This window comes from Patagioenas fasciata, chromosome Z (genome assembly GCF_037038585.1).
Source record: "Patagioenas fasciata isolate bPatFas1 chromosome Z, bPatFas1.hap1, whole genome shotgun sequence".
In the NCBI taxonomy this organism is placed as follows: domain Eukaryota; kingdom Metazoa; phylum Chordata; class Aves; order Columbiformes; family Columbidae; genus Patagioenas; species Patagioenas fasciata.
In genome coordinates this window covers 20,317,272-20,449,006 of record NC_092560.1, presented here as the reverse complement: position 1 = coordinate 20,449,006, position 131,735 = coordinate 20,317,272, and the positions used below count along the sequence as shown (strand labels likewise).

The 131,735-nt window shown below is 39.5% G+C and overlaps 1 protein-coding gene across 5 annotated transcripts; it reads right to left on the bottom strand.

Annotated features, from left to right (window-relative positions):
• Positions 1-44,584: 44,584 nt before the first annotated feature.
• On the bottom strand, positions 44,585-119,529 carry TTC39B (tetratricopeptide repeat domain 39B). Of its 5 annotated transcripts, XM_065861564.2 has the most exons (20): positions 119,368-119,514; positions 93,496-93,530; positions 77,946-78,066; positions 70,252-70,356; positions 67,716-67,847; positions 65,696-65,772; positions 64,495-64,562; positions 62,448-62,512; positions 62,174-62,279; positions 60,865-60,930; positions 59,162-59,270; positions 58,208-58,275; positions 58,061-58,120; positions 57,590-57,751; positions 56,417-56,508; positions 55,978-56,098; positions 53,714-53,825; positions 50,382-50,499; positions 48,936-49,052; positions 44,585-48,038 (listed from the first exon to the last, which is right to left on the bottom strand). In XM_065861564.2, the coding sequence occupies exons 3-20, from the start codon at positions 77,993-77,995 to the stop codon at positions 47,942-47,944; spliced, it is 1,725 nt and encodes a 574-aa protein (XP_065717636.1). In that variant the 5' UTR covers positions 77,996-78,066; positions 93,496-93,530; positions 119,368-119,514; the 3' UTR covers positions 44,585-47,941. The 5 variants fall into 5 exon arrangements, with proteins under 5 accessions (XP_065717636.1, XP_065717634.1, XP_071658065.1 ...); XM_065861562.2 differs by lacking the exon at positions 77,946-78,066 and having other exon boundaries at positions 119,368-119,529; XM_071801964.1 differs by lacking the exons at positions 93,496-93,530; positions 119,368-119,514 and adding an exon at positions 85,897-85,983.
• Between the last annotated feature and the right edge of the window lie 12,206 nt (positions 119,530-131,735).

The window sequence follows — 131,735 nt, the reverse complement described above, 5'->3', positions numbered from 1 at the left end:
ATAAGAAAATGGAGCCCTAGAGGCAAGAGGACTGTGAATTGTGATCACTCATCAGGTATTCAGATAAAACAGGAAAGGGCGTGAGGAATAAAAATCATACGCATGCTGCATCCATACTCACTCAGTAATTGATGCAATTTTTAAAAATCTTCTCAATTTTCAATAATTACAACCCAATATATGCACTATGTGTTTGTGAAAAAAAAAAAAAAGTTGTCTGATAACTTGATTAAAACAAGTGATGATTAAAAAAAGATAATAAAAGAAATAACTGTTAATTGAGCCTCACCTAATGTCAACAAATTAGTCTAAAAATAACCCACTTCAGATTTGGATATACCTCCAGGAAGTAAAGCCATATTGCAATGCAACAAGTGTTAGCATTATAGTCTTTATTAATCTCACACAACTTTTAAAGAAATTACTCGGATGCATTGATGTCTTACATAGAGCACAGCTTTCAGGAGACCAAATGCACTGTCACTGACAGCTGCTTCATTGGAAATTGTAATAACAAACACAAACTATTCAAGTTTTTGACTGCAGAAAAGACATTAAATATGAGGTTAAGAATGGCATTCTGGAGAATCAAACAAATAAAAAGCCCTACAACAAGGCAACACAAAATCCTTTGTTTTCTGTCAAGCAGATTCAAAAATAAAAATGTCTGAAATGAAAGTTTGAGACAAAGGTAGGTAACATTCTAAGTAAAATGAGTAGCATTGAAAAATCCATACTTGATGCTATTCTCTCTCTTTTTAACCAGTTTGATTTTTCTTAAAATTCTTTGTATCTTACACTAAACCCTCAGTTGTTGCAGAGGAACAGTGAACAGACATCTTCATGGATTTCAGCATCTTGGCAGCCCCTGCAGATCTTGACCTGAATGCACCTAGAGCACATCACCAATTACAAGGTTTCTTCAAATTATACAGCCACGGGGATCAGCATACATACTGCAAATCATAAAAACACCGTGGATTTCTTTGCAGAAGCATGAGAGGGACCAGGCACAGCTGGCAGCACAGCAACAGAGTCCTCTATCCTTGTTCTCCTGCAGCGTCACTGCGGGGACCATGGCCACTGGAGTTGTGGGACTCGGTGACCATCAGAGGTGACCTGGCTCTCATTGGATCAGGATTGCAGAGATACATAACAACATTGTAGGAAAATAAATTCAGGCTACCAGTGTTCTTGCAGAGTATCTTCTGTGGCATTAAAAGACATGCTTGCATATTTAAGCTTCATCACAGAATTTCAATTCTAGAAACTGTAGTTATGAATATTTGTACTTGTGCTTCCTGCATCTATGAAGGTGACAATCCTTGCCATTTCCCTTCCAGGCTGCTGCCGCACACTGCTTATCTAGGGTAAAAAGTTAGAGGATGAATTTTCAAATCTTCAGGCAGCACAGTGTGAAGTGCCTGGCTGCAGCTAAGGTGGTCATCAGCATTTCTAACTTTCGGGGGTGGGGGCAGTCTGGTCTATCACACAAGGCTCACACATGAGTCCCAGGATGAACCCTTTTCCATTCCTTCCTGAGACAATTAGTATGCTCACAGAGGGCAAAGTCAGGTCTTGAGCACCACAAAAGCAGTGAATTTGGCACAGTTGGAGACAGGAACTTAATGAAGGCACTGGAGGAGCAGCAGTGTCCCCATAATAGAGGAGGAGATAATTAGATTCCAGCTTCTGAAGAGCTGGCCTGTTCTTAAATGTAGCTAGTAAGGGATAGAAAAGGCAATTTTTTTTTTTTTTTCACATCAAGCAGTGCAGGAGAAAAAGGCTAAAATCTCCATATTCAAAATGGGGTTGGACACCATAGGCTGAAAACAAACAACGAACCACACCTACATGTGGGATTATTGCATGTTGGCAGTCTGTCCACTCCCTGTAACAATGCTCATAACTAGGCTTCAAAATGCCCATGTTTTTCCTCCCTTTCTTTATAGTCTGTTGTTCCTGCTCCAATCATTCCAACAAAACCCTCAGACCACATGGCCCTGTTACTGCTGATGGGAAATTGTTCTCCTAGTTAAACAACTATCCAATTTACTGCAAATGGAAAAACTATTAGGAACATTATGGCCATTAAGGTAATACCAGTGCATTCAGAAAAGGTTTCTTAGTTGTTTTAATTCAGATCGAAGAGTCTTTGCAAACTGAGCCTTTGGGAGGCATAGTATTTTGGCATACATGGATTTAGATCACAGTTGGCACAACTGGATTTTCATCTCAGTTAATGCTCCTGAAGTTTCACCAGTTAGTTAGCTCACACTGCCACTGACTATGAAAGATCAAGGGCGGGGGGGAGTTTTCCTAACAATATTATCTATTTTATTCCATCTTCTGCAGAACGTTGCAAGCTCTGCAGAGGCAGAAAACTTCTTAGAAGCATAATCAGGTAGAACTAACACAAAACTGGCAACTGTCCTGACGTCAACCAGTAGCTCCAGTAAAACCGTACATTTCAGTGTATTGAAATCATCCTGTGTTTATTATTGCATGTGCTACACACAGCATCAAGACTGAAAACCAAGAATGCTGATCATAATGAAGAATTTACCTTCCCTCTGAAGTCTACATTTACACTTACAGCGATGCTTTAATAATAAGTGTGACAACATATTCTGAAACCATTTCAACCCTTAACTGCTTAGAAGGTATGCTGAAGTCTTTAAGCAGAGTACAGTGCTTTAATCTGCCATAATCCTCTAAAAAGATTATTTTCTGAAGGAATTTTCATATCTTGGCATTCAGCCAAGGTATTATTAAGATGACAGTTTAATTAGAGGAAACTGAATGAGGCTTCTGAGATACAGAAAGAAAAGAAGCCCCACCTAGAAAAGGCCTGGGGAATTCTAGGAAGGTGTATTATGTTAATAATAACAGTGTCAAATCTGATGTTTGCTCACGATTAACGAAATTATCAACTAGAAAAGTGAAGTTCAGGCTTCCTCAGAAAATCCCCACTTCACACGCAGGTAGTACCATGATCTTTCTAATTTAACACCAAAGCCCACTCATAGCCCAAGCAGTATCCACTGTTGTCTGGGCTGATACAGACTTTAACATGGGAAACAGACAGGAAGGTGGGAGGAAATGGGTAAAGATAAAGCCAAAAAGAAAAGCGCAGAACAAAAGCTGCATTAGAAAAGGAGAGGCTGAAACTCAAACACCAGGGTATGGTCAAGAGCTCCATCCCGTACAGCCCAAGGCACACCTTTGTTTTGGCCTTCTTACTGAACAACACACTGGTGTTAAGCTGTGATCTGTTGAGGCCAAAGAAACACTTCCCCAGCTTGACACAGATGTAGGAGAAGGAGAAAGCTCTCCAGCAAGAACTTCTGAATACCTGAGAAGTCCTGAGTAAGTGTTTTGACTTGTGTGGACGTCATGATCTTCCCTTCCCAGCAAAGGAAAAACACACGTCATAAAACCCTAGACAAGTTACCAAGAGCAGAAACTTTTCTAAATCTTCAGCAGGTAATCACATTGAGAGCTAGTAGCATTTTTTTAAATTAAAAATCTAATTCTTCCTTCTCTTCCTCTTTCATTACCTTTTTTCAAGTCTTTGTTTTTCCAAGCCTTTAAATGATCAGATGTAGCTCAATTTCAGTTTCTCTGAAAGTGCATAGTTTTATTCTCAGTATCTGTTTCTTACTTGAGTTATTCGTGGATTTTTACTTTGTAAACTGCTTAACTAATATCCTGGTCTTAAACAGACCTCAGTGTTCAATGTAAACTAAATGTCGACTTTAGAATTTAATATAAGCTACAGTTGGCCAGAAACCTCCCCATACTTCCTCCTTCTCCCTTTCAATATTTTCTCCAGCGCTATGCGGATACTGGCCAACAAGTTACCAGGCAACATAAATAGTCCGAGTGAAAACAATATCTTTTTGGTCTTTAATACTGTGCCTTTATTTCCAAATCTGACTCGGGCTACATGCAGGAGAGCTGAGACACTTAACAGGAATTTTATAAAAAGAGAAGACTGTCCCCACTAAAGCCAGCAAGAGTTATGACAATGACATTAGTGATTTTACCCTTTAGGACCAGGCTTTCTCCATTAGGATTCATAGATTTGGACTGAATACAGAAGAGGCAATCATATCAAATATATGAAAGACCCTTTAGCTTAACAACTGGGGAGGGTTTGGTTTGGGTTTTTTTGTTTGCTTGGTTTTGATTTTGTTGTTTTGTTTTGTTTTTAAACACTGTATAAACTAGCAGCCTCAGCCAAAACATATTTTAGTCTTCTATTTCCAGAATTTTTGTTGTGAGTAGCCCAAACACGCTGTACCAACAACAGAAAGCTACAGCATTTCAAGCAAAAAGGAGAAAGGGAAGGTCTCATGCAAGTTATAATAAAAAAAAATTCTTAAACTGATGTCCTATCTCTTCCATATTACTGTGTTCAGCCCATGTTTTCTCATTCTCAGTCTTTCTACAAGTCATAGATGCAATCCTCCAGAGTCTCAATTCTGAACCCACCTCCTGACAGTTTCTAGCACCTTTCTCTTCACAAGTGTCTCTGGTCGTGAATCCCCCTCAGTCCTGTTGGTATGAGAAACTCCCACATATGGCAATTTGGAGTCCTGCATTTAGATGTCATCATAAGATAACTCTGATTTGCAGAGGCCCTGAGCATCTGGCATCTCCAAACTGCTGGCACCAGGTGCCCAGGGTTTCAAGTGACAAAGACATACCAACAGAGACTTGACAACAAGATCAGAGTCAGTATTTTAATAGTCTCTACATTTCAAACGATTTACTAGCAATGTGCATTAAAACGAAAGTATTTCTGGTTAGAAAACTTCAGTTATCTTCACTTTAGACACTAGTTAAATAGCTACCTATGCTGCAGGCCAAGCATCCAGCCTATAGTCCTGCAATGAATTAACATTGTCTGGGTGGATCTTTGCACTGGTGTAGAGCCTCCCTGAAATAAAGTGAGCCCATTCAGAGTTTATCAGGCGATAAAAGCTTCATCATTTACTGACAATTCAACATAAATAATATTAGCACTACGTTGTTTTGCAAGCAAAGCAGAAATCCTTCCAGGGCCATAAATCCTGCTGAGCATATTGCTAATTGTATTTAAAAAATAAAGCGCAACTGCACAGTACTGTCAAACAGAAATGACTACTTTCTTTTTGCACTGCGTGTTGAGGGATCCACTTTACACCACTTAGCACCCAGACAGGACCCAGCAACCCACCAGCGTTTCCACTGCGCTCTCATTTTGCTAGGCTAAGCTCAGACAGGCCAGAACTAGAAACCTGAAAGGTCATACCTTTCTGAGTCTGTTTTACGACAGATGGTTGCAATCAGCCTTTACCAGTAAGCACAAATGAAAAGCAATGTTTAAATTCCTAGCATCCTCTAGATAACATCTCATGTAAACAGAAGTAAATTGCATATAAGAAATGTCTGTAAATGTATTTAAAGGGACCACCTCTATTTCAGCATTCCTCCCTGAAGCTGAGAGCGTGACTTCTTGAATATCCACAGTTCTAGGGGCCCCAGGTTTGCATCCTGCTGGATTAACCAAAACAGTTCTTGCTAAAAGCACTGCCAAATACTGGAGATGACAGGATATGGAGCATGTATATCACCCTCCATAAACAAAGTAACTGCCAGAGTAACTATTGATGCTGGATTTCCACTAGATATATATATATTTAGCTGTGCTAAAACGAGATAATAATATACCGAAAAGTGTATTTCTGAAAGACAGGGCAGCAGGAGGAACAGGATAGGAAATTTTCCTGAAAAAACAAATAATAACAAAAAACAAACAAACAAACAAACAAAAAAAGCTAAAAACAAAGAAAAACCCCCAACAAACGAACAAATTTGCTAATAACCGCATGTAGCAACAGAGTTGACACCTGTTGCATCATTTACAATTTAACAGCAATAATAATCTATTGTATATAGGAAAATAAACTTAACACTAGCCACTGGAAATAAACACTTATTTTGCTGACACTGCATCAGAATGCTTAGCTGGTTACACAGCTGAAGCATTTGCTTACTTTGGAAGAGATTTAACTGTTCCCCATGAGAAAAGCATTTCCCATAATTTTTGCCATGAGCTGAGGGAGTTCAAGGGTCAGCGGCCAGCCCAGAATATTTTTTTTAGGAATGTTAAAGCAGTATTTTGTTTGTTAGCTTGCAGTCCTATTTTCCCTGCTTCTTTGTTCTCACCCTTCCATTCCCATTTCCTTTAGTGGAATGAAGGAGGAAAAAAAAATAGGAAGTTCATAATTTTGAATTTTGTTTAAAGAATTCTGCAAAGATGTCAGTGTACAAGAGAGACAGAAACTGAGGATGAAAGAGGCCTACTGCAGCAGAAACACTTTTCCTTTTTGGTCAGAACATGAGGTCTTGGCTGCTACAAACTGCTTCAAGTTATATAGGGAACTGGCAAAATTATTTTCTCACTACAATGAAGAAACTGAAACCTCAGGCAAAAGGGATGTTAAAACCAGGCTTTTGGGAACTTTTCATCTGGCTTTTAGTTTTGGTAAACTTTTATTATCAGCTTTTTATCCTAATTTGTAATAATGGTTTGGCTAACACTTTGAAATGACTTCCTGTTTATCAAAGAATACATATTGGCATTGCACAGGTAAGCCAGAAATTGGCCAGAAATTTCTCACCAAAACAAGCACAGACGGAGCAACTACTCCTCATGCTGCTTTGGAAAGAAAAGTGCCAAAGAAACTCCTATTAAAAAGAGAGAGGTACGTTGAGAAGAAGAGGTCGTCACTTTTTAAGAGCTGAAAAATAGATTAAAAAGTTGATCTGAAAACTCTTTTATAGGTTATATTTCAGTTCACCACAAAATAAAGGAATAACAATCAAATTTTTTATATCCTATGCAAAACAATCAAATGTTTACCACTCAGATTTCACTGCATTAACTTTGAGTACATGGCTGCTCATGAACACACAAAAACTTAGGTGTCTGGAAGATGTTTGTTATGGAGCAAAAAGAATGTATGTTAATAAAGTGACATGTTGATAAATGGCATGACAAAGTAAGTGTGTTTATAGTCCTCCTTTGTATTCCTGAGCAGTTATTGGATCTCTTCTCCCACAGAACTGGAAGAACAGTTCTGTTAATTCAACACAGATGCATAGTATCCTTTTGAAGAAAAAACATTTGTTAACAGGATATCCAATTAAACTTTCACATGGACTAATCATCCCAAACATATTCTGCCTTTAAAAAACATCCAACAAAGTGCCTTCATGGTTTTGCCTTTTTTTTTCAAAATCACTAGTAGATTTTTTCTTTTTCCAGAGTTGCAGGCATCACCAGATTCAGTTTGTTATTTCTACAGTAGCCCTAGAAGTCAGAGCAAAATAAGCAGGGGGACAAACCTTAATTTAGGCAGAAAAGTACAGATATTTCACTTGCAGAACTGCTTTTAATGCTATTTTTTCCAAATCAGTTTTCTGTGACTGCAATATTAGGTTCCTGTTGTAAAAAAAAAAAAAGTCCTCCTAATTTTTCAAATCACACCCAGGTGGTGTGATGGCCATAGCTAGTCTTTTTCAGGACTGTGGTTTCCACACCTCTTGTGAGATATCTTCTAAAAAAGGAAGTTTGAATGTGAACTGAGACCTCCTCCCACCACAGACATTTATGCTCTGTAGTTGAGTATAATTATAATGTGTTCCAGACTATCCTGAAGTCACAAATAACCAGGAAATAACAAGCACATTTCCCTTAGAACATATCCTGATATGCTTTACTTGTTTTAGTGAAAACTAGCAGTTTTCTTAGTGTGACTGAATGGGAAGGTTACCAAAATACGTATGACTTCCCTCCGTCAGTTTTACCACAGTGCTTATTCACTGTTTTCTCCAGAGGTAGATGCAAAAGCATGCATTTGGTTACAGTGACAAAGAACATGTGTTAAGACCTCTGGTGTAACTCTCAGCATACAGAGGCTTATGAGAGTAAAAAATGATACAATATCTGTGTTTCTTCTGATAGATTCTTAAACTTCCAAGATAGCCAGAAAACATACCTAGTAAATGCTCCATTGATCATTTCCAGTGCATTGCACTTAATTAATTAAAGTTTTTCCCTGGACAAGCATTTTAGAGCTTAGAAAATTCCATGTTCCATAAGGCTTAATAATATTTATTCTGAACTTTGTACACAAAGTTAAAAGAAGGCCCAACATCTACTAAAGTAAGCCACATTGTGTGCTCTCAGTTAGACATTAAGCAGGCAGCATTAGCTTGATCTTTAATCCTACATTAATGAAATACTGAAAGGGAGGACAAGCCAACAGTGATTAAAATAACTACGAGTAAATATTTGGCAGACTTCCAGAATATAATTAGAGACACATGTATGTCAATATAGAACACATATCTGTGTAAACTGTTATTTTTTAAAAGTAAGCCACAGGTAATTGAGAGACAAAGCTGCAACCTTAGAGTTGCCAGAAGCTGCTATTCAATAGGCACTGAATACCAATATACATGCTATTCACTAAATGGTGCAATCATATTGGTGCTTAGACACTCTTAGCAAAAGGATCCTTAGACTCCTTCAGCTCACATGGATAATTATGTCTCTTCTCAAACCTCTCTCACAGTTAAACGGGAATCTAGTATAATGGCTAACGCATTTTCTACTAAATCCACTGCTGTCTCACTTCTGAAACTTTAGTATTTTTAGCATGCAGACCTAAGGATTCTTTTTTCAGCCTTAGGGCTCTGATTGCATGGAAATAACAGATGCTCATAGCAGTGACAGGTCCAAGTCACAGAGCTGGGATCTGAGTCTGGGCTTGAAGAAATGCAAAGTTCTTGGGGTGTTCGCCACAGTAGTCTCTGACTTACAGGGCACAGCTTCAGAAAGGTGATAGAACAAATTGTCTGCTTTTCTCTCCTTGAGAGCTTCATGTAAGTTCCAGAGTTTCCATTCACATCTGAAGATTTGCTTTTTACCTCCATGCATTACAGTTCTAGTACACTAAAGCTTAAAAGGGGGAGAAAAGAAATGCAGCAGAAGCTTCTCACTCATCACTGTGATATGTATTGAAGACACTGCAAAACTTGTAAAATCAGGGAATATCAATACTGGACATGTTTTTAAGTAGCTGACATGTTCCTGCTCTGAGGAGACCACTGTTAAGGAGCAAGCATAAAGGCCATGTTCTGCCAACAAAAGCTACTAAGCTATCTTGGTCATGTGGGGTCTCATTGTCTTCAGTGGGTCTTCTGTCCAACAGTTTTGGGCAGTACTACATCTAGTTCTTGTCAAATGGTTAGGGAAAAAATCTGCTTGTACAGAAATGCGATTTTTCTTGAAACAAAATAATCAGGATATTGCCAGAGAGTTTTAGTAATCCAGTTCATTCTGACTCAGAATTACCTTCCTCTGAAGTGAGTGATAACAAATACTACTCCTCCAAAAGCCAAAAGCCATCACCATTAAAATTGACACAAGCTTCTCATTAATAACAAAAAAATCCTGAGTAAGCACCCTACTACATTCTACATTTAATGATTACAAAGGTAGTTAAACAAATCCTGTGGACTGATGCATTTCATTCTGCTTTTTCCCAAAATTAGAACAAACAGAACATTCAGAACACCACAAAGTGAACCCAAACTAGTAGGAGTAAATTGTCTTAAAGGGCTGTCTTTTCATCCCCATTCAGATGAACCTATATACACACTCGAGAAATTTCAAGTATGGACTGAGCAAGGGCATATCAGGTTCACATTGTCGCCCACAGCTTGTCTGGTGTAGCAGTAAAGCAATTTGTTCAGTGTCAGTAACAACATTCATGGAGCTGCGCTGATAGAGGGACCTAGGAGGTAATTTATTCCTAGAGCAGCTGAAGATCAAACTCCAGCTGTGTTACATCTTTTTGCTTAAACCAGCTGTAGGTTACAGCCAGATCCCTGCAAAAGGCAGGGAGAAACCGAAAAGATTAGAAAGGAAAACGTCTCCAGCCATACAGCACTTCACAGGCTCCAGGGCACTCGGCAGTCAGCTTGGCTTGGCTAACGGTCTTCTGCATGACAATGAACATATGGCTTTCACAATTAAAAAGTTCTTGAAAAAACATATCAGAGAAGGGACTATTAAACCTCAGACACCTTCATTTGGTGAAGGGCGAAGGAAGGGAAAGTTAATATCTTACCTGGCAAGCACTAAAACAACCCAAAAAGTTCTTACTGGATCTGGAAACTGAAAATTACAACTAATGGAGAAAAAAAACAAACAACTAACTTATTGTAGTGGCCCATACACTCCCATCCATGGAGAAATTCTCCCAGAGCTGACAGAAACACCTCCACTCCCCAAAAAACACTGTTTGATGGGTTTCCACACTTCCATAAGCTCACACCTCCATAACCTCTGGAATCTGGAAGAAAAGGACTCCAGGGCATAAAATGGTTGTCTGCTTAGAAGCAATAAATGGTCACATTGCCCTTAGGAGCTACTAGATATAAGCTTGCATTTGCGGTTGTCAATTGGCGTAGAATCATTTCAGTTGGAAGAGACCCTTAAGATCAAGTCCAACTATAACCTGTCTCTACACTAAACCATGTCCCTAAGAACCTAACTACATATCTTTTAAACACCTCCAGAGATTCCACCACTTCCCTGGGCAGTCTGCTCCAGTGCTTCACAAACCTTTCCGTGAAAAAAATTTTCCTAATATTCAATCTAAACCTCCCCTGGTGCAACTTGAGGCACTTTCCTCTCATCCTATCACTTGCTACTTGGGAGAAGAGACCAACACCCTCCATGCTACAACCTCCTTTCAGGTAGTTGTAGAGAGTGACAAGGTCTCCCCTCAACCTCCTTTTCTCCAGGCTAAACAGCCTCAGTTCCCTCAATCACTTCTCATAAGACTTGTGCTCCAGGCCCCTCACCAGTTTCATTGTCCATGTACAGCCTGCAAACAGACTCAGGTAGGAACCAGTCTCTCCCTCCTATCTGATATTAAAGAGAGAAGCAGCATAGGCAATGAGGGAGTTCTAGTTCAAATGCAAGATTCAACCCTAAGAAAACACACCACTGCGATATAACTCCATAACCAGTGTCTGAGCTTACTGAAAATTCCCCTCTTTAGTGTTTCTTTTCAAAGAAACAGATCAACTGGAGCTTCTCAAAGCAAGAAGCATTGCGAAAGCAATGAACTTGACCTAAAGTCATGACCAGAAATGGCTAAGATACAGTGGACAGAGCTCAACACCTTAACAAAACTTAAGTCCAGCTTAGGTAACATTTGTTAGTCATTTCAAACTCAGCAGCTAAAATCTGACAAAGTTTTCAGCAAAAGATAACAAGGGTGTCTGCTGGGCTTTCCATTCAGCAAGTATTGCTAGCAGATATGTCTATCATATACACATACTCCTCCATACAAACAAAAAATACTGTTTGGTCAACAGTGGCCTGCACAGTGAAACAATGATCCATGTGTTAACACAAACCCTAATTAAACCAGTGTTTTTCTAGATGTACATTTGAGAAGAAAGGTCAGCCCCTATCAGCTTCAGGAAGAACCAAGGATCAGTAAGCAAAGCTGCCAGGTGAGGGGTTTGCACCAAGCCCAGGTAGTTATGCTGTGGAACTCCTCACCACAGGGCAATATAGATCATGATGTTTTATATACATTGAAGGGGAGTCTGGACAGTTTAGCAGAGAAGAAATCCACTAAGCTACAAAGCACATAGAAATCACTTCTGTCTCAGGAGGATGTGAATGAGACAGGTTGGGACAGCAAGGAGAACGGGAAGGGGGGGGGGAAAAGGCTGAAGTGTTCTATAGTTGTCTCACTGTTTCTATCCTCCTTACTCAGCATCCACTTTTGACATAGTGAGAGGCAGGGACTGGGATGGAAACCCCGCACAGATGTAGAGCAGATCCATTATATCTTTGTAGTATTTTGGGAAATATAATTTTAAGATTAAAAAGAGAAGAAAAAGTAACTCCCCATAAGGTCATTAATAATATGGGTTTAGTTCCTTTTTTTAATTAGTGTCAATGTTTACTTCATTGTAGAAAGAGTAGCTTTAGCCAATGCTTTTTCTGAATAAATATTTCCATTTTTATGTGAACATTTTACATCTGGAGTTAGTGAAAAAAGACCCACCAAAGTCATATAAACATGTAATTGTCCAGTTGCAGTAAATTTCCGTCACAACACTTATGAACCTTCTCTCCACTCTGAAATTAAAAGATTAAAAAAGCAAACAAAGAAAGAAAAACTCAAATAAATTGCAGCTGGATTACTTGAAACAGAAAATATAGCTGCTTTTGGCAGTGTTCATCTGATAACCTCCACTTTCAAGTTGCTTTTAGAAAGAAACAACAGTTTCTTTCTCCATTTCTGTTAATCTACTTGTCTTCATCCTCCAAGTTCTATTTAGTTTCAAAAGATATTCATTAAAGATAATAAGTGAAAACAAACGGATAGACAAAAAGCATAGCTAAAAAATAACTGCGGAAAGCTAAGCTTTTGCATACCAACCAGAGTACCATGTCTTTTCTCTGCCCATCACATGACCTCTCTGAGTATATGTACATCTGCTGGAGCTATGGACACTGTACAAACACTTCTCCCAAACATGAAGGTTGCAGGAAGCAACTGCAAGCCATTTCTGGAATGTCAACCCTACCCCACTCTTGTTCTGTGTTTTGTCGCCAGGTCCAGACTTGGCTGTAAATAGAGCTCAAAATGAGTTAAGGGTGATATTTTTCCTATATTAGATTTGAACAACATCTATTTTTGTAATAAGAGGAAATCATATTGCCTTAAATATTTCTAAACTATCCCAGCTAGATATTACAAGCCAGTCTGTGAATAACAAGTAGTGTGGAAAAACCTCCAGAAGTCCAATTCTGGGCTTGCTCAGAGACAACCAAGAAAGTACCACCGGAAATCTTGTTCTCCTGAAAATTTCTGCATGAAAACTCCAGTTGTCATGTTATCTTCCTAAGTCATTAGTGCATAGTGAAAGTGTCTGCCATAAAAATGGCATTATTTTGTGACAGACCTTGAAATAGATGTGTTTTACCTGGCTTATAGATACTACAAATTTTGATAAGTCAAATAACAAGATCTGTAAAAGTATCTCTGTTGGAAGGCTCAGCTGCACTGTACAGCGTGGACTTCATTGGATGAGGAACAAATCCAAGCAAGATTGCATGCAGGGGCAGTGCTTGGTACACATGCAATGAGCAAAGCGAGAACTCCCACAGAAAGGGCAGTAGTACCCACCTTGCACTGGAATTGGGAAAATGTGTGAGAATTACATCTACAAGCTCTAATGAAAGAACAATAACAATGAGACCTCCTCCTCCACTCTGCAGACCAGAAGACATTTTAGTAGCTAACCAGTGAGACCTCCACACAGTGGGAGCTGCAGGTGAAGAGAAGCTGTCAAATTAATGTATACTGTGATGAAGTTACAAAAGACATACCTATCATCAACCAGTTGACATGATAAATGCTTCCTGACGCCCTGCAAAATGAGGGGATATTTTTCAAGTTTTAGATCCTTCTGCATGATGAGGAATACAGAAGATTAAGTGACACATTGTTTAGAAACAGGGTGCTTAGTTTATATTTAACTAATAATGGTCATTCCAGATAAATTAGAAACAGTTGTTAGAACACCTCTTTCTGATGGAGAAATTATTAGAATTCCTGGGAATATGAACCTATTTAGTGACATTTCTTCTAAACCTATTTAGGATCCCTGATTCCTCTAAGATTTTTCTGGAAAGAGGCTTTTTCTCGTCTTTGGAGGAAAAAATTCAATAACCAAATCCCTCAGGCAGCCAAAAATGTTGCTTGCCAGCCTTCCATCTTATAAATGACTGACCAGGTGTCTTGTGAATAGTTTCTTTACCTGAAAGATACCTCTCTGAGTCACAAATAATAATGACAAATCACAAGAAAAATTACAACCAGACTCACAATAAATTGCTTGTAGTTGTGCTTTTGTGCTTTAAAATTCCAATAACATAGCGACATCAGATATCCAACTCAGAGAGGAAAAAGGATCATGAAATCCCAGGAATGCCACAACTAAGGACAGGAGGCATAGTAAATTTTCACTAGGAAAACTGGCAATCAGTTGATTCCTACTCTGAATTTGCAGAGATTGTATCACTAATAGAGAGACTGAAGGATGAGGATTAGCCATTAAAAAAAAAAAGGGAAAATAAAAAGGAAAATAAAGAAACCACAATAAGCTGAACAAAACATATCAGAGCTTCTGAAAGATATCTACAATAAGAATATTACTTTTGCATATATGCAAACCAATAGCATAGCTGGTGAAAGGCAGTCACAGGTCAAGGTTTATAAGACTATTTACTTCAGTTAATTCTCTCAAACAATAACATATTGAGGAAGAAGAGACTCAAATACCCGGGATATCTCAAAGACATGCATGAAAATACTCCATACTTGCATCACAGTCAACATCCAGATAACAAATGGGGTCACACCAGAGCAAGTCATCGTGACCACCATGGACCACCTCCACCCTGGTTGTGTGTTTCTAATCCTGCTGCTGCCCCAGGCTTTTCCTCAATCCTGAGACACTTGGGTTAGCAAGATGAGCTCACATAAGCTCAAATTTTACATCTGAACACAGACAGGAATTAGACCTGAGGTCTACCAGGGACTATTAAGACCATTTTCAAGCCAGCTTTAATTCCTGAGATCTTGCTGGCTTTTGGGGGGACCTCAATCACTTAGAGCTTGTCCTTTAAATTGCATTACTCAGCTCTCTGTGTGGTCTTTTGCTAGATGCTTGATTAAAAAAACATGGCCAGAATTAACTGCTAAAGAACTTGCCTTTGTAAAGTGGAATTCAGTTCACAAAAGCTGTGGAACACATGGGGGAACACACAGAATAAGACTTTGCAACCTTTTCTGTAAGATTTAAAGTGATAAAGGACAGAATTTTCCATATTTTTAAAGAATTTGCACTTATACTGTGCTGAAATGGGAAGACTGTTATTTTTCACTGCAGTGCGTCGCTATCTACAGAAGAAAGAGCAAGGCGTGAAGACTAGGACCTTGCTGTCAGCACAGGTTCTTGCAAAGCTCAGTGGTTACCTTGTAACTACTTGTGTATTTTCATTCAAAACTAACTAGAATGTATTTATTGAAACTGAGGACACAGGAGAAAGGACACCAGATGAGTCAGCAGTTCATTCTTTGTGGGCCAATAAATTTGCTTACAAAGCTAAAGTTGTTCTTTGCAGTACTTTCAGCTCACAAATGACTGGCCTGGTGCCTTGCAAGTAGTTTCTGCAAGTTAGTGAGATGTAGTAATTAAAAGCAAGGCACTTTTTAGAAGTAAGAGTGTTTCTCGTTGGCCACATCCTTTCATATGGCACATTCCTGCCCGCTGTCTTCCCTTTTAGTCTAAAATATTTATTGAGGAAATAAAAAGGTAAAGTTAGCTGCCTTTGGCTCCCACACCAAGCTTTGAACAGCTGTGTTTTCACAACTCAGAACACCAAAGTTTCCACATTTTTAGCCGTTAGGAATAGCAGCAGAATCAGTCCCGTGAAAGGGGTGAACAAAAATGTGCTTCAGTATGGCAGCAATTAGGTTCAATTTTGCAGACCCTTAAAGACTTCCTTGAAAGGTTTGGGGATGAGAAGGCATTTGAGAGATTTCTAGACAAAGGGGAAGTTTCCAAGTCTGAGAGTGGGTAGTACACATCTAGGATCACCATACAGAAGCAAATGTCAACATCACAGGAATGTGGGTTAACAGCCCATTAAATGGGCACACTGGCCGGTGCACCAACCTGAAAGCTGCTCCATGCCCATGACTATCTCTGAAGTGAGGAAAGGTTTTTGCAGGCCCAAGCCTTTAAACACACTCAAAGTACATTAGAGCATTTAGTCCACACAGTTATTTCCACTGAAAGACTGCAAGGGTTTGATGCACTCAAGTACAAAGTTTTTTTTTTCTTTGGCACTAACATCAATAATTTAAGACACATTAAAAGTAGGGAAATAAGGTATTGCATATAAATTCACATATTACAAAAATAAATGAGCATAATCTGTTATTATTAATAAAAAAGCTATTAATTTCATGTGCATATTAAAGGACAATGATTTAAAGAGGAATGTAGTGATGTAGCTCATTTGTAGTGAAAAGAAAAAGCTATACTCAAGAAGAAAACAATTTTTGAAAAGGAATCAGAATAATCAGTACCTTGTAGGACTGAAGCCCCAGGAATTATACAAAGTTAAAATCACAATGACGTACAAAAGAATACAGCAAAATATTTTAAAATGTCTGAAGCTGAGAAGTACTGCTCAGACATTCCAGACAAAATGTTCAACAAAAACTTATCAGACAGTTTGTAACAAGCTCTGCAAAGAAGATATTTAAGCTTTTTTCTACTCCTGAGACTAGCATCCTCTTACAAAGCAGACACACCACTTCTGTTATCAGATATTTTACAGTCCCCAAAAGCTGAAACAGAATGGCCCAGGTGCAAGGATTAGAAGAGGGACAAACGAAAGCTGAGAAAGCACAAAGCAATGCAGTAGTCACAGCAGAGGAAGACAGCTGGGGTTCCCTTAATGTTTTTTACCACATTTCAGTTTGGTTTTTACCACATTTCAGTTTGTTTTTTAGCTGAGAAAGGCAATGATATGTAATGGTATTCATCAATGAGCTTTTGGAGAATGAAGAGATAAATAAAAATTAAAGTAGGGAGGTATTCTGTGCATAAGATGGGCATTATCAAGCATGCAGACACAAGTGTGTGAGAAAGCATACAAAAGAGGTACTGTAGGTTATGCTCAGGAACTGATGGCACTAAGAGAAAGCCAATAGCACTGCTGGAGATCCTTAAAATCGAGGGACATGGTGAAATTCAATGCAGTGAAATGGAAAACCGGTGACAATGAGAGATATAACAAAAAAGTACGGCAATATGGTTAGGGTGAGAGGGAATAAGAAGACAACATTTGCGGATGCCAGCACAACCAAAGACAAAGCTAGAGTGATCAAGATGGTGATGAAGGAGTCATGAATGATGTTTGAGGTCCAAGTCAGTACTTCGATATGCTCTGGAGCAAAAAAAGAGTGGAAAGGACAAAAGAGGATGAAACCAGAAGCCTTCCCTAATCTACCAAGAGAAATTATGGTAGATGTTGCATTTCTGGGCGCAAAACTGATCTGACAGAGCAAGTAGAGCCCCCAATATAATGTTGTATTTACATGTCTCTTTTCACTGATCAGCAAGCCACAGGCATGCCAAGAAGCATGGCATTGGAAAGGGCAGAACTGGTGGCTGTTCTCCCTGCATTTGAGTTTGGCTCTTTTACACAGCTACTAGCTTCAGGGGGAACAAAGCAGAGCTATGATTTGTACACACTAGTTCAATTTTAGGGTCAAAAATAGATACCAAAAGACCAAATAGAGCAGATAGTTGTCAAAGGGAGCAATTAGATGGGAAGAGTGGGCAATTTTTCAGAAGTACAATTCAGCAGTTTAAAGGAGAGTTCTCAGCAAAGCAGAGTGAGCATGAGCTTTCCACCTCACTGACGCCAAGAGTCAGAGATGTGATCAGAAGGGGTAAAACACCCACTCATTGTTACCACAGGGACGGAAGATTTATGCGGAGAAAAGACTGATCAAATCAAGAATAATTTCAGCAACCTGGGGAGGCATCTAAGTACGTGAGCAGTCCAGGTCATTTTCTACAGATTCCCCTTCTAGTGCGCTGAAGCAAGAAAGACATTATTAGAAAAAAATATTAATTCTGGAGATACGAGAGGGGGAAATGTGATGAGTTAAAGGGTGGAATCCCAAGTTCCTAGAAGGATTTTGTTAAGGAGATCATTCTCATTATCACCATAGTGCAAATTGGAAACTGGCCCATCTGAAAAGAACTACTTCACAGCACAAGGGCTTGTCTGTCTTCTATATTGGGCAACTTTTTATTAAGGGTTTACACCATGAAAAGAAGGAGCACGTTATCTTTCTTTGAGAGGAATCAGTCACTTTGAATAATATAGTTGTTCACTCTGATTTTAGTCATGAAAGTTTAGAACAGGAATAGATCTCTCAATGTGAGTATGGTTGACCTAAACCAAGAAAATATCTCCTTAGTTTGTGTAAAATATTTCAACAAGTAATACAACAGATAGATTACATTTATCCTCATTCAGAGACACACAGGAGTGGAAACGTGATCACTGACTTGCACAAGTTCAAATAGCCAGTATAGAGTGTTAGAAGACTTCTATCTCCAACCATGTGTTTTCTAACTTCCCAATCCTTCTATATCTAGGGGTTTTATTCCAATCCTTACAATCTCTGCACTTTACTGAACCTTAACCCTTGCACCTGTGAAACAGCAAGATGGACAAAATCAGTAGGCAAGACCTACGCATTAGATGGACAATATCTAAAAATATCAATGAACCACTTTTGATCTCTGGAAAAAAAGTTTCAGCGGTTCTTGCCAGAAGCTGCCTTTCATTGCAGAAATGAGATTGTATGTTCCAGTGTCCTCTGCCTCACTTCCTGAGGACTGACATACAACTATGCAGATTATCCAGGGAAAGAGCTGTCACAGCTCTTTGCATCAGAACAACCAAGGGAAATAATCCAAAAATAGTCATGACAGGTTGAATCCACCCAAGGCGTAACTCCATGAGGAGGCAGAGAAGGTGCAATTATGAAAACAGCCCTCATGGGAATGTCTTAGTGATGGAATAAGCCACGCCGAGCTGTGTAACTTCTTATTTTAATCTTCTCTGCACTTCAGACAAATCAGAACCAAGATATTTTTCTGTCTTTTCACTTGTTTTCATGCAGGATTTGCTGATCCTGCCATGCCTGCACATATTGATTGGTAAAACTAATGAGCTAAACATCACAAGTTATCAACAGTTTGCCTTCATCTCATAGATAGGCATTAACTAGCAGTAGACTTCCATGCCTGGCACTGGGATTTCAGAGTCTTTCAGAGCAAAGCTTCATGCAATTTCCATTGCACTTTTCACAGTGGTGTGAAAGGTGTCTCCTCATGGGCACTGCAAACTCACAATTTGTCCACAGTCTTCAAAGGCATTCCTTGAAGGCAGCTCCTGGAAAATTCATGATTCTGCACAGAAAAGCAACAAAATCCTTCAGCTAAGTTTCTGTCTAAGCTGTGTTGTAGAGAAGAACTAGAGGAACCTGATCCATCTATCTAGCAGGGTAGGTTGTTTTTTGTGAAAAGAAGCCTTGGCAAGAATGACCTTAGCAAGCTGAGTTTTCTCTCTCATTTCTTGTTAGACTGCAGGAGGAACTGGTGTTTTGCCTTTGATTTTCATCTTTTCAATTTCATTCCCCTCATGCTGCACATCAGGAAGAAGGTGAGGGGATAGATGGACACCCAGGATATCCACTGCTTCTAAAACAATGCTTTTAAAAAACAAATAATCAGGTTCTCCTGACAGAAAACTAGAAAAGTGAAATGCACTCTCTTTGGCTAAGCAACCTTCATTATTTCTATTCCTAGCTTGACTCTGTACTTATTTATTTTGCCTAGTTCACTGGTGCTGTGACACCTTTATTGTTCGAAAATTATAGTTGGCATTAGATCTTAATGTTTCTTTTTTACTTTATCACAATTAACAATGAATAATCCTTTTATGGTAACGGCCACATTTCCTCTCACTGTCACTCAACTTCAACTCACATGTGGCATTCTCTGCAGCAAAGCAGCTGCTACATGCAGGCCATCCCAAAGAAAGGCAATAGCTGAAAATAGGGGCTAGGGGTCAGAGAGGTTTCACACCTGCTGTCAAAAGAGATCCTTGTCAACATTGCTTAACTGTTGTTTCCTGCAAAGATCCCAGTCAGTGGGAAATTCATATGGCCACTCTGGCAGCAAAGTAGGGTCTTGTTCCAGAAGTTCTTTTAATCCATACACATCACTCATCCTCAGGAGAAACTGCAAATCGCAGACATTATTGAACAATTTGAAGCCCAATTGACTGGATAAGTAAACAAACTGTTTAATAAAATGACAGTTATAAGCAAAGACAAAGCCTAGTTTTGTATTCCATCTGCCTATGATCCTCTTTCTTATGTAAAGCTATACTGATAAAATGGTGTACCAGATGTGAGCATGAAGCCAAGCAGACAGTGAAACAAGGAAGATGTGTTACAAGTTTTACAAACACTTTCCCTTTTTGTGCCAAACACAAATTTGTAAACAATTTGTCATAATTCCACTGAAAAGGACAGTCATTACTTTTAACAACTTTTATTTCTAACATTTCCAAGCATACAGACCAGAAAAGGTGGTCACAGTAACTGTGGACTGTAAAGAGTTACAGGTAATGAAAATCACATATGACAATTTGGTATGCAGCTTTAAGAAAGGCACAGAGCAGAGTGTGGTTCGGTAGACTTCACGTTTTCCCCACACAGGCTGAGCCACATAATTCAAACATAACATGTACTTTTAACCTCACCACCTGTTTCAAAAAAATGTGTGTGTGCCAAAAGCCAGAAAGATCACACCACCTCAGTGTGGATTAGCGTATTTTTCAACTGCGTGTGATATTATGAACTGCAAACCACACGGCCACAAAGAGACAGAGTAAGTCTCCACTGCACTGCTACTTGCAATTTTTGACTTCAGCCCCCGTAAAGGCCAGGCGAAGCTTTTCCTTTCTCAAGTGGACAGCCCATCAGATTGCACAGGACACCGGTGAACACTCATCTGTTTCTCAGAAACTTTCTTGCATTCAGTAAACAAGCTGGCTCAGCCAAGGTGGGATGCGAAGGATGGAGGCCCTGACCCATGAGGGCAGTGCAGATTGCTGCAATTTGTTCTACCAGCAGGCACAGTCTGGGGAGGTGGGGGAACCACACTGTTGACATTAGCTGTAAAAGCCAACCCAAAGCCTGTGCAACAGAGGATGGGAGGCCCAGCTGAGTCAGCCCCTTGTGAATTACTGGTTGTTTTGGCCAGCAGTGCAGGTCATGGTCTTTCTTCTTTTCATTTTCATTGGTATGGTATATCACCATGACATGTCCCTCAATGGGACTTTGCAATTTCCCTAAATATTTACCCAAGCTGTTTGGTTTGGTTTGGTTTTAGTTTTTGTTACGTAGTTAAAATGAAACAAGGAGAAAAGTAATTCTTTTCCTCATGAAATATTTTTGACCCCATGTTTCACCTTTAGGAATATGTGAAAGTCTTTTCCTGAAGAAGTACTCATTAAACAGCTAATTCCCAAAAGCACAGGGTATGTTTGTTGCTAGAGATCACAGGTGTCTGGGGTGTGTAGCCATGCAAAGACATTCAAGCTGGACTCGGACCAGACATTTGCCTGATGTGAGATGGCAGATGGAGAAAAACTCATCCCATCTACAGTAAAGGCAAAAAGAAAATACAACACTTTTACCAAAAATCATAATCCAAGAGGATTTTTATTTTCTCTCCCTTTTTCAGACCTTCAGGGTTCTTCAAGAAGCTCTAATGTGACAGAAGGCAGACCTAGACACTTGGAGCTGGTGCAGCCTGGGCGGGCTGATGAGTCCTGCAGCTATGGTGCTACATGGTGAGCAGCTAAGCCTGGAGCCCCTGCACCACCTCTCACTCCCGCCCACACCCAGCAATAAGTATGTGCGCAGCACACGTGGTGATGGTGGCTGAGCTTGGGTAGCCCTCTGTGCTGCTGGTGAGCACAGTCCTTGCCTCAGCCCTCTTCGAGTGACCCTGGGCCAGGCCTTGGATGGTGCCAGCAAGGAGTGGAGAGGAAAAGAAGCCAAGCACTTTTGGTTAAACATCAGTGGCCAGGTAACTGTATTTCAGCTAAACCCTCAAGAAAATATTTTAATCTATGTCCATTTTTTCTCCCTCCTGTTCCCAGCATCTCCTTCAACCCTATAAATCATATTATATTTCCCAAGACACTCACCACTTGGCTTCCCAAGGGACATGATTCTCCTCAGCATGAGCTCCACAATGGGTGTGCTTCCTTACCAGGTTCTTTCTGTGCACTTAGCTTGACACACCACTTCAATCTGCTTCCAGCCTCCCCTAAAATTCACCTACAACATTTTTCATCCCTCCTGCTTTGATGTCCATTTTCCTCGTGCCTTTAAGTGTCTGCTTCGTCTTGCCTGACAACCTTACTGTACTAGCCAGATCGGAGTAAGATGGCTTTCCACAGCTGGCTGCAATGCATCACCCTGAAAGGACACAATTTCCCTCTCACTTGGTGACTCAGATGCTTGCAGGCATGACAAACCATGATATCCAGGGACCACCTTTTCTCTCCACTTTTACCCCAACAGGTAAGTTAGAAAGTTCAAGCTTTTTCTTTCTCCCATTTTTGCCCCAGTGTGGCTAAGACAAATATGCCTATGTCTACTGAGGAAGGCTATGAGCTCCTACTGCTTTGCTTTGTTAGGACTCAGTTTCCGCCCAGGAAAACTAGCAGCCATGTCACGAACTGGGGGTACAGATGAAAAAATGAGGAGGTGTGTGCATGCTGAAAGCAAACAGGAAAAAAAAAAAAGGAAGGAAACAGTAGAGCCAAAGTGTGGTGAGCAAATCTTGCCTTAAACATTAAGGGGTAACAAGATTAAGAGGAACACAAGTTCAGACAGGCTCAACAGGTTGTATGGGGAACATGAAAATCAAGAGCAGAGAGGTGTAACAGAAATGAGAAGATAGGAAACAGGGTATTGTTTGTGAAAATGATCACACCAGGTGATTATGTTAACAGATTTACTGACGATGCAGGTGGGAGGATGACAAAATACAAGGGGGACAGGGATTGCAAAGGAGAGTAAAGACTTGTTCCAACGATGAGAAGAGGGTTCTCCCATAGAAAGCCAGTATGCATTCCTCAGTTTAAATGAACCCTGCAGGACTGGGCCCTGCAGCTCAAGGAAGCAGATGTCAGATCAACACTTACTATTGTTTCAGGATCTCATGGTCAGCAGTGCAAACAAACAGAGGCACAGAGTGATGAACAAACCTGCTCTTGGATGCACAGCTTGTCATCATGACCACTCAGAAGGGCAAATTTCGGTTCAAACCACAGTACCTTACCAGTCCAACCGATTTCAGTCTTCCCCCTTAACACACTTTATTTTTGCTAATGAGCAATCAATCCTCCACAAGCAGAAAAATTCCCAGAGAGGACATGCTGTGGAATAGAAGGCCTTTGTTCTTCATCTAAATTCAGTATTGTTAAAAGTAAGCCTAACAGCTGCAACAACAGTTTCAACTGAACTGTCCTCCCAACCACTGAAGCTCTTCAGTTCTTCTCAAATTTTGTATTAAAATCTCTCTGTTGCTCCTTATGTTTTATTCCAGTTTTCTTCAGTCTCCCTGCTATGAGAAGTACTGCAGAACAAGGCCCGATACAAAATAATGTGCAAATTAAGTGCACAACATCTTATACCGTAGATGTGATAACAAATACTTCTAGACATTCTGATAAGAGTTAGGCCAACCTGTCACAGCCCCTAATGCTTTAAAGTCTCTTCTTAACGCCCTTGTGTATCAGACATACATTTTGCTTCCTTCCAAATGCTTCCCGAGTCATCAGTTCTTCTGCAAAGTCCACCAGTGCTAAGTAGAAATGCCACCCACCTATGAGTGAAAAGAAAACCTGCTTGGATCCTAAGGCAGATCCTGCTCTCTGTACCACTCTGCTACTGACTCTATCACTATTTGAAATTAGACTATACAGTTGCTGAAACACAGGAATCTTAGTCATATGCTAGAGGGACCTCTTAAGTTTCTTGAAGGTAATGCGTGTTTCTATAGTGCAAAGAATGCCAAGTGCTCTCCCTAGACTTAGTAATGATATTTAAAAAACCTGTAGCACCAGAGGATATTTATTATACAGTAAGAAATGCCAGTACTTTTTCTTATTTTAATTAACGATTGTTCTACAGTATCAACAAACCAGGCCTTTTTTCATGGATGGAGTTGATGTGAGGTACACACAGAAAGTAAATACCCCATTGCAGCAGCTATAGGCTTTTCACAGATCATCCCAGGAAATAAAATGATTGAATTAGGAGCAATAATAGCTCCTTTTTTGCAAGTGAAAGAAAGCAAATATTACTTGGATGAGGTCCAAGCAAAGCTTTCACAGTGCTATTTTATTTCAGGTATAAAGGCCTGAAAAAAACATCCAGCCAGCTACAGCTTGTGAAGTTTGCCACCTACTGAGGAAAGCACAGCACAGCAACGCTATTAAAAAAACAAAAGGGCCAGGGGGGAATAAAAAATTGTGCTGAAGCTGTTGTGTGATATAGGCATATTCACTTTTGGAGACTATGGCCATAAAGGCTTCTGGACACCTCTGGACAGCTGACAATGGATCAATTAAAAAACATAAATACTTATTCTCCTTCTCCTTTATATAAAAATCCTTAGAGAAAGTGTTTTATTCTGAATCAGTCCTAAATCTTGACTGAAAAAAAACCTAGAAATGACTGGGGGGAAAAAAAAAAAAAAAAAAAAAAGGTTTCTAGCTCCTGCAGGTAACATATAACTTCTTAGAGATCCAAGGTGTTGAGGTGTCCTAAGTCACAAGCTGCTAGGTAGTAAAATTCACACTGTAGCCATTTCTAAAACTATATTGGCAACCTTTATTCACCTCCAAAACCTACAAGTAGTGTTAAGAGACTAGGAGTCTGGTTTTATAACTGGAGGCATATGAGAAATACTACTGTTGAAGTTCAGAATATCTGTTATGGTTTAGAAAACTTCTCAGTATGCTTTTGTGTGAAACACATGACATATACACAGCCTCAGAGTAAGGCATTCAGTTCTTACGCAAGTGAGAGAGACATTGCTGACCATAAGAAGGCTGCTCTCATTTCAAATTCATGTATGTATAAAACTGAAAATGCTCTTAAAATTAAAACCACAGGGAAAAAAAAAATCAGAACGTAAAATTTTCAGAAGACTTAGAGCCAGCCTGGGGTGTTCTTTCGCATCTGGTCATCAGGGTATAAATAAATCCTCATCCAAATAATACTCCCCATCTGCAGATGAAATCGCTGCCTGGCACAGCAGAGAGCAACAGCTCCACATCAGAGCTCACGTCTCTCCCTTTGGAACAGAAATCATCAGCCCTGGCTGCTCCCAGGTGCACTCCCATTTGAATATGGTGGCAAACAATGATAGGACAAGGGGTAGCGGGGTCAAGCTGGAACACAAGAGGTTCCACTTAAATTTGAGAAGAAACGCCTTCTCAGTGAGGGTGACGGAGCACTGGAACAGGCTGCCCAGGGAGGTTGTGGAGTCTCCTTCCCTGGAGACATTCAAAACCCACCTGGACACATTCCTGTGTGACCTCATCTAGGCGCTCCTGCTCTGGCAGGGGGATTGGACTAGACAATCTTCTGAGGTCCCTTCCAATCCCAAACATACTGTGATACTGTGATATGGAAAGCCAAAGGACCATCAGGGCTACCAAGGACATCTTGCACCAAAAGCAATCACTCGACATCTGTAGCAGATGAGTGCCCCTAACACATGGGAGTGACCTTGTGGCCATCTGAAGGGAGGGATGCTCAGGTTCCAGAGTCAGCTGTGCTCCCCTCCTGCAATAAACCTCTCTGTGTTAGTGCCTGCGCTGCAACTGCAGAGCAAGCACTAACAGGGGAGAAGAAGCATTCTCTAAGCAGACAGAAATTCTGAATTCTAAGGTTGACATTGTTATTTGAAATTATACCTAAGTTGCATAATTATTCATTTATTTTAAATAATGTTTACGTACCACATATGCATACAATATATGCATATATATTTATACGTATGTATGCATCTGCATGAATGTATATATATATCACAGCAATTGATACCATATAAATACAGGTACAACAAAGATGCTGAACAATGACCCAGATTCTGGTAACAGGGTAATGTCATACAAAAACGTCACCTCTGATAGAAATGGTTCTGCAGACTATCACCTACATGGACATATATATGCAGATTACACACGAAGAAAATATGGGTTGGACTGGCACAACCTAAAACCCAGAAATACTACTTGGCAATAAATTATGATGTTGTTGTTGTTGTTGTTGTTGTTATTAATTGCCAGGCACCAATAATGGTTTACACTACTCTACCTGAATGCAGTGAGCTGGTGTCCAGTGCTGTGAACTGCTGTGTCAGCACTTTCAGAGCCCCACACTGGTGCTCGCTGAAGCTGTGCAGAGCTCACAGGGACAGCAGTGCAAGGTGCAAGGCAACTGTGACACATGCAAGGCAAGTGTGCTCTACTCTCCAGAGCCACATTGGAAAATGGCAACTGCTGCTCTTCCAATACGCAGGTTGAGAGGGTGATCAGCTGAGTGAGTGGTTTCCTTTTTCGTGAGATAAACTGTATTCACTGTGGAGACACTCGTGGTCAATCAAACTGCCATGCTACAGCGAAGCTGATACACTCACTTTATGTTGTCATTAAGAAGGCAGTGGCTTCCAGCAAAATCATCCTGAGAAAATCTCATAATATTGGCCCCTAACCTAATAGCAATGACTTTTAAAATTACCATAGTAAATGCAAGATAATGAAATAGGTTTGTACACTCTCCTCTTCTCTGGCTTTCTTCCTGGTGGGCTTAATTTAGTTAGGGGAAAATATTTTGTTTCTTAAGTGCATTAGCAATCTTCATTTACAATTGGAAGTAATTTGGCTCAGAATGTCCCATAAAATCAGCTTCATACACATCTGGTTCTGGTGCTTTATTAGCTAATATTGCTCGTAGGTCATCTTTGTTTCTTTCACATTACACACTTCTGTTAACTCTCTTGGCTCTTGTGCAACATCACAAGCACAACAGGGCAGTCAGGAGACGTAGCCTCTCTGGGTTCTGGTGTGCTCCACTCTGTGATCAGACCATGCACAGCTATCTTCTCAGTATCCCTGTTTTACATCCCTTTCTCATTTTGGGCACCTATCTGGAATCCCCTGGGAGGAAAATGGCAGATTTTCAGTTTTGCCACACTTGTTTTCTGTCCTGTGGGTGAAGCGAGACGTCAATGCATAAGGACCCTACACCCAGTCCTGGCATCAGGCTCAGTGTCTATGTGCCCACCTCAGTTCTGTTCCTGCTCTGCTCCAAAACTGGCACAGACCCCAAGTGTGAGTTGCATGAGATCCAAACAAGCAGCACACAAGACAGCCTACAAAGCTGGAAAACAAACTCCACTTGTGTCAGCCACCCCCTCTGATATAATTTCAGGTACATCATTACCCTTCACACCATAAAAGTCTGAAGAACTTTGTCCAGCCACACATGTCAAAGTGTCCTCTCATCTGGTATTTTGACTGTCCCCTCTGTCATGTCCTCATGCATCTGCAGCCAACGAGGCAATGACCAGCTTACAGCTGTGGAACCATGAACACATGACAGCAGTTTTTAAAGGTGTTTTATCTTGGCAATACCAATAGGATTTTCATTATGTCTTTAATCTCCAGATCTTGCTTTCTGCTTTTGAGACTGCTGTTTCCTCTGTGAATGGCATTTCTCTGTTAACTGCAGCTATTTTCATTCAGCCCTCCAACTGCTTCTCCAACAATCAGAACACTGTCCTCAATAACACTGCACACATTTCTCAACTTCTGTTAATCTCATTAGGGCTACAGACATTTCTTTCATATCCTGAGAAATAACTCCCACAGCATCTTGTATTCCCAATTTCAATTAGCTCCTGTAAAAAAGCAACCCCTTTTTTTCTCTGCAATTTTGGAGTGCTTCTTTGTTGTTTGTGTTGATAAGGGTGAGGATAGTTCCTGTCAGCCACTGGTCTCCCTGGGGAGCAGAGTCTGTCCCCTCTGGGAAGTGCTGATCTAGTCATTTAGATTATTTACTTGTGATGAGATAAAGAAAGTAGAGGCGATGAACTTAGAAGAAAGAAAAGGCAAAGGCGAGAGGCTGCAAATCATATGAATGGTTCTGTTCCAGTGTCCCTGCCCAGGAGCTGCTGCTTGGCCACTGCAGTGTGGGGCAGCACAGTAAGTCTGTGGTTTCTGCTGTACCCATGTCAATCTTGCTTTGCCATGGTCAGGGAGACAGAGGTGCTTTCCCTGGCATTGGTGAGGCAGCCCAGACAGCAGCCTCCCAGCCCTGTCGGGAGATCAGCTGGTGGGTACCACCTGGCACTGCCTCTCCTCCAGCATCCTGCAGCAGGAGCATCACTGAAGGCTCTTCTGGGAGCTTATTCAGATTTTCTCTGACATCATAAAACTGTCCTAAAACCCCTATGGATGAAAATGCTTCTATCCTTTTAGAAACATATTGTTCATATGTTTTCCTCCCCCTGACCAATCATTATAAAACTTATTTAACTGCTTTTTCAAATTGCCTTCCCTTGCAAGGCCTAACCTTTGGTAAAAATGCAACCATCCATACCCCCATAGTAGGAGACAAATCAGCCTCCCTCAGCCTTGATTTCTTTCTGGTGACTGGCTGGAAAACAGAGCAGTTTCAAGACTAAGATCAAGCCTAGTTACTAGCCAGCCCAATTTCAACACCTGCATCTGTCACTAGAAAAGTGCCACATCACCCACAAGTCCTACCAGGAACGCCCTCTCACATGTTAAAAATAGTACTCCCTGTCCAGATTTTTTAAGTAGGAAAGTTTAAAGCTGTAATTTTCTTTACATCATCTACCCTGTTTAATTTCCCTCTTCAGTAAGTGTAGGGTGACATCCATGCCATCTGTATGAACAATACCTGCAGCAAGTTAAGAGGTATGGAAATTTACAGAAGAGGCTTGAGGCCCTGGTTTTGCACACAGAGTGAGTATTCTAATTACTTTTACATGAATCACAGTAAACCTCCTTATCATGACCAGCTCCACCTGCAAATACTCAGCAGGGACCAGTGGGAAGGAATATTGCGCCCTTGCTCGTGCTGGCCACTCTCTGGAAATGGGACACCCTCAGGCTCTGTTGCTGTGTTTCACTTCCCTGGACACAGAGGTGGGGGACTGTGAGCAGGTTATTCTCATTGGCGGTGGCTTGCCCTACGTTCATCAGAAAAGCTGTCTTTCTCTGCTGGCCCACTGGCTGGTTCTGACCATCCTGTATCTCCTGCTCTGCAACTCAGCAGGCTCACAATATAATTTTTGCTACTGCTGTCTCAGCTCAAATGCTCTGAGTGCAAGAGAGATCCCTGCTGGCAGAACACCTCATGTCCAGCCAGGTACAAATGCTGCAGTTCAAGGCTGGAAAGACCACAAGCCTGGGTTGCTCTGCTTGGAGAAACCCTGACCAGGGAAACCACTTTGGTAGTTCCTCCACTTTTACAGTTCCCATTGTGAGCTCCCCAGCCAGCAGAGGTGACTGTGATGGCTGAGCTGCAAGAAGTCTCACTCCATACTACCTGTGGGCAGCACCCTACCTGATCGACTAAGCCTGAGGTCTGGTGAGCCTCAGATGTCCTGCAAACATGTTGCTGCCAAAAGCAAGTCTGTCATAGAGAACACAAAGTTCTTGGGGTTTGAGCGTTTAGTTTATTTGGTTTTGGATTTGTGGGTTTTTTTTCTTTAACAGGACATCTTGCAGTCTTGACATCTTCTTTGTTTTCTCACCTGTCCCTGCTCATGCTCACAATGTATCCCTGCCATTAACCAGGGCCACTTCAACACACAGCCACTCTGGAGGGAATGAGAACCCACAGCAGGCAACGCCGGGTGCCAAGGATGTGGGCTGCTCCTCTTGCTGTGCACATCACCCTGGCACTTCTGCTTTCAACACAGAGCCCTTTGTCCCTCCATTCCAAGTTGCTGGACTGTACGTACACCACCTGTTCCCTCCATTTACCTAGCAGAGCAATAGAGCTGTGTGGAAACCAGCTAATTTAGGCTCGACTCTTCATGACATCAGGAGAAGAGAGAAAATTTGGTCTTGCAGAGGGTGGGCAAAGGATGTAGAGGAAAGGGGCAGGAAATTATCATTGAGCAAAACCACCACCCCCACCAAGCCTCCCAGATTCTTTCTTCCAGATATGAACCCTGTGGTGGTCCAAACCCATGAAAGGCACCAGTCCAAAAAAGAGGGTGAAGCCTACTAGCGATGAAGGGCCTCTTGTCTGCTGCAGAGGTTGGACAAGCTGCCTATAATACTAAAACTGAGGAAACAAAACTGTGTTCTGTAACTAATGTTTTCCTGCTAGATACTTCTGCTTCTTGTGCTTTCTGTTCAGGTTGAATTGCACAGTGCTTAAACCCCCGCCTCAAAGCCTGAAAGAAAATTATTTTAAGTGGCATGTGTCACCAGTCAGCTGTGACTGAAGTGTCTTCACTTTGTAATCAAATAAGAAGTAGTGAACACCCTTCCATAATGCTGGGTGTTTTGTCCTACTTTGTAAAGACATCCTGTCCTTAGTCTAAAAGAGCCAATTTCATTAGTTTTGAAGGAAATAAAATGCATACAGCTGAGACTAGAATTTGGCCCTTGAAAGACTCAAACGCAATATCATGACTGTTAGCAAACAGCTGCGTCCATATCTGCTCTTAAACAAATCATATGATGTGAAGAAGAGAAAATACAAATACTGGAGAACAAAGGAAAAGCAAGGGAAAAGCAAGAAAAAGTGAAACTCTGGAATCTTAAGACCTTGGCAAACAGGTGCCATCTTAAAACAGAAACCAAATGCAGGTTGATGGAGTTGGAAATCTCAGTTAAAAAACTAAAAGCCAAATCTGAGGTGACATGAAAAGGCTGATTGAGTAGAAGACTGAATCAGTGAGATTGTTAACAAGAAATGCTTTTTTATAGCAATGTTAGGTATCATTACAGGTCTAAAAGAATATGTGGAATATCTAAGGTTCTAAAAGGACAAACACTTCCCTACGTAAGTCTGTTACGGATTGAAGATAAAGTCTACTCAAAAATAAATTTAAGTAAATTTTCTTAAACCAAAGTCTTATGGAATATCCGCAGGAATATTACTCAAGAATCAGTCCTGGGGCCAGTATTATTCAATATATTCATCGATGATTTGGATGAGGGAATAGAGTGCACTGTCAGCAAGTTTGCTGATGACACCAAGCTGGGAGGAGTGGCTGACACACCAGGAGGCTGTGCTGCTATCCAGTGAGACCTGGACAGGCTGCAGAGTTGGGCAGGGAAAAATTAATGAAATATAACAAGGGCAAGTGTAGATTCTTGCATCTGGGCAGGAACAACCCCAGGTTCCAGTATAAGTTGGAGAATGACTTATTAGAGAACAGTGTAGCAGAAAGGGGCCTGCAGGTCCTGGTGGACAGCAGGATGATCATGAGCCAGCACTGTGCCCTTGTGGCCAGGAAGGCCAATGGCATCCTGGGGTGTATTAGAAGGGGGTGGTTAGTAGGTCGAGAGAGGTTCTCCTTCCCCTCTACTCTGCCCTGGTGAGACCACACCTGGAATATTGTGTCCAGTTCTGGGCCCCTCAGTTCAAGAAGGACAGGGAACTGCTGGAGAGGGTCCAGCGCAGAGCAATGAGGATGATTCAGGGAGTGGAGCATCTCCCTTATGAGGAAAGCCTGAGGGAGCTGGAGGAGACTGAGGGGTGACCTTATTGTTTACAAATATATAAAGGGTGAGTGTCATGAGGATGGAGACAGGCTCCTCTTGGTGACAAACAATGGTAGGACAAGGAGTAATGGGTTCAAACTGGAATACAAGAGGTTTCACTTAAATTTGAGAAGAAACTTCTTCTCAGTGAAGGTAACAGAGCACTGGAACAGGCTGCCCTGGGAGGTTGTGGAGTCTCCTTCTCTGGAGACATTCAAAACCCACCTGGACACATTCCTGTGTAACCTCATCATGGTGTTCCTGCTCTGGCAGGGGGACTGGACTAGATGATCTTTTGAGGTCCCTTCCAATTCCTAACATTCTGTGATTCTGTGAAAGAAAATAAAAAACGGATCAGGAGAAGGAAGAGGATTTTTTTTTTCTTAACTCAAAATTTTTTCTTAGTTAAAGCTGCATTTTGTGTTACCTTTCTTTCAATTTTGCATTCACTGATATGCTGCTCATATTCCTAGCAGTTCATCCTACTGCTCTGCACTGCTGTGATGGGACAAAGCAGCAAGAGCCAAGCACATGTCAACTTTCATCATGAGAACAGGGCACAGCCTCTTGGTTTTGTAATCATGTTCTCCTCACCTAACACTCTCTAATGACATAGCAATTTAACAAAGTGTAGTTAGGGCAAGCTACTAAGAACACAAACTGAAAGGAAATAATATAGCTTAAACTAGGTGAGTTTCCAGAACATCAGCAGCAAAAGTATCTCATGCTGCAACATAACAATCCATTTTCATTCAAACATAATAAAGACTTCCATGCCCCTCCACCTGGCTTTCTTCAAAACCTTATCCTTCGACAAATCAGACACTTACTGAGTTAAGAGACTGAACAGATCTTTCAAAGAGCCTGAAGTATAAACAAACTTGAGCTCAGATAACCAGTTTGTTTGTCAGCTGGCTTTGTACCATAAAATGTGTTCCTGTTTATTCTCCAGCATCCAGAAACTGGTATTTCAGGGTGACTGTAGCTTCATATTTCTAAACTGGAATCATCCCACAAGGCCTCCTGAATTTCTGAAAAGACACCTTTATCAAGGCTCTGTAACAGAAAAGTCCATAGGTCCTCCATGGCTTACGGAAACATTACACGAAGTGGAGATTTTGACAGAAAATTCTTGAAAAAACATTTAAAAATACTTCAACTGTTTGAACCACCACTAGTTTTTTATGCCAGAAATTTCAGCCTTTTGGGGATGAAACTGCCTTTGATGTCACCTGTTGTCAGTTCCCTTGGAAGCCAAGTTCTCCAGAAAGATTTGAGACATGTCAGGGTTTTCTTGTTTTTGTTTTTAAAACAATATTGTTTAAGATAAATTGATCTAAACAAGTTTTTCCTGATGATATATTGTTTACTAGTGCCTGAGCTACCTGGTGGCAGCAAACAGGAGGCCTCTCAAAAATGTCAGCGTGGTTCTTATGGTGGCAAGAATAAAACACTGCAAGAAACCCTGTTAAATGGCACAGCAGCTTGGTGTGAAACTCCTGATAGTGTCACTGCAGCAGTGGAAACTACTGGTTTCTTCACAAGATGTTGCCAGATACTTCAAAAGCCTCTTCAGTCATGTAAACCACACAAGTGTTTTACGGTGCTATAGTCATAGCTGGCGACAGGTGATCAATTAGTATGTTCAGATAGCCAGGGCACACCAAGCACAACGGAATCTCTGTGGACACACTGAATAGATAATGGTGGATTATTTGGCATTTAAAGCTAAAGTTATGATGCAAAGTCTTTCTCGTGAGATCCAGCAAGGCTACTGCCCCAGGATGCTGCCATGCAGTTTGGGTAGCAGCTGCCAGGATTTAGGTAGAACAAGACAATTTAAATGTTACTTGAGTGTTCACCCAGAAAAAGCTGGGAGTAGAGCCTACAGCTAGATTTATCCAAGAAACTTCTTTTCTGAGAAACTATATTTTGAGTTATAATAATTAACAACACAATGGATAAATGTCCAGGAACTGTAGGCATGTGCCTACTGTAAACTCCCTGGACATACCAGTTGAGTCCCTGTACTTTTGTAGTCAGCCTGTTACAACTTTTACCTTGCCTAGCTGTATTGCAGCAGTAAATGGGATTAACAAAGCCTAATACTAAACCTGTTAATTTCTCACTCAAAAGTGTATTGGAATGTGGTTTGTTTGTTTTGTTTTGTTAATTTTTATTTGTGTAAACTCACTGAGCATACTTCTACATATAAACATAATAAGATATGTTATTTGACCTGTCCCTAACTTAAACACTATTTAAGTAGTCCATTCATCCAAGATGCCTGAACTGCGAGTTTATGACAACCTTAGGCCAATACACAAGTTACCAAATACAGCACGTGTGTGTGCTGGGGGAAGAAGATGATGGAATAGCATGTTGGAAACATGCTCAGTTTATGGATGAATACAATCCACTCTTCAGGTGGTAGATCACGTCTTCCGCCTGTCTCTCAGCATTGCTTCTGGTTCAGCACAGATACAACAAGGCAGACTCTCTCTGGTAGAAAGAGTACTGGACTAGAAGCAGAAGAGTCCAACACCCCTCACTCTTTTAGCAGAAATCATCAGCTCCTTCAATGGTGTCACAGCAATATATGCCAGCTAAAAATTTGGCCCCAATCTGTTATTTAAGTGTTACAATTTAGCTGCATGCTTTGAATCGGTGAAAAGAATGTTTTTCTATTACAAATGATATCCAACTTCAAACTTAAGTTTTTGCTTAAAGCTCTTACAATAACTGGAAATAATCCTCTTTTAATGTAAAGTATTTATTCAGATCTTGCGACTAGAAGTTGAGAAGTCTGAGAGTTAAAAGTCTGCATGTAAACAGATAGTTCTTGAAAGTCTAATGGATTTAATAATTGCTAAAATATTTCACCTATTGGCAGAGCTGTGAGGTCTATGCTATGAAAACAATCTAGTAATTCAAAAAATTTCAGATGAAAGAGATAGACTTCTTATGAAAATACTGAAAGCTGCAATTAAAACTTAGAACAAGATGAGATTAATTTGCATACAACATCTTCTTCACAAAATCCTTCCAATTCACAAGACAGGACGTTATTGCAACACATCCAGATTTTCTCTTGCCAGGATTACTAGTCAGTATTATAGTTCTGTCAAGAGGTATCTCTTTGGGGATACCTTTTTAAAAGTGCATTGCATTTCATAATACTTTTCAGGAGTGGGCAGGGAGTATGCTCCAAATAACTAAAGGAATGGTATAGAAAACAATTTTAATATGATTTTTCATGTTGCATAGCAAGTGGCAATTACTTCCACTAGCATTTTTTACTCTGCTTCTTATCAGTGTTTTCTTCATGGTTTTGTTTGAAGAGATCTTGCAATATAAGGCTTTCACATGGCCATTGCACTCCTACACCTCAGTTTTATACTGACTGTTGTTACATAAATTGATCCAAGAGGCCCTCTTCCTTGAAATAAGTATGTACTTTACTATGTAGCTAATTATTTACTGGATTGGAAAATATATTTCAGAAGTCAAAATTCATTTAAATTATTCCATATTACCAAATGACTAAAGATATATGAGTTTTCACTAAATGAATACCAATGAAGAATGGAGTTTTCCCAGTTATTTCTGAAATTGTGTAACATTCTTGGTCATTCTAGGGTCCCTGAAGCAAAGTTATCAGAGTTTTTATTTTTCTGTTGGTTTTATATAATTATTGGTTGTTGTTGTTGTTGATGGTTGGTTGGTTTTGTACAATTAAAATAGGTAACACAGATTATACCTTTCACTCATTGTAACTGTATTACCCCCTGCAAAGAATAAAATACTTAACAGATAGAACTGCAAAGGAAAACCTCAAGCCCCCGACTCCCCCAGCACACACATGCTAGTCAAACACAGATTTTTCAGGCAAAGTGGTCTGCCTTCCTCTCCATCCCCTTATGCCCTATCTAGAGAAACTAAGCAGATCCCCCAAGGATGTACTCATCTCTGCCACGTGCTGTCTTGGCACAGCAGCATTAAGCATTTGGGGAATTTGAATGCTGAAGAATTCAGTTAGCTCTATCTGGTAGTTGGACATGTAACATAACCATTATACCATTTGTATGATTTTCATGTCAGAAATGCTTAGAGGTCTTGTTCCACCTCACAATGTTTCATTGTTTAAAATCAAAGAACCTAGTTTGAAAATCATCCAGGTCAAAGTGAGCATATTAGCATAAGCAGCTCCCACGAAGAACATCTTTATAAAAAGAGTTCAAGCTCTTTCACAGTGGCCTATGGAAAGCATCCATTTCCCAAAACTTTGACCACCTGCCCAAGTCAGGAAACAACAAGGGATCAAAACTCCTTCTTAGCCTGAAAAAAAGGGACAGTTGGTCAGCCTGGACTGTATTGGTAAACCATCCCCCTCAAAGTGCCAGACAATCATGTCCAAATATATAGTACACGTTCTTGGATAGCAACAATTTATTATGTAGAGAAAAATACAATTGCTGTAGTTGTATTAGCTTCTGTGTCAAACCCCCCCACAATTTACAGGACAATGGCTTCAAAATTAAGTGTGAAGGTCCACAAACATTACAGATTTCACAGGAAATTCAACAGCAGGAGCTTACAGGACCATTGGATAGAACATTAAACAGCTGTTCAAAAATTTGCAAGACTATTTTATTACTATTCTGAAAAAAGCTGTACTCTAATACCAACTCATTTCTAGCCTTTTCTATTAGGATGATAGGCTCTGTCCTCTCTGTCCTCTACTCAGATTTTAACTGTTGTTTATTCACTGTGTGATTTATAATCCATTCAAAATGAGTGCAGGTATTTAACTGCTATAGTGGAGAACAGATAGTTGCTCTGAAATCTATATAAAGCCTGTTTTAAGAACAATGCTCTTGGAAAGCTGGTTATTCCAGGAAAATTGTGCACTAGCCCTGGTTATAACTGGTGTCCCTAATACAACTACCCTTGGCTAGGCAGTGCTTCAGGCTGTTAAGAATGTCAACAGCTGATAGCAACTAATTTATACGAGGATCCTTACCACATTTAATGTCAGTGAAGCTGAAGCACCTTAAAAGGGGGTGGACAGGTGCACACCCCCTGCTCTGATTTTAGACTGAAGACAACACAATTAACAATTTAAGAACACTTATTTTCATATTAGTTGATTTCATTTAATCTAATTTAGCCATTAAGTCTGATCAGTATTGACCCTCATTTGAGACACTTGCCCTAAATTTTCCTCTCTGGAGGTCATCTGAGGAAATGTACCATAGACGTCCAAAGTTCAGATGGATGTACGAATCCCACTTCACGTCTGTATGTAGATAACTGTCCAGTTCTAACCCAGAAAGAACACAATGAATTTTAAATAATGTCTTGCCAAGGCAATTCCAAAAGGGGAGGGGTGGGGGGAGGAGGGGAAAAAAAAAAAAAGCAAACCTCAATTTAACTCGGAAAAAGCCTAAAACCATTACATGTCTAAGATCTGGTATTACACAATGTCCCTGTGTTTTCCACAACAACGTATTTTTTTTCAGACATCTGTCATCCTAAGAAACGGCCATCAGTCACAGTTCTGCAAGGTTTTCACACAGGTACAGAATACTGTTCAGGCTGTACTGATGACAGAGAGAAAGCCTTCATGTGGGAACACAAAATACCCATTCTCTGCAATTGCCAGCCGGGAACACCAACTCTTTAGATTTCAGGATTTGGTAGGATCTAAGGACTCAAAAAATAACTACTTTTATCAGCTTTGGTTTCCAATTTGTACTTTTTTTCCTTGAATATAGTCCCTGTATGAGCAGAATTCACTCTCCACAGCCCACTCAGGAGCATAGCTCCTCATCCCTAATTCAGCCTTAGAGGAGGTCTGTCCTCACCAACTCTTCTTAAGCACAAAAACCTTTTGTTCTACATTATTTCTGGATCACATTGCCTGCTTTTAACCAGGAAATTATTACTCTGCACTATAATTTTTCTTACTTGACACCTTTCCATCACAATCAAATTTTCTTTATTCTTTCACGTCATTCTGTTTGGTCTCACAATCTAACGTGACATCAATGTCACATTCGGGTGCTACCAAAATCCTTATCCCATACGTCCCTACTTCTACCCCAGTCTTCTCCTTCACACACAGATTTCTCCTGCTTTTTCTCCCTTGACCCTTTCCTAATGGCTACTCTTTCCTGTCTGAATGGGGGCTACTGCTACAGCCAGCAAAGACAAGAGAGTATATCTCAGTTCTGCATTAACCCAGGGAAGCACAGAGCACAGACACTAATGACAGAAGGTTTTTCTTTCAACAGTACTACCAATTTCAGATAGTCTGGCAGATTCTAACCCAGCTGTCCTAAGCAAGTAATGAAAAATGGGTTAGGGTTAGTCAGTAAAATTTAAATTCAGTTCTGCAGTGGACCTAAAACCAATTGGCATCTCTATTGCAACACACTGTTCGAGTAGTGTATCAAATAAAAACCACAGCAGTTTTAATATAAGCTAATTGAAAAAAGATAGAAAATGGAACATTCATAATACAAGATCCACCAGTTTACCAAGTGGCAGTGAATACCATCCACTGGAACTATTTAGACAAGAAAATATATGCTTTTCTTTTCATTAGATTGCATGACTCCAGAAGTCCCAGAGCTATCAGTGCAGTAGCTTTTCACTTACAACATGTAACCAGAATGTGGAGCTGGCTTATTTGGCTCTTCTTCAGATTTCCTTGAAAGAGGGTGACTTATTTAATAAGCAGAACTGTTATTACTCAACTTCAGAGTTGAATGTTTACTGAGTATTACTCAACATTCCAGTTGCAGATTCTAATTTTCAGGCAAGGCTTGTTTATTTTCTCCTGCTTAAACTACTAAAATCTTAGTTTGAAGAAAAACAGCCATGGCATATTCTGTAAGTTGCTTCATGGTCACTAGATGCTAAAACATATGGATTGTCATTGGCTTCCAAACTACACTGCACTTTAGGTAGCCTCCTGTTCAGCCATTCACCTTCTATAGAAACCTTGAACTTCCCACAATACATTCCACTTTCAGCCCTCTTCCTTTTCTGTCAGCTCACAAGAACCTGATTTAAAGCTGTCACCACTTATGCAACAGACACAATGATTATAGTATCATTTGTATTATGGACTGGAATAAATTCAATTGCTTGCACAGATTATGGACAGTCTAGTAAAATTCATACAAAATACAAGAGCGGCACTTTGTATTTGGGCTGTGAAAAGAAACCGGTCCCAAACTTTACTTGTATTATACACAAAACAAATGTAAACTTTTATTTCAATTCATCTTCTGTATAAACCGATGAATAGTAGGTGAAAAAAACATCTAACATTTTCTCATTGTCAAAAATGATGGCAACTTTTGAATGTTCCTATGTAAAAACTAATGCAAATTGATTTGAAGCAATTATATTAATGTGAATGTAGAGTTTGGAAAGAGATTTAAGGCAAACATGTTGTCAAAGTAAAGCTTGAGCACACACATTCTAAACCATATAAGATTTTAAACTACAGCTGGATTCCTTTGTAGAATATTGTTTAAGTGGGTTGATCAATGCATGTGATATGGAGTTCCTCTTAAAAGACAGCTAAATAACCTAATCAAGGTGGGCTGGGTGTGTCAGATGAAAGTTTTATACCTGTACCTCAACATATTTAGGCATTGTGTTTTGCCTGGACATAAGCTCTGTCCCCATGAGTAAAACTGTATTAAAAATAAAACTATACTTAAATTCATATCACCCTCTTTTCTACACCAAGTTTAATTCTAAAGGTCTCCTAATGCTCTGAAACAAGTTAAGCCTAACATAAGCCATATATAAGTAGCGTGAACCTAATTTTACATAACCCTCCACCCTGATTTCAGATACTGAAGTAAGAGCAGGTCATTTAAGCATCTCAAAATTATCTTAATACAGTCTTACACCCATTTTACAATAAGAAAATTAAGCTTTGAGATCCACATCTACATGCTTAAGTCTATAAGGATATTAACCTCTCAATTGGTATTTCAGTACAACCTTAACAGTTATCCCACACAGTGGCATGTCACACAGAATCACAGAATGTTAGGGATTGGAAGGGACCTCAAAAGATCATCTAGTCCAGTCCCCCTGCCAGAGCAGGAACACCACGATGAGGTTACACAGGAAAGTGTCCAGGCGGGTTTTGAATGTCTCCAGAGAAGGAGACTCCACAACCTCCCAGGGTAGCCTGTTCCAGTGTTCTGATACCCTCACTGAGAAGAAGTTTCTTCTGATATTTAAGTGGAACCTCTTGTGTTCCAGTTTGAACCCATTACCCCTTGTTCTATCATTGGTGGTCACCAAGAAGAGCCTGTCTCCATCCTCATGACACTCACCCTTTATATAGTTGTAAACATTAATAAGGTCACCTCTCAGTCTCCTCTAAGCTAAAGAGACCCAGCTCCCACAGGCTTTCCTCATAAGGGAGGTGCTCCACTCCCTGAATCATCCTTCTTGCCTTGCGCTGGACTCTCTCCAGCAGTTCCCTGTCCTTCTTGAACTGAGGGGCCCAGAACTGGACTTAATATTCCAGGTGTGGTCTCACCAGGGCAGAGTAGAGGGGAAGGAGAACCTCTCTCGACCTACTGACCACCCCCTTCTAATACACCCCAGGATGCCATTGGCCTTCCTGGCCACAAGGGCACAGTGCTGGCTCATGGTCAAACTGCTGTCCACCAGGACCCCCAGGTCCCTTTCCCCTACACTGCTCTCTAACAGCTCATTCTCCAACTTACACTGGAACCTGGGGTTGTTCCTCCCCAGATGCAAGACTCTGCACTTGCCCTTATTATATTTCATTAATTTTTTCCCTGTGCAACTCTCCAGCCTGTCCAGGTCTCTGGATGGCAGCACAGCCTTCTGGCGTGTCAGCCACTCCTCCCAGCTTGGTGTCATCAGCAAATTTGCTGACAGTGCACTCTGTTCCCTCATCCAAGTCATTGATGAATATATTGAATAATACAGGCTCCAGCACTGACCCTTGAGGCACTCCACTAGACACAGGTCTCCAACTAGACTCCACCCCATTGACCATGACTCTCTGGCTTCTTTCCTTCAGCCAGTTCACAGTCCACCTCACTACCCAGTCGTCCAGACCACAGTCCCTCAGTTTAGCTGTAAGGATGCTGTGGGAGACCCTGTCAAATGCTTTACTGAAGTCAAGGTAGACCACATCCACTGCCCTACCATCATCCATCCACCTCGTTATGTCCTCATAAAAGTCAATGAGGTTGCTCAAGCATGACTTCCCCTTGGTGAAGCCATGTTGACTGCCACTAATGACCCTCTTATTCTTGATATGCCTTGAGATGGCACCAAGGATAAGTGGTTCCATCACTTTCCCAGATGAGGCTGACCTGTTTATAGTTACCCAGGTCCTCCTTGTTGCCCTTTTTGAAGACTGGAGTGACATTTGCTTTCCTCTAGTCCTCAGGCACCTCTCCTGTTTCCCAAGAGTTGGCAAAGATGATGGGGAGTGGTCCAGCAATGACCTCAGCCAGCTCCCTCAGCACCCGTGGGTGCATCCCATCCAGACCCATGGATTTATGGATGTCCAGATTGCCTAACTGCTCCCTAACCCAGCCCTCATCAACCGAGGCGAACTCCTCCATTGTCCTGCCTTCCTCTGGGGCCTCAGGGGTATGGGGCTCCTCAGGACAGCTTCTGGCAGAGTAGACAAAGAAGGCATTCAGTAACTCTGCCTTCTCTGGATCTTCTGTCACCAGGGCACCCACCTCGTTTATCAGTGGGCCTACATTGCCTCTGGTGTTAGTTTTATCTGCCATGTATTTGAAAAAGCTCCTCCTGTTGTCCTTGACGCCTCTCACCAAGTTTAATTCTAAGGAGGTCTTAGCTTTCCTAGTTGCCTCCCTACACCCTCTGACAACAGTCTTACATTCTTCCCAAGTGTCCACCCCTCCTTCCATGATCTATAAACTCTCCTCTTCCACTTGAGCTTACCCAGCAGTTCCCTGTTTAACCACAGAGGTCTCCTGGCTCCCTTCCTTGACTTCCTACGTGTCGGGATGCTCTGACCTTGAGCTTAGTAGAAGCAGTCTCTGAATGCTAACAAACTATCTTGGGCCCCTTTACCTTCAAGCAGCCTTGTCCATGGGATTTCCCCTAGCAATTGTTAGAAAAGGCCAAAGTTTGCCCTGCTGAAGCCCGGGGTTGCTATTCTGCTTGATATCCTGTTTCTGCCCCATGAGATCCTGAACTCCATCATTTCATGGTCGCTGCAACCAAGGCAGCCCTCAACCTTTACTGCTTCAACCAGACCCTCCTTGTTAGTGAGGATGAGATCCAGCAGTGCACCTCTTCTAGTCAGCTCCTCCACCATTTGCATCAGGAAGTTATCATCAAGGCACTGGAGGAACCTCTTGGACTGTGGCTGGCTGGCTGAGTAGTCCTTCCAGCAGACATCAGGGAAGTTAAAATCCCCCACCAGAACCAGGGCCTGTAGCTGCGAGGCTGCCCTCAGCTGTCTGTAGAAGGATTCATCAACTTCCTCACCCTGATCTGGTGGCCTGTAATAGAGACGCACAATAGTATCACGCCTGCCAGACTTTCCCTTAATTCTCACCCACAGACTCTCAACTTGCTCCTCATCTGTCCCTGGACAGTACTCAACACATTGTAGTTGGTCTCTCATGTACAGAGCAACTCTACCTCCTCATATGTCTGGCGTGTCTTTCCTGAAAAGGACATAGCCATCCATGACCACATTCCCGTCATGTGAGCTGTCCCACCATGTCTCCGTAATTGCCACCAGATGATAAACTCCTGACTGACCACAGGTTTCTAACTCCTCCTGCTTATTCCCCATGCTGCATGCAATGGTGTACAGGCATTTCAGAGAATGAGCTGAGCACACTGATTTCACCCTAGGGGGATGGGAGGCCTGCAAGTCTCCATCAACTCTAGAGTGCTGCCCCACTGGTGCAAGCCCAGCTACAACCCCATCCCCCTTCGAGTCTAGTTTAAAGCTCTCCAAATGAGCTCATCGCCACCGAGTATTCTCCACTCTATGGCTTCAGACGAGATTAGTGTTGAGTGCAGCACACTCAGCCTGCATGCTCTGACTACGTTTTTTTATTGCACAAATGCATGACATGGAAAACAGACACCTCCTACTGCTAATGCATTTGAAGAAGTTTTCTCTTTAAATGAATGACTAAATCTATGAAGGTATTCCTAGCTGTGATTACTAGCTGAAAAGTGCTTCCCCATAGACTGGAATTGTATGCTTACACTTCTACAAAAACCAATTTTGCATTCATTAAACATGGAATGGCTACGCTAAGCATAGGCTCTGATTTTTTCCAGAGGCTACTCTTCTACAAACTAAAAGTTCAGAGCCATAATGCTTAAATTTCTCTATGAAAGTGACCTACAGAATTTATTAAAAAATGAGTAAATGACAAGACTAAAATAAACAAACACAACCCACAGCCAAATTGAGTTAAGGTGCCAGCATCACCAAAATCCTTGCCCTGTCTGGAATATAGGTACTCCAAGTGTTCAGCTGATCAGATTACTATAGTTCAAACTTATAAATGTAACATAACTCGTGCCAAATGCCTGCATGAATGCAAAGGTAGTTCCTATGTTTGCGCTTCTACCTTTCTTCAGTGTGTCTTATTTTCCTTCTATTCGATGTACCTCCTTTATTCAATACTCTGCAAGCACTCTGATCTAGCTACAAAGGTTCTATTCTGGACTACAGTTTGTCTAATAATTGAGAGTGAAATAGCATTTTACAGACATCAACAAGTATACAGGAACATCTCCATTATTTTGCTTTTCTGTGAGCAAAGTTATCTACTATCTTTGTTCTTGTGATAACTATAAACACCGTTCTTACCATCCAAGCCACGATAATTAAGCTGACCTATTTGCTGGAAGCATCAGGTAAAATTCCATGCAACTACAGAAACGCTTAACCATGCCACATTAAAAAGTAACTTTGAACATTTACTTTTCTAAATGTTACTAAAACCAAGCTCTGCCCACATATGAAAAGATAATTTTGTCCCTGTTTTTAATGCTGGGTTATAAAAAGAATCCTAGGAGCATATTATGTCTAATTCTCACTGAATTTAATGACACAACTGATAACAGATTGAGTTAATTACTATTCATGTCTGTATTTTATACCATTTAAAGGTATTATTTGATCCCCAGTGAGAAATTAAGACTAAAGTAGTTTATTTTATATTTGCTATCTACATTTCAAAAGACCCTTTATTCTCTCCTAGACCCTGATAGCTTTGTACAACTTCTCAGCCTAGATAGCTTGTATACAAGAGCTATATACCCAGGATGGCATGTTTAAACTTGAGACCGGGACTTTTTTATTGATACTGTTTCGATAAATCTCAGGTGAAGGTTCTTTAATGCACAACTAGAATATAGTCCCAAATTCAGTAATTGGGAGCACAAGCATAAAACGTGTTTTATTCCTCTGAAGTGAGAATCCATTCCAATGCATCACAATGAACATTGATTGCTACATGCTTTTAAAACCAGAACGTGCTTCATCATCCCTCATCCCCCATTATTTTGACCTTTGTTTTACTTAAGTACCAGATTAGTTTATGTGCAAACCTTAATAGTTCAGAAGTAAAATAAACTGCACCACCAGTGCAAATATAAACATTCTTTCTTGAACTATGCAATATAAGAATATACAGAAACAAAAGGACATTAAGATTAGTAATAAAATAATTGCAAAGTCTAAGTTTGATTTGTTACAAGAAATTACTACTTTTATACACTAGTTAGCAAGATGTTTTAGAAACATAATAGGATCTGATTATTGCACATTTTTCTGGCCATAAGGTGCTAAATACAGCTGCTACGCGTGTGTACTAGAACAGATATAAAACAGCCTTTAAGCAGCTTTCTTTTAACATGTCTTTTCTTTCCATTTTTGTTTTAAAAAAAATGGTGAGCTAGGACTTAAAAACCATAATACAATGATCTTTCACCAAAAGACTAAACATGTGAATGATATGCACAGATGAGAAGGTTTTTTGTAATGTTTTCTAAGTAGACAACTCTTAATCGAAGAGAAGCTTTGTCTTATAACCGGGCTACCTTATTATTCCTAACCTTAAAAAAAATGCATCTATTATCAAAAGTACCAGAATGACCTTCTGTCATAAAATAACTATGTAAGTTTTACCCTGCTTGCTTAAACTAAGCTTTTAGCTTTGCTCCTGTATATAATATCTACTATTATCAACGGAGGTTATAGCATCATAGATAAATGCTCAGGTTGGCTCAAAGTTTCAGCACATTATTCAAAATTCCCATGGGACACAAGCAAGTGAGGTGGAGATTATAAAGAGCAACAAGACTAAATTGAAGTTGTATTTAAGGCCCAGTACAGTATACAACAGGTAAAAATAAAAAGCCATAGACTTTTTGAACTCCTAGCCACAAATCACTTATCCTGACTTAGACATAATGTAGCAAATGATACTGTGCCAATGATGCACTATGTTGGGGAGACATGCACTTCCTCTACAGCATTTGGAAGACAAAGCATCTCTACAGTCTACTGAGACCTATCTCAACTGAAGGGCTACAAATCACTCTCACACGTATGTATTTCTGCTGTTAATAATAAGTTAGAAAAAAAAATCCGGAATAAAGCTAAGAATCGTGATCGATCAGGCCCTCTAAGATACAAGTTTGGAACAGCAGTATAAAAAATGAGACAAACTGTAAATAGTGCTTACACTGGGGACCTCAGGGCATCAAAATGCTACAGAGAGTATTGCCAATTTGTGTTGATATACCTGCTCTCCGCATGAGTGCAAAAAGGTTGATCCCAAAAGAGACAAAGTGAAACATACACAGGGCATTAATATTGATTTTGGAAGGCTGAACTGAAGAAAACAAAGTTCCCTTTCACTCTCTCTGCAGTCAACCTAATTTCTGTTGAAAAAGTACACTGCTACATTACACTTGGACAAAACTTTCAAACGATCAGCTTCTAGGGAAACTCACTGTTTACTTCTTGTTAATTCTGATTTCTATCCCAAGTCACCTATAAAATACTATTTATTAATGTAAGATGCTTCCCACAAAAACAAGAAATCAGAGGCTACTTCATGCTCCATCCTGGGAATCTCTAGTCTCATTTTTATTAATAAGTCTTCTGGAGAGTGGATTACTATTTGAAACATAAATTATAAAACTTTTATCTGCAATTGCTTTCACCACCTTTCATAAGAAAATGAGATGGTCCCATTTGATTGCTACAATCCAATGATCAGATTAAAACAAAACAATCCTAAACTGAATATGTAAATACCCAAAGGGGTATTAAAAGTATTGTCTGAAAATATAACATACAGAATTTTATCTTTGCTGCCTACAGCTTATAATCATGTATATACACAGGCATGTAATTAGAGAAGTCAGTAGCATATGCTAATCTCTGTAGACAAAAAGACAAGTGTCTTTGTACTTTAGCTACAGTCGATAGAATATATTTTAAAATAAGTACGCTGCAATTTATCAGTGATTCACTGTCTCAGGTATCTAAGCTTCAAAACTACATGTGTATGGTTTTACAAAATAATTTACTTATGCATTTGCAATAGGCACAAATCCAAAAAAGTGAAGACAACAGACTTTGGATTAGGCTTCCACTTTGAAAGACCCATTTTGTGTATTTAGCTAATATTTTTAAACATTTACTTCACCCTTAAGTATGCTACTCTACCACAGATGTATATGCAATTACACAACTCAATTATAAAATAAGTCATAGAAGAAAGCTGTACTCTCAGTCACCTCACAAAACTAACTATAGCATTTACATTATATTGACTGTTTAATTAGAAACTCTCAGTTACTCTTTTACTGAAAACACATTTTTCACCTATTTCTTTTGTTCTGTTTTTTCTTGGGTGGGAGTTAAGGGCATAGAATCACATACAGGAGCATAGTTACTATTCATTTACTGTGCAGAAGTAACTATACTGGCATTAATAAAATATGGAAATGGACAAGCTTTGCTATAATTACTGAAATAACAGTTATTTGGTCTATACTTTAATAAAAATCAAGTTTATTCTCATTTTTAAGAATACACAGCTAGCAGAATTTGCATATATAATGAATTGGGAAACTCAATTTGATATTGCTGTTAATCAAATTGATATTGCTGCTAATGTGAAAACTATATGCACTTCTAAATGTATCTCAATTTTACTACACATTTTTGGTAGAAAGTAGAAAGCATTTTCTTATCTCCAAGTTTGAAAGCAGATTCACTTTCTGATGCACAATCAGCTTGCATTGTTATGAGTTATTTCCGTTATTAGGAAAATAATGATCCTTTGTCCAGATCCATGACAGGGAAGAGGGGAAGCAATCAGTTTCACTTGTGCCAATAATTAATTGGGGTAGACATCAGGAAAAAATTCCCAGGCTTTTCCCACTGGGAAAGACATCTTGTGTAAGTTACAAAAATCTCCCTCAGTGCAAGTTTTTTTGTTGCTTTTGTGTTTTTTGGGGTTTTTTGTTTATATTTTTTAAACAGGCTAAACAAGTATCTGTCAGGAATGACATGAGACTGTTGATTCTGCATTAGAGCAAGAATACAGAACACAGGATCTTTTAATGTTCCTTGTAGCCCTGCTTCAGTATGACTGAAAAATATCCCCCGTAACCTCTTATTTTCAGTGAAAAATATGTACAAAGACATTATAGATGTAGCTCTGCTTAATTTTATCTGACGGTGTAAAAATATTGCACTTCAGACAGGTTCACTTTGTTCCCAAAATGAAATTAAGTCAAAGGTGATAATTTTTTTCCTCTGGAAAAGAGCTTTCTGAATATGATATGCCAAATGCAGATGAAAATTATCTGCAGACAATGCATTTTTGTTCCAGAAGCAGAAAGGTCTCAAGTATACTGCAGAAAATCAAACCTTCACAAAATGTTGAAATTATTATTAGTTCCACTGCATAACCAGCAACTGTTTTCATATAAAAAAATAAAGTGTTTGCATTAAACTTTATTGCACCATCAACTTTTTTTTAAAATATCCCCCATTCAAGTCAAATATTAAATTATTTTAATAAAACAAAATATAAGGTCTTCTTTAAAGTATCAAGTAGATATAGTATATGCGCTATACAGAAAAAAACAGTCTAAAGGAATGGCATACATAAAATCAGAGATGACAGAAAACAATAATATTTTTCTTCTCCATGATTAAAAAAAGATTGCAAAAAGATTGTGTTAGCTATTGTATGCATGAAAAGCATTCCTCCTCATTCAAGGTGTTGAAGCAGGCGACACCTTCAAGCTGTCAAGTGCTGCATGAATCCTGAAGTGCAACCTGGACTCCATAGAGTATTCTTTGTAGTTTTTTCTGCAAACAACAAGGTTATTTTAAGAAAAACATTCTTGGCCATGACTGTTTCTATTTCATACATGCACTGAAGTACCAAAGTTAACAGACTTCATTTCTTCAACAGGAAACAGATGAGTTATGAGACATTTTAAAGCTATATGCACAAACTGAGCAGATACTTATACCAGTACTAACTATTACATGTCCTGATAAACTGAACCCATGTCTGAGCATCTCTTTCACTTATTTTGATCCTTTTGAGAGCCTTCCCAATTATTTGCTGTGAAAAGACAAGCTAGAAGACTACAAAATAGAAAAAGAAAGGCTTTCAGCTGAAAGTCTACGTTTAGCTTCAAAACACAACTCGAGCATTATGTAGTCAAAAAAAAAAAAGGGGGTGAAATTGCATCTACAGATCAATCTACAGGTGCTGCTCTACAGTAAACCCAGCTCTCTAGAGCTCTTTTGTCAAAGGATGTGAAAGGAAAAAACGAATGTGGTTAGAAGTGTACCGGCTTTTAACCTACTCCCACTGACGCCTTTGCTGCAGCAGATATAAGCCCCCCGGCTGCTCTTTGGGACAGCGGTGCTATAGATCCCTTTCCTGGACTCTCCAGCTCCATCCCACACAAACAGTGGGACTGCAGCATCTCTGAAGTGTAAAAGAAATTGAGACATTTTCCCTTCATGCTCTGTCTTGTTTGATATTATCTACTCCACTGTGTCTGAAGAACAGTTTCCTGAAACTGTAAAATTCAACTATACTGGACAAATTTTTGAAGTCAAGACCACAGATTTATCATTACTTCTAATTTGCAAACAGGCAGCAAAAAACCCCACATGCCTTCATTGCTAAAGCTATTCATTTATACTTAATCTACAGGCTGATACAAATAAAGAAAAAAATCCACTCACTTTGCAATTTCTATATATCTTATTGCTTTTTCTCTCTCATCCTGTTGTTTGTACAGAAGACCCAACTCATAGAGGGTGAACGGCACCAAATAACTATCATATTTGATTTGCTTCTCACTAGAAAAACAGAAAATACAAAAGTGGTTAATTACAACCTTTCCTCAAGTGACCAGTTAACTTTCAAATGCAATCACTGCTTGTAAAAGCACATGGCCAGAGAAAACACTCTACAACCCTTTTTTACTGGTTAACTCTGTTCATATTAATTATACCTGTAAAGAGTGGAGATAAAATACTGCCAACATGACTTTCTTAAAGAAAAAATTGATTCTTTCATGCTTCCTAATTCTATCATGGTATGTCACCCAAGCTACCATGGACACAATTCCAAGATTGGGATCCTATTGCCTGACTTACAGTTCAAAAATACCCAACCATTCAAAAAGATGACTTGAGATAAAAACAACGTTCAGTAGGTTAGGCAGTGTAACACAAGCACTTCTTTCCCACACATAGAATTGAGATCCTCTTATCCTAGCTTGCCTGTACAAATCAGCAGAGAAGTAAGAAAACTCACATTTTCTTCAATACAAGAAATTCTCAGAATCATTGCAACTAGAAAACACCTCTGTAGATCAAAACAAGGTCAATAGTGGGAACCTGTCCAGGACTCTGTCCACCTATATTTCAAATATCTCCAAGGATGGAGATGCCACAGTTTCTCTGGGCAACCTGTCCCAGTGTTAGACCAACTTGACAATAAAAAATAATAATAAAAAAAAAATTTAAAATCTCACTCTTGTGTTTAAACAGTATTTTCTGTATTTCAGTTTGGGCACATTACATCTTGTTCTGGCACTGGGCATCATTGAAAGGAGGTTTTGAGGTTTTTTTTGCAAAAACACACTCCCTTCAGGTAACCCTTTCAGGTCCCCTCCAGGCTGAACACTTTGAGCTCTCTCAGCTGCTTCTTACGTGATCGATGCTTCAATCCTTTAACCATCTTCATGGCTCTTTGCTAGACTGATTCCAGTATGTTCATGTCTCACTTGTACCAGTGAGTCCAGGACGACACACGCTACTCCAGATGTGGCTTCAGCAGTGCTGAGAGGGCAGGAAGGATCACCACCCTTGACTTGCTGATGACACTCATTCTAATGCAACTCACGACACTGTTTGCCGCCTTTGTTGCAGAGGCACATTGCTAGCTCAGGATCTCCAGGGTATTTTCTGACAAGCTGCTCTCTAGCCAGCCAGCCCCTAGCAGCCTATGCTGGTGCCTGAGTTTATCGCTCCCCAGGGGTAGGGACTGACACCTCCCCTTGTTGAACTTCATGTGCTGCTGCCAGCCCATTTCTCCAGCTTGTCCAGGTCACTATGAATGGCAGAAATTTTACCTTTATATTTTGTAGCTTTGGGTGAAAAGTCTAGTTATGTTATTTTTACCTTTGAACTACTTTACTGAAACACAGTTCAGCTTGCAGGAGTCTTCCCAAGTGTTTCAGGCAGAGGCCCTTCAGTAACTGCAACATGCACACATCATCCATATAGTATTCATTGTGATCTAAAAGTGAGATATATCCAAAAATTTGAAGATAACATGAAAAGCAAAATTAGATCTTTGGTAGGGAATACATACTCAGACTCCAGACATTGCTTCTCAGATTTTATCTCTCAAAACATACATAGACTTCAGATACCATTTTAAATACTGCCTACTAAAGAAGATGCATGCATAACATCTATCTCTTTCTCTTTAAGGATACAGGCTAAGAAGAAATAAGAACAAAATGAAACATCCAGATATTCTGCAGTCCTCTGTGTCTGAAGTCAGTACAACAAAGGCATAAACTGGAACGAGCTAAAGATTTCTGTACTTGTAACATCTATAACAGAAAGCAACACCTCCAGTGAGGCTGAAACCTCCTTTGCACTGCACTAACTTACCAACTTCCCCTGTTCCACAGCACTGGCAGTAACATGAAAAGTAGCGCCCGTAATGTGAAAAGCACAAGAACACACTAGGACTCTGTCCTGCAGAACTTTTAGGCAGCATTATTTGGCAGTACACATTCAAGAAACCATGTTTATTAGTACTCCCATCATCTCTAACAATTAAGAATCTTCACTAGCAGTGTAGAATGTTTGGAAAATTCAAAGAAGTTTTATGTTCAACAGGACTAAAAATATCAGATTCAAGAGCTTTTCTGGAGTGATTCCGAAATAAAATCTTTGCGAGTGCAATCCTCTTTCACTGCCTTGGTTTACAGCATTTGTTGGGTGCAGAGAAGGAAAAGGAGGAAAGAAAACACATATGGATAGACAGATGGCAGCACATACATTAACAGTTCAGGAAGCAAAACACCGTCCCTTCAGATCATGTTGTTTACAACTAATTACCAGCTCTCTAAGGTCATGTTAATTTTTTCTTGATAGTCTGCCAAAAAAAATCCTATGTAAACAGTTCTGAAACACGCAAGACTAAAGTATTTTAGGACTCAGTGAAGTGCTTTGCCATTGCATCCAGGCTTTTTTCTGTCTGTTTTTAAACCCAGAAAGTCTTGATAGATAATAACTGACAGACTGTGCTTTTAGTGACAGGTAGAAGTGCAGTGGGTGAGTATTTTCCATTTCCTCTAGCCTGTTTAGCTAGGCTAAGGTACTGGATTGCTTTGACTGGGGGAAAACACTGATGTCAGTAAAAGCTTGCTACTCTTTAACAACTTCACCTAGTATGTCCCTGGCATTTCTAACAGGAAAGAAAGCTATTATGTCAAAACACTGACAGTAAATGACAGTAAATACATAGGCCAATTTAACACAGACAACCTTGCAATAAATGTGGAAGAACCACCCTCCTGCAGGCCTCTATACCAGAGGAAATATCATTATCAGGACTACAAAAAACACAACATAACCACAGAATTTAGTTTTTCTTGAAGTTACAAATTCCCTTTTTGTATCTTGGAGATGACCCAACTGTGGAAAAATAAGATTTCCAGAAATCCTGAGGAAAACAAAAATCATTTTAATGTCTTTCATCTGCTCCTTCTACCATCTCTATTTTCACCTCTATGCAATGTAAAACCACTTTTGGTCCCTGATGGATTTCTTACCGTACCTGCTCGCTTGAAGCAAATGGAATATAAGCAGTTCCCTCTACCTAGTCTCAATCCCTACATGACCTTTACGTATAACTAACACACTTTTTTACATCACCTTAGCAGCCCTTTAAAGCTATCTGGTACTGACAGCTGTCTCTTAATACTGTATCCTTGCCACACTCTGCTAATAGCCTTAATCACTTTCTTTGGGTCTCAATTCAGCTGCAGTTCTGGTAATCAGAGTCTTTATCTTGTGTAAGTCTGTGTCTTTAAAAGTAAATCAGGCTCACGGATGCAAAGTCCAGAACAAAACTACATTTGACTGCAGATATTACTAAAAAAAAGATAGAGAAAGCAAATATGCTTCTAAATTATGTGCTGTTTGTAAACTGCATATTCCCATGAGAAAAACATACTTAATTTATTTCTGTTCTTTTTATTTTGATACCTTGTGCATCTCTGCTTAGGAATCTGACAGGAAATTTACTTCACTGTTACAAGCGATTAGCACTTAGAGCACAAACCTCTGCATGATACAGAACTGCCCAGAACTCATGGCAACATTATTTGCAGATGTCTTGCATAGTGCTACATTTTGGTTTTAATATGACAACAAAAAACAGAAAAGCACTTGAGTGTTAAGAGGCACACTACTGATTCTGCAGAAATCTGAAGAATAGTATAAAAAAAATTAAGGTGGCCAATTCACTCTTTGCCTTGCAAGTTACTCTCGTTTAGTTCATTAAACCATCCAGATTTTAGTTGTATGTCATTGTATAACTTCTGACATCAGTTTATATGTAAATAATAACTAGAGGTACTTTTACATTTCATAATTAATGTTTAAATAAAACTACAAAACTAACTTTTGCTAAATTTTTTATAAACATCGTTAGAATCTGGGTTCAATACTAATTACTTTTAGTAAATTATCATTTAAAAAAGTTTAATGTGCTAAAATATGTATTCATTCTAGAAGAACTCAAAAGAGATGCCTACTGAGAAGTTCTGTGACAGATGACAGCAGTCACCAGATAAAACCCGATAAAGCCACGTACTTCTGTAGTAAACCTCTTATAATAATGGAACTTACATTCCTTTGGGAATAAGTTACGGACTGATTCTCTAAACATTACCCTGAGCATCTATGTTTCCAAGACATCAAGAACTAAATTAATAATCAAAGTTTATTTGTTAAAAATATGGGTTTTGTTTATTTTTTTTTTTACAACAAGCAAACCTGTTTTATTTTGACAGAAAGTAGATGAAAAAACTCATGCATAGCACTTCATTAATTCCTTTATATTCTGCTCAATATGTGTCCTCTGTAGTAAAGATGAAGTGTGGCGTAAATTGGTTTAGAAAAAGTATTTTTCAGACATTTAAGAAATTAGCAGATTATGCTCCAGGAACACTCTGGACTGGAATGTCTTAGTAAGATTCAGTTAAATTCTGTACCTAATAATCTCACATCCTTGAATTTTCTGTATTCTTGTGCAGCACCAATCAAGCTGGACCAAGGACATATTGAAGAATCACTACTAACTTCCAGGCGGCTCCAGAATTTCCATACTCAGGTTTAACAGCGTATTGCCAGAGTCAAACTTATCTCACAGAACATTAGTAGATGGAGACAAACATCAACTTTTCTTACCAACCTAACTGATCACTTACCAGTTTCATTTTGAAGAGCAGTTTCTTCTTTTTCAATTGTTATCAGTAAGTTTTCAGTGAGGTCTGCTCTTTTGCCCACAATTGCAAAGCCATTCCAAACATACATCATTTCCTGACAAAAAAAAAAATAAACAAGACAAACTCATGGAATCGCATCTTTAACTAAAGTGTATCCCTTGGAAGGCTGTTGCCCAACATTTTGAGTACATAAAAATACTGCCCACAAAAACTTGTAAACAATACGAAAGGTTTCAAAGCCAAACATTCACTGTTGAGAAGCCCATGAGCAGAAGTATCTACACAACTTCAACAAACCACCCACAATAAGCATCAGACACCAGTCAGTTACATGCAAGTTTACGAGAACAGTCATGTCCACCTTAACAATCATTTAAAGTTGCATAAGAGTATCATTATATTATAATATCAGTATCAGAGTATGCACAGGGGAGGCAAAATTACATTGAATGTGTGCGGACAAAACTGTGTTCCTAATTTTTGAATGTTCAGACACCTTTTTAATGGATCTTACCATGTATTTTTATAGATCTTTAAATATGAAATTAAATAGATATTTATCACATGATAGTTTACCATCACCCACGTAATACATCAGCAAAATTGGGTATTTTATGTTCAACTTGCGGCCTCTGCATATGAACTAAGGAAGCAACTAAAAGTAGTTACTGTTTACAGGCTTACAGATAAGTTTCTGTGTGTATTTGTGGGTGTTGCATGTATATACAGTATACATAATATGTGCACCCAAACACACATTTGTACATCTGTTTATATATAGATGCTACAAGCTATAGGTTGTCACCTTCCCTATGGAGCAACAGTGGAAGCAGATAAAACATTCTGGATAAACATGTGGTTCCAGTACACACATCCAACACACACTTCCAATACAATTCCTAAAAAATCTTATTTAAAAAAAAAATCAAGGGAAATCCTGGTACAAAGTTTCCCATATGCTTCAGTATAACAGTAAGCAATACGCTTGTTTCAATGCATTAAAGGTTACCACATTGTAATACATAAAGAGAAAGAGAAAATACAGAGTTAATGCTAACCAACACCAAACTTTGCTGAGGTCTTCACTCAGTCATCACAAACACAAGAGTATCATTTGCTCTACTGTATCCAAACTGTAATTACACCTCTGAGATATTAAGCCTGATGTCATTCTGAAGTTGACACAATACATTGTTGAAACATTCCTGCTTATATTTGTACTGTAACTATGTGAGTTTCCTTGGTGGGGAAATAATGGTTTTATCAAAGTCTGAAGTAGTGTTACTGACACTATCGACTACATTATGCTAGATTCGTTTCAATTCTGTAGTCCTGTCTAAGTTATATTCACTGCAGTAACACCATACGCTATGTTCATTTTTGCTTAATCCATGATGGAAAAACTCTTAAATTAATATATACTGGATTTGACAGAAAGACCAAAGCTATATTCGCATGATTGAATAGCACTGTGCTGTACAAGCCCAGGACAACTTTAGTACTTACGTCTTTATACGTAATTGAGTAGACAATTAATTTTAAAACTAAAAGATTAATTTTCATTGGACTCCTCTTTTTAGATATCAATGAGCTTTAACGCAAGAATTTTCTTCTCAAATTACATTTTTCATCTTCAGTTGTTGCTAAATTGTGCATGTACAAAAATTTTAGCATACATACATGCCAAGTATCATTGCTGTGAACAGACACAAGCAGACGGTGCACTACTAATGCCTTTAGAAGTTAAAAGCATGTAAAATTAGAATAGCATTAGTGAAGTATCATTAACTTCTGCACATTTTAGTCAGACTCAATGTATGGAAATAAAACCCACCACTCTTCATTTTCACCAGAAGAACATGAAGTGCTGTAGTACTCCTTAACTTCTTAATGAGTGTGAAGGACAAGGACTGAAACACTGCCAAACTAAAGAACATGAACTAGAAACCTATGTAGGTTTTCTAGCTGAAAGGTGAATTGAGCCTCATGTGGCAACAGCAATCAGTATCTCTATTTGAACTTCCATGCAAAAAATCTGGCTCTGGTTCTGGTCTGCTAACAGTTGGTAGCATGATCCACCTCTAGTACATTTCACAAAAATCCTACTGCATGAACGCAATAATTCTTTAAAAAAAAAAAAAAAAAGCAAACACATACCACCTGATAATATTCTATCCCTGGATAATGTATTATACTTATCTCTTTTGTATTTGAAAAGAAAAAAAAAAGAAAACAAGCATCAATACCAAGGCAGGTAATATCAGCTTCACTGGTGGAGAACTTCCATAGCGTCGAGCTTTCCTTACTGCAAACTTCTCAGTCGGGATAGATTTTCCTGCAATTCTCTGTTTTAGACCATCCACTTGTCTAGAAGGAGGGAAAATGGAAAACAGAAGTTGCTTTATGTAACTGCTAATTCCTCCTAATTCATTTAATAAGATTCACTGTTCTCTTCTGACGTATAACATCTTAAATAATTTCACACCACTCAGACTGCAGCTGCAGGACACGTGTTTGCTGACAAAAGCAGTGTTTTAAATATTATGATGCTAAAAGCAAAGAGGAAAATTGAACAGTTGATGCTTCTATGTAGGAAGTAAGTCACACAAAAAAAAGACACCCAAGTAAAAAACTTTTATAGGGTGGAAAAAGGACTGCACATCTATTTGCTTTATAAATGTTTACCTGAATAAAGATACAATGTCCTCATCAGTTCTTTTCAAATCATCCTCTGAAAGCATACATAGAATTGCTGCCTTCTGGAATACATATATTGCCTGTTTCAAACAGAAACAGCAACATATTACCACATATAATTTGCTGGATTCAGTCAATACACTAAAGACTCAAATCTCTCACCCCACTTGCTGCAGAGAAATGTTTCTAGTAATTCTCAGGCAGGTGGAACTATAGAAGTTTAGCATTTCCTTTGTCACATAATTTATGCTATTTTATTTATTTATTTTAATAATGTTATTACTCATTTTCTAAATAAGTTATTCAGAATGCTAAAAGTGTCTCCTGCAAAGAACAGTACCATTTATCATGCAAACCACTGATAAAGAGAAGTTAAATGACAAAGCTATTTTAAAGTCCATTAATGTTATTATATGATCTGCTATGAGAAGAGACACACCTGAAAAAAACAGAATATCCAAGTACTGATTCAACGGAAGTTCAATAACTGCACTTTGCAAAGAAAAAAAAATAAAAGTCCATAACTCTATTCAAGACATTTGCACTTCATGTTGAATATACTATTCTTGTCCTTTTTTGTCAAGAATTGGATGTATCCCTTTTTCCACTAAGCATAATAAAAGAGTAACTAAAAAGAAACCTCCAAAAACTATGTATCAAAAATTATTTGCACATTGTGCTTATTTCATACTTTGAGAAACATTTCTACAAGGAAAAGGTAGATACCCCAACTTTTCTCATGAGACCCTGTCGCCAGCAGCTTTCTCATTTCGTGTCATAAACCATCTGCTGACTAGGTGTGCTCTCATCTGTTTATAATCAACTGACAAACACAGTTTCTTCAGCCAGGTTTTATTAGCAAGTGTTAGAACATGACTTGAGATACAGGTCAATAGTTGTCCTCTTCTTTCACATAGCTCTGGAAAGTACCTCTGATTTTAGAGAGGCTGAAGCACTGGTACATATTGCTCTGGTGCTTCAGAATGTGAAGTAAAAATTCCTTCCTATTCAAGCAGTTACACTACCATTTTGGTGGCATTGTGCCTTTTCTTATGAGTTTCAGAAGAAAGCAAAAATTGCACTTATTATGCAAACTGAAATGCAAATTTAACTGCAGAAAGGCTACTGATATATCATAAGAATGTCCACCTGCCCATTTACCTTAGACCACCTGCTCTCTTTGCTGAGCAGGTCTGCATACCGATATGCTTGAAGCCAGTTCTGCTGGAAAGTGTAGCACCACATCAGCTCCCAGTAACAGAGATGATGAATCTGTTTCCACTCTTGCTGGGCTGCTATGCATTCTTGGAACTTCAACTGGGCCTACAACATATTTAAGTAAGAATGATGAAAATAGGCTCAAATCCAGCTCCATGTTAGAGCCATGTGTGATTACAGAACAAATTCTTCCCTAGCACCTAAGTGGAGAACATCTGACTATTAAAATGAGACAAACTTCCCCTTCAGCCTCATAGAAAGAGAGATGAAATCAACATTGACACTGAACTTTAACAGGGACAAGAGCTTAATTGTTGGTTCAGCTACAGTGAGTTACTTAGATGAATTAGCTATTTCTTCCCAAAGTGTAACTCTGAACAAATAAAAATCTTGGAAAGAAAAAAACTGATTTACCTTTTCAAAATTTCCTTTCAGTATATCTATTCTGGCAGCATAAAACAGAATAATTGAACCCTTGAAAGGAGATGAGAAAAACAACCAGTTACTATTTCAAGCTTGAGGAAGCACACTGCTGTTATAAAATTTCTTGAGAATACATACATTTGGAAATTTCTGGAGGTAGGGTTCAAGGAGACTGTCTGCTTCCTGAAGGTTTGTTTCCCCCGTACCTAGCAAATGTAACAAACCAACCTCAATGTACCTTAAAAACTGAGCTTCATAGATTAGGATTTTGGCTTTAAGAGATTAACAGATGACTGCTTTTATGCAAAAGCAGAATTATTTCATCATACTGTGTTTCTATAAAAATAAATTCTCGTCCTGAAGGTACTAAGTGCTTTTAAGACAGTAAATGTCTGTAAGTAGAAACGGAATAGAATATATGAATATTTTTTAAACTGTTCCATTATACATCCTGTATATTCTTAAATCCCTTTAATTATATTTTTATAATCCCTTTAATTGCTGTAACAAGTTAGGAAAACAATAGTCAGCTGCCTCCTTTCATAATTTTTAGCTCAATAATGAAGTACAGGTGATACTGAAAGAAATGAAGTTCTCCTTAATTTCCTGATGAGCCTGAGGGACAAGGACTGAAATACTTCCAAACTAAAGAACATGAGAACATATCACAGGTGCATACAGAATTAGTGGTGACTTTCAGTCCCATGTGGCAAAAGCAATTAATTCTTTACATCTTTGAACTTCCAAGTCAATTGTTTGAGAGTACGGACTCCTTTCTAGAGATAGTTTTCACAATATCTGATGTTAATTTACGGATACTGACTCGTTTGACCTTAAAAGTGTTTTGCGATATTTTGCTGTTGCATGTTAAGACAGCCCTGCAAATGGAACAAGCTGTTGGTATAATGGTATCTACCCTCACAGTTTCTGCAGACATAGGTTTGTCAGAGATATTAGTTTCAGATCAAATTAAGTGTACAGCAATCTCCTGCTACAAAGATAATTTGCCAGAGTTTGAAAATTCAGTTCAAAAAAATAACAATATCTATCATAATGTGTAGCATGACTGAACAGCTACACAGTGGGTCTCACCAAGGATTAAGGAGACGTAAGTATGATAAACCAACAGGGTGAAAGTACACAGAATGGCCCTCAAACTGCTGCCAGATGCGCCTTCCTGTAGTTGACAGAGGCCCAACTCCTAAGAAACATCACAAACACATGCAGAATTAACTATCAGTATACAGAGTTACTATTAAATAGTTTTTGGCTCCCCCAAATCCAGGTTTTCATTCAGATATAAACACTTCATAATTCAGCACTTTGTTATCTCCAATCCAACACAACCTTCTATCAAAACAGTTCTGCCACAGCTGATAGCACTCAGCAAGAAGTTTACACTAAATCCGAATAAAATCATCCATGCATTTTAGCGCTCTGGTGAAATGGGAACACCACACAGATCATGCAGACACGCAGGTCTACATCCCTTCCCCACTATCTTCTGGCTATGAGCCTTTCAGGATATTGTGATTAAATCTATGTTCAGTGAGAACCTCTCCGAACTGTTCCAGTGCTACCTGTCAGAAACATTTCCAGTTCCAGTGCTACCTTCACAGAAACACCTGGTTATCCTCAATTCTCCTCATTTAAGTCAGCCATGTGTTTTGAGGTTCTGTTCAAAATACTAGCTCTGCTGACAAACGAACTTCTAGACACCATTTCCAGAAGCCACAATAGAATTTGTGTGTATGGAAAAAAGCAATCCAGATTCACCGAAGCTTATTCAGCTTGTTAACACATGAAATGAGCTCAGAAATTCCCTGTGCAAGAGCAGTGGTTCTTCAGGAACATAATGCATTTTAACAGTTTTGCCTCAAAACAAGTAACAGGAGTTTTATTGCATAGTAACTTGCTGAGTTATAGGAGAATTGAAGCACCATAGAAAAAATCTGGTGACACTCCAAAATTGTTTGCTCTTTTACTTTCAGCTTTCATGGCTTTTTCAGTCAGGGTAAAAACATGTATCACAGAAGAGCTTCAGCATGTACCAGGTCTTTCACAGAAAGCAACAGAATAAACAGGTGTCTACTGAAGTCTAATTTTACATAAGTAGAACCATATTTGTGGACAAACTAACAGTAATAAGACCATATGGTGATTCTTTGTCTTATTAATAACTTGAGGTTTAGTTATGTATAATTCTGTGGGTTGCTTTGGTTCGTTTTGTTGTTTAGTTTTTGATTTTTTTCTTTTATGACTGCCAAAAAGAGTTTTAAAGGGCTGTAAAATACTTACAAAACAAGCAGAGGTTTACGAAAACAAGGCTATGGTTACAAATAACTTTCCTTATCCACGAGAAAAGAGGCACTGAGATTCCACAGTGACACATGATATTCAGAAATTCCTTTTCCCAAAGAAATGGACTGGGATTGTTGGTGATGAAACAAAGAACTGTGACTCTACCTTCAGTTACTGGTATGAGGAACACTAATTTCTGACTACATAGGCTAGAAAAGTAAGCTGATATCCTCTCCTTAAGCATCAGCAAAAGGAAAGAAAAACCTTCTCTCAAGGAGACTGGTCATTTCCCGTGGTTGTTCAAGATCAGGATATCACCATATGCCCTTTCACACCTGCATCATCTAGTCCACTCTTCTTCTTCTTAACAACACTAAAATACTTATAAGCAATATAGATCATTATACTTTTACTGTGAAATATATTATTTTAAATCCATCCAGTCTTTATGTCAAAAAAGACTAATTTGATAAAACAAATATGAGATCCAATACCCTATTGCCAGAAAATCCAATAAATTCTAAAAGTCGGATGATCCTTCCTGGTAAAAGTGACAGCATCTGAAACACATTTCAAACAAAAATAAGATAATGAAAAATTTATACACATTAAAAAAAAGTAACACCACTATAAACTTGATCCAAAAATGTCAGCTTCTATGTCAAACGCCATTACACATTAGTGAAAAACTAAAACACAAAAGAACTTGAAAACAGACATGCATAATCAACAATATATAATCAGTCTGCAGCTTCAGGAAAACTCAGACTTTGATGATCATCCAGCACGGAAACATCAAGATAGAGTCCAGCTGTGTTGCTTCAGATAATCACAGATTTTTCTGTCTTCAGCTGATCAGAATTGTTTAGAAATTGTGGGTCATCTGGAATGAAAGTATTATCTATTTTGGTAGTACTTAAAATGTAAAATTGTCATCTTCCTTTACTGCCAATCAAATGACACAATGGTATCACAAAACTTCTACTTGTTCCTACTGTGGGAGCAGTGAATTAGCAGAGCAGCAAGCGTACTTGCTTTATAAATACTAGATATTATTATTATCCTTTAGTCCTCTACTATATGCACTTTTTGTTCTCCTTCAACAGAAAACTCATCAAGATCACAACCACCTTTTCAACAAGCATTAAAAGAAGGTCTGTTTGAAGGTCAGTTCACCCCAACACATTCTGTCCAGCAGGGACTTTTCCTGTCAAGCTTCCCACTCAGAACTGGTCAGCTCCAGTCTGGAATTATACAGAAATTAACATAGCAGCAGAAATCAACTCTTGTTATTGCCATGGCAGATGTGAAAGGGCAACTGTAGTAAATTGCCAAGAAAACCACTAGTGGATGTACACAGTTTTCTTTTGCACAAACTAGTAAACTACTGCTCATTCTTCTGAATTTGTAATTATCTATGCCAATCTACAGTATGGCACTGAAGCAAAAGAATGGTATACATTGGGGTGTTAGAATAAAAGTGGTTACTCCAGGTATCCTGTAACCAACAGCATCTTTAAAATTGCTGCTACATGCAGGTAGATGTAGTTGCTTTTCCTCTTACAGAATACCGACATAAATTAGCCCAGGAGAATTAAACACAACTCAGAGTAAATTAACAGAAAGATCCCACAAAGCATGCATGCAAAAAGCAACTGTTCTTTTTATATTTCATAGAAACTTCAAAGCCTGTATCTTAATTTTATAAGTAATTTTAAAAACAGGATTACAGTACTATATCTGCAAAGAACGAATCCTACAGAATTACGCCAATGGCCTTTCTGTAGTCTGGAAAAGTCATACCAAGTTGAATGCTCCGATTCCAAGTTTTACTCCCCCTTCAAACTGGTAATAAGTTTCAATTTTGCTTTTGTTCCCCTGAGTCATCTGTAGCACCTGATGACATTCTCTTTTGATGCAGAAAAAAAATAGGAGGGAAGGGGAAACATGAGTTAGAAATTATATGAAGTATAACCATTATAATTGCTATAAATGTATTTATTTTTATTTTGGAGGCATTAATGCAACTGTTTCTTCTTATACAAACATCAAATTTAAGTGTTTTCTAATGGCTTACTTGTATATTTGGTAACTTGTTCTAATTTTGAGGCCACCTTTGATAAAGTTGATCATATTTTCATCCTGGAAGAAAAAGAATTAATTGTACAAAAATGTGTGTTCACCTATCACATGTAACATACATAAAAATATTGCTGCATTTATTTTTTTCATAACTTAGTGGTCATCGGAAATATTAAAAATGTTTTCCAGTAATTAGACTCATCTGTAAGACTGAAGTTAACACTTGCTTCAACTTGTCAGGGAAACTTTCATCTGGTTCATGTTACAAATTTTGAAACTTAAGAGGGGAGTGAAAAAAGGTCAGAGTTACTTTTAACAGAATTTCCAATGCATATACATGAAACAAGAAAGCTCGCCACCAGATGGTGCTGTAGGAACTTTCTAGAAAGTTTTGAAATATCAATTCTGACACACACAAGCAAGCTCAGGACCTGGCAGAAAGTAAACCAAAGAATTCCCTTAACGGACGAATTACAATTGCTGATCAACGGTAACCATATGTACTACCCAACACATGTTCTTTTTAACCTCTAGAAAAATTGAAGGAAAGCCACAATGTACTAGCCATCAAAAATAAATTCCTGAAAAGCAAGATGGTTAACAGTCCAACAGGACAGAATTTTTTGTTTTAGAATTCACATAGAAGGGGAACATGTGCAGGCATTTCAGAAATGCACATTTGAATACCTGAGGACAGCATAAATTACGTGGAAAATGAAAAAGCATCAACAAAAAGCCTCATAATCATGAACCAAAGGAAATTCTGGTTTCCATGAAAGGCTCATCATTTCAAAAGACCTCAATTTTTTGTCTGCAAGACTGAACACCCAAATGAAAGTGGTTTAGTATAACCATTCTTGCAACCTCTTTTTAAATGGCTACATTTTCATTATCATCATCCTCAGATGAATCAAGGTCAGTCAAGGGTGAAAAATATGGGGCTTGACAGCAGCGAGCAGAGCAGGGTGTTATAGTCAACAGCAATGGATCTCTGATATGACGGAGAGTGAGGTGCTACTTTAGAAGCACACCCCTAAGGTTTTTTTCCATTTTATACAGTTTAAACTCACCTCCTTCAACAACTGTTTAAACATTCTCTTCATGCTTAAAACCCACCCACAAAACAAAAAAGACAGTTGCTTCCATTTGGCTATTAAAGAAGAAAGTCAGTTACAGGAAAGACTGGCATTCCATTAACAATATTTCCTGACACTTCTGGCCAAAGTACTGTATGATGTAGTTTATAAAGCTTTGCCAAATTAACCTTTTAGGTCGATTTGGTCTTAGTGTCTTTGTGCCTTGCTTCTTTCCTCATATCTGAAGGGATTATCTAAAATACATTCATTAAACATTTGTAAAACATTCACATACGTAGAAAAGTATGACTAGCAGCTCCTGCTTTCATGAAGCAAATTTCAAATTGAATTTGAAAATACTGGAGCATGAAGTCCTTGAACCACAAGTTAAACCAGAAGCATCTGACATTACTGAACAGTGGATCTTTCTGTGAACCAAATGAATACCTCAGCAACGCTAAGGCATGCTCATTTTATAATCATTCATTACTATATTGTTCCTGACATCATGTCAAAAGCTCATGGAGAATCATACTGGAGACAAGTGAACATCAGCTTAAGTTTTGTTCGTTGGGAAATATTCTATATTTTTCATGCGAAAAAGACTTGCACTTTCAAACAACACAGTTCCTCATACTTGAACACCATTTTAAACAAATGCTAGACACTGTCATGTGGTGCAACTCATTTAAAAGACACCCTCTGTATAAGACTTCAATATATTTTACGTTTTGGTTCCTGGGTATCAATAACATCTCTGGTTATTCATATAAACAAAGAGGGGATTTTGCTGCATAGCACAGCATTTATCATACCTTCAATCACTGCCATGAAATAACATTCAGTCACTAGGAAGATGTTTGGTTTTTAAATATCATATCTATTTTGGGAAATGATGTTTTACAAGTGCTAACATCCTTTTATTAAACTGCTACAAAGAGATACAAAATAAACAATTTATTTTACCTGTACAAAGGTGAGAGCTGCTTTCTGCAGTAAGCATTCAGCGTAACAGATTTCGGCATGCATTTCCTCTATATAAGAAAGAAAAGTTATTTACTGTCAGCAAAGTTATTGTCAATATTCTCTTCTTGGGGTCAATGGAACAAATGTAATGCTGCCAAGAAAAGAAAAAAAAAGAAACAAGATTCTGCTGTTGCTGTTTTAATGACTGCTGAATAATACCTGTGACACACAAATCCCAATGGAAGTCTTCTATTTCACTTCTCCTCAGATAAAAACTTTGATCTTGCCAGAGCTGACTTCAGCCTCCGGCAAAAGCTACTTATCATGCCAGTGGACAATCTCCTGTACTTCCTATTGATCCTAAGTTTAAACACCAGCCTACAGCAACTACGTCTTACAACCCTCCTTCCATGTCTTAGAAATATCTTTTACAGATGAATGGCAACACTCACTGTGGCTCAGGCTCTTCCCAAGCACAGTAAGACATCATGAACAGGTTTTCACCAAGTCATGCTCAACAGACCGAAAGCCCTGGGCAGACTTGCTGTCCTCATGCAGCACTACAGTACACGTAACACACACACGACACGAGTTACTCTGCACCCATGCTGCAAGACCAGCCACATGCACAAGGCTGCTGCATGTACAGTGCACACGTGGTGGGTTTGATGCGTCCAGTATTACAGAGGATTTTTTTGTGCCAGGTTAGAAAAAACTGCATACTTGGTTCTGCCCAAATCAGAAATAGGAGATCAGCATTTTCAGAGCCATGAACAATGTACTGAAACCATTTCCCAAAACACCTTAAGGCAAAACAGACAAGCACAAAACTTGTTAATATATTCAGATTCCAATGCAACTAATGATAAGGATGTATTCCACAGCATCAACAATTCTTAAACCTCTGGGAGCTGTCTTAAGGAAAAAAAAAAAAAAAAAATCTCTCTTTAGTTCTATAATGCATTGTGAAAGGTGTTCCGTTCTTAATTCATGCTTGCTCAGAGTCTAAAAAAATAGGCTCAATCCCCCAGTTTGAGAAACTTTGCATTCAAATTTTAAAAACCCCACCATACAGGCAGTTTGTTTGCTTGTTTCTTATTGCACAACACTAATCAATTTACAGAGCTAAGCATATTCATACACATTGACAAGGTGTTTCTGAGCTTTTTTCACTTTTTTAATTGTTTTATGAAGCACTTACCTTCACTCAACTGATCCACTGACTGTTTAGAAACCAGATTAGACAAGGATTCCACCACTGTGCTTCTTTTCCTGAATCTAAATCAGTTGTATGTGGAAAGAAAGAAACCCACACAACATGAGCAACAATCCAACACAAACTTGAACTTAACTATTTATAATTGTTAACCATTTCCAACCACAATTTGTAGATATTCTTAGTAACATGGTGATTCACCAACATTTGCAATTTGTTGAGTAGTCTAATCATGGCCACTGGTATGTATCGAGGCTCAGAAATCTATCCAACCTTGACTGATGTTCCAAGCATGCATTTAACCTACTTTAAGTGTGCAACGGCTTCTACCCCACTCCCACCCACCAGCTGCAGAGGTCTTCCTGGCACTGGGCAAGCCACTTGAACTGGATTTCAAAGTTTTATGAATCACTTTTTTCCATTTCTTAAACTTGCACTAGAATGAAAAATCAAAAGGAGCTCTGTTTTCAACATAAACAAAAACATACATACTTCAGTATTTTATCGTGGTTTATGCCAAATATGATGCCAAAACAGTTGTATTTTACGTTCAACAGATCTCAACTGTCATGTTATAAATTGCTAGGTTACTTTAGTATGGGATTCCAAAAATGAATTTGTTACTATTTAAAAACAACTCAGCTTTACGAAGAATCTAAAGAAACAATTTCACACCTAGAAAAGGAATGCACTTGGTAAAATAGGAAGTCATTAATTATAAATACCGTGCATTAGTTTAACATTTGTTTACACTATTCTGCACATTGAAAAGTGCGAGACTCTGATATTATTACACCACACGCTAACACAATGCATACCAAAAAAATGGTCATTTAAGGCACATGTAGTTGTGGTAATTCTTCACCTTCGAGTGTTTGCTTGCCTTTATCTTGCATTTTTATGAGTATTGTGACAGACTGGACCAGAGTGGTTAAGCACAGAAGTCTGTATCATGCAGAGATGAAAGCCCTTATTGAAAGTACCTTATTGAAACTACCAGTACAAAGAGGCACCTTATTTTCAGACACACTAAACTACATAGTTCAGATTAAACTCTGAATCAATAGCACACCTGGAAAAAAAGAGGCAGAAACTGCTGACCCCTTATTTTATTCAGGTAGTATCTGATAATTTTCTCCCATTTCCTTTTCTTTTATTTGTCATTGTGATGTTACATGTATAAACTAACAACATCTGGAGGTAATTTCTTTGGAGCCCACACATGATAAATTATGGCTTAACCAATATGATTAAGAATCAGCGTAGCAGAATAAAACACTAATTTCTGTTGTTTGGGGTTTTTTGTTTTGTTTTGTTTTTTCCTTCAGAGGCCTGTTAAGCACTTTAGCTTCGACAATCCACTTTTCAGGATTTTTAATTCAAAAAAATAAAGGTCACTAATAACTTCTGTTTTCTATTCTATTTCATTGTTCCAAGCAAGACCAGGCCAAAAGGTTCAGATCATTCATGATGGGAATAACAGCCCTTTAATTTTAAGGCAAGCTAAACACATTTGTAACAATAATTTTAAAAATGCTTTGGTTTTAGAGGAAACCTCAGTACAATCTTAATCCTATTAGACTATTTGGTCTACCTTTGAAAACAACTTCTCAAAAAATAATATTTTCATGATGAAAAGGAAAATTCAAAATATGGACCTTTTAATTTGTTGATCCTCATGGAAAAGAAAGTCATAGGCTGAAATAGCTCAGGCAGTTCGATCATGTAGCATCAGTTCACGTGTAGGTCTACATAGCCAACCAGCCATTTAACTAACTTCAGAGGCCATAAATGCCCAGAGCCAAGAAGTCTGTTGTTTCTGCAATACTAGGAAACATATCCTTACCAATAATAATTGGATAGTGAGATTTACTCCACCTTTGCAAATTTCGATCACTATCATACTGACAACAGCTTCATTTTAAAGCATAGAGATAGCTCGGATATCTTACAAAGAACACTTAGTGAATCAAGTACCTCATAAATGTTCACTGCTTGGGCTTACCTCTGGCAGGTTTGCAAAGCTTCTTTCATTGTAGAAATTCCCATTTGTATATCCTGCTGTTCAAATGTCATAGCTGCTTGCATAACTAAAATAGTGCTGTACCCAAGGGCATGGTACATACTATCTTTAGACCTAGGGCAAACATATAAATCTTGTGTATTTAAGCAAAACTTGAAATTACAATAAAAAATTAAATGCTGAGACACTTGCATTAATTTGTGAAAAGACGGAAGAATAAAGCAGGAAAGTAATGGACACAAGAACAAAACCTAGCAAGTATCATCTACTACTGGGTGCTAGATGTTTGCCTCTGCAGCATACTGTTGCAGCAAGTTCCAGAAAATACCCAAACTGGGTTACACAAACATTTGTGCTTAATTATATCCCATTTATAGTCTGCTGGTACATCTATTTAATGTGGCTAATTAAGCCTTGACATAAAAACTCATTCATCTGCTTTCACTTAACACAAGGAGGACATCCCTTTAACATTACTGTTTGATCCAAAGACACAAAAATCTGCATTTGTATCATAGAAAAGAAAGTATAGTCATGCTCAGACCTTCATAAAGGCTACATTAAACCAGCCTGTCTTTCAAAACATAATTACAGAATTTATTTTTTTTTTTAAAAAAAAAGGTTACATGAAAGTGACCACAGGAGGTCATATACTCAAACCTATCAGTTGCAGCAGCACTATTGTCAATGTTATGTCAGGCGAACTCAGGCTTTGTGTAACCAAGTGTCAAGAGTTTCAAGAAAATGAAGACTGCACACCTCTCTGGCACTGTACTATTAATTTCTCCTAATGTCCAATTTGAACCTCCTGAGCCTCAGCTTGCAGTGACTGCCTCTAGTCTTATCATCTGCCACTATGAGAAGGATGCCTCTGTCTTTGCAACTTCCCCTCAATATCTCCACACCACTATTAATTAATGCCCAAGACTCCTTATTGCTAAACTAAACCAAACCCAGCTCTCACAGTCTTACTGAGTCACATGTTCTAGTCTTCTAGCCATGCTGTTAGCCCTCTGTTGGATCCTCTCCAGTTTCCTCAACTTCTTTTCTTCCCCCTAAATCTAGGCGTCATCTGCCAAATGTAGTTTTGAAGACAGGAAACTTCAGCAGAGTCAAGGAAGACAGACCCTCAAAGTAAGTGTTTATTTCTTAAATATATCAACACTTTCCCTAAAATTTGTACATTATTTAAGGAGTTAATTTTAACTTCCAGTAAAAGGCTACTATTCAGTAAAAGGTTTTTCCTTTTTGCTTTTTCTAAAGGTGGCTTTTTGTTTCCTTGTTAGGCTAGGTCCTCCTTTGTATATTAGCTGAATATGCTGTATAATAAGCTCAGAGTCCATTAGATGTCAGAGGCTCAAAGCATCAAAACCACAGAGTTTAGAATATATTCTGTCTTCTTAGCAAACATCAGCTAAAATACTTCATATACACAATGCACAATTATTGCATGTAGACTGACCTTAGTATTTTGCAATAGTATTCAAAAATAGTTTTAGCATACACAAATGCAGGTGGACCTTCTCTATCTATTACAGATAACACTGCACAATGCTCAGTGCTCAGAGAAGAGAGCATGGGTGTAAGTACAGCTGATTTGAAAAGGTGGTGTTCCGGCCTACCTCCTCTATGCTTGAGCTCTCCATACCACTAAAAACAAACACCCAATAGCTGGGTCATCCTCCCGAGGTTTCATTTAACAGTGTACTTCCACCTCTCCATGCTACTGGGCCTAACAACACCAACTCCTAATTCTTAATCCAGTCTTACTATCACCAAACTGCAGAGAGAGAACTTTGCCTCACTGCACTAACACAAGCTACGGATCCCTCTCACTGACACATCCCTTGACTTCATACGCATCTTTGAGAGACAGGCAGGATAACAGTGAATGGGATTCAGATCCCAATCCTAAAGCAGGGCCACCCTGATTGCCTCCCCACCCAACCACAGGAAAGCTAAGTTTATCCTAGGAATCTTTAGGAATTATTACCTTCCCTAGATTTGCACTGTCATGCTTTTCTTCTCAGTGGAGCAAAGGCAACAGGGGAATAGGCAGAATTAGAAGATCAAAAGGTGGGCTTTAAGAGTAAACACTACTGTGATTCAAATGCAAAGTATTAATAAAAAGCAACAAAAAAAGAGTATTCTGGATTTTTGCTCCAGCTTCATTGTCTTGTCAAAAGCTGTCCCATTGTACAAATTCTCTGATCAAAGATACATTGGACAAGGTCTCTTGCTCCCTTGCTCTTGCCCTCTGCACAAGGTAAGACATTTTGAATGATAAACTCAAACAGCACAATTCAGTGCTTCATTAGCAGGTTTTGTGATGACCTTAAGGAGAAACAAGTGCACTGCTAAAACTCCGATTTTAAAAAAGATACCGAGAAATGCTGTTGGGCAAAAGCAAATAAATGTAACCTACTGTCTTCAGAGGCCTTAAATTAATCTTCAGATATCAGATAGCCTATTTTACACTATCTGTTTACAGTAACTTCAGCAGATAGCAGGGCCTTACCATGGACGAAGTAGTTCCAGCGCTTCAGAGAATTTATTGTTCAGAAATAAGTTCAGTGCCATTGAACATTCTTCCAGAGCACACTTGAGATCCATTTTGGATGCCCTAAAAAAAAAGAGTTTAAATTTAGTCAAACTGTAAATACAAACACAAAATTTAAAGGAATTCTAAAATCCAGCTTTACAAAAAGAAGTCAGATGCTTAACACTTTATCTGTGCTACATGGGTGTGCCCTCTTCTCTTATTTAAGTGATGTTTATGGCTTTGTCCTCCTTTTTTAACCAGTCAATAAGCAATAGGGTTACTTTTACTGCTACTTATATTATTATAATACAAATACTGAAAACTTATCACTGTATCCAAGGTCTCAATTCTACCTGTCAGTACAAACACAGTTTCAAGTTCCGTATTCAGATCTAAATCTCAAGTGAGATGACAAAATAATAGTTTTTGCCCAAGCAAGCAGTAAACAAGCACTCACTCTAAAAGCTGCTATGCCATAAGCAGTCCTGTCAGAAGCCTCCAGCTATGCCGAAAGCTTTTGTTCTTCCTAATTCACCTCAAGTAAAATCACTTGCACTTGTTTAAGAGGAAGCCACCTAACAAAACCACTACCTAGGCCAGTTTTGTCTGAAAGACTTGGGAGCACTCAAATTGCTCCCTGGGCAAAACTGGTGACAAACTGGACATTCATGGCAGTGATGAACAGCTAAAAGCTACGCAGCCTTCAATGTGCACAGCTGGATCTGGAAAAGATAATCTGCCTAGAGATTTCAAACAACAGGTTTAGGCTCTATAATGGGCTTTACCAAGTAAGGTTAAGCAGTGGTAAGCAACAGATCATGTCAATGAGATGAATATTTAAGTGCTGATGAGAAGAACTCTGAAGGAGGAATTTAAGAAAGAAGAGAAACAACAGAGGAGTACAGCCCTTCTAAATCTGACACACACACAAAAAAAAAAATATAAAGTGAGACACAAAAATATGCCTGGACAGCTTTTTACACAGAATCATCAACTACACGTACCATCCTTCTCTCTCCATCACAGAAAAGGTTTAAAAACATTGGTTCTGTTTTTTGTACCCCTCTGGGGCACAAAATTTGGATAAGGCTAGATGACACCCCAAAACTCTTTTCCAGCTTTATTTTCTGTCATTTTTTAGTGGTAGTATTTGAAAAATTCGCTTTCCGTAGAAAAATAAAATCTCTAACTCAATACTTCACGATTACTAGATATTTATTATTGAACACACCAAGAGGCAAATCCTGCCCTTTATAATGATGTAGTGAATTGCCCAACAGTCAAAATCCGGCAGTTTTACCATCGGACTGCTGCCAATGATTTTAAATACAACTTAAATATCTCTATTTTCTCCCATACTGGGATTCAACTTGAAGGCACTTGAAAAGGCATTGCAACAGGCTACCCAGGGAAGTGGTTCAGTCATCATCCCTGGACATATTTAAAAGATGTGTGGATAAGGCTCTTAGGGACATGGTTTAGAGGTGGACTCGGCAGTGCTAAGTTAACGGTTGGACTTGATGATTGTAAAGGTCTTTTCCAAAGAAAAATATTCTATGATTCTCTGATTTATGTAGCAAAAACCTACAGTCCTTAAAAGCTGAAGCATTTGCAGCTCTGCCTCAACACTCACCATTACCAATTGCTAAGCCTTCACACCCTTCGGCTGCACACACACCACAGGAGACGTCATAGTCTCAATGCAACTTACAGCCCTGATCTCCAGCTGTACAAGAACCATACCATTGTCACACCAGCTGAGAGGGGGGTACCATGGCCACCCAATCAACCAGAACAAGCTTTACCAGCAAAGCAGTCACCTCTTTTCCCATGTGTGTGGGGTTCCTTGCCAGCCCATCACACCCCAGGTTTCATCCCAACATCTAGTCCTAGGTGAGTGCATAGGGAATGAGCACTAAAACATGCTCCACATGTGCCCTGCTGTATAGGATACGGGTATAGGTACCAAAGTCTTTATTAGCCTGTACTGATTAGTACTGCATGGCTACTGGAAAGCAATTTTACTTCATTTGTGTTCTCTTCATTGCTGACTTAAGTCACCAATCACATATTGTTCCATTGCTGCTATCAGTTTATGTTCTCTGACTTAAACACCCTTAAGCTAGGCATCTAAATTGCCTTCCAATTTTCTTAACAGTATTTCAGTGAAGTTATTGTACATCAAGTTTACCTAAGTCTACATATAAATACACAAGCCTCAATAACAAATAAAAATCCTTCATCTAAAGCAATATCTTTTCTCCTGCTGCAGGGAGACAAAAAAAAAAAAAAAAAAAAAAAAGAGCATTTTGTTGCTGTTTACATACCACTCTTCATACCCTAGACTGCACTGGAAAATACAGAACATAAAGGTACAATTTATAATTCAGACTACACTGGCTAATCTGACTTGTTATATAGACATTTTTTACAAAGCAGTTCCATTAATTATAGCATATATTATGGTCTTCTGTTTTTATTCAGAAAGCTTTACATTGTGTATTTAAATGTAAGTGCACTGGTTTTATTAGAAACCTTAGCTTTGAGACTACTTCATCTGAAGTGTTCCAAGTGAACTGTAAAAAAGTGGAGGGGTTTTTGTTGTTGTTGTTTGTTGTTGTTGTGTTTGGGGGGGGTTTAGTGGGGTTTTTTGTTGTTTTGGTTTTGTTTGTGGTTTGCTTGTTTTTAATTTCCCATGTCCTAAACTGTTTGTTATGGAAGTCTGTGTGATTCATCCTTAAAAGGCAGTTGACAACCAAAGTTTTCAATGATGGAAGTATATCTGAGTAAACCCATAGGTTCATTTTTCAAATGTCCCCCACTACATATACTACGTAGAAAGTTTCTAAAACATACCTCTCAATGAAAAACTGAGGGGAAAAAAGAATATTAGCGTTGTGCCAAGATAGTTACAAATTGAGACACCTTTTTCACTATGAATTCAACAGGATCATGCATAATTTTTGGTTTCCTCTTTTAATACTGTTTGCTTAATCTCTCTGTTTTGGTTTGGTTTGTTTTTTGTTTTTTACTTTCTCCTTTGTCTCTCAAACACCCCAATTAATTCTTCCCATTTGTCTCCTCCTTGATGAGGAAAAAAGGAAGGCCATAGATCAAGCACATGAATTTTTATCAGAAAGCAGCAACTTGCTGTAGGTCATGTAGGTTTAAGAAATGTTGTCTTCATGTTTCAGTGGACACAGCTTTTTATCTTTACAATGCTACTTGCACTCAAATTAACAAGGGACTTCACACTTCTCAGACCTACCTTGAACAATCCTTGAAAAATAAAACATCAGATATTACATTATAAATGCAAATCATCACTTCATGTTTATGTCTTGCACAGATTTACAGGCAAAAATGCAAATAGTCTTACAATTCTAACACAGAGACACCTTCCACCATGCCTTCCTGGAAAATGAACCTATAGACCAAGAAAAAGCTACTTAGGAGACACACAGAACATCTCTGTCTCCTCATATCACAAATTCAAACCTTCTATACTTCAGCACAAAAACCTCAGTCGATCAAGGCCAATCATAAACTCATTTTATATTTTGCAGATTATAGCTTCTAAATCCAGAAAACAAAACAACCTGGCTGAGCATTTAGTTTGGATACCTGCCAAAGCCTCAGCCTTTAGCACCTCTTCATGCTCCCAGTCAAGTTCTTTCCAGAGCCTAGATCAAGAGAACCACTGACTACATTACAAAACATCCCATCTATTTGGCAAAAGAATGGGTTTAGGACTTCACAGTACATCTGCTGAACTGGTTAAAGGCTTCCCATTAAAACCAATCATCAGAAATAAGTGTGCTCAAGGTCCTACACTACCTACACAGTAAAGTAGAATTAAAATTTTTATCAAAACATTTTTGAAGAAAGCAATTGTGCTTTAGTGCATTCAAGGATGGGGAGCAGTATGAAGCCCCAATAATCCAAGAGGAAATAGTGACCTGCTACACCACCTGGACACCCACAAGTCTATGGGACCAGATGGGATACACCCACAGGTACTGAGGGAGCTGGCAGAGGTGATCACTGAGCCACTTTCCATCATCTACCAGCAATCTTGGCTAACTGGGGAGGTCCAAGTTGACTGAAAGTTGGCTAACGTAATGTGCATCTACAGAAGGGCCAGAAGGATGACCCAAGGATCTACAGGCCTGTCAGTCTGACCTCAGTGTGGGGCAAGGTCACGGAGCAGATGATCTTGAGTAACATCACACACCACATACAAGAAAACCATGTGATCAGGCCCAGTCAACACGTGTTTATGAAAGGCAGGTCCTGTTTGAACCAACCTGATCTCCTTCTGTGACAAGGTGATCCAACTAGTAGATGAGGAAAGCCTGTGGATGTTGTGTACTTATACTTTAGCAAGGCCTTTGACACTGTATCCCACAGCATTCTCCTGGAGAAGCTGGCAGCTCATGGCCTGGATGGGTGTACTCCTTGGTGAATAAAGAACTGGCTGGAGGGCCGGGCCGTAAAGTTGTGGTGAACAGAGCCAAATCCAGTTGATGGCCGGTCACGAGTTGTGTTCCCCAGGGCTCAGTATTGGGGCCAGTTCTGTTTAATCTCTTTATGGATTGAGTGGATGAGGGGATTGAGTGCACCCTTCATAAATTTGCAGATGACATCAAATTATGTGGGAGTGTTGATCTGCTAGAGGGCAGGAAGGCCACACAGAGGAATCTGGACCAGCTGGATCATTGGGCTGAGGCCAACTGTATGAGGTTCAACAAGGCCAAGTGCTGGGTCCTACACTTGGGTCACAACAACCCCAGGCAGCACTACAGGCTCAGGGAAGAGTGGCTGGAAAGCTGCCTGGTGGAAAAGGACCTGGGGGTGTTGGCTGACAGCTGGCTGAACATGAGCCAGCAGTGTGCTCAGGTGGCCAAAAAGGCCAAGAGCATCCTGGCTTGTATCAGGAATAGTGTGGCCAGCAGGACTAGAGAAGTGATTGTGCCACTGTACTCAGCACTGCTGAGGCCTCACCTTGAATCTTGTGTTCAGTTTTGGGACACTGAAGCACTAGAGAGTGTAGAGGAGGGTGATGAAGCTGGTAAGGGGCCTGGAGCACAAGTCTGATGAGAAGCAGCTGAGGGAGCTGGGGCTGTTTAGCCTGGAGAAAAGGAGGCTGAGAGGAGACCTTAACACTGTCTGCAGCTACCTGAAAGGAGGTTGTAGCATGGAAGGTGTTGGTCCTTCCTCCCAAGTAGCAAGTGATAGGACAAGAGAAAATGGTCTCAAGTTCCGCCAAGGGTGGTTTAGATGGGATATTAGGAAAAACTTCTTCATGGAAATGGTTGTTGGGCATTGGAATAGGCTGCCCAGGGAAGTGGTGGAGTCACCATCCCTGGAGGTGTCTAAAACGAATTTAGATGAGGTTCTCAGGGACATGGTTTAGTGCTAGTGTTAGGTTAAGTTATGGTTGGACTCTATGATACTGAGGGTCTCTTCAAACCAAAATGATTCTTTGATTCTAAGATTCTAAATATGTAAACAAACTTGTCTAAATTAAAATATTTATACAAGCAATAGAGAAATGTACATGTTTGCATGTCCTCTTCAAATGTCGCACTTCAAAGAGCAATGTTAAGAATTAAAGAATTAAGAATTAAAATCCCCTCTTTTATAATGACTGAAAGATTTGTAAAACAGTCAATTCTATTAGCTAATTCCATCAATACCATCTGCTAACAAATATTTTTCAAATAACTAGTTTTTATCTAGATTTAGAAGCTGTTTTTTTCCCCTGGTACACAAGCAAGGACTCGAGTTAGTCCCTCAATAACATATCATCAACACCACCTTGGTTTCCCATGCTTTTATATTCTCATTTCATATTTGCTTTTTAAGAAATTCTGCTTCACTCAGTCCATGCCTGGTTAGATTATCAACCGTGAGGGCTGGTGAGGGTGGAATTAAAAAAAATTTCAAAATTGCAGAGGACAGATGGACCTTCTGGTCCCCTCCCCTCAGAGCACGTTTGGTTCTTGGTGGGCCAAGAACTCCATGAACTGTTGGAACAGAACAGCCCAACACAAAGCAATGACCTGTTGCACAGAGTATGGAGGAACTATGCACCATCATCTGTAGTAACAAAGAGAACTGCAAGTGAGAAATGTATAATCACAAAGTTCATAAAATAACCTGAGGAGAGGTGGATCACTCACAACACAAATAATTTAACAACTGGACACTACTTTATTCACTTTGTTGCTAAATATTTACGTTCGGCCTAGAAAGATCAAGAAAGTTTCCTACCACTTCATGTGAGAAGAAACAGCAAACAAATAGATTAAAGTATTATGGTACCATACTGTTATACCATTTTCCTGAATGCAAACATCACAATGTACTATTTCCACTGCTTCACTAGGCCTCATCATAATGAAAAACACATTTTCTGTATTTGTATGCTGTAAATATTTCCTACACCAGCAATCAGCAACTGCTGAGACTTCCTTTGGAAGGAAAATCTAATCCCTATTTTGTATAACGTATCCAAGGGCGTGCCGGCTTTTTAGGTGTTATCATAGAGGACCATTAGCCTTCAGGCTCCCAAACACCATTATACCACCAGCTCCCACATCACCAGGGTGCTGTGGCAGTGCCTTATCAATATTACTAAAACAATTCCATAAACAAGGTTCCTTGAAACAATAGAGCCCTGGGACTCTGTGAAAACTACTTTTTCCCATGTAATGGGTAAGCAGCAGATCTCTCCAGTACATTGCTGTCAGGTTCTTCTCCTCTGCTACAGACTAGCTCCTGCGCTGCTGCCTTCACATGCGACAAAGCCTGCAGACACTGCAAACTCTGTACCTCGTGCTTATACATCTACCGTTCCTGACATCAAGCAAGCTTATGAATTTATTCTACCACACAACTTGGGTAGCCAGTATTCTCACATTCTTATTTCTGATAAGTGAATCATATCCTCTACCAAAGAGTCTCACTCCTGTTTAATTACTCTTCATATATACTTTCTGCTGGTTTCCTACATCTTGCAGCAGGAACAAAACCAGAAGGAATCACTCCAACTCTGATTCACAACTTGATATCAGAACAGTCAGAAGAAAAGACCACGCTGACTCAGAAGCAACTTGGCTATCTTCACTGGTAGACAAGGAATATATTTATGGAGAGGCCCAGAAAAAGCACATTTCCTCCTCTCCTCCCAAAACATCACAAACCTACAGCAAACGAGCAGATTGATGAACAGTTCAGTAAGCAATGCTGACTCACTTTCTCTTTCTGACTCATGTTCTCCTTCTGATTCAGTCTTATTTTGGCAAGCTCCTATTTTTCCTACCTTCACATACAGTTTCCTAGAATTGACAGAAACTTAACACATTTTATCATCTCAGATGAGCATATGCTTTAATATATCCTGGAGTAAATTAACACTACTTCAGTGAAATGACTGTTTCACACCCAGTGAATACAGTTCACTTCTAAACAAAAACAAACAAAATACAACAAAAGTGATATACTGAGTGTTGCACAAAGATAACGTCACATTACAAGGAGAATAAAACACCACTGTGTTACTGTCCAGGTACTTTAAGGACACCTTTCCCCAACGCACAGCATTTTATAAGTTATCTTTTCACTACTGTTTCAAACTTGTTTTATGAAATAATTTCCAGCAATACCTTATGTATCTTGGGCTTGATGTTGAGCTACTCATGAAACTGTCCAACATAGTGGGGATATACTGTCCATAAGGAACTTATTAGCAGCTTTAAGTGGGTTCTTCTAATCAACTACTTGGAGCTGCAATAGAAACAAAGTAGAAAAATACCAATGTGAAAACCCTGAGATATTTTGCAATGTTCACTATCAAGATGACAATCCCCAGGATGTACACAAAGCAAGAGCATTAGTAATTTAATATGTCTAACAGTTTACAGCTTCTTAAGCCTCATTCCTTTTTTTTCCCTACAGATTAATTAAAATGGGGACATAAATACTAGCCTAAAACAAATTTTTAAAGTTACTCTAGTATTTAAAAGAAAGTTATTTAAACATGTAATGAGTTAGGCAATAACACCTATTTGTCCACATCAGGGCTCAGTGTAAGAGCATTCCTGAATTGCAGATACATAGTCTAAGAACTTGGTATACGCTGCTGTCTTTGTATCTGCAGGAGATTCAATCAGCTTTTAATACAATCACCCCTGCTGCAATGACCTACCAGTTCTTCTCTTGAAAGGGGATTCTGGAGCTAGAAACAGGAGAACTGCAGTAAAGTTTACCTTTGATCTAACTATATTTTACACATTTTTAATCATATATTTAGAACTGAGTTCCACACCACTTTATTAGAATGGCTTGGGCTAGGCTTTAGTGTGCAAGCAGTACATTGCCTGAACAGGGATTGCAGAATTCAGTTCTTGAACTTCTAAAACCACTTGTTTGCTTTTTTACTATACAGACAAAATAGTCAGTCAAACAACATCTAATTGCCAGCAACTTGGGTTTATACAGCTACTGTTCTTGCTAACCAAAGTCTCACTCGGCTACAGTTACTGAAAATATCTGAAGTTATTAACAGCAGCAAAGCAAAATTTCTTGGGGATGGGGAGGGGAGTGAAACTAGCAATAACAATTTATTTTTAAGATACCCACATTAAAACACACATCTGACACAAATAAAAGGAGTGAAAATAAGGTCTTCTAAAAATTAGGGTGTATACAGACGACGCTAGTTTGATGATAAGGATCAAGAAAAGACGATGCATTACACATCTAAAAGAAAGCTTTCCCAGGAAATAAATACTTTAGCAAACAAGTGACCCTTAACACTTAGGGAAGCTTCATCAGAAGAATCTTTTAATGGTGCTTGGCCCAAATGAAGACCATTCTGGGTGTCAGCCACAGTATTAACAGGTAGGGAAGCAAAATACTACCACCTTGTAGCATTTTTTGAGTAATATACATGCAGGTATCTGCTAGAGTATTTACTGCCAAGTAATGGTGACAAAACAGCCTTAAGACATATTGTTCTCAGGCAGATCTTGTCCTCTGCAGGAAGATGATAAGTATTCCTAATATATGGTCAGAATCTGATACCTACTGTCATTATTCAGAATGCTTCTATGCTTTCAAGTAGAGCTGTCCCTTTGTAGCAATGAATACCTTCAGCTAGAAAACCCAATATTTAAATGTTTATGTTCTACCATGTCAAAAAGACTGCCTTGTCACGCATCTTAAACAGCTAAGATATGACTTCTTGATGGTAAATAGCAGCTGATCCTCACCAGAAACTACTCAATAGCTCCATTTTCCTGGCTAGGAGGCTCAGGGTATTTTTGGACACTGCTCTAAGTGTATTGATCCTTCCTAATGTCCAAGAACAGTGGTGATCCTGATGCTTTTTAGCTGACAGGATCCCTCTCCTCCTCCTTCCATTACTGAGGGGACCGCTGTGCAGGGACATAGTGCTTCTTCCACATACATGCCACTGAGCTCTATGGTCATGTCCACTGACATGCACACTTAGCATTAAATAAACTCAAGCCTTCAAGAGAGCTCCGTGGGAGCTGGAACCCACTGTCTCCCTAGAAGACTTTCTCCCAGCCAAGATAAAAAGTTGTACTCAAACTACAGTATCAAAGGTCACAGTTTACAGCTCATAGAGATATCATTAAATCATCACTTCATGTTCACACCTTGCATGGCCTACATACCAAGATATACTTGGTGTCCTCTTGGCTGGTCTTACTCTCCAAAAAAGATCCAAAACATTTAGAAATTGCCACCACCAAATCACCAATCACTGGTTAAACTCAGATGACCCAGACACTTTGTGTCACTGCAACATGAAGACTTTATGTCCCTGGTGTTCCTGTTCATGATGTGTTGTTAAGTTTGAACTATGCCTTAGATTAGCAGTGTATCACTAGAACAAGGATACTTCTGTTCTTCGTTCTGCAATATTCAACAGGCGTGCTTTAAGAATGAGGAAACTGGCAATGAACAGGTTGTCAGCTCTTGATCCCTGCCAGTCACTTTCTATTCAAGCCTAGGAAGTCCTGCAGCAGTCTACTACTACTCCTCCTCTCTATTCAGTGTCACTGAAGGGAAAACACAGTCAACCTTTACTGTTATAGAGACATTTTCTTCCCAGATTTACACAATAACAATATAAAAAAAAAACAGAAGTCTTATTTTCTTCAATTATTTTATCCTTCACCAATGTATGTCAATTCTTCATGTGATTCAACACTGTATACTGTCAGATTTTCCCAGAAAGCTTGAAGCAGAAAAAACAAAGTAGCATCCCTGTCCATGGGTAACATACAAGAAATATCTCTACTATGGCTGCTTTCAGAAACATCACTGAACTATGAGTCTTAGTATCTATGTAATGTTCCTCCAAATAGATGGTGGTCTCCTATCTCTTCGAAATGTTTCAAGGACTGCTCATCTCCCTATGAACATCTTACAATGTTTACGGCCTTGAAAAATCTATTATAGGACTGCATTTGGCCTTCTTTTCATATGCACAGCTAGCAACTGCAAATATTTGCAATTTCCAGTAGAAATTGCTTTCACATTAACATACATCCATTAGTATCCACCATATCTGAGCAAGCATACAGAAAACTCAGCTATTAGTTCTGCTATCTGGAAATATCTCTTCAAATAATTTTCTTCATATTTGGAAAGTATATTACTTCTCACCATTAAGTTAGCCATTTGAGACAAAAAACCTTTTTCACCTTTTCCCTCCCACCCTTCATTCATATATGAGTCAACAGCAATACTTCACTCTTCTGCTCAGTGATGTGCCAAAATCTAGCTTGGGTCATTTCCAAAGGGACAGTGCTATTTGCTATCACTTTGATCTGTCATTTGCACAGACACCAAGTTGCAACAGAAGTATAAATGTCATCGGATAAACAGTGAGTTGCTTTGTAGGAGCACCACTTACCTACCTGATCACAGAGAAGCAGGTGGCACCACTCCTCATTGCAAACACCCACCAACATTTCTATGACATGAAGCAAAAGCTGACAAAGAAGAAGCTTATTGCCAAATCCTGCTGAGATATTCTGTTAGGTCTACATTTTAAGTTCAAGATTGTTTAGTGAAGGGTGGCTGAAGGCTTACATTGTCCTTGGCAGTACAATCCAAAGGCTTTCACACAGTGAACATGAGGAATTGTTCATAAATGCAAAAATAAGAGCTTTCTAGTTATCTTAGATTTTCTTCTTATAACAAGGCACTACTCCTAAAACTGAGAAGCGTGGAACCTCTGTTTGGCTTGGGTTTGTTTTGTTTTAAAATAAATATAAGAAGAGATGCACCACTTTCAGGAACAATTTTTGTATGAAGTTTGACCCTAAGGAACCCTCACAAAAGCAGAGCATGCGCCATTCTCTCCTATGAATACTGACCTGACCAAGGAACCGTACATACCCCTCACCCAACACTACACTGGTGCTGGCAATGGTCTTTCAGTATGTTGCTGGACCCAGCAAGCACAGGACCCAGGCTCTGGAAGCTGGATTTTCTTCTGTACGCATGCTCTGCATTCCTCCCATCCAGAGCACAATTCAGAAAGGTGGAACCAAACTGAGTAACCTTTCTCACATCTGGATATTTCTTGCAGCTAACAAATTAAAGCATGTTAAAACCTTTATATCAAAGGGATCACAGTATTTTGCTAACCACTGCTAACCACTTCCAGTTTATGAACAAAAAGGATTCTTAACCCAATGTGTTAGTTTAAAAATAATCAGATACAAGACCAAGTGATCAATAGTGTTTTCTATCATAAAATCTTTTTGCAAACTGTTTTAATATTTAATCTAAAACTCAGACTTCAATGCCACTTACAAAAACACATCAGAAAAATCCTGACCCATAAGGCTAGAAGTTTGAAATTATTTCCAACTTAGATAAATCACTTCCTGTCCTAGTCGATTATCATTAATATAGAAAGTCTACAAACTACAGCTATCTGATCAGTATAGCGAATGCTAACTTTTTTTACCCATGCAGTAAATGCACTAGTCATAGTTTACCTCCATAGCAAATTCTGCATCCATTTTGCACACATCCCTTTTTATGAGAAGCATGAATTTTAGATCAATAAAACTGTGTAGTTTACATATTCAATGGAGATCTTCTCAGCTTATGTGAAGCACTGAAAAAAAATCCATGCTGATGCAAGACAGACTTCATTCTTTTGAAGGCACAGAGTCTTCACTGTTTCAGAACTTCACCAACACATGCTGTAGTCTGTGTGCTAAACATTCATTTAAAGAAACTCAACTGGCAGCAAAACTATTCAGTGCTGTGCTAGCTAAATTTGCAAACAGGCAGAAATTACTCTAAAAGCTTACTATATTATGATCCATTCAACAACAGGTTCGTTTTTGAAAACAAACAAATAAAACAAACAAAAATAATCAGAAAAACACACAACAGATAGCCATCCCCTAACAATGGTCATTTATTTTAAATTATATTAGTTTACATAGCCTGGTATTTTGGCAAAACTGCTAAGGTAACACACTGATTTTTACTTTTTTGTCCCTCAGGACACTCCTGTACAGGGTATTTAAAATCACATTCGACAGCAGACAAACAGCATTGTTCCTACCCGAGCCCTTCCTGGGTATTAGCTTTCAAATGAATTTTGGAGACACCAATCCACCCACAGAGTTTGTAGCAGTGGAGGGTGGAAATGCCACACAAGGAGGTAATTCAGTTCAGAAAGGTTGCACCTTTGTCCCCAAAGCTACTTGACCACAAAATCATAACATTTAGCTAATTATTTGCAAGTCTGCATCAGGGAACCCCTGGATTGTCGCCACAATACCAAGGGATCTACCTTTACTATCCTTTGCATGATAAAGCAATCTCATCACTAGGCCATATTATTTAATAGTACGGGTGGGGGGGGAGGGGTGTAGTTGTTTTTCGGGGTTTTGTTTATTGTTGGGTTTGTGTTTGTTTGTGTGGTTTTTTTAATTAAATTCTTTCTTCTACCTCTTCTTACAGCTATGGCAGAAAAGCTGATGCAGAGCAAAAAGAAGAAACAGTAGCTAGCTGATATTATACATTTTTATATATAATACAGAGAAAGCATCAAAAACTGTGTTTTTCAAAAGGAACAGTTGCATGAGACAAGTTGCAGTGCTCCAAAAAACAGAGACAGTAAGAAGGGAAAAGGTAATTGAGGAAAAAAAGAGACAGTTGTCCCTGTTGAAAAACAACATTTATTAAAATAATATGCATGAAAACAAGCTGAGAATGACTTTACAGTTTTTATCCCTACCTTAGTGTTGTCCAAAAAAGTTCAAACTGACAGCTCTCCACAGACCCCTGAAAAGGCAAGGGAGGGGGTGCAGGAAGCTGCTGGCATTTTAGGAGGGGGGTCTGCCCTCTCTTCCTCTTTAGAAAAGAAAGTTCTAATTTAGCTTTTCTAAATTTTAGGAATTATTACAGCTCTCAGCAGTAGAAATATTTGTAGTACTGTCTTATGAATTAAATGCATTAAAACCCCTGAAACACACCTAAATCTCTACATACAAGCAAAAATTCCTTCTTAAAAATCTCATCCGACCTTAAACTCTAAATGTTGGGCCACCACCTGGCAGGAGACCAATAATGTCTCTTTGCTTTACATTCTGCATTTGAGTCTTATTTGTGATCTATAACTTTGGGTGCACGCACAGGACTGTCTTTGTTCTAGTTAGAGAGCAGCCCAGCGCCTACAATGCTGCGTCATGAGAATCTGGTAACGTAACACAAGAAAGTGATCAAAAGGTTTTGCTTCCAAACACTTACTTTATGTCCCTAAGTGAGGGTGCACAGAGAGGTGATGAGATTAGGAATTTTCCTGATGGTCCTTCTTACTGACAATACGGAACTTGCTTATCTATACCAGTGCAGCATCTGAACACCACAAGAAAATAGTTTTTGCTGCATCTTCACACATTATTATTATTCTACAGACACAATAAAGCAACTGAATAAGCACAAAGGAAGAAAACCAAGGCAAAGTTGATCATCTTTTGAGTCTCAGGTGTCACAGGAACAGTGCCAAGACTAAGCCCATTGTACTGGCTGACCAGCACCCACCATAGCCAAGATCACCATCAACCCCTCTGAAAACATAAAAAGACAGACGACATTTCTAGCCGCTGTTTTTGTTTTGGTTTGGTTTGGTTTTTGTTTTTTAAGGAAAGAGACATGAACAGTCACAAATGTTTTACTTTTGGTCTGATCATGGATCAGATTCAATAAGCCAATAATTCATTTGTTGCAAGCCTTGTGTTTTTACAACTTGAGGGGGGAAAAGAAACATCAGCAACTTCATCTGACACGAAGTTCTTTAAGTTCAACAGCAAATTGCACTGCACATGCACAGTAAGCAAGACACAAATTTTCCATAATGAATCAGCCATATTGTGGGAGCAAGACATGTGAGCTGGGTTCTCTTTACCCACCTGAATATGCACATACAGTTCATCTGATCAATAAAACGATTGTGGAATAATCCTGCTCAAGCACATCAAGCTACTCCAGCATGGGTCTGACACAGCATTGTAAAATATATGTAATTCTAAAAACTGTTACCAAACAATCAGATCACAAGTATCTAGAACTGACCACAGTTTGACAGAGGGGCAAGAAAAAAACAAAGCAATATCCATGTCAGCTTGCAGGCAGAAGAATCTGCTTTACACTGTTTTGTTGGACACTAAAGGAAATGCGCAGCACTACAAAAGGCTGCTATCAGATTTATTAATAGAACTCAGTGGTTCAACAGTGTTTTTAGATGTATGTTTTATCATGACATCTTTGCGAGTAAACTGAGAATTTACTGCCTTTGAAGACCCCTTATCAGACTAATAGTTTATATCTAATACTCCAGCTGATGTCAATACAGGCAATACTGTATGTAAAAACAAGCACTTGAAGACACCAGAGAGTGACACGGCCAAAACTTAATGTATAATACGCAGGTATTGATAGCCACCAAAATAAAATGTAATATCTTCACTGTTTCTCTCAGAAAGCAGGTCTAAATAAGACATGCTGATAAGAAAATAGGTTGAAAAAGATCCTCCTGAAAGAGGGAGCATATATAAACAAAAGTGATACCTTACTGTCAGTTTTATACAAAATGAATAAAAATTCCACTTATGGAAAAAACAAGAAATAAACCACGCAGCAAGTAGGACATCAGATCAGGCCAGATGTTTATGGCACTAACACTGCGTCACACAAGTATTGGCTCAAATTCAAAGAGACAATTAGGACAGTGTGATCCTAGCAAGACATTCTTACTAAACTTCAAACCAATTTACTGGAATTTATTACACAGTGAACTTATAGCTAACGTTGTAGACCTTAAGTTACTAAAATGTCTAAAAGTACACTGTATTATATTTAACATTTAGCATTTAGAAAGCACAGAACTGTATTGCATGAAATATTTATATTAAGTAAAAAATTACATAATCTTAAATGGTTAAATCAGCACAGCTACCAAGAGTAGAAGATATACTCTACAAATGCAAAAGATAGCTACAAGTCTGATACATCAAAACATTTTAAAGAATGGCAATCCAAAGTACACACCTTGCAGTGTTCTATAACCTACAGCATCTGAGCTGATTAAGCACTGACATCAGCAGAGAAGCTTCTGCTCTCGAAAAGCATTGTTCACTGGAAAGTGCAGAGGAAAAACAATTATTTCACAAACCCATCGTGAATATATAATTTTTCTCTCCCCTTCAAGGAAATCCATCCAAAAAATACAAATATATTTGTAGTTTAAGTGTGCAACATACCCGCCAAAGTAAATTTTCACAGATAAAACCCCATAAATCTGACTACCACATTCATGATTTCAGGGACTAGTCGGCAGAGAGAATATACTTACAGGGTTAATTCAGCTAACTTCAGGTATGTAAGTACAGTCCTTATGCAAAAATAAGTGCTGCTTCTCTCACTCTGTTCTCTTATCACTGCACATACACACACCAAAAAAAAAAAAAAAAACACAGAAGAAAAGCATAAAGAGAAAACTGATTATTTCTGAATATCCATGAGGCTTCTTTAATGAGTTATCAGGCAGGAATAATAAACGGATAGAAGTTCACTAGCCAGCAGCTGGCATCACAGGCACTCTCCATAGCCGAATTCAAAAGAAATGTCAATTAGAGTGGCAGCAGCTACAGTCAATGCTGGAAGCTGATGCCTCTGCGGGAAGAGGATGCTGGGAGATTTTCCCAATCTGTGCTGCAGCCTAATTCTAATCCATCACTCCTAACTGCAAGGAGAAAATGGAGACAGGAGGAACACAAAGTGATTCATATTTAAAGGCAAAAAGGGAGTTACTTCAGTATTTCCTGCATACAAAAAAAGAAAAAAGCTACAGTTACAGTCAGAAAGAGAAAGTATACTAACGTAACTGCAGCAAATATAGATCAAGCATACAAGAGCTAGTAGCAAGCAGCACTGAAGAAAACTAGCTCATGTTTGATTTTCACTATGTGGCAGTACTCAAACAAATCAACTTTTTTATTATTATTAACCCTTTGCTACTCCTTCCCTAGAAACCTGAATTTTTATAACAGCTAGAGTCCCAGGATCAAAATAAAGCAACAGCACAGAGAGGCAGCCAGTATAAAAGTTATCTTCACAAATATCAGCAGGAATCGGAGAAAGTAGGAATCAGAAGCAAAACAGCTGTAACAGGGATAGTTTCAACCCCTTGGTCTAATCTCTCCAGATGAAATATGGGACAGCTCAGCACATGGGAGCTAAGCAGCAGAAAATTAAACTATGCCCTCCACCATTGCTTTTGAAAAGTATTCTTTAAAGCTGTACCACCTGGGTTAATAGTACCCATTCCTAGCTGTATTTACTGTCATGAACTGAGATTTACTCAAAAAAACACCTCAGAGTAAGCCTTTAGAACACAATGCAGGAAACCAGATTTGCATTGACTCTTTTCGGATGGGTGCTAACTAATAACAGCAGTAATGCTGCAATCTGTTTTGAAAATACAAGTGAGAATGCAACATGCGAGGAAAGAGTTACATAGTATTTCCTAAAACACCTGAGGAAACCAAGGGCTATGATCAGGTAAGACAGGCTTTCCAGGACAGAGATGAGATGGACAGCTATAACTCACGGACAACAGCACCATTAGAATCACAATGTTTTTCCCGTTCTTCCTGAAATTCTCCCTAATAGCCCTAAAGACCAAGGATTTCAGAGACATCTGACTTCTCTGCCACATGACTTGGAAGCAGTGTTTATTGTCACTTACTGTATTAATGCTTTGGGGGCAGGGATAATCCAGAATTTCTCTCCCCTTGATAGTGTATAAAAGGTAAACCTGTTTCGAATCAAGGTTGAGCAGCCAGATAAAAACTGACTCAGTTCACACATAAAACATACAAGGTTCTGTCCTTAACTCAGCATAAGTTGCAGACAGCCCACACCTGAGGCCTCAGAAAGTACTTCAAGAGTCAGCAGCACATTTCCATAAAACTGACAAAAGCAGGATTTCTGTCTGCAAATAACACATTCAAAAGACTTCCCCTGGACCTTCTTAAAGAAAAACTGACTAACGCACACTCAAACCACCTTCCACTCAGATTGTTTCCCAAAATTCTCTGAGACAGTTTTCAGTCATCAGGGAGAGAAGGGAGGAACATGCCAAAACAAAAGAAACAACCAAAATATAATAAGACCAGAGAGGTTTTGGGTTTTTGATAGTCTAAAATAAAGTATGTGGCAAACCCGTTTTTCAATCCTTTTTCCCTATAAACAATCCTCCTTCTCAATATTTGCACAAATCACAGCCTGCAAGTTTTTATTTTTTTCATCTATGAGTTAGAGCTCAACTTTTCATTTTCTTATCTAAAGCACTAATGACATAAAGATTGCACCACCAAATTAAAAGTCTACATCCCTTTCAAAGTCTCTGAAGTTATTCAGAGAAGGTAATACTTGAGTTGCATGACCTCAAATAGCATTATGCAGTTGTTTTTAAAGTACAGGATAAACATTAATTTCCTGAAAGAAATTTAAAGAAACAAAACACAGATGTGATCAGTGGATCACGCATTCCAGCACAACATTGAGATTCTACCGTGATAATTAACAGACACCAGAAGTCTCCAGGAACCCACACGCAAAAATATTATCTGAGTTCCCTGCCATGGTGTTAATTTGTGTTCCATGGATGAGCAAGTCACTAGCAGTAACCTAAACATTTAAGCTCAATTAACACAAACTAGATCACACTGGCCAACACTGGATCACAGAAAAACCATCTGTGCTACATTTCTGTGCCCCAGCCTTTCAGGGAAGGTATGGTGTGGAAGAGATGCAAAGTTTGGGGCAGTTCTGTGCAGAATGTCCCTGAGCTGCTTTGTTTGGTTGTCTACCCCTCGCCTCCTGCTGTGTTTTTTCCACCACTTGCTTTCCAAGAAGATACGGACACAGGTAGAATTGCAAATTTCAAAGTCAACAGAAGACACCAATATAAGAACGTGCACAATGTGGCCTGAAGACTTCTGGTCAAATACAAACACGCAGTGAAATCTGACATCAGAGGCAAAAGGTGTAGTTGCAATGAATAATGGAAGATACATAATTATTGCCGACTCAAACCCCCTCAAACTTAAACAATTTATAGTCCAAGAACTGTTTGGGGTAGAGAAGGATTAGTGAGATTAAGCTGGTTGGTGTCTTGACTACTGCTGCTCCAAATCTTCAGACTGGCAATATAAAATGGCTACTGTGTCATATTTATGTAGCTATGAAAATACAGGGTGTTTCAAAAAGATGGATCCAATTACAAAGCAATAATGCAGTATCAAAAGCCATATTGCTTTGAAATTGGGTCCATCTTACTGAAACACCCTGTTATATTTTCTGGATGCAAAAATCTCCCTTACTGGACTTTTTTTCCCCTGGACCTTGGGGAACAAACATAACAAAATAAAACCTTGATCATTTAAATTGTCATAGCTGTTTCTCACCATGTTAGGATGATATCAGAATTTGAGTTCAAATTTACAGAGACAAGCACTGTTGTCAAAAGTTTTTGATTCCCTGAATTTGAATTTAAGGCCATTTCCTCAGCTGTTCAGTTTCCTTCACTGACAAATCACACACATGTGCAGGTATAACTGAAATCTTAACTACACTTCTGAGATTACAGGGATAACCTGCTCTAACTTCCTTAAACACTTATGGGTGTTAATCTATCACCCCAGTAATACCACACAGAGCTGCTTTGGTAGGATCAAGGATTAACAGTATCCAGCTTTGGGTAGGAAAAGGAAATGCAAAAGAGGAATGATAATATAGCAATGAAATACATCTCTTTCTGCTGAAATCAAGACAATTCTAAGAATTGTATTATTCATCAAAAATAATTTGTCTCATTTCTACAGAATTCTAGCTCTCACCTTTTCACTATGTAGTTTTTTAAACGTGTTTAAATGAGATCTTACTATCTTTCCACTGATGCCAAAACTCAGGGTCTGGTGTCAGAAATTACTACACAAATACCACAACACAAAGTCTTCCTCTGTATATGAAGTGTTTGCAGCAGTCCGGCAGACCAAAGACAACTACGGAGCACCCTCCATGAACAAGCCCAGGCAGCGTCCACAATACAGTCACTCTAAACGTTATTCATTTGCGTAAGCCTCCGATTACAGGTTGGTAATTGAAAACACCATCTCGTCTCTACCTCAAACAAAAACCAGTATGCTAACCAGTAACATGGAAAAGCACAACAACTTGATGGTAACTTCTTCCTGTCACATAGAGATGACATCATAAGGAGCAGTAAGTGAGATAGGAGCAAATCCAGTAAAATTATAATTTCATACGAGTTCTTAACAAATTGAGAACTTCAGAGGATAAAATACCTACAGAAATCAAAACAGCAGTGACAAAGTCAGTAGATGCTAGCCATAATATGGTGATGGTTAAAAGCTGTCAAGAACTTAGACCCTTTTGAGTCCTCTTCTTGTAAAACCAAAGAAGAGATAATTTACGAAATTATACTCTGGCAACAGAAAACATGGATCTCTGCATTCCACAAGAATAACTGCTGAATAATTCTGGGAAAAATTAACGTAGCAGAAATATATATCAAAAAAAGTCATAGAAGTTGAGAATCATCTTGTTTAGCAAGATCAGAACTAAAATTCATAGTTTTTCCACAATAAGATTCAGGAAGTATTTTTAGCAAGAATAAAAGAACAAAAGACACATAAATCAGTTCCATTCATGTATGATTTTGAACATATAGATGCTTGGCAGGTAACAGCATTAGGTTACTTTGTGAAACAGATTTGCCCAAAACTTACATGTAAGCAGGCACTCCAGTGGAAACACGGGGAAAAATTTGGTAAGAAGTACCTTGCCACCACAAAACTTCTTGGCAGAGGCTTGAATTTCCAAAACAAACAGAAACATTTGTCTCCAGTTACTTGGTTCCTTTTACAACAGAATATGCTGATCTGAGTTAACCAGTTCTTACTTAACACAACCATATAATGGCAAATTTCCTTTCACATGTATCCCACCTATCCTCTTTGTAAGGTCGAAGATGCTATATCAAAAATTATTGCCAAGCCAGCACTTTGAAAACTTGGTAACTCTCTTTGGCAGAGAAGCTACCAGGTAAAATACTACTGCTTGTTTTAAGCAAAATGGCAGACTGACCTACTGTAAGAGCCCATCTTTGGCTTTAGCACCACTGAGTAGAGATCTGCATTTACAGGTGTAAGTCCATCTAACGGTCCCCCAACATTTTCACAAAACAAGTATTTTGGGGTCATTACAAAAACCATTTTGGAGTTGTTGTGTATAACTACAGTAGTCACCACGAGCAGAAGATCAAAAAAGAGTTTAGGTAAAGAATCTAATCCATTTAGACAATCGGAGCAAAGACTGATTTCCTCCTGGACCTGTCCTCAGATACAACAGCCAGCTCTAGAGATTTAGGGAAGGATTTTACCCTCTTAGGATAACTCACTGCCCTTTTAACATCTAAGCTGCGCAACCTTGTATCCACAATTAAGCAATCATATTTAGGGAATAAAGCTAGTTAAAGCCAAGTTAGATTGGCAAAATCGTTTGCTGGCATTTACTGGAGCAGTATACAGAGCAGTGTTACTCTATACACATTTCACATGAAAAATTACACAGTGGTGTGTGAAGTACTATGAAGACATGGTTCCCACACATTCTTTCCGAATTCTCTAAACAAGTTGATCCAACAGAATTTGAACCAGCTGTGATCTCACACGTAAACATCGACAGCCTCGGCAGTCACAACTCTCCATAAAAAAGGCCCATTTTACCTAAATTCAATGGAGTATAACCAAACTGCAGTAAGACACTCAAACTAATGTCAGATATACCATCAGAGAGCTGTAACAACATCACTTTCTTATACAAGATAAAAGAGATTGGAACATGGATACATAGCAAAATGTTAAGATTAATGCTATCAACAGTAACATTAAAAAACAAACAAACAAAACAAAAACAAACAAACAACAAAAAAAACCCACCCAGATACAGCTTTCCAAAAAGGTTGAACCTCTAGTAATTCATTGTTTCAATATAGTTATGTTTCCAAATTCACACTACTGTCTGATCAATAGAAAAAAACTACCATTAATTCTAGACAGAGAAACTTCAAGAATAACCAGTGTCTCATGAGACTTGGGAAAGGCTTCCCCTCAGGCAAACTACCAGCATCACTCGAAAACTGCAGCCAAAGAGTTTCAAGGAAGACAATATTGAAAGCTTCCACACAAAGTCCCAAGGTTTTTTTAGTTCCTTAGGCAGGTTTCTGAAGTATTTGAGAAAGCAGAGAGTCTAATCAAGCGAAGAGTCCTGCCCAGATACAAAAGAACACACACGTATGCAATTTCCATAACTGCAGAGCAGATAATTGATGAACATAGAGCAAGTCATCTGCAGCAAGTATTCCCGCTGAGATTAACCTACACTCACTGCTCAAATACAAACAGAACAGCTTCTCTGTGTATCTCATTTTCAAAGGAAACGGCACACACAATCATGCTGACTGTCCACTCATGTCTCTACACTCTTAATACTTTAACCTATTGGCCAGTTTCACTCAGCCAAGTTTGACAGAGAAGCAGTGGTCTCACGAGAGAATTAAAATCAATATCTGGATTGTGCAGAAATACCTGAATGGGTACCTACTGAGGGAAAGACTAGGGTATAATACTCAATTTCCCGTCTTGCTGGCCTGCTGAAAAATCAAGCTACCTGTGGACCATCAGTAGTAAGGAGGACACAGGTGCAGCTGGGGGAAATGAAAGGTAAGGAGGGCATCAGGACCTGTGGAGGGAAAGCTTCAGTCATCTGGAGGGGGAAGGTGTAGGTTCATAAGACAATAATCTCTATGAAATGAAGCTCCATTGGTTCAGTGCTCATGGCGCATTCTTTTGTCAGCTGCAGTGCACACAGGGAATCCAGAAGAAAGTACTGACAGAAATATTCAAAACTTACTACAGCCATTAATAATCGAAGTATTTAATTATAACAAGAAGATTATGTTGTAAGTTTTCAGAATCTTGCAAAGCTTTCTTGGTAAGAAATTTCCGTTTTTCTCTGCTACCCAGGATGGTTAAGAATCTACAGACCTTTCATAAAGTTGGCTAACCAAAGCTCGGAGCAATCTCACTACCTGAAAATATTTGATGAAAGCTACTCAAGGCCAGTAACACTGCATGAAAGTAACAAAGACTCCTCCCTATCAGAAGCTTTTATAGGCCTATGATACAGATACACTCCAAACCCCATTTTCCATTCATAGTACAACACTGGAATAAAGATTTCTAAGAAGTTAAACTGAAAAAATCATAATAGTTTGGAAGAATGGTGTACACCTAATATCTTCTGCCAGTTGACTGCAACCAGGTCATTCAATTTGGACAAAATGTAGATCTAAACCGCTAAAATGGAGCTCCAAGTTTTTTTCCCAAAGAGGAAGAAAGAATAAAAATGTATAAAACACAACAAAACAAAACACACAACAGGCTATTACAGCAACTTCAAAACTTGTATATTGTAAAAGTTAGAATAATGGCAGAGACTTTATAAAAAATATATACAGTTTTATTAAAAACATACACTTTAAAAAAAAAATCTACTTACACAGGGATGTTTTCAAAGGCATCTTCAAAATTTTCCTGCAAAATTTAAAAAAAAAAAAGTTTTAATCAAATGTGCATGGGTTTTGAGACTCGTTTGGTAACACAGAAGAAAGCTGCCATTACTAGATAGCACTTCTGCAACATACAGTAAGAATTGGAATATTCAGAGTCTACTGGCTTTTTGCTATGCTTTCAGTGAGAATCATTACTCAAACACATATACATTTCCTACGGGCCTAGTGCATCAGACTACAGTTACGTTAAACCAAAGACCTCTCCTTTTTCAGACTCCCAAGCTTCCACCTGTAAATCACAGAATATAATACAGACTAATGCCTCAGGAGTTGTGCGGCACATCTGATATAACCAGGATGCACTAGCAGACTAGCATATCTACACATTAAAAAAAAATATTAAAATGAAGTGTTCTAAGCCTACAGCTGATATGCAGTTTGGCCAGAGTACACATACTAAGTCCAGAATGCATTGCAGATAGCATGCATATACAGCCAGCTAACACATTAGTAGCAGTTGTGTGAACAGCTTGATCCAGACATCTTTCCACCCAGATTTAAACCTCTTTCCACCTAGGTTCAAATTTCAAATTCAAATAGAGGAAGAGACGCATAAACATAAAACGGTCAGAATGGTTCAGCTCAAGGCTCGTCTATTTCTGTATCCGGTTTCCAAAATTGATCTGTAGAAGTATGTAGCAGAGACAACAAGGCAAACCGCCCTCCCTGATACATCTTTCTCGCCACCCCACACTTTCCAGCTTTTGGAAACTCGGGGAATTCCAGGCTTTGATGTGGTTTGTTCATCTGGTGGTTTTCAGTAGACCTCTGTTCAACGTATCAGTCTAGCCTTCCCCTGATACCATGTGGACTTCTTTTTATTCATGCAGTCATAATGTCAGTGAGTCATTTCACAAGTCTGCCACCCATTTTGTACAAAGTAATAATTTCTACTGGAACCTGGCTCCTGCTACCTTTATTTAACAGTTCCTAGCTTTTGAATCGAAAGATGGTGAAGAATCAATCCCTACTTGCTCTTTCCTTGGCACTTAGGATTTTGAAAACCTTTGTTAAACCCAAATAATCCCTTTTCCAAGCCAAGGACTGCTACCTTACTCAGTTACTCCTCAAATAGACTTAAGTCATCAGTCTTGTAATAAAGTGATTCTCTGAAGCCTGTTTGCCTCCTTGAGCCAATTCTAAAAACAAGAGGAGAAATTCAGCAAAAAAAATAAACAAAATACACTGACAGCTTTTTGAGCACACCTCCAGTTTTCCTATGAGAACAAACTTGATGAGCAAAATTCAAGGTACTTTTAACTGTCAAGTACTTCTAAAGAACAGTAACAATCAGAAGTTTACACCAAGACGTAAAAATACCTGTGTCGTGAGCCTCTTGCCTTCTCTTTCAAGCAGCAGATACATCCAAGAAGAAAGGGAGAGACAATGTGTACTCTGCCTAAATAACGGCCTCCACTGCCTGGTTCCTTCTGAATTTTGCTCCCTGCTATTCACACTGGTCAAATGCACATCTAAACATTTAGAAGATAAAGTACAACCTGGGTATTCTTTCCCACATACCAAAGCATGGGGGAAAATCACGGGATCTCAAAGGCCTGCACCACTCAATGAAGCTAAAAACAACATTGCTGAAGGTGATTTTCTCAATGCTAAAAAACAAACAAACAAAAAACCCTAGTTTTTATTAAGTTCTCCAAGTCTGCCCATTTGCACTGCATGCAAAACAGGTATTAGAAGGCATTCAACTTGACATCTTGTTCTCATTTCCTTAACTGTCTCACACAAGTTTGTAGTTGGCTTTACAGACTCACAGATTTTCTATATATAGAAGAAAGTTCAAGGCACTAAAAGAGAAGCCTAGCCATTTTCTACTCCATTCCATGCCTACTAAAGCAAAAAGAGTTATATCATCTTCAAGTGTAAAGGAAAAGACTGCAACTGAAGTACCCAGAACAAGTTCGATTCATCATGTTCCCACTAAGATACAAAATGCTTCAGAGGTACTCAGAACATATTCACTTTTCTTCAGTAGTCAATTAAAATTTACTTGTAAATTCAGCCTGTTCAAGAAGAGAAGAAAATTAAAAGTGAAGTGTTACAAAAAATACAAAACATCTAGAAGACTTTCAAGCTGTATATAATACACACAGCTGTATAGGTATGCATATAATATGAATTATGTGAATTAAAAAAAAAAAAAAAATCAAGCGATTGATAAAGTTTATCCATTCCTCAGGGTAATGAAGCAGCCCCAAAACACAGACCCATTCTTGCGCATTCGACTAAAGGCTGGTAAAGTTTCCATCTTCAAATGCTCAACCCAATGCTGCATTTTCAGCCGACAACAGCTGGAAGCCCATAATCAATTTCCAGAGGTGCTTTTTCATTTTAGTCCACAGCAAAGCGGATTTCTTAATTCAAACTAAATAGTTTTACTCAGCACTGATGACAGACTGCACACAAGCTCCTTCAAGTCTAAAGCTGTGTGCAAATAAATCAGCTATGTTTGTGACCTCTTTGTTCTACCAGCAGTAGTGGAGGAATACCATTTGCTTTATTTACATGGCTGGAGAGAGATGACAGAGCCTGAGGTTAATGCAGTCCTTCATTAACTTCCTTCGCCTGACCCGGGTCCATCCTACAGCAAGTCCCAAAGGTCCTGCTCCAGTATGTCCTTGTTTTATCGGCTACACACACTCAGCAGAAATCTTCAGGAAACACAAGCTGCAGTTAAATTCACATAAAGGGCAATGCAGCTTTTTATTTCAGGTATTCTACTCAGAAAAAAAATATCAAGTTAATACCAAGAAAAACAGTTTAACAACCACATCTGTAAGCACATAATGCTGGCTAATGCTGCGATCCACAGATTTTTAATGTGTTATTGCACCTTTTCCGGAGAACACGTCAATCCAAGAATTTAAAAAACATGAATGTAAATAAAACTGCCACTAGATGGCATGGAAAAAAAATGATTCAGACTTTTCCACAGATGTGGGAAAAAACTGGCACAAGATTTCAACAAGTAAAGTTGTTTCAAAATGATTTTTCTTGAATTACATGATCTTCATTTTTCTTGTAGTTGATCATTGTACTATTTCACATCTTTTTGATGCATCATTTTCAAGATGCGCACAGGTTTGAAAATAATCAAGTTAACACAACTTTGAGACACTCGTGTTGCAAATCCAAGAAAGCCAGACAGAGACATAAATGGACACAGTATATCAATGCAGAAAAACTGACGAGTTCCTGTACTTCCTGTACAGAAACCATTTTCAGCTGACTACAGTTCACCTATAAAGCCTCATGAAAAACAATGTGCAAATGAGACCCTTAAACTACCACAGGGCGTTTGCCAGTAAGGGCACTTTTGTTCTAACACACTGGTAAAAAGTGGAAACAACTGCTTGCCTTGATTATTACAGAAATGGTAGCACCAAAAGTAAACTCTCTTTTACATTCATCCTAAGTCATTTAACTTTAAGCAACTTTCAGACTATATCCTGTGACTTGTAGTAAATTATTGTCTTAAGTTTGCTATTTTTTATGTCAAGCTTCAGACCTGACAAGACTTTTTCACATTCTATGCTGCTCTAGTTTTTAAAAGATACTCGATAAAACATACATTGTTTTAATAATTAGCTAAGTAAACAACAGGATAAGTAGCAATCAGTGAAAGGCTGTAACTAAAATGCTTCTAACGTAATTTCTCCAAGGTTTCTTTCTGTTCAATACAGTTTTAAATCAATACTCTCGAAACAAACATAATGCTAATGAAATGTTCAGACATAAAGAATTAGTGGAATACAAATCAGAATAACAAAAATACACTCCCTTTAAGTGATTTGGAACATTGAGTAAGTCAGTCTCACATGGGAAGATGCACATGCAAAAACCAAAGAAATCATACACACAGGGTAAGCTTGTATTATAGAAAGCAACACTCCTAAGAAAGACTGAAAGGTCGTTTTGACAAGAAATTCAAGATGAATTCCTGTTCTTAATGCAATCCTTAAATTAGTCTGCAAACAACAGAAAACAGAAAATTTAAGCATCTAGCACCAAGATGATGAAAACTGTAAAACTTTGTACTTTCCTATAGTTCAGCCTTCTTGAACGTTAATAAATATATAAGATAACAGAAGAGATCCCAAGAAAATTGCTTAAGAGGTAGAACATATGACTTACTGTAAGAGTTAAAATTGAATTTTTTTCTGGTTAACCAAATGCAGGACAGCAGAAGTACTCACTATCTCTAGCTCATACAAACAAACTCAGAGAAATAAAATCAGTATCAGGCAAAACCTCTTTTGTTTCTTTTAAATATTAGTTTTCACCATGCCTTTTTTTTCTGCTGTGTCAAATCACCTTCTTCAGGCAGAGCAGTAACTACTGGAGCACACCAGTGAGAACAACGACGGACACTGTCTTTCATGTCTCCAAATTAAGAGTCTGAAAAGCACACGACACTACAGTTCAGCTAAGCACAAATTGCTAGGTTCGATCTAGCCAAGTTTCATGAAACTCACTGCTTTTGTTGCACAAGGAGTAATTATCTGTAGTTCTGACAAGACTCTGACAAGAATTTTTTCAAACTATTCATAGGCTATGACTTGAGCCCAAGATGCTTTTACGCTATCAAATTTTACTGTTAGAATCCCTTCCACAGATTGATAACAATAATGCATGCATAGATTCCTTTTTAAGGAGTTTCTGAATAGTGCTCTTTCCAAGCAAAAGTATCCTCTTTCTCCCTGTAATGTAAAACGCCTTCTTCACAGATTACATGGATTTGACCCTGTTGCTTTAACGAACATCTACTCCTCCCCCAAAACCATTCCACTGAAGCTTCAAATATCAGAAACGACTGCTTCACAAAAAAGAATGATGGAGATGAACAACAGTGCAAGCTCACTGGTTTAAAGTTGCGGAAGTCCAGCTTGTAATACTGCTCAGTTAAAAATAAATACATTCAGCTAAGGAAATTACCTAGGACTGTATATTTTTCCAGATGTTAAGAGACAAAGTAATTCCCAGCACTACAGGAGGACCCTGAAGCTAATGTGTCAGTTATCGTGAGCTAATCATAAAGTATTGATGTAAAGAATTAGTATTTTTATGGGACAAACAAAACTCAGGTTTCTTCTAATTTCAAATATACAGATGATTCCCACTTCCTAATCCTTATTCAGGACTGAGTACTCCGCACTATAAAGAGCTCAAAAATCGCAACTTCTTAGTTACCACTTCATCAGACTTGGAGTAGTAATTTCTTACAGAAAAGAGCAGTCCACTTCACAAACTAGCAGAAAAGTAACCTGGGAATTAAACTACATCTTAAAATGTTTAGTGTCAAATTAACCCAAACATATTAGAGAAAAGGCATTTCATTGTTGGCTAGGCAGAGTGGTGGAGTGGAGAGAGAAGAAGACATTCCCAGTTCTTCTTCTCTGTCACCTACACCAGTTTTATTTGCCACTGTGATATCAGATCCCGGTATCAACAATTCATGGCCTAGGAACAGAAAGATGTGAAAACCACGCAGTTCAAAGGGGAAGGAGACAACCTAGCTGTTACAAAAGAGGAAAACTATTTCCCCTTCCAAGAGACAGGAATAGCCTTGAGCCAGAAAGAAGTGAGTTGAAATGCACAAGTTCTGTTCTACTCCATACAACCAAATTTTACATGAAAGCTCAAGAATGAGCTAAGTTCTCTAAAGGAAAAGAATACACATATTTTTGTGCTGATTTATTATTTCAAACCTATTGGTTTGGACTATAAATACAACTCATCTGCCTTTAAAAAATTGTTCTCAAGAATATTTGCATAAAATATCAGTGTTTTTCCAGAGAGCTGAAAGGACTGATTGGTGGCTATTTTGGAGGAGCTGTGTTTTGCTAGATGTTTTCCACTGCAGTTGAAGAACCTCAGCTGTCAGAAAACAAAGATCAGACTTATTCAACCTCATTCATGTAGAACAGTATGCCACATTCATTATCTTTACTAATGCGGGTGACTTGATCACGATTTAACACCAAAAAGAAAAAAAAAAAGGAAACAAAAAGACCCCAAAAAGAAAACATGACTCGGTACAACCAAGCTTTACTAGAAATTTGGTTAGCTGAAGAGTTGCTGAACAGTTAGCAATCCAAACAAACTTTAGTATTTCTTTGCTCAAAAATTAAATGCAGGTACCTACAAGAACAAAGGTTTCTCTATTACAATCTGGAAAGCAGTGGCCTTCCAACACAGCTGGTCACCCCAAAATTATCAGGCGACATACAAAAAAGAGCCTTAAAAGATCCACCCTCCATTTTTTACAGAGATGTTTGTAATGAAAGCACCTGCCATAATCACATGCAAGTAATCAACATGTTTTTAAAAGTGGACAATTCCTACTCTGCCTTCAGCTGCACACAAGCCAGACAATTCTCAAATAGCGTATCAGCCACAGAGTATAAACCAGGGCAGGACCGAGAACGGACATCAGCTGATGGAACTACATTCAGCAATGAAGGTTTTTCTGAACCCGCTTCTGAAGACAAGGCATAAGGCAGTGATACTTCAGGACACCAAGATCAAGTCTCACTTGTTCTGAACACAACTGGCTGAGCTTGTGCTGTTTTAAATGACACCTCTCCCTCATGACTGACACATGGGAATAAGCAGATTCAGTTACACACTCAGCAAGTAAATGATCACAATATACTTCACTTTAATTGACGTGCAAATGGTTGCTGTCAACAGTTATTCATGTTCAGATTCATATCCAACATTTTGTACATAAAAGCAAGAGTACAGTTTCAGTTAAAGTTGGCTGAATACCAAGCTAGCTTCCCTTACTGTTTACACTGGCGCTTTCCTGCTATTTGACCTGCATTTGTTAGTTTGACCTACAGCTGTTTTTGCACAAAGAGCACTTCTAAGAGGCAGAAGAATAGGGAAGCAGCATAGAACTTCATTGCTGCAATAAAGCTTTTTTCTTCAAGTTAGTTGACCATCTTTCCTGTCTGTCTCTCACACAGTTCCTCAGACAACCCAAATCCAAAGGAGTGTCTTGTAGGCTTATTTTGTTTGTGAGTTGCACCAGGAAAAACAAAACAAACAAATCCCTGCAGTGATTGCCTATGTTGCTATTCTTGATCAATTTCATTGTACAAAACTGATGGCCAAGCAATTCTGAACTGAAAGCCAAATACAAACATACCCACCTTGGCTGGATACATCTTCCTTTTCATACTGTAGGTGGAGTGATTTGAGAAGAATGTGAAGACGACTAAGGAGGCTGAGAAGGTAGAGGGAATACACAACCATTCTTCTCAAAACAGACACTACACAAGGGAAGACACTGTAAAGTTTTCCTCTCCAGCCATGAGAAAGACTATTCAATTACATTAATTATTCTCGCAAAAGACACGCCCCTGAGTCTTGCAAGACCTTTGCATCAAGCTCATTAAAGTTTTTACAAAAACTTCAGTGTCATTATTCAATAATTTCACAGAAATTATATAAACTCCCATTAAAATCAAAAGGAACTTTATTTATTATGCCTATGAAGTTGGCAAGACACTTGTTACACCTTTCTAGACCTAATTCTTCTGACACATAACCAATAAGCACTAGGTACTTCTGTATTTTCCAGTGGATAAGATGGATAAGATACCACTATTGAATGACTTTCCTACTCCCAGTTACCTGGATTAGCAATAAACATTTAGCAAACTTCTATCAGCTTCAGTTAATTTTTTTCATTCATTAGAAGAGGTAAAGACACAATGGGAGGTTTCAGAGACACAAGCAGAGGGTATTTTCAGACACTAACTGAAAGTAAGAAGTTAGAGTAGAGCATTCAGAGACAGAGAGTTCACCCTCCTGATTTGCTTGTATGCAGCCAAGGCATGAGCAACTTGAAAGTCACTAGCCTCCCTACAACTCAAACCAATTCTGGCAAAGTTAGTATTTCACAGCTAGTGACATTTCACCCATTCTAGTTCAGAACTGGTCTCTCATCAAGTATAACCTTCCATGATTGGTGTTAGGGAACAGACTGTCTTAGCTTACTGAATTATTGGATATACTGTTCCTTCTAGCACTTGTTTAGAAACTGCTTATAGAGAGTTTGCTTAGCATAAGTAAGGTTGCTTAGCATAACTTCAGCAAGCTGTGAACCTTTGAACTTTCTGCTTTGCTAAGTAAAGAATTCCCCAGAGCCTTCAGGCTGGAAGATAAGGGGAGCTGCATCCCTGGAGATCAGTAAAGGAACAGAATAGTGTTTAACAGGAGAATGTGTTGGCTGTTACCAAGATCTTATTTTCTCCAGCTGCAGGTGCAAAATAGCAACTGAAGGTCAGAACTTTAATTGACAGCCCACCAGACAAAAATTAAGATCCAATGAAGAACAGAGAAACCCCAGACTCTAATTTTGCAGTTGGTCCTGAGTGATGACCGGGGGCTGTGGGCTTGGACTGAGGGGGTATAATTGTCCTAGTTTTTTTCCACTGAGAGTCCCTCTTCAGAAGGCATCCAGGGCAAGCTGCTCAATGCTGCACTGTGCAAATAAATTACTTATTTTGGAAGAATTTCTGGAATCCATGCCTGACTCTCTGCTGCAGAAAACCTAAGGAAAAGGAACTTCCCTAACAACTGTCTAACCATCACAGAAAATTCAGCTCAGCCCAGACGACACTTCGTTGTTAACAGAATGGCATCACTTCAAGAGATGTGATCCTAGTGCATAAGCAGGTAAGAATCTTGCTTATGTTTGAGTTAACATAACTGACCAAATAAAATAAAAGTCACTGTGAAGAAGAAAGAAAACAGGACTGGAAGATCCATCTGACAAACACCAGACTGCAACAAATCTGTGCTCTTTCTGAAGCTGGAGAATTCAAATTCTTCCCTCTCATGAGAGCAGATCTGTTCAGTAGCCTCATCTAGCCTTCCCACCTTCAATTCCATATTTCAGTGTTCCTGATGTGGATGATGAGGCAAAACCTGCTAGTTTTCATCTAGGCTGCCTTACACACTGTTACAGTGGAACACTTGAAAAAATAATTTTAAAAAGCATTTTAGAACTGGAAGCAACAATAGCCAATGTAGCAAGGTGTCTAATCTACTGCTGAAAAATTTTAGTTTGCTGACTGAAAATTATTCTCCATAAACTGGAAAAGCAGTGAGAAGTGAGTAAGAAAGAAATTCCTTAAATCACTTGTGCCATACAAATGGTCCTGGATTGTAAAGAACAGAATATGGTTAATTTTACCCTCATCCCGCTTCCACATCACTTATGTTGCCAAGACGATATTTGACTGAACTGTCTGCAAAAGCAGTTATTTTATGGCAAACAAAAATATTTTACATTGCTGTTTCATTAATTATTTGGATTCCACAGCTTCTAATTTTGCCCTGTAAAACTTGTTCATCAGTAAGTATTTGCTATTAAACCAACTTTGCAAAAAATCTGAAATGCTTAGATGTCAATAACAGGTTTATTCAGAATGAAAGTGTGTTGGGTCAGCTGGTATAAGGTTAATTTTCACAGGAAGCTGGGAGGGGACACAACGGGACAGCTGACGCAAACTAGCCAAAGGGATATTCAATACATCTGAGGGTATGATTTGTATGAAACTGCGGAGCTGGCCAGAAAAGGAACTCTTGCTGCTGAGGGAAGTCACTGCTGTCTGGGGTACTCTTTGTTTGCTCCATGACAGGCAGTGTAATCATGTTTTGTGTGTAAAGTGCAGTCCAGGTTTTTGCTCTTCTGGGATCAGTGGCAATGGGGCCAGTGCTTGTGACTGCTGCCACAGGGATCGCTACTCAGGAGGGGGCTGCACATCGGTGTTGCTGCACAGTGAGTGATTGCATCCTGTATCGCTGCCTTCGTATATTCATTCATTGTTATTGTTTAGCTTTTCCATTTTGCTGTTCTGTTAAACTGTCTTCACCCCAATTAATGAGTTTTTCCTTTTGTTTTCTAACTTCGCCTCCCCACCCCACCAGGGCAGGGGAGGGGTGAGTGAGCAACACATGGTTCTAGTTGCAAACCAGGGTTAAACCACGACAGTGCTTTCTGGGAGCCAACATGGGGCAAGAAGGGTTGGGAAAACAAAAGATCAGGCAAGAGCTTGTTAAACCAAATTTGTTAGACACATTTATTACAGTAAAATAGTCACTGTTCACAATGCTGCTTTGTTTGCCCACACGGCTATGTTATCTAAACTCTTACACACACTAGGTATTCCCTGCTGTGCCATTTATCACCTCTACAAGAAGGACCAGGATCATCACATTGCTGTCCTGTGTAGTATCAACTTATGATATGATAAAGTCACTGGGCACACAGCTAAGCTGGTATTCATACACTGCATTGTTGTCATGTCCACACCTTGGACACCATCTCTCTGAATTTATTGCTAATCACACTCAATCTATGGGGAAAACTTACCCCCGTTTTTTCACCTCCCCTTTCTCCTTCAGGCCAGGTGCAACAGTTTTTGAGAATTTTGAACATCCTGGGGATGTTCAAACTAGCATGATTTTATTGCTATATCTCCTCAATGTGTCTCAGGTCATGCATAGGGTTATAAAAACATCTTTTAAGAGTATCACCCAAAGATCTACCCTGAGGCTGGATGGTCATAAGTGGCATGGCATGTGAGAGAATACAGGTACGTATCTAGAGAGCTTCCCACCTCCAAAGGTTTGGATATTAATTCCTGAACAACTACAGGAACCCAAAGAAGTGATAGAGTACTTCAAAGGCAAATGCTGTAGCTATTCCAAAGAGGTACAACTTAACACATTGTGCTGGGCTCCAGTCAGTGTCTACCAAACACTGCTGTGCTGCTTTGACCAAAATAGAATTAATTTTCTTCATGCAGTTAGAAACTCTTCTTTTTCATAGCTAGCATGGTCACTGTTTGGATTTAGCTTGAGAACAACAAGACAGCACCTCAGGACAGAATTAATGGTTTTCTTCAAGTAACTTTCCATTTTTTTTTAGTTGGAATGAACAAAATGTACGAACTCACTGTTATCTTAGCTGTGGTCTGGGGGACCGAGGTCTTTCTGGGCTTTCTGTCTGCACGTGTGAGGAAGCTACAAAGGAGGCATGGATGAGATGGACCTTGACTGACACCCAGGCTGACCAATGAGAATATTCCATACCATCAGGGTCATGCTTCATCTTTAACGTGAGTGGGGTTTTTCAGCTGGGGAAACCCATTTCAGTTCAGCTCTGTTCAGGCTGAGTTCTGTTCATGAGCTCCTTCAGTCTGGCCTTTTGCTACTCCAATGTTTTGCAGTTGGCGTCTGAGCTTTTCTGCTTTTTCGGTCTTTCTCTCTCTCACCCCACGATCGGCTGTTCAGGACCAGGGTGCTCTCTCTCTTCCCAGGCTGGTTGCTCAGCACAGACTAAGTTCATGAGGAATTGCACTGAGTATCTTTTATGTTTTATTTCCCTTTCATTTATATTAGTAGTAGTAGTATCTTAGTTTTATTTTGTTATTTTATTAAACTCTTTTATCTCAATCCATGAGTTATTCCCCGTCCTTCTGATTCTCTTCCTATTGGGAGGGGAAGGAGGGGTCACCAAGCAGCTACCATGATTTAGGTTGCTAGCTGGAGTTAAACTTCAACAACTGCTCAACATTATGCAGCATCCCCAGAGGGAATAGAGGGAAAACAGACCATCAGGCACTCCAGCTGAACCAAAAAAATTACCCATGTCTGTATTAGTCACCCCTATATGGAAGAAGAAATACACCAAAAAAATCAGTTTGCTTAGTGAAGGATGATACGATAACAAGAACAGAAGGAAGAGGTAGAACCAGAGACAATCCCAATCCCCAAGTGAGGTGTGAGATATGCAAAAAGATTTCAGCTGCCATCCCAGCAACACAACTGTTGCCCAGCTGCTCTGCTGCTGGGATAACAGGGCCAGTAGTTTGGAATTAGAGGGTAGGGCAACCAAGCAGCTGGAGTCCCTATCTAGGGAAGGAGGCATTGACAAATTGATCGGGAAAAAGACACAAGCTCTCAGCCTCTGGAGGCAACTTCTGTTAGGTGTGATGGAAAGGTTTTTTAAGGAAGATTTTATAGGTGATTTATAGTGATCCGACTAGTGAGCTACCACCCACAGATCCAGGTAAGTCCAGTGTAGACAACCCATGTGCTGGAAGTTTCTGCAGAGTACACCATCATTGTGTGCCAACTGATTGGTAATAATGTCCTGGAGAAAAGGTGAGGGACAAACTGTGAATGAATTGGCTGGCCAACTCTGGCAACATGAAGAAGTCTCTCTTCCTCTCTACAGGCCTGCATCTCAGCTGTGGAGAAACTGTCAGATATGCTAGCTGAGAAACGGTCCAGAGAGTTCCAGTAATGCAAGGATAACTTTGTGCTGCCCACCAGTACAGACAAGAAAGTATATCAAACAGGGTACTCTGTGTTTTTTCCTGAGGGACCATGGAGAAGACCTGAGGAAGTGGGATGGAAAACCTACGTTGACCCTAGAGGCATGGGTATGTGAGTTGCAAGGAAAAACAATCAAAAGAGAGGATTCTGCCAGGAAAAATGACACTCTAGTTTCTAGTGGGCAGTTCCCCACGTCGGGTAGAAGGGCTTCTGATCCTCTTGTAGAAACTTCTAATTCGTACTTAAAAGAACTGAATAACACAAATCCATTTGTCGATGCCTACTAGAGGGGCCCTGCCTCCAGCAAGGCAGAGAAAGGACAGCCATGTAGATTTGGATTGGCAAAGGTAAATTATTTCCAATTCAGTGGGCACATGATACCTCAGGTCACCAAGGAAGAGATGGAACATATAGATGGGCTCATGATTGAGGGGTAGACTTAACTACAAATGTTATTGCACAGGTTATTTCTGAATGGGTGACATGCACTGCAATCAAACAAGGCTAACAGTTAAAATCTGTACAGTTTGGCGGGCAATGGCTAAAATATAAATACAGGGAGGCCTGGCAGATTTACTATATTACAATCCCACCCCCCTCCCCCCCAAGGCAAGCACTATGTGCTTCCAATGGTGGAAGCAACCACCAGATGGCTGGAAACATACACCATGCCCCATGCCACTGCCTGGAAAGCTATCCTGGGCCTTGAAAAGCAAGTCCTGTGGCAACATGGCGGCCCAGAAAGAATTGAGTCAGACAACAGGACACATTTCCAAAACAACTTCATAGACACCTGGGCCAAAGCACATGGCATTGAGTGGCTATATCACATCCCCACCATGTACCAGCCACCAGCAAAAAATCAAATGGTACAATGGACTGTTAAAGACTACACTGAGAGCAATGGGTGGTGGAACCTTCAGGAACTGGGATTCACATTTAGCAAAAGCCACCTGGTTAGTTAACATCCGGGATCTACCAGTTGAGCTGGCCCCGCTCAATCAAAACTTCTACATACTGTAGAAGGGGATAAAGTCCCTGCAGTGCACATGAACACATCAGGGAAAATAGTCTGGGTTACTTCTGCTTTGGCCGAGGCAAACCCATCTGTGGGGCTGCTTTTGCTCAAGGACCTGGGTGCACGAGTTTTATCTTTTGTTTCCATATTCTCCTCCCCATCACACCAGAGCTGGGGAGGCGTGAGTAGCACATGGTTTTAAGTTGTCTGTCGGGGTTAAACCACAACACAAAGACACAGAAATCATCCTTCCCTCTACCAAATACATACTTTTTAGTAGGAGTGCTATTATCTGCAACTGAACAGAGCTGTTAGCCCAGCTGATCAACATTAGGGACAGCAAGAAACTACAACCAACTAATACTCAAGAACAGGGGCTAAAGAACTATGAGGTAAAACAAAAAGCATTGAGAATGTAGTAAAAAAAATATATCTAGTGCTGGAATGGATTATAAATCAAGACCATTTCAAATGTTTTAAGCCACTTGTCAAAACGTGGTAGGAAAGAGAAGTAAGAATAGTTCTGCCCTTCAAGCAATGTGGAAACATGCATATTTCTTGAAAGGTAAGGCTTAATCTCACAGTAAACAAGCTTGGGAAGTCAAAAAAGACTCTAAATTGTATATTTTAAAAACAGCAACAACAACCCCACAACTTTTCTCTGGTTTTGTAAAAGCTATTAATCAATTTTAGAGTCATCCTGAACTGAGGACCATCTTTTCAAAATACTTAGCTGTCACAAGAAATCAATCACTGATTTTCTCCCAATTCCAGTGCACAAAGAGAAACAAATGCCCTCACTTTCACTAGATGAAAGGGTATAAACTATACTTTGATGGCATAACACTTGATGCCATGGCTGCAGGCTTTTTAACTCTTCTAATATAAACTTTTTCAAGACAACTGCTGTCTTATCTACCATGAAGAATTTCATCGCTTACGCAAGAACACTTTCTAAAGATCTCATTTAAATGCAACTTTGGTCATCATAATTCCAGACTTTCTCATCTCATTCACACAACAATGTGTTTTATGTGTTTAAAATTTAAAAAAAAAAAAAAAAAGGGCACACACAGATTAATTCAACCAGGATGAAGGCAAGAACTGCTCGAGTCACAGCTATACTGCAATCTGCTGTAAAAGAGGACTGCGTGATCAGCACAAAGGAGTGCTGTTGCCAGAGCATCCATGTACTTCAGAGACAGGTTCTGTTACTGTTGCTTTGTGTTTGGTACAATCAGAAGCTGTAAAGAACAAGACTCAAATAATTTCTTTTCAAATAATAACAATAATAATAATAAGCTTGCAGTTTTATCTTAGTGTCATGACACACCATCAGCACATCTGAACAGAACATGAGGTCTCTGAAGTATAACACAAACAGTGCTTGTACCGTGAAGACAGCCACCTCTAAAACCGCAAGTAAGAGGAGTACCAGTGCTTTCCCTCAGTTTCTCATTAGATAAAATTTTGGAACTGTATCAGAATTACCAATATTATGTTCTCATCATCAGAAGAGCTAGCATCCAGATCTGTCAGTTCTGGGTATAAAAGGTTTGTCACTGGTTGGTGGCTCACTGCTTCCACAGATTTCTAAAGCTACCAAAAAAAATCCTAGTTATGTAACAGGTTCACAGTGCCCTTGCTACACACTTATCCAGTCAAAAACATCACCTCTTACAAATCACAGTTCCCCTGGAGGGATATTTTGACAGTGTTCCAGAACACTTACCAATTACAATGTAATCAAGAACTCTAAATAAGTCTCATTACAGAGGCACCACCTTGGAACTGCAGATATTAATACTTTTCAGAGATGACCCCAAGCTGGGGAACAAACATGTTTACCTCATTAAAGAAGATTCAGTGCCAGCCTTGCCTAAAACTAATAAAAAAACCACATGGACATAAATACGAGTATCCTGGGTATTAACCTCCCCTTGTGTCCCTCAGGTTAAATATCTTCTTGACTACACAGCTGGCTATTCATTTGTACAGACCACAACAGCAGTTGCTGCATATTTAGCACCATGAAGTTCTATTTTATAGTGAAAAGCAATTTAAGTGATTTTTCTTAACTGGTGCATCTCCTTTAAAAGAAGGTTTTGCTGCAATAACAGTAATTCCAACAATTTTATTTACGATTATGTTGTTCTCATTACAGAACTTGAAAGTCCCTACAGATATATTCTAATCCACCAGCAGCACTAACTGCAATAACAAAACAGCAGAGCTTTAGGAGTCAACATTATCTACAGTTAGAAGTGTCTGTAATACAGTATTAAAGCAATGACTTTTATCCAGAGCACACCTTCTCTCCTCAGTGCAGCCCACTTTCCATCTCCCCTAGAAACAATTAGATTTTTGTCATTAATAGAAAAGCATCCTCTTAAGGAAAGAGCAACTTAACTTTGTTACTAGTGTAAAATCAACTAATTATAATATTAGCAGATTTATACATGTGTTCTAGAGAGTTTTTTGGATTTCCACCAGAAGAAAGTGAGACAAACACCTAACACAGAAATACAGTGTCACGTTAAACTACACTAAGCAGAATCAGATCTTGAACTAACCAGGCAGTATGCTGAAGTGTTAGCTCTTCCTATGCTACTTACAGGCAAGCACAAACAGAACACATTATCCTCTGAAGTTACGAGGCTCTTACCAAAAAAAAAAATCACAAGTAACACACGCCTTCAAATGTCATTAATGTAAGAGTTATTAATGTGCCCCTTAAGTTTTGTTAATGTGTCAAGTGCCTGTGGCTTTCCTTCTTCCATCAAGACTGCTCCTACTGTAATTCTTCACCCAGTCTATCCCAAGCAGAGCACAGTCTTCCTCAGGCACAGCAGGACAGCTGCAGGATCCAGAAAAGAGACACCAAATAGACCACACAGGCGCACTGAACGCAGCGTGCATTTCCCCATACAGAAGTCATATCATTTACTTATGCACTGAAGCTTGTCAGGAAAGCGCAGTTTCCCCCCCGCCACATGCGCACTCGCTGTACAGCTTACTGATGTCATGAGGAATTTATAGCCTTTGGAAGTTCTAGCTGCAGTGTAATAACAAGGAAAGAGTAAATACACAGTTGTTACCAGATTCGTCATTTCTTCTGCCTGAAGGGTCACCTTACCACAAATGCAAGGTTACAGTCTGTCAATGCCTCAAGGCAACTGCTCATGTATACACACTTCCTCCTCCTCCTCCCGAGAGGGTTAACGGCCTCTTTTGGGGCTTTACATTGCAGAGGGTTATAGGTCTGTTTCGGGGCATTGCATTGCGTACTTACAGGCGATCAGAGCACTGCCATTCCGCCGCAGCAAGTGTCCAGTGAACAGGCGGTCACGCCTCACACCGTGCAAAAGGAAACCCCACATGACCACGCAGCCCAATCTAAAGCAGTGAACCCCTGCACAACACAGCCTCCTGTCAGCACCCGCAGACACAGAAACAGAAAAGCAAAACCTGTTAACAAAAGGCATAGAGTACGTCTTAACTATGGAAGGAGAAGTATCAGCTGGAAAATTAATCCAGGCTGCTAAGGATCTATTTATGTCACCAACTGTCTCTGCTCGTTGCTGGTATCCATATCCATTTTCACTATAGCCCATGGTCATTACACACTAAACTGTTGTTACTAATTTGTGGAGGCTGTTGCAAAATTTTTTGAAATCTCATGTGACTTTTTTATTATTCCTTTCTAAAGGGTGAGAATTTGAAGTAGAAAAGATACAATTTAGGCCAATATCTGCAACTATTAAAACCTAAGTTCAGCAGCTTCCAGAACTCACCTACATAATCTAAAGAGACTAACTGCTACTGTAAGCTATGATTTCCACAGAGACAAAACACAAAACCCACATGAAGTTTACCTTCCCAGTGTAAAACTGCATGGTCTATTGCTCCTACAGCACAGACCAAAGCTAAAACAAACACATAACTTTGTGGGTTACTGCAGCCAAAGACAGGAGGAGTACGCTTCAGGGACAACTGAGAAAACAAGCCCTATATCCTGACCATACACAACATCCCATGGTTGCAACTCTTAAACCATTTAGAGGAGCCCCTTCCTACTACCCAACCTCTAGTCCTAGTCCCTGTGCTCTTTTTTCACTACTCCTTCAGTTGTGCCAGCACAGTCACCTTCCATGACACACCTGTAAGCTGAATGACTCTGTTGACTCAGCAGAAAATCCCAACAGCGGGGCACCATGGACACAGAGCTGTGCAGTCTCCCCAGGAACCACTTGCCTACTTTCCCTCAGAGACACAAACATCCTCCTCTCCACACAGGCACATCGCTGCTTATAGCTGCACGCTCGCTTCTCGACTACTCCAATGTACAACTCACAGCCAGTGTTAATTCAGAAAGCAGTCAAAAGGAGTCTTCCACGGTGGAACACTGAACTGTAGAAGAGAACAAATAAAGAGTATGACTTGCAGGAGTATCCTTCTGCCTGGGACCTGATTTGTGACATTCACATTCTCTATACCCTAGTTTCCAGTTCACAAAGAATTACAAAACTGGGACAACTTGCATTTACTTTGCACTTCCACTACAAATGTGTCACTTAACCAAATCAAATCGAAGATAAAACCCCCACCATTCAAGTAAGTGAAATAAACTTTCAAAGAGCCCACCGTAATACATATATATATGTTTGGGTTTTTTTTACTTGGACCTTAACATTCCTTACTGAGAAACACATTCACTCTGAAAATTAACTATGCAACTTGTGCCCATGCCTTGTACCCATCATGACTTGAATTTACATAGTTCACATTTAGCAGAAGTCACAGTATGTCAGCAAAGTGTCAGACTAATGATTCCATCTTCTAGAAGTGCCTGGCCATGAGCTACCCCGTATTTTCCACTGATAGAGGGAGCTATAGCCATATATAGCTCTTTAATTCAAATTACATTAAAAGACACAGACACTGAGCTGCTCCTGAATCTCTTTCCCAAGCTTTTAAAGAGACTTTGCTTAAGCTCAGTAGAACGCAGCTTAACAGAGCCAGCCACTTCAGTGGTGTCAAGTAGCAGTACACAGGCAGATAAGTTTAACAGGATTTTCCAGAGTTGCACATGTTTTTCACGCTAAGATTCTCCATCTGGACAAGGCACAGATTTAGATATTCTTTAATACTATGTTTAAGCCACTGACTCTTACCTTAAAAGTTCTTCCTCTTGTCCAAGTCAAACACTTAAATTTAGATAAACTGCTTTGTCTCCAAAGTTCAATTCTTATGCTGCTCATACTTCCCTTGACAAATAACATCACGATTAACATAATTAACTTCTTACAAAGATGTAAGGATATAATAGCATAATAATTGGATAAAAACGGCTCAAACACCCCCACCATCACCGTTCTCCCTCAACATAGTTTAATAGGATTACTTTTCAAAACATTTTTCTTGCTATGAAGGCCCTAACAAACTGTACTTAATAAAGTATTAGTTATGCCACAGTTTATTAAAAAAGAATTCAAGAAGCACTTAAGCTTCGCATCACATACTATGACACTTTTCAAAGCCGCCATTTGCAACTGTTTTCATGACAAATGGGCAAGTTTAGCTAGTTGCCCCGCTGGATTGGGTATCGACAGTCCAAAGGCAGTGAACCCAGATAAAACATCATCTTCCTATGCCATTATTTCTCTATGAAAATAAAAGCCAGTATGACATATTCTACCTTTATAATCACACTTCCCTAAACTAAAACTAATAGGAGTATTTCTTCTTTCTTCTGGCTACCCACTGCTAGTTACAGCCAAATATTACTACTCACTAAATACTACGCTTAGAACAACCAGTACTGCCAATCCAATAGCTACCAGACACAGAAATTACTGTTTTCAGAAACAAGTTTCCTCCAGATCTCCCTGTTTTGGTGACAGACTGTCCTTGTACATTCTCCAATAAGAGGATTTCTGGAGAGCAAGACTGCACACGATGTTTGCTCCTGGGGATGAGAAGAAATGGAAGCAGCGCCGCACACCCAAACACTGGCTTGCAAATTTTATCTAATACTCTATTGCACAGTGAAGGCACCAGAGAAGTCAAATAAAAACACAATACATTCACCACCTCATAACAAAAAAAAAAAAAAAAAAAATCACTGCTATGAAGGTCTGAGTTATTAGATTATCTTGCCTTACTATGTGATAACAGCATTGCTTCTTTACTCCAGAATAAGATGACAGGCAAGGCTTCGCTTGCTTGATAAGAAGCTCTTGTTTTCAGCACCTGGTGTTTGGGCATAAGTCCACAGGTCTGTGATATCTACTTAATATTTACTTAGCTGAAATGTTTTTTGAACATGAAAGGGCTTAGAGAAGCAGAAGCAGCAATTTTTAGCACTCACACACAAAAGTCTCACATTTCTGACCATCCACGCAGTCACCTGGCCACCTATGGCACAAAGGTCTTGGACATGTACAGGCTTTAACCAGAACACACATTCACAGCAGCACAGATCCACCTCTAAAAGCTGATTTTCACGTCTTTGGTTGCAAGAGCAGTGACCCACCATTTCTGCGCCCTCAAGTATAATACCATTTTTATTAATCCAGAAGAAACAGTATGTGTGAAAATTGCTGCCTGCCAGATGGATGTGGCCTGTCAGGCTGTATTCCTGCCAGCCTGTTGCCAGCAACTATGACCTTATCTCTACCTTCTGTGCTGGTGCCACACAGGAAGAGAAACACCTATGACTTACTCGAAACTTACCTTGCTACCACAAGTCCCTTTGGTTAGATAAGCTGCAGCAGACTTACTTAACAAGACAGGAGGCATAGGACCATAAATGTTTATCAGCTACTCATAAGTTGAGTCATCCTGGTCCATGCGGCTACATAACACACAGCCTACCGAGAAGTAATTAAGTTCCTCTTCTCTTTCAACACGCAACCTCTTTGCCAAGAGATGGGCCCATCAAGAGCTTTTATGCAAGCCAAGTCATTGACCTCCAGCAGTTTCAACAAGTCCATCGGGCCTAGAGGATTTTCCAAGCATACTGGCACTGAAGTGTCCATACAGGAAGAACATGTATTGCAGAACCAAACATACTTCGAGAAAGTCACAATTCTCACATAGATTTACTGGAAGTACAAGAAGTAACCTATTTCATTTTAAGCTTATGTATGAAGTAGAACTGTCTTTCCATACAGTGGATGGCATACTTTTGGCTGCAATTGCCCAGACAGCTATACCTGCAAGGACAGTAACTTCCACTGCTCAAAGGAAAGGCTTCATTAAAAGATATTAGATACTGCTTTCCACAACAGAATCGCAGCTCAATATTCAAAGAAAAGCCAAAACCTTAATAAAAAGCTGGCTCTCCTCCTTTGTTCTACTTTTTTCCATCTATATACAAAATAAATACCACCACCCCACCCAAAAAAAAAAAAAAAATCCTCACCACATTAAAAAGCACAGGAAAGAGATGTAAAGGCAAATTATAACAGACAAACAAATTCACTTCATAGGTACTCAGCTCTCACAGACATCTGTCAGCTTTGCTTCCCTACGAGGCAGCTGGCGCTTTCCACAGTGACCCCACCTTTTCTCATATTCCCCGGATCTTTTATCTCTCACTTTGAGGAGGAACAGCATGCTGTCTAACCAAAGTGAACATTAAATAAGAATGTTTAGCTGGAACACATTACATATGCTTCCTTTTGCCTTCCAGGAAACCAATAAAGACTTAAGCCACACTTCTTTTTATCTACCCAGTTTTCAAATTCAGTCAGAGTCAACCAAGGAGCTCAAATGGATGGATGAAGCAAACTCTAGGGAGCCCAAAAAGAAACACAAAAATGTGAAAAATAAAAATCTCATAACAATATAGGTAGTATAAAATTGGAGTACACAGTACACCTCCTTACCTTGAACAGGTGGTCAAAAGGAAAAATAATACCTCTCAACAGGTAACCCCACGGATAAAATGAAGTTTTATTTGAAATTAAGAACCTTGGAAGCTTGGAAGCAGAGACAGCAATCAAATTTTATTTAAAAAAAAAAAAAATTACTAGTCATGCTGAATTTTCTTGTGGTCCTTTTCTTGTTTGTGCTGCTGGAATAGCTTGCCTCTCAGATGTAGATGTCCTCTAACAGTAGGAGAGGCCAAAACAGAAGAGAGAACAGATGAGCTATGTGCCAAAGCCAACACTTTGCAATAAGCTGACAAAAGGAGTTCAGATTCTATGTTCTTCAGTTGAACAAGATCTACTTCTCAGAGACAAAACCATACAAATCAGATAAGTATGTCTCAAGCATAATCATCCTTCATGAAAGTGCCCTCGCTACCCCTTTCCAACTCCATAATCCCAACACCTTATTCACTTTTTAAGGTGAAAAAGGTGCCACAGAGACTAGCTAGCTCCAGCTTCAGAAAGTCTCCAGAGGAGTGCAGCTACCACTGTTTCCCACCACCAAGACTCTTCTTGCAGGCTGGAATTACCAAACAAGAGTGGTGAAGAGTCCTCAGCACAAACATGAGAGAGAGAACAGTTGGTGCTGTAGGGTTCTATAATTTATTCTGAAGTATATTATTATATTAAGCTACTGATGGAGAGAAGCACAACAATAGCAAGTTCTTTGATCCTAAGTGCAGCAGCTGCTGCAGCAGTGGATGAAAAGCTTGAGTACTTAAACAGAGTAGCAATCAGTACTAAACATCTTTTGAGTTAGAGACAATGCTGGTTTCATTTTGAAATTAGCTCTGAAGATAAACTGTTCAGGATGATAAAGCCACCCTGTACTGTGTCTGTCCCTGCTTCAGCAGTTCAAGAGAGTACAGGGTACATCATCAGACCTTCATTACCTAAATTTTCCTTAGTAGGTTAGTTTAGAGCTGAGGCACAGATTAGCTGAATTGGCCAAGCTGTCTTTAATACAAGCCTTGGAGTTAACCACAGCAAGGGCACCAAATCACTTTCAGATCTGTGTATAATCCTTAGCCTGGCTGACTGTGGCCACATAAGGCATTTTTTTTTAGCTTCCAGATACTTCTTGATCGTGATCCTTTCTGTCTGACCACAACCCTCACATGCACAAACACCAAGGTTGGGTTTGTTGGTTGTTTATTTTTTTAATGGATAGGGAATCCCCAAGTAACCAATTAAGCTGGCTTTAAGACTTTGAAAAACCAGGGCAGCACAGAGTGAACTTAATGGGAAGCAGATCTGACCCACTATTTTAAGTAATCTTTAGACGGGGGGGGGGGGAGAGGGCTTAAAGTTTTGCCTGAAGACTCTGCAGTGGCTGGGAGTGCTATTTTGCCCTTAAAGTTAAGCATAACTATTCTAGATTTGCAACCTGTTCCAAAAGAATACTCACATAAGTACTTTGAGTAGGTGAATTCAGTGTCATATAGTGGTTTAAGTGCCAATGGCATATCACCCTGTGAGTTCACAGCTGGGCACTTTCACTTTGATCATGTAGTATCCAGGGAACTGCTTCCTAGCAGAGGATGACCACATGCACTCTAACACCCAGGAAGCAACACTATACACGAAAATTTCAAGTTTAACACACACTTGTTTTCCCAGATGAGCATACCCATAACACTTTGTCATCAATACAGCCTCTTAGGCTTAGGTCTCCAGTTCCTGTTGGAGTTTGATTTTTAAAGAAGATAAACACTGGACCACTACACTTGGCATCAGCTGGGAAAAAAAAAACCCGAAGACTCATTTACAATTCATATCACTTCCTCACCATGCCCACTGGAAAGCCACAGCTGAAGTACAACGAGGCATAAATTAAAAAAAAAAAAAAAAAGATAGATAAACATGGTAACTGGCACTTCCTTGAGCTGCAAGAAGCATAAGGAAAACTACAAATTTAATGCATCAGGAACTACGGCAGGGGCAGCTACCTGCTACCACAAGCTTGGACTTCAGAAGCAAAGTTTTGGTGGTCAATGTCCTGTTAAGCAGGAACCAACTTCAAGGTTTAACATAACAAACTCTTCTTCAAAGTCTGGGAGATGAGCAAGCATTCGCAAGTCCCTGCAAAGCAAAATTCTGTGCTAAAAGCTATGTTTGTATGATACTAAGCATGTGCACTCAAATCATGAAGTAGAGTTCCCATGTGCCACGTTCCATATTAACAACACTATTTAGATGCATGTAGCTCTTAAGAACAAAGCTAATCGTAACATTCCCCAGCTTCAGTCTCCTAACATCATAACTGTTGCAAACACTTAAAAAAAAAAAAAAAAAGAACATACACACAAAACCCACTAAGACAGTAAAAAACAACTATCTCATGCCTAAAGTGCTGGAATCACATTAAGCTTATTTGTAATGAGATTGTGTAAGGAAAGGCAGCATACAGTGGCCTAGACGACTTCTGTTACAGACACTGCAACTCTCCCCAAGACCAAGCCACTGTCTGTCCTCTCTTCCTGAACTCTGGGATCTCACCAGGAAAAATCTAAGCACTTACTCCATTACCAATTCTGGTCTTTTTCAGACTTCCAGAGAATCATGCACAAGTCTCTGCAAAGACCATGAGGTCTTTCAAGATCACCTGGAGAAAGCTTTGCACTTTTTGCAGACTACTGGTCAAATAACCCTCTGTCAGGTGCTTTTATGCCTACCTTTCTATTTGTTTGCATGGCAGCTTTTTTCCCTCCAATACAATATTCACACTTAACAGCAAACTCTGTGAAAAATATTCTTCCCTATTGCTCACACAGGGCAGCTGGGCTACAACTAAGTTACTAAATACCTGTTTTAACAACTGTGAATTCCAACCACTTGCTTACTGAAAGCAGCAAGCGTTGGTTAATAACTTGTTCTCACTGGTACTATTCCTATTAGAAACAAAAACTCAGATTCACAGAGATCACTCCATGATTTTGCAGTGATTCACTGCATATAGAATGAGATTTAAGCACTTCACATCCTCTTCACATTATGCCTCCAGACTATAACCTTGGGAAGTAGCAACTTTTATGGCATGCTCTGACATATAGTCTAGTAAATATCCCCACCTTCCAACCAATAAAAAGAAGATGATTTTTATTATCTCTTCCATGAACGGCTTCTACAACTGCCAAATACAAAGCATGAAGATTCATCCAAATGACACAGCATACCAAGTCCTACACATACATTTGTCAGTTGCCCTGCTATATGAAGCACTGCCTCACCTTAGAAATGAGGCACCAGTCACAGGCCTGTTGGCAAAATTCATCCTAACAAGGTTCTAAAAAAATCAAAAACAAATCCTAAACAACTACTGTGTAATCAAATGACTCATAAGTTTTCTTCAGCAAGGTTTGGCCAGAGGTATGCCGTATAAACCTTTTTGAAGAAGCCACTTAAAGCAGGCAATGCTTAAAATTATTCGATTTAGACTGTACAGTCAGAAATCAAGTCAACATTCTGCTGGGCTTCAGACTCGTGCTGGGACTCTGATCTACTGTGTTCAAAAGCACCCTCCAGTTAAAACCGCTTCAGTTTTGCAGCACCCTTCTCAAAAGCTACTCTAGGAGATCCCTTACTCTCACCAGCTTCCTGAGGAGTGCTACCAATGATTCTGCTATTGCATTTTTCTGGACTGAGAGATATGAAGAACGTCTAAAAGTTCAGGTGATTGTTTTCAGGGACTTGCGTTTGGGCTGTTTAAAGGACCTTAAACCAAAACAACAGTAAAATGATACACTCCAGTTTATAACACTTCTTACACCAACGACAGTTCTGCCGGATCTCACTTCCCAGACACAGAACCTGCGGACGACCTGTGGGACACGGTGCCTACGAAGGAGAAACCGTACCCTGCCAGCCCACCCTGGCGGTAAAGTCTCTCTTTCCCTGCCATCCTCTCGCTCGCACACCCACTCGCAGTCGGCGGTGCAGCCGGACGCTCCACCGCGCAGCTGCCAGCGATGCTGCCCGCACACCTGCCCGCGGCGCCCGGACGGGGTCTGCGCGGGGGTCGCCGCCGGGAGAACCGCGCACTGGGGAAAGGGCGCAGCAAACTCGCACGAAACACCGGAGAAGCGCAGCTCTGACGCGGAGTTGGTTTGTTGTTTTTTGGTTTTGGGGTATTTAAAAAAAAAAAGGGAAGAAAAAGAGGAAAATAAAAGCGGACGACGGGTGGTGCGGGAAGGGGCTGCCCGCGGCCCCGCCACCGAGACAACTTCCCTCAACTCCCGGCGGCACCTTGTCGCCCGGCGGCCGGGCCGGCCCCGGGAGGAGGCGGCTGCCCGGCTGGCCGCCCGCCGGCCCCAGCGCGGCGGCAGGAGGCGGCGCGGGGCAGGTGAGCGACCGGGATGTCGGCGCAGCGGGGGCCCGCCCGCGCCTTTCCCCGCCGCTGCGCCCGCAGAGGAGCACCGACCGCTGCCCGCAAGCCCGCTGCCCTCTCACCACCTCCCTCCGGTTACCTCCTCGCCGCCGCCGCTCTCCTCCGTGCCGTTTCCTACGCTCGCCATGTTCCCGCTCCGCTGCCCGCTGCGCCGGGATGACTGCGGCCGCCGTGCCCCGTTCCGCTCCCCACCGCACGGCGGTGGTCCCCGCCCCCCGCACTTCCCGGACGACCCTGCCCGGCCGCGCCGCCTCCCGCCTCGTCCGTGCGGGGCCGCGCTCGCCACCTCCCCGCCGCCCCACCGCTCCGGAGGCCTCGCCCCCTCATTTGCATCGCAGGCCTCGCCCCCGCTCGTCGCGGCCTGTGGCTCGCACGGTGTCCCGGCGGACCCTCGTCTCTTCTCGCCCGGTCCCGGCGACCCTGGGCAGCCGCTGGGCTCCAACACGCCCCGGGCGGCAGAGAGGTGCCCCCGACACCGTGCCGGCCCCTCGGAGCAGCCGAAGGATGAGGTTGGCCGACTCGGCGTTTGGGGCAAGTAGAGCATCATCCCAAAGTCGTGCCGAGTGCTTTTCCCCCGTGGTGCCGCGCTCCTTCCTGCGGCCACACGCCACTGCGGCCAGCGGCACCAGCCGGAGTGTGGTGGAGCTTCGTTCAATCGTTCCTGCGGTTCCTCAGTGTCCCTGCAGTCCCCCAGTTCCATGGACGGTGCCCAGCACACCTGAACCGCAGCTGCCGGGTTGCTGTTCCTGTGCGGTGCACCACCAGCCACCTCCGGGACTTGCCGTGGAGCCCAGCCAGCTGCTGTAGAGGAAAGCAAGCACGGGCTGTGCTGCTGTGTCTGCTTTGGACCTTGTCTGCACAGTGCATGCAAGCAAACCAACCCCATGAGTCTGTTGTTCTCAGTCTGTTCCAGGTATTCAGCACCTGAAGTCCAGGAGGAACTTGCACCTACAATCCTTCAGCACCCTTTGGCCAGGCTCTGTGCAAGAGCTGCTTCATCACCGTGCTGACTACCACTTGAGAATAAAGTTTGCAAAGCAGCCAGCTCTCTGAGAAGGACTGTTAGATTCACCCACCCAGCCTTATCCTGTTGTTACCCACAGTATCGTAACGCTTGTTGCTACAGATCTACCAGCTTCCACATTTCTGTATTCTGCCAGCTGAGGTCAAGTTCTACTAAAAAGTAGATGGCGTCACACTCATCTCCACTTCCTACATGTTACTTCTCTGCCACAGCCCTGGTTAAAAATATGTATAGTTTTGATACTCTAGCTGTGATTAGAATCAGAGACACATGAAGAGATAAAGTGAACTGAAAAGATTCAGCTACCCAGGAGGTAGATTCAGTCTAAGAGGTTTTTGCAAGATTTGGGATTACAGCCTAGAGATAAGCAAGGTCCTTCAGTCTAAGAGGCAGAAGTACAGGCTTTCAGTGTAGGCTAGCAGTGTCCCCACCAGTCTTACATAGACTGTACTGCTGTATCTGCTATTTTAACTCAGCCAAGCTAAGTAAAAGGTGGAGGGGAACCTAAGTTGAATATATTAATCTGTCCTGCAGGATTGAACTCTTTTCAGTTAAGGTGCCACAGACACACCGTTCTCCCATACTCTTATTGAGTTTGTTTCTTCACTGGCAAATTGTTGGGATATACTCCAGTAATATTAATATACTGCTGCAGGATTGATCTGAAGCATGCAAAACATACCACTAGTGCAAATGCAGCAGATATTGCCCATACATGCTTTGTATTTGACTCATAGCAGTCACGTCTGCCTGCACAGCTCCACCTGAAACTCATATTACCATTAGATCAGAATTTGATACTGTTCACGAGAATTATAGAAGCTGAACACATGACTTCCTTTCTATTTTTCAGCTCCGAGGGCAACTGAGATGTACTTTTGCTTAGAGCAGCAGACTACCTCCGTTACAAAACCAGTTTTTAACCAGTATTATTCCGTAACAGAATACAATGGGGTCACAGGGTATATGAGAAGGATAGCTAACACGTATGGTTGCCAAGCTCTAGAAACATGGTCCTTAAAGATGAAAGCAGTTATACCATTCTGTAGGAGCCACACACCTAGGCAGTTATGCACTGCCAGTTCCAGTTACAAAGAATAAAAACTTAGCCTGATCCCTTACATTCTTGTAGAAACTGATAAGGGACTATAGCATCAGTGCTGAAATCACACCAATGTGCAGAGCCTTTGGTCACAAGTAGCTACTCGAAGCATAGGAGACGTAACTGCGTGAGTCAGAGGTTCAGTTAATATACTCAGCAAGTTCAAGACCAAGGTCTAGCTCAACACCATCATGATAAGCTCTGAATAAATTTGGTTTATATTGTTATATTATTTCCTCCTCACCAAGCTGTTTAGTTCAATTATACTTTTGGTGGGAGATTTAAGGCTGTATCTTATCAAAGAACTTTCTCTGGGCAAAACAAAGATGCATGCTAAAATAATAATGGTAGTGATAACTACAAAAGATCATTCCTGAAGCAGGTAGCTAAGGCAGGAAAATTGCTACTGAACTTTGACTACAGGCCCTGTAAATGGCAGAGCCATTACTAAGGTTTGCTTGGTCTTCAACAGGCTGCCACAGGGCATACTCCCATTTAAGTCACAGTAATAATAGTCAAAAGGGCATCTCAAATCCATTCCCCCAAACTGGCTTTAAGCAGTGTAATCATTCTTCCTCTTCTCCCTTGAAATTTAAGCATTAAACAAAAGTCATGTAAATTCATCTCCCTCTTACAATTTTCCATTTGTAAAAAACTAAGCAACACAAAACCCACAACTTCTGAATGAATATGGACAATAATTAACAGATCTTAATCCTATGAGAAGCCTACTGCAGTTCCCAGCCAGCTCTAGTTTCTATGCATGTGAATGTACATATCTGTGCAGCACAAATTAGGAAGATTATGAGCCGATTACTAGTCTTTCAGAGAGCATTTCAGTGGACACATTGAAAGGATTTTGCTAAGATTTGACAGAGGAGGCAAGACCTTGAGAGACCCGTTCCCTTCTGGCTGGCATACCCACATAGAATTCCCACCCAGGAAAAGCCTTCCTACATTTTCCTCCATCTTCAGAGGCATCACCTGTGTGCTGCTGTGTTAACACTAACTGGATGTTTGACAGTTCTGCTAGTGTTTCCTTCTACGGTATAGCTATTCACCAGAAATTTGGTCATTATAAGAATTAATGGGACAATGAGGAAAAAAAAAAAAAAATTGACCTTCTATAAGCAAATACAGATCAGACAATGATGAAAAGTCCTATTCGCCTCATTCTCAGATAATACAGAAGAATAAAATCAACTTCAGTATAGACACTTGATACTAATCTGATTTTCTTGAGGACTAGAAAATAGTCCTTGAGAACAGGCTCACTGTAGAAGGAGGTGCCCAGCAGTGCCAACGTGTGCACTAGCTTTCTCATATCATTAGACTGTCTCAGACTCACCCAAACAGAGGAACTGTAGGTAACAATAATTAAACAATTAGCAGATTGCCTGATGGAGGCAGGGCAAGCGAGCAAAACAGAAACCAAGTCCCACCTAGTTCCAGAAGTACTCCCTCTGATACTAGCACGGTGCCTGATGTTTGCGTGGTATATTGTGAATGACTGATGACCTCTTCTTGCAGAATGTCTTGTTAAATAAACCCTTAAGGATGTTAGTGAATTGCTGCCTTTTAATAGCATTCATTTTTAATTGGCTCATTTTTCCCTTTGAAACCTTTGGTCCTATTACCAGTCTGAACTGTGTTTTGTCATGTGGTACTTCTATTAGCTTCAAGAAATGGAGCAGTTTACCTGTAAATCCTCTAGTAACTAGAGCAAATGGCACCTTTGAAATTATATTATTTAAGTAGTTGAATCCTCTCCATGTGCTTTTTCTTCACATACTGTACTATTTATACCAGAAAAATAAAAAGATCTAACTTCACATTACAGAAATCTTCTTTGCCTTACCAACAAAAGTTTTCAACTTTTGTTTTGGTTTGGTTTGGTTTGGTTTGGTTTGGTTTAGTTTTTTTTTTTTGCCAGGAAATATCTCTTTTATCTTTTGTTTATTCATTTTATTATCCTTTCATTGCTCTGAAAACAACATGTTCTGGATTGAAGCATCTAAACAGATGGTTGTTATGTGTCCAAGTCATGAGGGAATTACAATGCCTGAAAGCAATTCCTTGCTCAGCCCCACCAAAAAGAAATACTCAAAACCAAACCTGAAATGTCATGTATACATAACAATGTTCTTGTTCCCACAAGAAATAGGAATTGTATCTTTGAGTAAGGATCCTGTGACTTAATGATAGGACGGCAATTTATAATTGCTAAACTGTACCCAAAGGCCTTCCCTTCGCACTGTAGGAAAATATATTTATTTATTTACTTGTATTTTAACTCCTGTTGATTGATGTAATATCCACATTAAAGGTACTTTTTCCTAAAAAACAAAGACCAACACAACAGACTTCTGTGCCTCCCTCCTCTTGTCATGTAGGCTGCCATGTTCAGAAGCTTTTACTGTAATAGCAGGTACGGGTCCCTCTGTTCAGTGATTTTGTTGCAGGTTGGGTAGGGACTGTCTCTGTGATTTGCAGCTAAATGTGTACATTTAGCTGAGAAAAGACTAAGGTGTCTCATATGGGGACATAAACCTTGTTCAGTACATCACGGCATTTGGCCAGTATATTAGTAAGAGCTTGAGTATAACTCTCCTGGCTCCAAAATTCCACATTAGCCAACGGAGAGAATAGCACGTATTAAGAATAATGTGAGATGTTGTACTCTCCTACTAAGATTTATTATAATGAATAGTATTCATTAATAATTTAAGTGCAAGTACTGTAAGTTTCAAATACTCTCTATCTCTAGAGTTGACTTTGAGTTTTAACTGTATTGATGATTTAATTAGTTCATTCAAGCCACCTGTCCTTTAAAAAGTCCTAAAAATGCAAGGCTTAGATAACTAATTTATTTAAAATGTTTTTATTTACTTTATCAGTTAAAATTTAATGAACAGATTTAGAGCACGGACAGCTATAGACACACCCAAGCTCGCCTGGTCCATGCTTGCCTTGTCCATACTTTACACTGGTTGTAGCTGATCTAGCTCTTAATCAAAAGCCTTGCAGACATGCTAAAATGATGCTGTGCCAAAACTAATGTGCTTCCATGCCAGACTGGTGTACAGCAGTTTTCAAATGTTCCTCCATTAGAGCTGAAACTATGCATTCTATATCAAATTCTTCATGTAGTATTCTGTGGCAGCTCTGTTGGCCAATGATTTGGCAGGCCATCTGAATGAAATGAGAAACAAAGATAACTGCTTCAAAAAGAGATCTGAGGATGAGTGGATTTGTGGATGACTATGCAGGAAAAGCATCTGGCACTTTTACAGTCTTTTTGTAGCTAATTTTGGGCTTCCTTGAGAAACAAGCAACTACATCCTGTAGAAAGCTCTCCTATGGGTATGCTCTTTGCGAAAATACTTGTTTAAGCCTTATTCTGACTGTAGGCCACAGGCAGACCCTGATGGGAAAATTGGGGTGTTTAAGGTGTGCATTTGCCTTGACTTGATCCAATCACAAAACCAGTAAAAATTCTCCTGGAGGACAGAATTCAGATGGATGCTTCTGTTTGCAATGAAGATAAATTCTCCCAAGTAATTCTGCCTTGATTAATATCCTTTGCACTGTGTGGCACAAGTCCAGGAGATGTCAAAACATCAAATAAAGGGTAGATATTTCCTGAGTAATTGCTTCCTTTACTGACCACATAAAACCAAAAGAAAATTTCTGTTTGTGCACAAGCAAAATACCAAAAATATTGAAGAGCATGTAGTCAGGGATTGCCAGACTGCATACAAGATATGAAGAATATGTTTTCTGAATGCTCTGAGTTTGGTTTACAGAAAGATACAAGGAGAAGCTTTCATCTAAGAAATAGATGGCCTGGGGCACACAGGTATTCTGACAAAAAAAGAAAGATTACTATGTCCTTGTCCAATCCATACCAGGATATGAGATCCTTTGTGGGACAAGGTGATTTGGTATTCCTGTCAGTTATGCAGTGAACAGGTCCTTTCTAAGAAAATTTTAGCTCATATTGTTTAGCAAGCAGCTCAGAATTTTCATAGTATTTAAAGTGTCCATACAAATACACAAAATTTTAATTGAACACAGAAATTTTCTGAGAGGACAGATCACATTTGTTTTTCTTTGATGCAGCAAAATGTAATAAGTGAATAGACAAGAAAATATTTTGCCTGTTGCTAGTTTCTGTATTGATTAGCTAAAAATATTTTTAAATTCTTCTTTTTACTGAAGAAAATAACAACCATTAGTAAGAAGAAACAATTTCACTTTTTATTTCACTTTATGCTCTCAAAAGTTTTAAGAAGGCCAAGTTTAGAATATTTTCCAGTTTTGTATTAACTATTCCACTCTTGTTTCCCACTTTGAAAAGTCCTGATTTTACTTTTGGATTTTTAAAAATCAGTATTGTCTTCAGCATGCTCACTCAGAGATTCAGCATCACGGAACTAAACCAGATTAGGCTTTTCCAGCACCAGCACCTGAAGCACCGATTCCATTCTCAGAATGTGGGTGCATGAGCAAGTCACCACGGGATGTGGATGCACAGCTAGTTAGCTACTCTCCAGGATTAACCATCCGAGTATTCTCACTTGTGAAAACTGCAAGGCACTTTTTCTATGCAGGCCAGTAGGATAAGGAACTTATTCTCCATTGCACAAGTTATTGTTACCTAAAATGTTGTAAATCGTCATAGATTTCTTTGCCATAATTTGCTTACATTTCTCTGTCTGATATGTCATTCTATCTATCCTATTTATCTACATTTTCCTTCCTTCCTTCCTCTTTCTTTCTCTTTCTTTCTTTCTTTCTTTCTTTCTTTCTTTCTTTCTTTCTTTCTTTCTTTCTCTTTCTCTCTCTCTCTTTCTTTCTCTCTTTCTTTCTTTCTTTCTCTTTCTCTCTCTCTTTCTTTCTCTCTTTCTCCGTTTCTCTTTTTCTCTCTTTCTTTTCCTGTGCCTTTGTATCTGCCCAAAATTTATGGCATATTTGCTTTATTTCACCAAACACTTCAAGTAAGTTCTAAGAATTTCTCATATTTCATTAGGTTCCTAAAGCTTCAGTCTCAACACACTTCCGGGACAGGAACTAGCTAAGGCTCAAGCAGAGCGGTTACATATATGGGTTTAAGGAAGTCACACAGGAGGCAAAAGTAGGCAACAGACTCCAAGCGCTGCCCATATACTGGACCTCACAAGTCAGATCAGTCAATACCTGGAGGTCATGAACACCACCATAAAGAAAGGGAAATTGTGGGCTGACAGCAGTCAGCCCAGTGTGGTGCTCCCCATGCATAGCATGCATTTCCACACACGTGTCACAGAGCTGTGTTACTAACACATTCAGGCTCCTTGTCACCAAATACCATGGCTCCTTCCACGGCAGCAGTAATTCATGTTCTCGCCCCCCTGGCACTGGGAGTGGTTGTGCAGTGACTAGGAGGGCAGGATAATCCCAGCGTTGCTTCAGAAGCTGCAGACAGCCTTCAATTCTATGATGCAAGGATATGCTGTGATTTCTTCACCTTTGCAACAGCCACAGAACTTCCTACAATGTTGAGCCAGTTTACCTTTGTTAGATGCGGACACAATGTATTTTATGAATAGAGATATGCACATGAGGATTTTATTGTCCTGGGGATCATAAAGTGGTAACAACAGCTGTGGTTTACATGGTCCACAAGTGCGTTCCTGTTTGTTACTTGAAATGTGAGTGTGCTCTTTAATAACATCTTGTAAAAATATATCAAGTCCAAACATGATCTGAATTCCATTCTTTGCCAATAACATTTATGGGAATCCTTGGGATTTATGTCTTTTTGCACATTCACAAATATATATATATGTAGTCTAGCAGAAACATAATTGTCTTGCAAAATAAATTTTGTGGCCATTCCTGGCTTCAGCACTGGTCAGAAAGATGGTTCGCTGACAGCCTGAAGTCAGCTAATATGAAGAAATTAAGAGTTTCCAAATACCAAATGGAGGTGCCCCCAACATCCTCCACATGTCAAGGAAATTCATGGGTTTGGCTTTTTCTAATTTGCCTTTTGACTAGTTACTGAATATGCACTGGTTGTCTGAACGTGCAACCACTGCTAGAGGGCCAGGAAGGGTTTGAGGCAGATAGTAAATGCTCCCTAAATACTGACAACAATAATCTAATAATCTTTTCAACTGCCAATAGTGCACAGGCATCTTTGAAGCACTAGGTCAGAGAACTGCTAGACTGCTTAGACCTCAAAAAAATAAATCTGTGAATATTATAGCTAGATGGAAACACCCTCAGACTGCAATAGATGGAGAGTGAAAGAGAGAAGAAAAAAAAATAGGAAAGCTTTGGATTTTGATACTGTTTACAGACTAATGCATGTGGGCGATCTCTTACTGTAAACACAGATGGCTGTGAGCAACAATAGGTCATGCTGAGAAGCCAAGCATATATTTGTGGGCTTCCTATTTCCCACTGAAGCAATGATAACTCAGCAGAAAGGCTTGTAGTCCTTAAAATCTTTTGAATTAAGCAGTTCTGAATTAAAACCCTTTGTAGATACATCAAGCTGAGCTTAAGAATGGAGTGTCAGATCATGTTTTCTTTATTGAGTACAAATAAGGGCAGATTTAAGTTTAAAAACTTTCTTATAAAGATGGAATAGGAAATTCAATGTCATGGCAGATGTGATCACAAGATTTTATGCCTGCTTGAGCCAGTGTGCAAGGTAAACAATCGTGGAAAATAAAATAGAGCACTGGGATGCAGCCACATGCAAAGACACACATGGATAGGAATGACAACACAGAAAACTTGTCTGGAGCTTGAGTAACTAGTTCTACTGCGTGCCCTGGTACATACTGACTGGATGACTATGTACTGGCTACCTCGTCTTTCCATGCCATAGTCCTATAATATGGGATAACAAGACTGCATTGCATCAGCAGGGTGTCATTGAGATTGGTACTCTCATAGGTATTTGCATAACCTTTTGAGACCATATAATTACCTACAATATATATATATACACTACCTGCCTATAATAGGGCTGTGTGCAGATAGCCCAACCTACAAAGCTGAATGGACTTATCTGCAGATTAGTCTTGGCTTATAACCACATATTCCTCTTACTGGGAGTTGTGGGATGTGAGGTGAGGAGAACCACAATGACTGTCTTTTGCCAGTGTCTCCCTGAGTCAGTCAAACCACAGCAGTAGTGTTAGCAGCTAATAGTGACCAAAAGAAGTCTTGTCTCCTAGGGAGCAGCACTAGTAGTTAAACTTGTGTCCCCATACCATAAATCCAGAGGACAGCTCAGATGGCACCAATGCATTTACTCTGTAGGAGTCACCCATGCATGGATAACACAAAATAAGGAGTCGTCACCTAAGGTTTCTGCAGCACAAAGCTGTTATGTTCCATAATGGGAAACAGAGAGTACAGAGGAGCAGTTGAGCAGAGAGTGGTGGCTTAGTTGTTCCTTCTCCCTGTATTGCTGGATTGGTCTGTGGATCAGAAGAGGATGGGGAAAGCATCTTCAGTTAAGAACTTCCATGTGACACACAGCCTGGCTGAGCCAGCTGCTGTACAGAGGGCACATGTCCACTGGGAATGAGGACCGCAGACATCCTGGCAGCCACAGAAGCGACAAAATAAATGCAGCTGGGGAGAATAGTGTTTTGAGGACCAAATCAGAGTAACCCTCTGAGGGCACTAACCATCTGCAACCATGCTCCTCTTCATACTGTTCTGCTTAATCAGTGTCCAGTTATATACAGCAATTCTCAAAGAATTCAGATCAGCTGAAACTGTCCATTTAACAGAATCCAGATTTATTAGTACAATATTAATAGATATTACTTAAATTGTATTAGATGTAGAAAAGTGCATTAAATGTAAGTTTCCAAAATCTCATTTCTAAGAAACTGAAACAACTTTTCAACCCAGCATTTAATGTTAAAATTTTCTCTCACACCTACAGAACTTACCTGCAAAATCAGTGAAAAGAGGGGCACAGAGGATGCTCTCCTTGAATTCTTTGTTATGCTCTTGAGGCCTAATACTGATCTAAAACTGCATTGTCCTTCCTCATACATTCTTTCTCTCTCTTTCATTGACAGTAGTGTTGATCTGATCAGCTCTTCATTCCAGATAAAAAGAACAAAACAACAGCAACAAAACTCACAATAAAAAAAAAAGAAAAAAAAAAATCAGTTTTCAAATGGTTCACATGAACTGCCATTTCAGGTTCTCAGTAAATGCTTATTTCTTTCAGTACTGGAAAGTCAATTTACAAGATTTAGATGAGTGCCTAAATTCTCTAAAGAGAGGACTATAGAGGTGAGGATTAAGCGGTTGCTTTTAAAAAGGTTTTAGAGAACTATTTATTCACAGATGCAGTATTGTTCTCTAGTTAGCTGTGAGTTTGCTACGTCTGTATAATCAGTTAATGAATGCTCTGTGTGCTTGAAAGCTTGTCATCTTTTTCCAGCAGTAACATCTGTTCTCACAAAATATCTGATTTCCAATTAATCTCATGCAGCATCGCTTTCAGAGTGCAAATGAATTATAACAACTTCCCTTTTTCTTTTGACCTAGTCTAAATCTCTTCTAACAGAAAGATGATTTAATCTTTTATCTGACACCCTTTATTTTAACAGGCTTTAGGCAGCATTTCCGTCTTATTTTCAAAGTGAAATATTATAAGCCTGTAAAGTAAGTATAAGACTGTATGAAGCTTAAGCAGTACAGATTTCAGCAACTGAACATTAGCTTTTTCCTTACTAATAGTTATAGTTAGAAGCTAAAAATTAAAAAGTTTCGCCTGAATACGCACTCACATGAAAAACTGCCAGGCTGTCCCTACTTTGGAATGTCTAAATCTAGAACACATTAGCAATCGGTGAATAATCACTAGTAATTATCATTACTGGCATTTGACAGATTTGTTTGGAGGAATAGCTTCCAGTTTCTGATGATAGTGTACCTCCCTGAATTATGCCTACACAATAAGAAAAGTGTGTGACTATTGTCAGTCTTGTCACTAACAGCTGGGCTTTACTTAGTGGATGGGAGATTATTCTGTTGGCGATGGAGTGGGAAGCCTATGTTGAAGGAGGTTACCATACATTTTGTTCTGAAGATATTAAGGTTTGCTTTTATTCTTTTCTGAAGAGGCAAGTTGCCTGGCAGCATGAACAGTCTATCTGCCTCACACAGTTGATATTTTTACTAATGAAGCAGTACATAGCTTTCATGCCATATCATAAGGAGATGAAGCAAGGTAATCTTTCTAGTAACTTGGACCGCAGTGAGATACAAAGATGATGACTGGAATGCTGGATTTAACCTAGAATTTTGGGTGCTATACAGGATGGAAGACTCCATCATGTCTACTGAAGTATAAATTGTATCAACAGAATAAATTATTGTAAGACTTGCCCAACAGACAAATTAGCGAGTGTCAAAAATAAACTTCCAAAAACTCAGACAAAATATCCGGCTATTATCTCCATCCTTTAGACACTACAGAAAACATTTCTTGAAAATATTCACAGGCCAATTAATCCCTGCAGTCTGACCTGAGGAATAACAATTACGATGAAACATGTTTGGCAAGGGTAGGACTTTTCTGCACCTTTTTCTCTTGAAAAATGAAGTGGCAGTGAGCTGAGTGCAATAAGAAGACAAAAAATGATCACAGTATCCATCTAGTCTTGCATCGCAGATCTCCCACTGTGAAAAAACACAGGCTTGCAAAGAACGTAAGAACATGGCAAGTATGTATAATCTTTTAATCAGTTCCATTATTTTGCAGCTCAAGAATTCCTTGAGCATGTATATAAGAATCCTCACCAGATTACTCTTCTATCGGTTTGCCTGGACTTCTCTTTAATCAGTATAAACCTTCAGGGTCCACAACATTCTGGGCAAGAAATTCCAGTTTAACTGAGAAGAAGGTTCTTTCAAAGCAGAACATGAGCTTTAGCCCTTCAGATTCAACTCTCACAAGTTACCCATTGAGCTACTCAAGACAAAACAGACTTGTTTGTATATAAGGGACAAAGACTGAGTAGTGCAGTACCTAAAACAGCCTAAGAGGCCTGAAACACCTTTCTCTTGATGTCCCTTCAGGACCCAAAGTGATAGATCTATGTACAGCCAAACTGGATTGCCCTCAAGCTGGGAAACCTGTCACTGACGTAACTGGAGAGAGTGACAATCTCATTCAAGTTTACCAAGCAAAGAGTCTAACTGTACACAAAAGGTGCTCTTTCCTGAACCTGCCGGAAGCACAATTCTTCCAGTCAGCTTTCTTATCTAACCAATGCTGTAACTTCATAAT

Bases quoted from the DNA above. Each gene is read 5' to 3' on its own strand.
- TTC39B (XM_065861562.2), bottom strand. From the start codon at position 119,415: ATGGCGAGCGTAGGAAACGGCACGGAGGAGAGCGGCGGCGGCGAGGAG. The intron at 65,773-67,715 runs GTAAGCCCAAGC...CAACTGATTTAG, and splicing joins GCTTTGCAAACCTGCCAGAG to ATTCAGGAAAAGAAGCACAG. The intron at 62,513-64,494 runs GTAAAATAAATT...TTTTTCTTCCAG, and splicing joins CAGCTCTCACCTTTGTACAG to GATGAAAATATGATCAACTT.